We start from the raw sequence: 144,179 nt of genomic DNA on the forward strand, positions 1-144,179 counted from the left end.
AAGAAGCAAACAACAATCTCATGGAACACGGGCAAACTCTTTGAACGTCTACCGCGCAAAAGCGATCGTGAGCACGTGGAGAGGCGCCTGACGTCATTCGTAACCAGGGTAAAGCACAACAGAACCGCAGTGAGGTGACGCTTTGCACCCCTTAAATGGCTAAAATTAAACAATGCATTTTTTTGGTGAGTTCTTATCAACCACTAAGTGGTTCTTATCAACCACTCCCACCCGTGGTTGATAAGAACATGCAATGCATGTCCCTTCTGGGGCAAGGTCTGGTGGTTTCTGGTAAAGTTACATACATGGCTACTTTGCAGTCCAACCCCTCGGATCTCAGCTATTTTTCCTAAGAGGAATGAAAACGTATTCTCAAAACGTGTTGCACAAGAACGCTCAAAGCAGCTTTATTCATCATGGCCCCCAAATTGGAAGCACCCAAAAGTTCATCAGTAAGAAAACAGAACAATTGTGGCCTATGTCTACCCTAGGATGCCATTTGTCCTGATCCAAACCTCCCCCAGTGGAAGAGGCCCAACTTCGTGATCGCACGTGTGCACGTGTCAACAAGAAAAGCAAATCTATGGCTATGGATTCCAGAACATTTCTTGGCCGTGGGAGGTGGGAATTGATTAGAAGGGCCCATGGGATGACAGAGACCATTTCATGTCTTGATTGGAGTGTGGGTTACACAAATGTATACATCGACCCAAATTCATTTCATTGAATGGCTAAGATCTGGGTATTTCAAAATACATAAATTTTATGTCAACAAAAAATTAGAGACAGTCTTCGTGTCAAGCACCCGATGTCTCTGTTAGGTCCCTGATCTCGGCATAGGGTACCTGCCAGGTGTGTGCATTCAGATATCTTTGTAGCAATGATGTTACTATGATAAAATCCTGGGTCTGGATTTTGGTGCCAGGCACCCGGGAGCTGCGAGAGACAGCACCTCTGTAAACTTGCCATGGAGGCTGGTTGGAGTCTTCAACCTGCCTTGAACACATGCTAGGTTGACCTGAGCCTATTGTTTCTTCCCCCAAGACTTGTAATGTTGGTAGAAACATCCAGCACTTTGTTTGTCTTTATAATCCTGTTGCCTCTTGTCATTGATGCTCTACAATCAGGCCTATGGATGGCTTGTTGGTTTGAAGAATTCAGGTGGGTCCAGAAGGATTCTGAGATTCACTGCAGACACCAGCGGAGGGCAGAGCTGGTGGCGGGGACGGGGATCCTGGGGGAGCGGACAAAGTTCCTTGGACCCCAAACTCTCCTGGCTGATAAGAAGACACGTTAAATGCATTTTGCACAGAGTAATGCCCCCTCCCCAGCCTCCCAGCGCATTCCCTGGGACTGGCAGGCGCTCAGTGAGAGTGGGTTGCTGTTCTTAGCTCTGGACGCCGGATGCCCTAGGAGTACATGTAGATGGAATGTGTCTTCCAGTTCCTGGGGCACCCGAGGAAGCACAGGGAGAGCACGCCGCTTGTCAGCTATACAAGCATCTTTGCTTGGGGACCAGCACTGGCTGCGGACTGTTCTCTCTATGCCATTCACTGTATCCATTGCACAAGGCGGCTGCAGCCCTGCCACTGGAGGAGCTCCAGAGATCCCACAATGCACCTGACGGGCTGGGCCAGCCGGCCTCTGCTTGCCAGGGCCCCTCAGACCCGATCGCACTGCAGAACCCTCCCACCTCCCGCGGGGTCTGGTCCTCTCTCCTTCCTGGGAGCCCACCTCCCCTCGACGACCACGGCCGCCGCTGGCCCCACCTGGGAGGACACCCCTTCCTCCCAGGCTGCTCCCGTCTGGTGTCAGGTGTGCCCTTGGGCCCGGGGCTGTCACGGACCATCCAGCTGTTCTTCTGCCTCTAGAGGCAGCCTGCCCACCATCCCCTGTCCTGGCTGCTGGGGTCACTGTTCCCAAATCTAGGACGCACTGGTCACACCCCTGCCGTGCTTATAAGCCCCAGTCTCTCCACTTGTGCCTCCCGCTCTCCCGTCAGCCTGCAGCACGGATCCAGATCCTCTCCCAGGGACAGAATCCCCTCAGGGGGTGCGCTGGGTCCTGCTCTGCACCCTCCTTGCCCACCCAGTGCCTAGGAGCCCACAGTGCATCTTTCTGCTCTTCCACGGGCTCCGTGGGCTCCTCAGTGCTTTTGTTTATGATGTTCGTGCCCCTTTCCTCCTGCCAACAAGATCTTATTCATCTTCCAAGGCCAGATGGAGGTATGGGCTTCCCTTCTGGGTCCTGGTCTCCTGGGCCCAGTAAGCCTCAGTACCGAGGCATCGTCTGAGGTCTGGTTGTCACCAGTGTCATCTCAGCTTATTGAAGGCCGTCTTGGGTCGAAATAGTGGCACTAATGTTGTTTCGCCCTGGGCCTTTGGTAGGTTACACAATTCATCTTGCTCACTTGTCTGTAGTAAGGAGGATACTGACGACCACCTCTCCAGGCCCTAAACCAGCTCAACGGGGTAATACGAAAGTGCTCAGTGTTTGTTCATTCGCTCAGCAAATATTTGTTGAACACCTACTTTGTGACGGGCTGAAAGTTTCCCATCGAGCGTAGTTATATATAGTAAAACAATTCCACTGATAAGCATTCTGTCACATTTTTACAACATGCCATGGACAAAAGCATGGGGTCCACAGAGATACATAAGAATGGAACCTGACTCATCTGGGGGACCACAGGAGGGATATGGTTTACATGGGGAACCTATAAATCCTATGTCTTAGTTGCGTGAGAACCCAGAAGCATGTTTGCCTGTCGGGAAACCCTGCAGGGCTGGTGTTCGCAGGCCAGTCCTCTCTCCCCGGTGTGGTCACACAGCCAGGCTGCTACTCAGTTCCCTCGTGTGGCCGGCTTGTCACTGTACATGTCACCAGCCCTCTGGACACCAGAGCAAGGGGTAGGGCCTTGGTGTCCATCCAGCTGTCCTGATGCAGGGATGCCCCCTCCCCCGCCCCTGCAGGATGCTGTGCCCACGGGTCTGAGCAGGGTGGAGCCTGACTTGCACTGGGCTGTAGACGGCAGTGGGAGGGGGGCTCCAGGTGGCCTCGGGGGACAGGTGGCACCACGTCCAGGGCCCGGAGGCTCGCTGAAGGATGCAGAATCTTGTCGGATTTTGGATTGAACCAGAGATTTCCGCTGGCAGATCTGTGCTCTCCTGCTGACTCCCTGCAGAAGCCAGGCGGGGCCTGGGGGCAGTTCTGTAGGGGTGCAACCGCTGGGCGTGAGGGCAGCTGGAGCCGCAGGCCCCCCTTTCCCTCTCCACCTCCCTGCCAATGGCTTTGCCCCAACGGACGGCCTGATGTGAGCTCTGTGTCGGGTTTCCCCTGCCGGAGAATGTCCCGCTGAAGGCCTGCTCCTCGTGGGCTCCGAGACCCCAGGAAGGAGCAGCCTGGTCCACATTTCGGTCCACGTGCCCCAAACACGCCCTCTCCTGGGACAGGTGGGTTTGCACCCTAGATGGACCTGGTGAAGAGCCTGGGCTGTGGAAGGAAATGGATTTTCCCATCAGGCTTGGAGATTCCTTCAGTGTTCACGCTTCAGCTCACGATGCCCTCTTGCAAGCTGGTTTTTAAAACTGCACAGACTCTCATTCATCCTTTTCCCACGAGCAGACATAAAATGGTCATCAGTATTTCAGATGTCCGGGCTTGCTGGAAGCACAGCTGCCCTCATAACCACTGGAGTCCCTCCCCTCCTCCTGCCTCCACCTCTCGTCCTCCTTCCTAGGACTCAAGCCACTGAGCCCCCCAGGTGCCTATGTACGCATTCAGTCTTTTATTGTCATCAGTATCCGTTCATACTTACTCATCTCGTATTTTGGATTCTAATCCAATACTACTCCACTTAGCTGCTCAAACGTTTTCAGTGTTGGCCATTGGCACGTCCTCGGGTGGCATCTGTGCCCCTTGGACGGAGCGCCCATAATGTTTGCTGCCCCTGTTCTCGAGTTGGAACACATCCCCACTTTCCAGGACTATGCCATGGTCCCGGCTCATCGCCTGCATTTCCTGCCTTGGGACAAGCCATTTCTCCAGGGAGCCTCGGATCCTTTCCTTGGGGAATTGTGTTGAATCCCCATCCGGGTGCCAGGGTGCTCCTCGCCACCAGAGTGCACTCGCCTTGCCAACAGTCTCTCTCAGCTCACCGCCAGGCAATGCATGGGCATTTCTTGGTGAATCTGTGCGTGTCCACTGGCATTGACACTCAGCTTCTCAGGGGTTCATCCCTGGGGTGCCAGCCCTCCTCCATGCCCACCTGGGCCATCTGGCTCCCACTCCAGTGCTCATTTGATGTCCCCACGGCAACAGCGAGAAGCCTGGCTCCCGCCATCTGCCACCCACTTGCTGGAATCCTCCACCCCAGAGGACACGCACGGCTTCAGAGCTGTTTTCCACCCACTTTTAAGCCCTCTGTTCTTTTCTGCCTTGTATCTGCGTGTCATGCACACGGACCGCACTTGTACCCGATTCCTCCCTATTTCCTTGTGACCATCTTAGAAGGAGCTCTGTGTCTGTCTGCCGGATAAATCAATACCAACTCCAGCGTCCTGCTAACAAGAGAAGCCAGTGCTGGTGGGCACGAGCGTGAGCGGGAGGCAGCTGGAGCGAGCACAGTCTTTCCAGACTGAATAATGGAAGGAAATTATCAAGGTGGATTGCATCTGGATCCTGTCATTTCCACGTGAAATGTGAGATGACGAGACTCTGACTCAACACCGCTTTTCGCCGGGTGAGCGCCGTAGATGATGTCGATGGCTGACACAAAGACTGTGACTCTCCCTGGGCTTGTAGGACACAAGACCCTGCAGAGCTGAGAAAGAAAGCCTCCCCGCAGAAGTCAGGGGTGAGGGGAAACCAGGGGAGAATCGTGGGTCCTTCAGCAGAAATTGATTTCTGAAAATGTGAGAATAGACTACGGCTGGTATTTGTTGCCTCTTCCTTTTTTTAATATATCTTCTAAATGTTTCTGAAAGACACTATATTATGTTTATAATGTAAAGAAATATTTATTTAAAAGACATTTTACTCAGATGCATCGCTCTGCCCTGGGGGATAGGATTTCCACCCTCTGGCGCCTGTGGATGGGGTGGCAGGGACTCTAGAACCAGCCCCGACATGGTGGTGTGACGTGACCCGCCCCCCCCGCTGCTGCAGAGAGCATGTGACATCAGAAGACGAGACTTGATTCTGTGGTCGATGGGAAGCCAGCGGCTCCGAGCTTTGGTGGCCGTGCGATGCAAGTATCTGCTGTGTATATTGAAAGGCTGGGTGCGTGAATCACATACACGTGTTAGTGGAAGGAGGATGAGAGAGGGTGGCTGGAAGACCAGGTCTGAGGTCCAGCAGGAATAGAAATGCCCCGATTTCAAGCGTTCAGTGCGATGAGCTTTGACAAACGCTACGGTGGTAAGATCACTACCCAAATCAAGACAGAACATTTCCACCACCCCAAAGCTTGCCTGTGCCTCTGGCAGTCAGTGATCCACCTGGTCCAAGTGCCAGACAACCACTGATTGGATTCTGTCACCGCGCATTGCTTGGGATGTTTTCCATTTCATAAAAATGGAATTACGCCACATGGAGCCTCTCCTGGCTGGCTTCTGTTGGGAAACCGTGCTCTATGAGTATTTTCAAGTTTTCACGAGGTCAGGGCTTTTGAAGGAAACATCCTGGCAATGGGGGCATAGGCTGGCTGATGGTAAGCACCCCAGGGAAGTTAGATACTCTCATTTCTCCAGAGATGGTTACCGTTTCTCCCCAGAGTCACCAGCTTACATTCTTGGTGAGAGGGTGAGCGCCTTCCCCTCCATCCTGACACAGGACCTGGCTTCACCAGAAAGGCAAGGTTTCTCTCCTTCTCCAGAAGGGAGGATGGGCAGCTGTGCCCCCAGACCCACGTGAGCTCCCAAATCTGGCACAACCTTGCTGCCTGCCCAGGTGTCACCTGCTCTCACAACATCAGCCTGTGGGTGGTTGGGGTCTGGGGACCTGGACGTAGTTGCAGGTGTAACCCTAACCTGGAAACCACTTGCGTCCTCTCGGACCAACCAACCAACCAACCAACCAACCAACAAATAAGTGACAAAAACTCAACTGCTTCCCTTGCTCAGGCTAATGTCGCAGAGACTCGTCGTGTCAGTGCATGTGCCCTGACTTCTTATCCCTGCTGAGCAGTGTTGACTTGTGGAGACAGGGAACAGACTGTTTATCTACTTGCTGTTTACAGACACTTAGCACTGCGTCCAGTGTTTCAACCTAAATGTTTGACCCTAATAACAAGGCTTCAGTGTGTATGCATATTCACGTGTGTGTGTGTGCAAGTGTGTGCATTGAAAAATTTTCATGATCGTCAACCTTTGCAATTTTCTAATTTCCTCTTGACCTTTGGGGCAAAGCTTCCATCGGAATGCTAATAGACAGGTCGTCCTGGCATGTCCCAGCAGTAGCTTGCCTACACGTGACCCTAAAACCTGATGACAACTGGCAAGGAAGGCAGGCCCTCGTGTCTGTCCCACTACGGTGCCAGGAATGGAGACTGGGGATGTTATAAGTAAACCCTTCTTACAATTCCTGCCTGTGTTCTCTTTGGTTTTCATCCTTTACTATCTTGAAGAAGTTAGTTTTGAATTTGAAGAGTGATGTGCAAGACTTTCCAAGGACGTGTGTGTCTTTTTCATTTCACTTGGGTAAATCCTGAATAGAACTGCTAGGTCACAGGGAAATTATGTGCTTAACTTTAGACCAAATTACCAGACTTGTGCAAAGCGGTTGGACCAGTTTCTGTTCCCACCATACTTCCCCAATGCTCAATATGGCAAATACTGTGACTTTCAGCCACTCTGGAAGCCACCTAGTGAGTTGGTGTCTTTATGACAACTAACAGCCTTACCCGTTTGGATTGTATCACTGGATGTCTTGTGTTAGCGACATTTTATTCACAGCAACCCCTCCCCCCCAGCACTGATCTGTGGGGAGTCTCTCTCTTTCCAATATGCCCTCTGCAAGCAAGAGTTAGCCTCAACAGCACCCAAGAGGCTGGAGCCATGCCAGATTCAAGCTACCAGAATTTTTTTTTTTTTGCCAATACACACTTTATGTATGCGGATCAATCTTAACCACACACCACTCAGACTTAATCATAAGCAAAGGTTGTTTGTTTTTAACACATTTTAGATTTCCGATGACTCTTCTCCTGCAACGTTGTAGCTCCCCGGGGGCGCCTGGGTGGCTCAGTTGGTCAAGTGTCTGCCTTCGGCTCAGGTCATGATCTCAGGGTCCTGGGATCGAGTCCCGCATCGGGCTCCCTGCTCAGCGGGGAGTCTGCTTCTCCTTCTTCCTCTGGCTCTCCACCCACTCATGCTCTCTCTCTCTGAAACGAATAAATAAAACCTTAACAAACGAAACAATGCTTGTCCCCTAATACTTGGCCGTTATCAGCACTCTTGGTGTCCAGTCTTGTTTGCCCTTCTCTCCTCTGCTTCGAACCCAAGGACTTGAAGCTCCTCTCTTCCAGGGAGTGTGCCCGGAGGCACATCACTGGGTGCTCTGAATGGCAGCTCCACAGTGCGACATGGCCATCATGTCTCTGATCTCCCGACCTGACCCGTCCCAGCATGGAGGGCAGGGGCTCCCTTGCAGGTCATGTGCTCCAGACCACAGCTACCTGTCAGCTGCCTGTCAGGGAACTGGCAGCTTTCCTGACTTGGCTTAGTCACAGAGCTGAAAGTGCTCCCCTGGGGTGAATTACTACCCCCGTCACACTGGACGGTGGCACGTCGCCTCCCTTCTAGCAGCACTGCCTGCCGCTGCTCAACCCAAGGAGGTGAGCTGGTGACATGGGGCCTTTTTTTTTTTTTTTTTTGAAGATTTTATTTATTTATTTGACAGAGAGAGAAAGAGCCAGTGAGAGAGGGAACACAAGCAGGGGGAGCGGGAGAGGAAGAAACAGGCTCCCAGCAGAGGAGCCTGATGTGGGGCTCCATCCCAGAACGCTGGGATCACGCCCTGAGCCGAAGGCAGACGCTTAAGGACTGCGCCACCCAGGCGCCCCAACATGGGGCCTTTTAGGGCTCGACCTCCCAGGATCACCTGCTGCTTTCCCAGCTCTGCATGCTCACCTGTCACTGGAGCTGCAGGGCTCTGGGCAACAGGTTAGCGGGTTTCACCAGCTATGCGGGCTGGCCTCAGTGGTGCAGTGGGGAAATGTCCTGCTGCCTCCCCATCTTCCTGGGTGATGTCACCCTTGAGTAAAAGCGAGTCATTAAGCTCCTCCTGGCAAGTGGCCCAGGATTACTGGTGAGAAATTCTACAAAGCAGAGCAGTGCGGTACCCATAGGATGGAGTCATGGGCAGGGGCTTGTGCCCCAAGTTTCCTCACATCAGATCCCAGCGACCTGAGCTCAGAGGGAATGTTGGAAGCCAGAGTGGTTACCCTAGGCCTGGTGTCACTGCCGGTGGCAATCAGTCTTCCTGGCTCATTCTACCTAGGATGTTAAATTTTTATAAACCAGAGATACTGCGTTCTACTTACAAGCCACGCCATGTTTCTGGGTCACCATCTGTCACACATGTGCGTGGCACAACATCCCAAAATGGAGCATGTGTTCACTTCCACCATTGTCCCCCAAAGCTGCTCCCTTTCTGCGGACCGTCTCCATTATCGGCTTCCTGTGCATCATGCCAGGACCATTCCGTGGCTCATGTGTGTCTGTTAACACTTACGTGTGCTCCCGTGTGTGGGAATGTGTGCAGATAACACATAAGGAGCAAATACACTGTCTCGCTTTTTCTACTAACCTCAGTCATGGATCGGTAGCATTCTGTCTGATGGCTTTTTAGAATTCCTTTCTATAAACCAGTCATTCTTGATTTAATTCTTTTCCTTTGGTAAATATTTAGGTTGTTTCTATCTTGTGGTTGTGAACAAAAAATAGGGGCTGTCATGTACCAGGGTAGACACTTGACTGCTCACATGCGGCCCGTATGCGCTGGGTTAATTTTTAGAAATGGAATTCCTGGTTGAAAATGATCTGCGTGTTTCCCTTTTAGAAAGCAATGATATTTCAGTTTAGCTTCACCTCTACATTTCATTTCTGTCTCTCGCTGTGATGGTGCTGGAGCATTTCTCCACCGTCCTCCCCTGCCGGCAGTCAGAGTCCCTCGGTTACACGTCCCAAATATTCACTTTTATCTTCGAGTCCAGTTCAGCTCATTGCTGTATTTATAAGGATGCTTTGCCCTCTTCCCGAGACCCAAAATGTTGTTTTCATGGTGCAATTCGGCTCATTTTGTTTCTGGAAAATGTTCTTGAATTGTATCTTCCATCTCCCCCATCCCACTGTACAGTTCACTTCTATAATCACACCAGTCACACATTGGTGGGACTCCTTTGTTTGTCTTGATGCCCAAATTTTATCTTTAATGGTTTGAACTCTGTTCATTTGTCCTTCATCACGGCTGCATTTCTCAGGACACGAAAAATGGCTTTTAAGAATATTCGTCTGGGGTGCCTGGGTGGCTTGGTCATTAAGCGTCTGCCTTCGACTCAGGGCGTGATCCCGGTGTTCTGGGATTGAGCCCCACATCGGGCTCCTCCACTGGGAGCCTGCTTCTTCCTCTCCCACTCCCCCTGCTTGTGTTCCCTCTCTCACTGGCTGTATCTCTTTCTGTCAAATAAATAAATAAAATCTTTAAAAAAAATAAAAAATAAGAACATTCGTCTGTCTTTGCTGCACCATTTCTAAGGGCTATATCTGCTCTCTGTTTCCTCATCATGTGTCGTTGGGCTCTTGGGTTTTCGCTTGGGGCCCCTCGATGCTTTCCAAAGGATGGGTTTGTAAACAACAAAGCATTCTGTTTTCCACTCTGATAGGCACTTAGAAATAATTACCGAGCGGAATGAATCTCTCAGCCTATGTCTATAAAACACAGCTAATACATTTTACACAATATTTTTAAATTGAATTTTTGTATTCAGTTTTCAGAAAAATGCGTTTTGCAAATTTATCATTCTTTTCGCTGTATTTTTTCAATTTCCAAATGAAGAAAGATTAAAGACATCTTAACTTTGGCTCTTTAAAAAGAGTTACTTTTTTTTTTAAACCGATTGTCTTTGCGCCCCTCCCATCAAGACAGCTGCCTTCGGAGCCGGCTGGGAGTCTGGGGCTGTTTAGCTCAACTGGATAACTCACGAGGCTTCTGAGGCCCAAATTCGGGGTCAGCTCCATGCAGGGGCACGTCACGGTCCTCTGTCTCAACAGACCATCACCCCTGTCCTAGGAGAAAGTCAAAGAGGTCCACCCACAGCACAAAAGGAGTCTATGGACTATGAGAAACAAACTGGGGGCCCTGGGGGGGGGATGGGATAGACTGGTGATGGGTAGTAAGGAGGGCACGTATTGCATGGTGCACTGGGTGTTATACACAACTAATGAATCATCGAGCTTTACATTGGAAGCCGGGGATGTACTGTATGGTGACTAACATAATATAATAAAAAATCATTTAAAAAAAAAAAGGAGTCTCAAAGCTGCACACCCGGCTTCCCTGGCTCTCTGGGTGGTCCTGGGGAAGTGGCGTCCCTCCCCTCGGCCTCAGCCCCTTTAACTGAGAATGAGTTCTGAAGGAGAATTCCAGGAACTGTCTAATCCTTCACATCCCATGACTTTAGGGACATCTGGCTTGTGCTGGATGTTCTCCACCAGCCCCTCCGGCCCTGCTCCCCACCAGGCTGACCTCCGCAGACGGCAGGACGGGGCCCTTGCCCTCCGCCTCTGCTTGGGTGTGGCCGGGGGACTCGCTGGGAGTTAAACCCAAGGGACAGCTGTTTCTCCTCTGTAGGCGTGGCCAGATGGGCACTGGAAGCGTCTCTTTGTGGGCGTTGCTTAGGGGAATCTTGACTCTCGGTCTTGACCGAAAAATGAAATACGAACACCTTTCAGTTTCAAAGTTCTATGAATCATGAATACAACACAATAAAAATGTTAACCTATAATATTTCAGGGATAATCTTCTGAGAATTATCATTCTTTCCCGTCTTGAATTCTGTGAAACATAACATTATTCCTCCCAATAAGCACACGCACACACACACGCACACACACACGCACACACACACGCACACACACACAGTATTTTCAGCCTGACTAGCAAAATAACGGAGAGTGTTTCAAAATATTCAAGTGAGACTATTTTCTGGATTTTCTTCCAAAAATCACGATGTTTCTCCCCCAGTGAAGAGGACCAACCCCCCCCCACCAAAAGCCCCCTAATTTAAATATGTCACTTGAAAATAGATCGTCTATGTATTGCTTTGAAGCAATTATTGTACTGATGCATATTTCTCTGACTTACCTAAAAATGATTGTATTTTCTCCCTTGGTTCAGGGGACAGACATGCAGTCTGTATCACTTACCATGGTGCATCTGCAGTGTTTATATTCAAAGCTGAAGAGATTGCTTTTCTACACGTGTAACTAAATACTGGTTATGGGACTAACCACTGGTTATGGGAACCTCGAGCGGTCATAGGAACTGCACTCATGGGACCCATGAGGTCTGCATGTATTGGAACAGATGAACATATGCAGCTGTGGGAACAAAGCTTTGGTCGGATATGAAATTGTACAACTTCTTTACCCCCGCCCCCCACAGGAAGTCTGGGAGCCAGCACGGCATTCCTGAAATTTATGGGCAGAAGCACATGCGGTTTATAAGAAAACCCCAAACAGGTGGACCCAAATCAGAACGGCATGGCTCAGTGAACTCGCTCACCCCCAGCAGCTGTTGTGGGTGGTCACGGTTTTGACGGGTAGCGGGCAGGTGGCTCCATTCTCACGACTTTGTTCGAAAGACAGGACACGGTCTGTGTCTTGATGGGAGCCTCTGCTCTAGCCACCGACTTTTCAAATGTGACATAGGATCACCTACAACTTATGGGTGAAGGAACATTTTAGAAGCAAATAATATTGCTCAGGGAAGATCTTGAAGAATAGACTCATTAAAAGATGGGGTAGACATGGGTTATGTTGGTCCGGATAAATACAATGGAGCCAGGTCATGGTTTCAAAGGCCTTTGTAAGATGCCCTTCAGGTTCGCTCATAAACGGCCCAGGAGCACTTTGCTGTCATCGAATCTCTCACCAGGTTCAGGTGAGTCACAAAGGTATTCGGGAATGCTTTTTCCTTAGGTCTATATTTGCACACCAAACAAGAAAGTGAGCAGTCCCTCACATAGCCTGGGAGGTCTTACAAACCTCTTATTGCAAAGAGGTATACAGCCGTTAGGGAAGAATTGGATGGATGCACTGTTCAGAACAAATCAGTGACACAACTGAGATCTTTTTAATGGTAGCATTGGAGCCTTCAAGTAAATGTGATGGCAGATTTCCACTCTATTTCTGAGTAGGAGGTTGGCCATGATTTTGCATTTCAGATCCAGAAATCACTTGCTGTGTCCTCAAGGTTGCTTAGCTGTACGGAAGCTCAGGCTCCTCATTTATTAAATAGGGACAGTAATTCCTACCTCACACAGCCGTCATGCATATTAAAAAAAGTAGTTCTTATAAAACATTCTTTGCCCTGGTACAGCAGAGTCCTCAAAAATGGAGAACAGGGTAGAAAGGCCATTCCTGTGGACGATTCAGAGATGGTCACTAGAAGGCTATTTTGTGACACCTGCTTCCATTATTAAACATTAAAAATTTTAAGGCTCAAAGAATGTTTTAAAGAAGGAAAAAATATAATACAAAGAATCAAGGGAATAATTTGCCAAATAAATGGGCTTGTCATTATTTATAGAATAAAACTCTGGTCAACACTAAGGACTTAAAAATGACATAGAAGATGTTTCCCAAGGAACCTGGAGTCTGGCAGGGTCCTCAATGGCCAGTAATTGCATAGGGTGGTCTCTATGTGGTGCCCATTGAGAGGTATGCAGTCTTGTCTGTCCTTTTCCCTAAAGAACCCCCAGTGCATGGTATGTAGTTGGTAAAGAAAAGATGTGATCAAATAAATGATTGAATGGATGGGTAGATGGGTGACCGTTGTGTGGATTAGGTGAATGGATGGATGGATGGATGGATGGATGGATGGATGGATGGATAGATGGGTGGATGGATGGATGGATGGATGGATGGATGGATGGATGGATGGATGGATGGATGGATGGATAGGTGGGTGGATGGATGGATGGATGAATGGATGGATAAATGGATGGATAGGTGGATGGATGGATGGATAGGTGGGTGGATGGATGGGTGGATTGAAGAATTCCACTTTCTAAAACCCCTGCTAAGACCCTCAGGTCAGAAGCATGCTTCCACTACCATGGGGTCTCCTCCAGGTGGCCAGCTATGCTTTTCAGGTGACATGTGTGTTTGTATCTCGTTACTAGACTCTGAATTCCTTCGGGGAAAAAACAGCTTTATTCATTTCCGGGTCGCAACTGCTTGGCAGCGTGCCTGGCATGTGGCTGGCATAAATGTTCCTTTACTACCTGAATGTCCTTCCTAAAATGTAATCTGAAAACCATTTTCTGCTGCTGACAAGTTTGGGGATGAACTCCACACCCTCCCCTGTGATGGGGGAGCCCCTTATGCCATCTCGGGCTGACACCTGCTTTCTTAAGGACCCCCATGGCTTATCCCCTCTCCCCTCACTGAGGCCCTAGACCTTTGTACTTGCCATTTCTTCTGTGTGCCAGACATGACCCTTTCTTTCATTGTGTATTCATCCTACTGAAGCCCTGGGGTCACTTCCTAGGCAGCCTTCTCTGACTCTCAAGTTGCATATTTGTGTGATACGTTTGATCAGTAGAGTAGGAAATGAGCCGCATTTTCTGAATGACTGCAATGGAAATTCAATGTCAACCCTGAAGACTTCTCTCTTCCGCTGTGCTCCTCCAGGACGGATTCCCCACACAGCAGCCAGCGCTTCTAGAACATCCGGCTGATGAGGCCGGTCCTTAGCATCCAGCTCCCTTTCCTGGGACAGCTGCTCCTTCTGCAGCCTCGGCCCTCCGCATCTGCCCCTGATGCCTCTTAGACCCTGTGGGGTGATCTTGGCATCTTTGCCGCCCTGGCCTCCTTCTGCAACTCCGTGTGAGTGGCCCTGCCTCAGGGCCTTTGCACCACTGTCTCCTCTGCTCCCTGCTCTTCCCCGTGAGTTTGCAGGGCCCTTTGTGGCCTGGTTCTTGCATGCAGATATCAGCTCAAACCCTGCCTCCCGGATGGGCCCCTCATCCTCAGGCCTGAAGGAGCCCTTGGTGACTACCTGGGACTGAGTCATAATGGCCCGAGGGCTTCTTGTTTGTTTATTTGTGGCTGATCTCAACAAAAGGAGACCAGGCCCCTGTTCTGTTCCTGAGAAGATGTGGTCCCAGCGCCTGGAGGGGGGTGCCTTCCCCTTTAGGGTATTTTCCTGGGAATATTTCAGATGAACGACTGAGATGTGCGGATCGTTGCTAAGTGCAGAGTCGTGTACTTACTCTCACAGAACTACGTGATGTGAGCCTGTGGAGGAAACAAACATAGGTTGTGAAGTGCTCAATGAAGGGAGAACATTCTTAATTTGAGGAGTCGTTTCCCACGTGAGAAGACCAGGGGTTACTTAATTTGCTCTTTTTCCTGTTTATTTCCCCTGACTGATACTTTTTTTTATGGATTATAAGGACAAGGTAACTTTTTAAAAAGTAAACTTGCTGACAGAATTCCCCCCCCCCAAATGGGTCATATAAAAAACTCCCTAAACTCAGGCCAGCAAATGCTGGAGACATTTTTGGGGCCCAGCCATGATGAGTCAGGGTTCATGTGTTTGCAGCCGAGTCTGTACCTGTTTGTTATAAAAGGGTTAACTCAGGAACAGATGTGAGAGCTGCCCAGGGCGGGGTCTGCGGAGGGGGTGCGGGGCTCCCATGCCGCCCCCTAGGGCCCACGGTCCCCACATTTTCACCTGCTCACAAACCCGGGAGCTCTCTGCCCCATCTTTTTGGATTTTTATGGGGGTTTCATGACAAGGACGTGATCCATGAATCATTGGCCATTGGTGATTGATTCAACCTGCAGGCGCTTCCCTCTGGAGCTCAGGGGGTGGGGCCGAGAGGTCCCACCCTATAACCACGTGGTCGGTTCCCCTGGCAACCAACCCCCCCCCCATGCTCCTCGCCGGATCACCACATTAGCATCACAAGAGACCCCTTTCTGCTCCTCTACTTAGGGAATTCAAAGGGTTTGGGGAGCTCTGTGCTGGGAGGGGTCAGGGAGACCAAATCTGTTTTTCTTACTAAAAATCACAGTATCACAGCTACACAGACACTACTTAGATTCTGCAGAAGTAAGCACCCCGGGCTACTAGCTGTGGTCTCGGGCTCCAGACCCTCACTTACAGGTGGGAAGTCAGAGGGGAGCTGACCCCAGCGCTGGCTGGAAGCCAGGTCTCTTGCTCTCAGCTCACTGGGAATTCGTCTGCATTCACCCTTGTCGTGGAGGCAAATCTCACAGTGTGGCAAGCCCCAGGACGTCTGCACAGAGGGAACTAAACTCCTCCCTGTCCGTGCTCCATTATCCGCAGGTCCCCCGCCCCCCACCCTTACCTCCCCTGGTACTCGCTGATGTGAAGGTAGGTGTTGAATGTAAATCTAGTTACAAGGCAGATAACAAGGTAATGACCTTGACCTTGGCCTGACATAGGAAAGATGTTAGGGCTCAAAGCCGATAGCCAAGAAAGAATTCTTGAGACTTCTTTGGAGCAAAAGGTGGTTTTATTAAAGCCCGGGGACAGGACTCCCGGGCAGAAAGAGCTTCGCTGGGGTCTCGAGGGGTGGCCCATTATATACTTTTAAGTTGGGAGGGGGTTAGGGACAGCTTGAGTCTCTAAGGAATTTTGGAACCAAGGTTTCCAGGACCTCGAGGGGGCTAACTATTGTTGGGAGAAGGTCATTTAGTACCTTCTAATAAAACCCAAGTCATGAGACCCTTCAGACGTATACCGGTGGGTCATACGCTTGGGGGATGATTACCAACACGTATCTTGGTGGGGGAGAAATAAAGGAAGTTTCCAAAGGAATTTTTATATGTTAAAAAGTAGACTTACAGGATCCTGGGGGTTGAACTAAGATTGCCTTTGCCCTTAGCGAAGTATTAACATTGAGGCAGCCGAATCCCCAGACGAAGGTCACTCTGCCTGTTTCAAGGACTTCTCAGTGTGCCGTAGATAGTTAGGAAATTCAGATTTCTTTTGCCTTTATTTCCCGAAGCATGGCCCAGAGTGTGCATTCAGGCAGGAAGATCACGCACTGGCTGTTTCTCCTTGGGCAGAAGGAGCTGGAGAGCCTGGAGAGCCGGGCCAGTCCCACCTCCTCCCTGCTCCAACACCTGGTGCAGAGTAATTACTCCTCTTCTCCAGGCGTGCCTCCTTCCTTATCTGAAAATGGGCCGAATGGATCAAGTTGTGGCTGATCCGTGGTGTCCTGAAACAGCCATCTCAGAGCATTCCCTCCAAGACCACGACTAACGAGACGAATGACATCAAGTCGGAGCCAAGATGCTGTCCTGGGAGGTGGTTTAAGTCAAAGGGAAGGGGACATAGGACCCCAAAGCAAAGTTATTGCCTGAAATAACGGGGATGGTTTAATTTAATTTTACTTGCATTAGTTCTGCATGCCGTGGAGCTGGGCATCCCGCCCTGAGTCTCCGAGCCCCTTGGCCTCATCGTCAAGGCGGGGACACCAAACCTTCAGGCCTCCTGGGGGCTGAGCCAGGTGACAACTGGCTCCAGGCACCAGCCGGGGTGCCGAGAATCTCACACGCCCCCGAATCTATACGCAAATCCCCATGAAGTGCCAGGAAAGTGTCCAGGCCCTGCTCAGGGCCTAAAATCATTGACCTGAAAGAGTAGCTGGAAGACAGATGTCTAAGTAAGCAAACTTTCTATCCCGCCCTTGAATCTTCCAGTGGCTCACTGAGTTCTCTTCCTGGCTTTGATTGGAGGTCTTCATGCTGGTAAGCCTCCCCCCCTTAATTCTCTCTCCTTCCCTCCCTGCATCCCTCCCCCCCTCCCAGAGCATCGAACCCCTGTGCAGACAAGGTGAGGCACAAGAGAGGCTGAAACCTGCAAATGCACAAACACATCTAAGGAGAGAAGTGAATTCTGTGTCTCCCAGAGCAGGGACTGGGTCAGTGAGGTGGGGAGGGGGGCACCTGACACCAGGCTTCTTGCCCTCGAGCCCAGGACCTGACCCTCCAATTGCTCGGAAGTCCTGCGGTTAACACCGGCGGCCGAGTGTTCCAGGGAAGCTCTGGTGTCAACCAAGAAGTGTCCTTGGCATCTTCTGGGGGCTCCCCTGTCTGTTGGAGTGCATTCTTGCAACTGGTAGGAGCTGGCCCAGCTCAGAGACAACTGTGACCCAGTGCTACTGGCTCACAAGGACTTTTGTCCCTGCTTTTGTCTGTTTCTTCGCACTGGGGACCCGACTTTCTGTGTGTTTGGGGTGACAGGACGGCAGGTAGATGACCCATCAGCCTCACATGTCAGCTGTGGCCCAGCATCCCAGCTGCGGAGGCCGAGACTGGTTGACACCCAGGTCCCGCCAGCACCCAGCAGCCTGGGTGTAGGCTAATTCTAGGACTGTCCTGGCAGCCAAGTGCAGGGAGGGCTGGAATCTGGGTCGTGCAGGGAGGGGCCTCTGAAGTCAGCAGGGCTCACTCACAGGCAGCTAGCTGTGCAGTCAGGAGGACACGACGACCCCGACCAGGTTATGAGAGACGTGGTGGCTCACAGTGTGTGCATGGGGTGGGGGGCGGAGGGCTCACCCTGGTTGGTGGAGCTAAGGAGAACAGGTCAGGGTGTTGGCCCTGCCCATCACCCATAACCTCCAGCGCTCTGCTCTTCCAGGCTCCCTCCGCCCCCTCCCCGGTCGCTGGCTCCAGACCCTCAACACGGGAGTCTCTGCCCTGCTCAGCTGTCCTTGGGGTCGTGGCCCCTCCTCTGGGATCTGCTCAGCCAATCCACTGAAAATTGGATTCCCGCCATGCTGCCCCCCCAGCTGGAGTCTGCCTGCACCCCTGCAGGAGGACCTGTGTGCTTTGACCACTGTCCCCAAACCCCGCCCTGTCCCTGTGCCTCCCTGTGCCTACCGCTGTGCGGTCTCTCTCAGCCCAGCATGGCCGTGACTGTTTAGAGCTCCCAGAGCACCAGGACTGGAAAGAAAGGCCATTTTTCTGGGGCAGTCAGGTCATGATGCCCCACCTAGTTTTCCATTGTCTGTTTCCGCAGTGAGCTCAAGGGCATAGCGGGCTCACGTTTTCTACTGGGAATCCATCCATGAATCATGATGGATCTGGGCGAGGGTAGCCCCCCAGGTGGCGGACACCCCGTCTCTCCCGTCATCTCCCTGTGGACACAGGGAAAGATAGGGCAGCACGGAGCCAAGTGCCCAAGGCTGGGGGGTAGCTGGGGTGTGGCTCACCCAGATTTAAATTCATGACATTGACCAAGCCAGGAGGGCACCGGGAAGAGGCTTTCTCGCGGCGTTTCTGGCTCTGCTCTACCAGCTTGCAGCCAAATATGCTTTTCTGGGGGAGGGTTGGCATTTCTGTTTCCTCTCTTGGCCACAAACCAGATTTTATTAAATTTTTTTTAAAGGAATTAAAGTTTCTGCAAAATTTGAAAAAAATGGCTTCATTCAACTTTGCTCTTGACATAGACAAGTGCTCAAGAATGCATAGTGATTTAACTCATCCATCATTTCATCTGTAATAAAGAAAAACAAAAGAAAACCAGTATTATGAAAATGTGCAGACGGCCTCCGGAAGTAGGCTTGTGAGCAGTTGAAAGAAAGATTTTCTCTGAAAACAGAGGGGTTTTGAATGTGAGAATTGAACACTACACGCCCACAGACTCCTCTCACTGCTCAGGTGGACAAGTCTAGGTCCTAAAGGCAGAGAGCTGGGGCGTGGCAGTGTCTCCGGGGTCAGGAGAGCGAACCCCAGATGCTGTGTGTGCAGGATCCCGGGGAACCAGGGAAGGATGGCCGCCACCTCCCATGGAATCCTCATGCCTTGCTTCGGTTTCGAATAAACACTGGGCCTTTGTGCAGACATCCAGCAAGCATGCATGGGTACTGTCTCCACCAAAGGCAGGACGCATTAACCCCTAACTCAATGAGAGAGTTTCTGCAAACATTTCTATTCTTTCTGAAGTCCCACCCAGAAGAGATTTTACTCAGAATAACCTTATATGCACAGCCTTGCCACAAGAAAAAACACCGCACATGCAAAGGGACGTGTTTTTCTGCATAAGAAAGGTGAGGCATCGAGGTCTTCTTAACCTATGTTACCAGTAAATGGAAAGGTGGCATTTTAATGATCGCGGTGACTTCAGCCCCGAGTTCTGCACCATCGATCCCGGAGGAGAGGGTTGGCTCTGAAGACACCCGGGCAGCTCCTGCTGGACCAGGAGCTGACACATAGAAAGAGCTGCATTGTGCGGGGTCTGACTCTGGCCGGCTTGGTCTGGGCAATCTCACAGCTGTGATTCGGCGACCAATGGTGCATTCTCTTCCTGCATTCCATGAAATGCAAAGAGTAGAGGAAAATCAATCGGGGAGCCAGAGGTAATTTCCAACGTGCATAGTTTCCTTGTCAGGGCTTGTGCGCTCCATCCTGACCTCGGTGAGGTGTGACATGCAGCCAGCACTTACGGCCCTGAGCCAGCCCTGGGTAAGCCACAGCCCAGCTGGTGAGCCCAGCCCCACTCAGGCCCCGGGAGGTGCCTGGGATCCCGCTGCTGATTTCTGTGCCCTCCTTTGGGGGCAAATGCCGGGAAAGATATGCCATCTGGGAACACGAGAGAGGCTGTCACTGCTCACAGCTCAGAGTTGCCGGGAGGGGTCTGCGTGCGTAACCGGGATCCCTCTCCGAAGGTGACCTCGTGAGTCATGGTGCCGTGTTAGGAGGTCACATAAACACTGTCTCCTGGACACAAAGGATGCCCCGGGGCACCTAACTCAGCTCTTTGGATGCAAGAGCCCTGCCCGACATCTCTGGCTGGCTTTCTCCTATACAAGTTGGGAAGCCTGTCAGAAGAATATGTTGATGTCTGAGTTGAAGACCACCTGCCCCACGACCGAAGTCACCCAAAGGAGTGTCGAGGGTCAAGTTAGAAATTCTTTGAAATAACTCTTTTATGTCGGATGCAATCCTAGTGGACCTTCCTGGTGTCCAGTGATAAAGCCCCATCTCCTTTATCAGTGTGTCCATGAGAAAGGCAGCTCACCCTGTTGACCAGACCCTCTCTGCTTGCTTAGAGCTCGCCCTCACTGGCCCTGGTCCTCCCTTTGGGGTTGTTGGGGTCCGGTTCTCCCACAGCAGGTGCACTGAGCCAGGGTTTCCTATGTGAGAGGCTTATTAAGCCTCTGCTCCAAGGAGACATTGGGATGGGGTCTGGAGGCAGGGGGTCAGGGAAGGGCACAGTAAGATTCAGGCAACGTCTGGGGCCTGGGTGACCCCGGGGGGGGGCACCTGCAAGGCTCGGTTTGCAGGGTTTGCCTCGAGGAAGGAGCTGGGCTTCCGCTCCCACTTCCAGGCAGGTCCCCTCTTGGCTTCTAGAAGGCAGTCCACTGAAGCAAGTCTCGGGGAGGGGGGACCAGAAGCAGCCCCCATGGAGCTGGGCACATTGTTCGGAGCTGAACTGGGGATGTGAACATGCCCGAGGCACCTGCCATGGGGTCACAGTCCACACCAAACGCCGCCTTGATCCAGTGATCAAATATTTGAGTGCCGCTCTTGCCTTGAAGCGGAGCATTTCTCCCAAGAATGTCTTTAGGGGCCGGACCTAACATGATGGATGTTGCAAACTTCTAGCTCTCACATCCCTGCTTGCCTGAGTCCACACCCAGCCTGCACCCTCTGAAAATACTGCCTGCCCTTTGCAAGAGGGAGTCTGGGGTCGCTGGCCGTGGTCATAACATGGTCATACATTTGATTTATGAGCTCTGGCCTCAGTGCCGAGCATTTTGGCAGAGAAAGGACCAATGGGAACCACAGCGGGAGATAGGGAGTAGGTGCCCTCATCACCCCCAGATGTCCCCCCCCCCGGCCCAGTATTCTATGGGGACACTAGTAGTTCTTCTTATTTTTAAGATTTTATTTGTTTATTTACTTAAACCATCGCGGGGAGGGGCAGAGCGAGAGAGAGAATCTCAGGCAGACTCCCCACCGAGCACGGAGCCTGACTTGGGGCTCAATCCCAGGACCCTGAGATCGTGACCTGAGCCAAAATCAAGAGTCGGATGCTCAACCGACAGAGCCCCCCAGGCGCCCAGACACTAGCTGTTCTGACTACACAGAATTATGCCGCACAGGACCCTGTAAGGATGGACAAGACGTTTTCTGGAAGATCATATTGGCAGGGTTCTGTTTTGTTGTGTTTCTTGCCCACCAAGATGTAGAGAATTACTGGAATAAAAACTTTCTGGTCCTTGGGGGGGCGTGAGTGGTTCTGGGAAGAGAACTGGACCGCCTGGGCCGTAGAGAAGTTGGCCTGGGGAGTCTGCTGTCCTGGGGCCGCGGGCAGGGAGGACAGGCATCCCGGGGAAGAGGAGAAGCACTGAAGAGATGAGTGAGCCGAGTTCCCGTCACTCCTGCCTTCCTCTGGTTCTGATACTCGCCCCACCTGAGACCTGGTTCCTCCAAGTCTAAGCACACGGACTCGCTCTGTGCCTCGTCCTTCGGGTGAGAGCTGTCCTCACGGCCTGGTCCCCAGTGGCCCGTGGATACTCAGGTCACTCACATTGTCTGCACTTACCCCAACTAAGGACGACTGTCATTGCTCTGTACATGACGGTAGACGGATCAGTATCCAATCAATATTTGTTCAATGAAACAAGGTGATGAGATCTTAAGGACACAGTTATTGCCCTATTTTCTCGATGAGCAGAAAATGGAATATATATATGTGTGTGGAAAGCAAAGCGGAGTGGTACATACAGAAAAAAATCAGCCATCAGTCCAACAGCCTGGTAATAACGGCTTCTCCAACAGTGACTTCCCAGGTGCCTTACTTTCTTATGAGAATTTCTTGGGGCTTGGGATGTGGGCCCCACTGCCGTGGGCTCTGTTCCAGGTGCTCCAACACCGTCTGTGAAGGAGATGGGCAGAGGTCACTGCTTGCTTGCACTGAGACTTTTTTTGAGGGAGAGAAATAAGGCTACGTGCTACGAGCAAGTGAACCGGGAGGCATGTGGCAGGAATAGGGGCAGAGCAGACGTGCGCGGCGGCAGAGGGGCACGATGTCCCAGCATGCGGGGGGGGGGGCCTCACCTGGGACGTGTCCCGGTGAAAGGGCAGGTACGAGAGTCAGGCGAGAGCAAGGGGTAAGGGGCGGGGGGGGGGCAGGCGGTCCCGAGGACTCAGGTCTTTCTCTTGACAACACGAGGGGCCCAGGCAGGGTCTGGACAGAGTGCCCCAGCTTCCTTCCATTCCACAGGTGTCCCTCTGGATTACGGCGAGCACCTGTACCCCTGGCCAGAGCTGTGTCTACCTCTTTTTATCCTCCCCTAACTTTGAACACTATATCAAAAGTAGTTTCCCTTGTCATTTAAAAACTATATATTTAACATAATGACCGTAGAAAGCACTCAACAGTTGGGACCTTGGGAAGTGCGTGGATTTATTTGTGTGACTGTTTGTTTAGGGCCCCAGAACCAAGACGGCTGGTGGGTTGACAGTCAGTCAAGTGGGGCCTCACGCTAGGGCTACGAAGGGTAGCACTGAGGTCCTGACTGCTCACCATCTGTCTATTATCCATCTATCTATTACCTACCTATTACCCATCATCTCTCTCTCTCTCTAATTATCTAGCTAATTATCTATATCTATCTGATTATCTAATTATCTGTCTATATCTAATTCTCTATCATATCTATCTTATCTAATATATATGATATTTATCATATCTAATTATCTATCTATGGTATCTATCATCTATCTATCTATCTATCTATCTATCCACCTGTCTATCTACCAAGAGCCTCTGACACTCACAGTACTTTGTGGTTGGTCTTATGCTACTAGACAAAAACTATCTCACAGAAACAAACCTCAAACGATTTACTCTGAGACCATGACAAAGTGAGACAGAATGAGGCGACTTCATAATTGTGTCTCTGCACAGACACGAGGCACTGGGCAGCTTACAAAATACCAGCATCCCCCTTTTATTAAAAGAGTGACTTCTTCATCCAGTCGCACACTTGCCCACCTCTCTGACAACATCCAGTCTAGAATGAAACCGCTTCTTCTTGGGCCCTCCCCCAAATTACAGGTGCTTACACCCTTCACTTGAGACAATGCATGGTGCCCCGGGGTGTGTCGTCCCCACCCCAGTCGTGTTAACCCACCCCTGTCAACTACAGGTGTGCTCCTGTGGTCTTCACAGGGTGGGCATTGGATACACACACACACACACACGCACACACACACACACATATGTATATTCAATATAGATAGAATACATATATATACATATTCAATTTTCCTGTAAAGCATCACACTGAATCTGTTTCCAGGAAAAATGTGGCTCCTGGAAGCAAACACCCCATCTCCCTGATATCGCCTAGCAGCAAACTGCTCCCGTTCCCATGGAAACACATGCCACCCAGCCCCAGGTGGGACCAGTGTTTTAAAGTAAACACACCACAATGGTTTAAGTCCCTAACTCTATTCAGAAATCTTCGTCAGTTTCTATGGTAACTCCTGTGGCATTTTCCAGCATCCACTAGGTGATGGCTACTCACAGGACCATCAAGCCATTTTTGCAAATTGTGTCATTGTCCTTGTCACCCACACATTCCTCCTGTTGATAATAAAACAAAATTGTCAAGATAAATTTACCATTATTTTAAAATACCATGTATTTAAGGTACAGAGTAACTGTTTGTGCATATAAATTTGTTATATTTAACCATAAGCCTACATTGTTACAACATGTTTTCCAAAGGCAAACGCACCGGTGTGTGGGATGGTCCTTAATTGGCAGCGTTGAGAATTCGAATTGTGTGCACCCACGGGGCTTTGCAGGCCACTCTGATTCTCAATTAGAAGTGTGGGGGGTGTTATTGGATAGAATCCATCTTATGACAGGCAAGGTTCTCTAGCATGATATTCCTTTAATTTCTAAGTCAGTTTTGTTCTTGTCAGGTTTGGACAGAACGGGGGCCGCATAGCCAGGATCCAGGCTTGTGTTCCTAGGGTCTTTGGACCCAAGAGCTTTCTCCCCAGATTGCTGCCTGAGCTTTGCCCCGCAGTTATGCCCCCCACTAAACCAAGGCAATTCATAACCGGATTACAGGTGCGTAGTCTATTTGACAAGGTAAATGGATTTTGTGTGTGCTCTTTACTTTGATAATGTAGTGTTAATGTCCAGATCACAAACAAGGTAATTATTTTAAAAGCACGCTCGTTAACTTCTTGGATTGGAGGACGGGAGACACTGAAATCTCCATTTCCAATGCTGACTCGCACAGTGACTCGATAAACTTTGGAATGTCTTCTTGATACTGCCATTAATTGGTACATTTAAGGAGACATATTTGGAAGAAATGCCCGCCTTGCATTTGATTTGCGGTATAGAGTAACTGTTGTGCTGGTACAATGAAAAGTGAGGTCTCATCATTTGCCTACATTGTTACATCGTTGCTGTTTTCAACTGGAAAAGACAGTGGCGTTTCAATATCTTGAACATCTCCTTGGATTCTCCCCTCCCTGGGCGAATTTTCTGTCCCTCCTTCTCAGATGGCCTGGCTCTGAAAGTTTTTTCCAGTAAATTGTACGCGCTCCTCTAAACACAAGAGCCATGCCACACATACGTGTCCTGGAGGACTCTAAGCTCCATGCAGGGACAGTGACCGCATCCTGCTGTCCCTCGAGGACTCTGCAGAAAGTGTGGGATGCATTTGGGAAACTGTCAGTGAGGGGAAAGCCTAGTCACTTGCTGTGTCTGTATGTCTTTCTTCAAGTCTGAGGGTATTTTCATCACCTGGATAGTATGGAGCATATTTAAAAATAAATGTATACAGGAAAGCTGACATTCTGTGGCATGGGGGCTGGGGACGTCCAGTGTGGGAAGGTGGAACGTGCAGCCCTGACGATATAAAGAACAATTGTTACATAATCTGTTTTGAACGATGTGATGAGTTGGTCAATCACACATGAGAAAACCATGAAAAATTATGCAAGTTATATAAAGGTGTGTCATAGCAGTACACAGGCAAAACCACTACCAGCACACCAGCTTATCTTCTGAGTCTTGGATGCTCACACACGCATGAAAACAAAAATAGGATTTATAGTGAATACAGGTAGCCATGTATTTTGCTTTTAAAAATACCATATCACTTGTGAGTGTTTTTTGCACATTAATATTATCTTGTCTTTTTTTTTATCGCATCAAAAGTTGGGACATTTCAAAGGTTGGGATATCCACGGAGGACACCAAGGCTAAAGCAAAAAAATATAACATATGTATTATGCAGCGGAGCCCAATTTGACATGATGTGTTTCTTCATTTGGAAGAAGTTATTCTCAGAATTGTGTGAGATTTCTGAAAACTAGTGCATCATTTTGTTTCTTCATTTTGATAACACATGAAGGCTGAATGAAAATGTAAGTGTATTCTGGACCACGTCGCTAAACATACCATTCCTTAGCATTGCCTCGCAATTTCCAAGACCAAATTTATGCTTCTGTTTACGATTGCTTTGTTGCCAGGAAGCATTAATTTAATATGAATCAGTTACTTAAAAAGGGAAGGGGCAGAGCAACAGGTAACCCAGAAGTAGTTCAAATAAGGCCAGCAGTATACTCAGCATGAAAGGCAAGTTGGCCGGTCTTCCGGTTTATACTTTTCACAAGGTTTTATGGAAGGATATGAGCTGTAAGCACATAGTGTGCTTGTAACTTTTTATTTATAAATAATTACAGATTGCCTTTGGGGGGGAGTAGTAGAGATAACACAGAAGGGCCCCAGGTTCTGCTGTTATTGGGGGTGATCTGTAATGTCCCTTGAAGTCTGTTGGTTGACGGCATTAAGTAAAAATTATCCCACCCCAAATCCCGAAAGCACCAAAGTTGAAAAAGCCTGATCTGATATATCAGTCAGCTTTTTCTGGGTGGCAAAGGGCAATCGGTGGCATCAACAGTGACAATTTGTTTTCTGCATCTGGGGTTTCTTCTCTTCCAAGCTGGCCTTGCGGGGGTCACTCATGGTTCCAGGGGTTGGCCGAGGGCTGGCTGAGCAGGGCTAGGATCAGCCTGGAGTGGCTCTGCTGCACTTCTCCCTCATCCTGTTTCTAGAACCAATGGGCCAGCATAGGCAGGCTCTCCTCCTGGTGAGTGCGGAGCACGGAAGCGATGAGCAGTTCCCGGGACTCTGTCATTTTATGCCATCTAGTGTCTCCTTGGCCAAGTCTAGTCACAGGACGGAGCCCAGGGTTGGGGAATTACATGACCCATAGTTGGGGGGCTTGCAACTTTGCATGGGTTGAACCTATGCTAAGGAGTTGGGACCGATGATGCAGTCTACCACATCTTCTTTGCTTGTTGTATATTTTCTTTTTATTATGTGTACATTTTATAAATGAAAATAGGTTTTATTTTTGCCTCAATGTAAAATCACTTTTAATAGGAGAATATAACGCATTTCTATTTATTGTAATCTACAAATTGTACCATTATTATTTCAATTTTTTTGAAGATTTTATTTATTTATTTGACAGAGAGAGAGCCAGCGAGAGAGGGAACACAAGCAGGGGGAGAGGGAGAGGAAGAAGCAGGCTCCCAGCGCGGAACATGGAGCCCGATGTGGGGCTCGATCCCAGGACCCTGGGATCACGCCCTGAGCCAAAGGCAGACGCTTAACAACTGAGCCACCCAGGTGCCCCTATTATTTCAATTTTATTATGTCTCTTCTCTCCCCACTGTCCTGTTTTTGCTAAGTGGAAGTCTCCTTTTCCATATATTTCTCTAATATTCTGGAAGTTATGTATTCTTTTCAATTCTAGCATTGAAGACTCTTTTCCTCTAATGCCTGTTGTAGACAATCACTCAGTTTATATTAAATTCTTTTTTCTGACTAATATACATAAATAAATATATTTTAAACAAACTTTATTTCTTAATATCCCCAATTGTTATTTTCATTATATTTCTTGATATTACTGTCCCACTAGGGCTAGCTCAAAATTAGCTTTTTTAAAATTTACATTATTTCACTTCCCTTTCAAGAATTATTTTGTTCCTTGCATTAGATTTTCAACCAAACTTTATAGGAAACATCGGTATTAAAAGTAACTGGTTTTGGTTCTTTCCACGATTTCCTTTCACAACTCACTATGGTGAGTTCTGTGTCCCGGTTAATCCTGCTTGGCTGGTGTTAATTCTTAGGCAGTGTTTTCCAGGAGACATATATGTCAATGTTTCATGCCCTGGGTATCTGAAAATGCCATTCTTTTGCCTTTATTCATGAGAAATCCATTATAAAAAATTTAGAGTTAAAATTGTTTCCCCTCAAAATTGTCTTAAACATGTGCCATTTTGCTATAAATATTCATGTTGTAGACTAGGAAATAAAGATGTGCCTACTTTGTAGATGACTGTGTTTTTCTTCACCTACACACCCTGAATTCTTTTTAAAGGCTGTCAGGTCGTCCCCTTTTCCCATTAAATCTTGCCTGCATCTGATACTTGAAACTTTCTTTGGCACAGAGATTTTTTTCAACTGTTTCTTTGGCTATTGATTCGGTTCCATTCTTCAGTTTTCTCATCATGAGAGCCGTCATGGCTTTCCTGGATCCGTTTTCCTTGCTCTATGCCTATTCTGGAATTATGCTCATACATTTGCCTACTTTCCTCCAGATTTTATGTGCATCCTTCACATTTGCTCAGCATCTCCCATGTCCCTCCGCTTCCTAGTGCTTCTGTCATCGTCATTGACTTAGTGTTCCTGCCTTTCTTTACTTCACTCTTGCTTCCTGGATTTTATTGCTTCTTCCTCCTGAATGCTTGTTTTGACTGGGTGGTTGTAATGCTGTGTCCATCCCTACAGAAGCTTTCTGTTTACCTAGGGATGTTCTCACAGGTTCCATGTCCTTAGATTCATGGGATATCACTCTTCTTTTAATGCAGTTTCCTTTTTGCAATCCCTTTTTCATCATTGTGGGAATGACTTTGGCCATGTTTAGGATTGGGCTGTAACCAAGGGAGTTGAGACCAGCCATCCATACTCTGGGATGTTGGCATCTGTCCACTCAGGGCACCAGCTTGATGGGGTGGACAGTTCAGCCATGATCCTGAGATTGTCCAGCACGTCGTGGCATCTAGTTCCTTCTAGATTCAGAGGCTAGAGGACAAATACCCACCTTTGCTTGTGAATGTCAAGAAGGTTCTAGTACCTTCACCAACAGCCTCATGGCCTCATCGTGCTCATCCCCTTAGAAGCCCTCCAAATCGAGCCCATCCATGATGTCTCTGGAAGTAATTCCTCACTGTTTCTGGCTCACAGATGGGCTGTTCCCTCCACTGTTTTGTATATTCTGTCATTTCCTATGTTGTATATTCTGTCATTCATCCCAATGGCAACCTTGGAGGAGAGTAAATAGAGAGACACATATTATGGTCTCTATCTTGCCAAGAATTCCTGACCTTTTCCTTTATTAAGAACCTCACTGGAAAACTTCATGGGAAAACACATGGAGTGGAACAGAGCTAACTGGCTCAGAAAGGTGATTAACAAGCCCAGAAATTTGTCAGAACCCTGGATCCTATCCTCCTGTCATGCACACAGGTCTGTCCTGCAGCACAACACGCACCTCTCTCTTGGTCCTTTCCCTGCGTTCTCTGTTAGGAGCATTGTGGGAATATCTCAGTATAGCCCACCAAATTCTGGTGGGAGAGTTTGCCACCTGCCTCATGACCCTAATGACCCACTCAGTTCATCCCATTTAGGATGAAATTCTTTTTTTTTTTTTTAAAGATTTTTTATTTATTTATTTGACAGACAGACAGCCAGCGAGAGAGGGAACACGAGCAGGGGGAGTGGGAGAGGAAGAAGCAGGCTCATAGCGGAGGAGCCTGATGTGGGGCTCGATCCCATAATGCCGGGATCACGCCCTGAGCCGAAGGCAGACGCTCAACCGCTGTGCCACCCAGGCGCCCCTAGGATGAAATTCTGGTGCAAGTTTTTCCGTGAAACTGTTGGCATCCCTCTGACAAGAATAAAGCCCAGGGAGGGGGTTGGGGACTGTCTGTAGTGAGTGCATGACAACCCTGGGTCTTCCTTCACCCCCATTCACAGGCAGGCAGTATCCACAGTTCCCCCACGAGATACAACCATGGTGACACATGTTTGTGGGACCAGTTGACTCTTTGAGAGCCATTACGTATGTTTCAGTCACGGGAGGATGAGCTCCTAACCAAAACATCACAGCACTCTGCCTAAGAGTGTGAACAGGCATGGTTCCTGTTCAAAGTATGACTTAATTGTCAGCCTTTCAAATACTCAAGCATAATGAGACGTTTCCTTTGTTCTTTGTACATTTCTCTTTTTCTAGAACTAAGATTTGTGTTCCTTTCTACTCATTTTAGCAATTTTTTTGAGAGAGAGAGAAAGAGAGAGTGAGAAGGGTGGGGAGGGGCAGAGGGAGAAGGAGAGAGAGGATCCCAAGTAGACTCCCCTCTGAGTACAGAGTCCGACGCGGGGCTCGATCCCACGACCCTGAGATCATGACCTGAACCAAAACCAAGAGTCGGATGCTCAACCGACTGAGTCACCCAGGCGCCCCATCATTTTAGCAATTTTATTGTCTCTTTAATTCCATCAGTACTTCAGAGTGTTTGAAATAATCAGAAAACCTTCCGTTTTGAAGCAAAATCCTGGTATGCACCATCAGCAACAAGCACTTCCGTAGCCTCAACTTCGGTGATTTTTAACATGCTTTGTTCATAATATATATACACTGTCCCTGAACAGATATGAAAGAATGGCTTCTGAGAAGGAGGAAGGCTGAAGGCACGCCAGCACTGGTCTGAGGAAAGAATGGAGGTCTCAAGCACTGAATGTTCCAGGGGTCCCAGCGACTTCCCAGCAGAATAAGGACCAGCACCCAGGCCTCCAGCATCTTTCCCAGGGTCGTGTATGGTGCTGGCTTCTCATAAGCTTGCGTATGGGTGTCATGGTTCTGGAAGATGCTTTGGCGTTATTACTAAAGCTGAACACCAGCACGGCCTGGAGCTGCCTGTCCCACTTCAGGACATGCAGTCCACACACATGCACATGTATGATCCCCAAAGACACTGTGAGAATACTCACACCAGAGACATTACACCTGCCCCCAACTGGAAAGGAACTAGTGTCTGTCAACATTTAATGGGTGTGTGCACTTGATTACATTCATATAACAGAATACTATACAGCACTGAAAAATAACACATGCCTATTAAAGCAGCTGGTATGGGTAGCACAAACGTGCTGAGCAGAAGAACCATATGGTCTGTTTCCATTTCTTCAAAGTTCGAAATGTCAGAAGTGCCCAGTGGTCCGAGAAGTGGTTGCCTCGAGGGGCGTGTGACGGGAGGTAGCCCGGTTGGTGCTCTGTATCTTGGACACGGGTGTGGAACAGCATATTTTCAAGCTGTGCACTGTTCTCTGTGTATATTATCCTTCAATAGGCACATTTAACAACATAAATAACACACACACAGTTTATTCTGTGACTGGTCAAACCCTTTCCCTCTGGGCACCGTAGCGTTCCCATCTGTGAAAAGGGATGGATAAAAGAACTAGTTCCCAAGTCTGTCCTGCTCTGGTGTTCCCTGGTTCTCTGCTCCCAGGTCTGTTGCAGACTCGGCTGCCTGGGTGACCCCCAGCAGCCACAGGCACCTGGAAGGGGGGGCTGAGCCCCCCGAAGACTGTCCTCTGCCTACCACTAGGGTCTCTTCCCAAGAGGCAGCCAGCTAGCTACTGTTGGCTGGCACCTCTTTATTTTGGGAATAAGTCTGTTCCATCTTGGAACTGTTCTGGTTATTGAAAACCCATCGTTTCTCAACCTGGAGTGCTCCCTCCCGTCACTGACTCACAGAAGTATAACCTCTGAGTTCTGACCTCCAGCAAAGCGCAAGCCACCATCCATCCGGGGCCTGGCCAGTGCTGGACGGGGGGTGGGGCGCCCACTCGGCAGGCTCCCCCAGGCTGCAGCTGCACCCTCGTCCACCACACGCCACACACATTACTGTTGCAGACGGCACTGTGGTTAGGGACTGACACGCTTGTCCCCTGCACTGGAGAGAAAGCTGTGTGAGGGTGGAGCCCTCATTGCGGGATGTGTGGACATCCCTTAGGTGGGTGAGGGCAGGAACAGAGGAGCCAAGGGTGTGATGCGTGTCGACCAGAGTTGGCTCAAGGTCACTCCAACCCCACTCCAGAGGCTCAGAGGTTCCCAGTTCTTAGCACAGATACAAACAAACACTGATTTTTTTTTTTAAGGAACCAAAGACACATCTCAGAAGTAGGTTTGTCACCTCCAGCAAGTGGGGTGTCTCCTGTGTCCGAGCCGCTCGCGGATCCGGACCTCTGTCTTGATGCCCTGGGGGCTGTTGGTGCAGAGTCCCTTCCGGAGGCATCTGTCCAGCCAGCAGAGCTCCCAGGAGGAGACGCCGAGTTTCTCCCGACGCCCTGTGATGCTCTTCTTCCCAGTCACCATTTCCCAGCTGCATGCGAAGCCGCGTCTACGTGCACTTAGATGCACGACGATCTAGCCTCAAATCTCCACCTACTAGAAAGTTCATTGAGAATGCATATGGGCTGCTCCTGCCGTGGAGGGTCCCACCCCTGCAGAGGTGACACCATATGTCAGGGACCAGCAGCCACATCACCTGGAGAATGAAATGTCCTCCCTCAGAGAGTACCTGCCTCACAGGACACCTTCTGGAAAACATCTCCACTTAAAAAGTCCAGGTGATTTAAATGTGGGCTGAGGTCTGAGAAGCTGGATGGTTTCATGCAGGCTTTATCACACTACGCCCTTCATGACTCCTCTATTCAAAGCGCTGACTTCCAGGTTTGCTCCCACCGGCCCACGGCTTGTCCTTGTAACCTGAGCAAATGTGTTGCCACACGGAAGGACACGGACACGCTGAGTCAGATGGGCAGGCAGCTGTGCAAACACACAGTAAAGCCTTCAGGTGACATCAGTACCTGGGAGCACGTTCGTGAAAGTGGGGAGCTGGGCACTGTGTGCCAGGTGGACCGACAGGTGAGATATCGCTGGCTAGGATGGGCTGGGGGGGGGTGTTTGCAGCCTCCCCGGCTCCAGCCGGGTGAAAAGGATGTGGACGTGAGTTCCAACAGCTGCTTGAATAACTTACTGGAAAGAATGGGGGTTGAAGACGTCCAAGAGGAAGGGCTTGGGACTGAAATGTACACCCATTTTATTTATTTATTTATTTAATTTTAAAGTATTTTTTTTTTTAAGATTTTATTCAGTTATTTGTCAGAGAGAAAGAGAGAACATCAGCCGGGACAGCGGCAGGCAGAGGGGAGAAGCAGGCTCCCTGCTGAGCGAAGAGCCCTACGCAGGACTTGATCCTACGACCCTGGGATCTTGACCTGAGCTGAAGTCAGACGCTTAGCCGACTAAGCCCCCTCCCCCCGCCGATAACCCCTGTACACCCATTTTAAACAGAACAGTTCCTGGGTCCTACTGCAGGCCCACTGAGCGAACACCCCATGGGGGCAGGGATGGTATTTCTTGCGGATTTCATGCGCAGGCAGGCCCTGTGCGGTCCAGCACCTGGTCCCGTGAGTGAGGTGCCCGTGGAGCCCCGCAGGCCACACTGGTGCTGCTGGGACCGTGGCCCCCCCAAAGTGGTTAGTCAGCTTCTTTTAGCGGGGCCCTGAATTTGGATACGGAGTTTGGATTTCTCAGCTTCTTGTCCCAGCTGATTAACGCTCTTTCTCCGCCACCCTCACTGGCCTGGATTTACACGCCCTGGGCGGTAGAGTATTTGTTGGAAACAGTAGAAAAGGGATGGGATGTGAATCCCGTTCTCAGGCAAGCAGGTGAGGCTGAGAACTCCCGCCTGGCTGTGAGCGCGGAGCCATAGACCGACCCCTGTTCTGGGGAAGTGGAGGCCTGGTCCCTCCGCAGGGTGGGTGCGGGCGACGAGAGCACCGCATGGACGCCCCCCTGGCCCCAGCCCCATTCGGGTGCGCCATCCCGAGTTTCACCGCCTTTCACGTCACAGACTCACACGGAGTCGTTTCAGCCTCGCTCCATCAGCCAGTGTCTGAGAGTCTGAATTTTCCCACTGTTTTCTGTCAAAAGCAGAGACAGAGTTGGCCTTTTCTGGGCGTGTTTAGTCTGCGGAAGACATTTCAGCTTCACAATGTGAGTGAGAGTGAATCTCTGTGCATTTTCTGATCACCATCCCCTCCTTTTCCGCGAGGCTGTGAAGGTTTTCCGCTGACGTCAGGTGTCTGGGATCCGTGGCTGCAAATCAATGAATTTGAACTTCACTTGCGGTGTTCGCGGGACAGCTCAGGATGCTTTGTGTGCCGTCTGAATCTGGTTTCCGATTAAACAAGTAGGCGGCAGACACGCGCTTGATGCCGGGCATGCGGCCGTGCTCGAGGCCGGCGAGGCTGCGTGGCGCGGCGCTGGGGTTCGGCTGCAGGGAAGGCCCAGAGAAGCAGGGCCAGGTTGGAGACCCCACTCGGGAGCTCGCCTGCTCGGCGTTGGGCGTCTGGCTTGTGCAGGATCGGGGGCGGCAGGGAGTGCTTGTGGGGTCTGTCACCTACAGCGGGGAAGGTCAGTCAACCAGCAGTATGTCACGTGGTCCCTGGACGAGGACTCGTGTGGGTGACCAGCGGAAAGCAGCGACTGACGCGGGTGATTTCTCTGCGATTATGAACGTGAATGTGTTTCCCAGGAAACCCTCCCCCTGAGAGCAGTCGGGAGGTCGGTTCTGACCCCTGATGGGAAATGGACAGAAGTCCCCATGTATCTGCGGCTCCCTGTCCACGCAGGACTCACGAACTCATTGGTGACCTTAGCGTTCATTCCCTTTACGGAGAGCCAGGCTTTTCCCGACTGTGTCCTGAAGAGTTTATAATCTAGTGTGAGAAGCAGAGACATACTCTGAGACCCTCCTCTCAGGCCTAGGGGGTCGGGGAGCCTCATTGAAGCTATGCTGGAATCCGGGGTGGCAGGGGGGCAGGCAAAGCAGGGCTCAGGAGACCCTCTGTAGTCCTAGGAAAGGAACGGGATCCCAGAGCTGAGCTGGGAAAGCCAGTCCCCAGCACCCTTCCCCTCCCCCCCACCCCATCCCCAAGCAATCCTGAATGAAACACAAGGCTTCTAGCACATTCTGCTTCTCAGAGGGCTGCACTGGCCATTTGCTCAGGCCCTGGAAGGGTGTTCAATTCTTCCCAGGTTCCTGGTCTAGTTCAGGGCTCGGTCACAGAAGAGCTGACTCAGAGCATCTCTCTTTGGGCATCTCTACCCTTGAAATAACCTTCTCAGCCCAAGATGCAGCCCCGCCAGCAAACAGACACTCAGGTCACTTCTGTGTCTCTGAGAACCCTCCTCTTGATCAGAACCGCAGTATCTCTGGCCAGCCGGCCTGCCCGCTGCTCAACGCCCCCTCAGCCTGCACCCCAACATGGGCAGGGAACCTTGAGGGCTGGGAGTGAGGAGTCCGCAGACCAGGAGATTCACATTTCAGGGCTTGGGCTTCCGTGCACCTCATAGCCCGGGAGGACCCCTCCGCCGCTCCTTCTCCCTCCCCATATCCCTGTGTCCCCAGGTGGGGGGGTCCCCAGGTAGGGGGCTGGGTGCTGCTGCCATAAGCCTCGCAGCTGGACGTGAGTTCTTCCTGAAATGGCGCCTATGGGCACGACTTGGTGTCCACATGGCACTGTCTTGGGCTCCCTCCTCTATGCCGTTCCTGACACCTTTCCACTCTCAGGCTCCAGTTCTCCTCAGCTGGGGCAGCGGTGGCTACTGGACCTTCCGATCTAATGCATTTATTCTTTGTTACTTGTTGTTACTTGCCACTTCTCCATCCTTTTATTCTGACTTTTGGACAAAGTGTCTCCCTTGACCTTTTACTTCGCAAGTCTGTTTTTGCTTTCTCAAAAGTGGCTTCTCAGCCCATCTATGGATTTTTAAAGCATCTTTTTAACTTGAGAAAAGCGCTGCTTCCTTGGAAACAGGGAGCAGTCTACTCACACCTGTTTGAAGCCACGGATCTCTAGTCAGCGTGGCTAGGCGGGGTTGGCTCACTCACTTGGTGGCTTCGGTCAGGTGAGTGGTGGCTTTGGAGGCGGAGGACCGCGACTGCCCCAGGGACAGGCAGAGAGGCTGGGACAGCATGCGGGTGGCCAGGCCTCCCTCGTCCTGGAGGCCGTGGCTTCTCCAGCACCAGCACCATGTCCAGAGGCAATCTGGAGCTTCTGTGACGAGGGGGAGGGGGCCGGGCCTCGTGACCCCACGGCTCCCAGCTGGACGGTTAATGGAGTGCTCTGTCTTTGGAAGATGTTCTTACTGCACTGGAGGCTTTGTCCTGTGCAGGGTTAGCTGAGAACCCTTAGCTCTGGTTTCTGCATTAATGAGATTCCATCTGTATACCAGCGACAGGAGCTCCTCCCATTCACTGCTCCTCTGAGGCTCCCACTCGGGTTTTCCGTTCTGATACAAATGTATGCTTTTAAATACACTCCTTCTGTCATGTCAGTGGATTTAGGTTCCAAAGGCAGGAAGCATGTGTGCATTACCCGCGCTCGCCCCATCCTTCTCTGAGTATCTTCATTTTCTGCCGCCCTTTGCCGACCACAGAGAAGAGGTTCTAGCTCCTGGAGCGGACACCTGCAGTGCTCTGCTCCAGCCCGGAGCCCTGCTGCCCTCCTGGTGGGTCTCCGTGGCTCTGTAGCCACGCTTGCTTGCAGGAGCCTTCCTTCCTCTGTGCGTCCTCCACTGCCCTCTGAAACTTCCTGTGGAGCGTAGCTGGGGTCCACACCGCCAGGATCCGTGGCGCGCTGGGGCCGCTCTTACTCGCTCTGTGCTTGACCCTACCTTTGCAGCCAGGTCTTTGTATTAAAACAACAACAACAACAACAACAACAACAACAACAACAACAAACCCAAACCAGGAGATTGGAGACTGATTTTACTGAACTGTGGAATTGGGGAAGTTACATTCTATCTCCCGCTGTTCACGCCGTGCTCCCTTCGCGGCCCCACCTGGCGCTCACTGTGTCCTGACGCACACGCCCACAGCCCTGGAGGGCTCCCTGTGTCATCTCTGCATGCCGTGCATCTAGAAAGGTGCCCGATGAAGTCTCTGGTCGCTAAATACAGCCTGGGAGACGAGCGATCTTTTCTGAGCAGCTGCCTGAGCAAGTCGAACTCAGCCCTCGTGCTGCTGTCTGCGGAGCGAGGATAACGCTTCAAATACAGGCAGGAGTTTGCACAGCGTGACCCTGCCTGGAGGCACGGATTCCAACCTTAGTCATTTCTATTGACCTGTTCAAGATAGAGAGAGAGAGAGAGAGAGAAGTGATCGAAGAGGGTGCTTTCATGTTTTCTTCTCGATGGAAACCTTCTGTGAGCCCCTAATGCTCCAGAGGCTTCTTGTCAGCGAGTAAGACGAGCAGAGAACTTTGTCTGTTGGCCCTTCCAGGAACAGATGTGAGCAGGATGTGGGTCCTACCAGGCAGGACGGTGGTGTGCATGAAGGACAGACAGACGTGTGTAGAGACGGGTAGGTAGGGTGCGTCCTCCCATGGTCCCTGAGGACAGCCCCCCATCCTGCCTGGCGCACCCCTGCCTCTGTGCCAGCCCCTGTGCTCACCTTGGTGGGCCCAGACTCTCAGACACCTGCTGTCCTTCCTGGGACCCCTCCTGTGTCTGTGTCCCATTTCGCAGGCTTCCCCTCATCTGAGAACCTTGCTCCTTTTCCTCTGAGCAGGATTCTCTCGTAGGCCCGTGTTTGCTGCTCGGGACAGGCCTTCCAGGAAGAGCCTGGGGCTCTAGGATGTGGCCTCCTTAGGACTCTGCCCCCCACCCCTCTTGTTTCATCGCTGCATCCTTTTTCCTAAAGACAGCCTCTCCCCTACCCCCATGACAGCTCTAGTCCACAGAAGCCCCATCTGCCTCACCAGCGCTCCCACATCCCAGAGAAGTGCTGGTGCTCAGGGGGCACTTCTTAATGAGAGGATGAGAGCGAGTCCAGGAGGGCTTCTGGGAGGAGGTGGCTGGGGGAGATCGCCCTGTTTCCAGATGATGGCACAGGTAGCAGATGTCACATGAGGTTTCTCAGCAGGGACATGAGAGGGAGGTGTGTTTGCACAATGATGGGTGTGCCCCTAAAGGTCTCATCGGAGAGGGGGCAATCCGAGGGCTCCATGCCCGAGTCACTGGGGAGGAAGGAGGCTCCGCTGGCATGAGGACCCAGCTCTTTCAGTGGTCTCTGGGGACACCAGATGTAAGGCACCGGGACCTCTGTGCTGACATCACATTAACACAGAGTTGAGGGAGGGTGAGCTGGAAGGAAGCAGAAGGATGCCCCCATCCCACCGGCCCACCTGATGGTGGAGGGACGTGATGGGCTGCCTGGAGACCCCCCACTGCAGCAGAAGCAACAGCGTTGATAACGGTCCAGTTACCCCTCGGGGCTGCTTCCTGGATAAGGACAGGGTGGCAGTGGGTGACCAGGACGTGACATACGGCTTCTGGAGGCCTGATACCATCCCCGCCATGCAGGGTGTGTGACGCAGAGCTGGCCAGGCCGGGCCACCTGTACAGGACCCCAAACACACTGCTGCGTCATCACGCGGTTTCTGGCTCTGCCATGGCTGCCACGGTCCCCAAACCCCAGGTGTACCCGGAGACTGAGGAGGAGCTCAGACAGAAGACCTTCTGTTTGAGGACACTGTCATAGTCAAGGTTGGTAAAGGAGTGACGGCACCAGGGGCTGTGGGACGGGCGGATCCCAAGCTGGCCTCGCTCCAACTCACTTGACCTTGTTCTCTTTCTCCTGTATACTGGTCTTCTCAGGATCCAGGAGAACTGATGTCCTGGGGAGGTTTCCCTGACATTCCCAGTAGACCACGTGGAGACTGCACCCCACTTCCCTCTTGGCAGAAATCATCAAGCTGTTCTGGGACCACCTGCCTGCCAGGTGCCCTTCCCTATCTCTGACTGGTCCCCAAGGCGCTCCCTTGGACACCTTGCTGGACGTGTCACTATGTCCTGCTGCTGGAGGGGCCCACAGAAGCCCTGGAGTGGCCTTGGGTCGGAGGTGATGGTCCAGCCCTCCCCACCTGCTGTCCCAGTCCGGCTCCCTCATGCCTGGTTCCTGGGAGGGTCCCGAACCCCAGCCCCCCTTCTATGAGGTCAGAAGGTGAGTTCTTACGGAGCTTGAAGCCTGCGTCCAGCTGCAGGGGATGAGGGGTGGGCCTGGGGTCAGTGGAGGAGGGCAGGCACATGTGGGCTTGGAGGCAGAGCTGCAGATGGGCTCTGAGTGTGACAGCTTTTGAGTGGTGAGGTCAGGGGGTTGGGGTCATCAAGGAAGTCAGGAAAACCATTTCAGGGTGAGGGACATCTGATTGTGGGGCAAGCCCAGGACTCTGACCCTGAACCTAAATGCAGGAGCGCACAGCACACGTGGATGGGGGACAGCCCTGCCCGGGAGCTTCTGGCACTGGCCAGGTGGGTCCAGGGGATGCCATGTCACAGATGGGGACACTGAGGCCCGGGAAGCAGAGTAAACTTGCTTGGGGTCACACAGACCCCATGGCAGAACTGAGAGCCACGAGCAGACAGCCCAGCAGCGCCCATCTCTCTTTTTTCCAGGTTCATTTGTGCTGAGCCGTGGGGCTGTGGCTGCCACACCGTGAGCCTGGGACACGGGGCACAGGGCGGAGTGGCCCAGGGAGGAGCCCACCGTTCTGTGATGTCATCGAGAGTGGGTCCAGTTCCCGGAAGGGACAGTTGAGCCTTGGTGCTGAAGGGTCTTGTGGATGAGGTGACATTGGGTGTGACCCCACAAGGACGCACACGCAATGCACGAAAACACTTCCAGTGTGTGGACCACAGGCACCCTTGACGTTTAGCGGCATTGTGCCGCTTGCAAGTTTTCCACATTTATTTCTTCATACAGGCATCTACACGGTACTTTTCACGGACTGACGGAGCAAAAGAGGTCAGAGCTGGAGAGACCTGTGATGGGCAAGGACCCCGTGCAGGGCGCAGCCTCTGCGGGGGCTCGGGGGCTGGGCCAGCTTCAGGGGTGCTAGGAGGGGTCCCACATGCACCTCCCAAGTGTCGAGAGAGAGATGGGGACAGAGACAGAGAGATGAAAATAGCACCAAGAGAGATCCACAGACGTTGGAAAAGGAGAATCAGGGGGTATGAGAACACTTCCGTGAATGTGACACGCAGGCATCAAATGGGGACCTTCTTTGAAAGACACCAAGGACTCAAACTGTATTTTATTCCAGTGAGCGCCGACAAAAAACTTTGAAAGCCTTGTTCTGAGGTCGCTTGTCTGCAGGAAACCCAGGGTGCAGGGGGTGGCTTGCAGGGGAGCGGGAGGCAGCCAGATGGGGCAGGGCTGGGGGCCCCACAGGGGTTGCAGGCTCCTGGCATCGGCGGCCAGGATGGAGCTCCCACTGGGGTTGGGGGGCAGTCCTAGGGGCATATTACATACGGGGTAGGGGGTTCAGGGATACAGTTCAATTTGGGGGATGCCACAGCTGAAATGGTTATTATCCAAATAAGGAGCAGGGAGCAAGCTGCCGAACACCTCCCGCCGCACAGGGCAGGGCAGTCGGGCACTGGCCAGGCCGCGGGCGAGTGAAGCCCCTTCTAGATGAGTGATGCTGAATGTCCCCTGCTCTAGCCGCTGTCTCGGGGCTGGTACAATGGAGACCTAACATCTCTCGCAGGTTGTCATAAGTTGAATCTGTACGTGGCCCCGATAAGAGCACTTCCACTGGAAAGAAGGAAGGTGGAAAGCCCAGGAGGAGACTATAAACCACAGTCTCGGGGGTCTCGGAGGAGGAGGGAAAGTGTGCAGAGAACTGAGACCATGTCACCATTCTCTGAGGTGAGGGCGGTGGTCTCGGGGAGAGGGAGAATGTGTCGTCCTGATGCCGGTCACTGTCCATTCCATAGCGAGGAGGTTGAACTGGGACCGCTCAACTCCGATTTTCTGCAAAATCAAACATGCCCATGTTAGCTGCTAGTTCGGACATGTGACAGGATTCCCTCGCACTTGCAAAGGGAGTGAACTCTGCAGGGCATGCGGTCTCTTTGGGGGGACATGCTGCCCGGCGCTGTCCTAGGGGCCGCTTCCCCACCTGGCGTGGCCATGTGGCTGACACGGTCATTGGGGTCCCCGGGCTGGTGCCTCACGGTGGCTGCCGCCGCTCCGTCCCATGCGATTCCTCCGTGGGGAGCCGGAGGAAAGGTCAGACGGACCTGAAGTCACTCTTAGCATCAAGGAATGTGTCTGGATGAACACAGGCATTTTCCAGAGGCTTGTCGTACAGTGATTAAGACATTTCTTCAGTGAGACAGAGAATTTAGAAACTTTCTGGCAGAACAGAGCTTTTTCCATTCAAAAGTCGTCCCGCTGCCTCATTATTTCTAAAATAAATGTTTATAGAAAGACAATGTTACCGGAAAGCAGAGTTTAGCAATTATCTCTATCCTGGTTCTTTCCCCTTCGTTCCATGAGATGTTACTCTGCCCTACACAAATATTTTCTGTATTGATCGGCATTGCTTATCACGTTCTGGCAGGAAGCGGATTTCATGGATACGGTGTATCGATTAAGCCCACGATGAACTATGCTTTGACAGCATCAGGGAAAGAGTTAGCCTTTTCTCTTCCTTCCCTCCTTCATTGAATATCTACTGCGAAGAACCTTGAGGCCAGACTGTGCTATTTGAAGGGGCTGCAGGGACGACTCTGGCCCGGGTGCTGCCATGAGGATTTCAGGGCCCGGGGTGGGCAGCGCGGCCACACCAGTGGACACACTGTGCCCGGGCTGTCCGCGAACCCCGTGTGGGGATTATTCCTCCCCCATCCAAAGCACTTGCAATGATTATGCTGATGTATTTGGATGAAGACACAGAGGCTCAGAGGGTTGGTGACAATGCCAGGCTGTCACATGGCTGATAAGCAACAGATGTGCGGGCCACCAGAGGCCACACTCAGCAGAAGGACCCAGACAGTCCAGCGGGGGACTGGATGAGGTGGCCCAAGGGAAACTGTTCCCAGCTGAGCTGGCGTAAGTACAGATGAGGGCGGGGACAGCATTCCCATTAGAAGGACAGAGCCATGGAGGAGGGAAGCAAGGAGCAGGTGGCGAGGGTGCTGGGTGAGGCGTGGGCATCTGGGGGGATCGAGAAGGTGGAGTGTTCCCCAGTGAGAGTTGGGGAGGATGTCGGGGGGGGGTGTGATGGTCAGAGACTGGCTCATGGGGAACATTCTGGTTGCTGGGCCGAGACCGGAAAGCCAGGACCTCAGGAGCAGAGGCTCTGTGGGATGACTGGGGTCCGACTGAGGCTCGAGATCGGGAGGGCGGTGAACACACACCCCTGGGAGCGGGGGGGGGGCAGCGGTGATGCAGCCGGTGCTTATGGAGGGCGGGTGGGAGGAGCCAGCATGTCCCCCACAGTCCCTGTTTGGGTTCTCGCTCATTTCCGTACGACAGACATCAAACCCTGTGCACGCAGAACCTTCAGTGCTTGGGAATGTCGGGGTTGGGGCCCAGCCGAGCCTCCCGCAGTGTGCGTTCCTACCTGCGCTGCGGCTGGCAATCCTGCTTCCTCCATCTGGACTCCGTGCTTGCCCCGATGGAGCCACAGACACAGAGCACTTCTCCATTTCCTGTTCCTTTCACTTTGAAAGCTGCTCTCCACTCCCACATCCTGCAGGCCGTCTGTCCAGGACACAGCGCTGGGAGCTGTTGGGGACAGCACACGGACTGCTTGGGGGTCTGCGGCAGTGGCCACGTGGGAAGTGATGGGCTGGCGGGGGTCTCCCCCAGGGAGTCTCGGTTCCCGCTGGGAACCCGCCCCAGATCCCTAGCCCACTTGTCTCCCCTGTGGTCTGGGGGACTCCTCGAGGCAGTGCAGCTTTCCCTCAAATCTGAGTGCTCGGAGCCCACGTGGTGCCTGCAGGACAGCTGGTGCAGGGACAGCCAGACTCGCCCTGAGCCCAGGGCCTGTGACACGGCAGCACGGAGTGGTATTGACATCACAGGCCCTGAAGGGAGGGGAGGGCAGGTCGTCCCTGGCATCTCTGCTGCGGAACTCGCAGGCTGGTCTGACCCTAAGTGGACACTGGAGACAGCTCACAGATGGGATGAGACGAGGAGAGACAGAGGGTCGCACAGGAGGAGGGACTGCTGACCTCACCTGAGCCTGTTCCCAGGAGCTTGCCTGCCTGGTCCTTGGACACAGGCTCACGGCCCCTTCTGTGCCAGCTCCAAGTCCCTCCACCGGCCTATAGGAGACCCCTGCCCCCTCCCCTTGAGTGCCTGTCCTCACCGGCACACGTTCTCCTGAATAAATCATGCGTTTCCTCCTTCCAGAGACTGACAGTTCATAATGACACATAAGGGGACATCCTCATCAGTGTCCTAAACGATGATGAGCTTCTGTGGGACATCCGAGGAACCCGAGGAAAGCAGGTGCTCAGTTAACAGTGTTGCACCGTGTCCTGCGGTGATGACGTAAGACCTTGACGTCCGAGGAAACTGGATCAAGGCATACGAACTCTCTGGACTGTTTTCTAAGTATCTGTGCATCCAGAATTATTTGGAAAAACAATTTTTTTAGGTTTCTAATAAATGACTACGTGTCAGTTCATATGTCTGTCTTGGGGAGCACTGGAACCCGAACGCATTGTGGTGGCTGCTGGAGGACAACCACGCTGCCCCCACATGGGCTTCCTGTGGTCGGGAGGACGTGGAGATGCCAACCCAGCCTGGAGCTCCTGCCTCTGCCTCGGGCTCCCACACCCTGAGACGGGAGCGGGCAGTCGGGGATACACAGGCCTGGCCCCTGGCCTCCCAGCACAGCCCTCCGCAGGCTGCTGAGACCACGGCACAGTCCAGCCCTGACTTTATTGTGTGCAAGCCCTCTTGCTGGGATCCCAGGAGCATTCTCCAGTTATGCCGTGTCTTGAAGTTCCCAAGGAACCTGCCCTCACACAAAGCTGAAGAGGGACAGTTCATGTTTAGACACACGATGCCGGTGGTATTGGTCAGGGCTCTCCAGCAAGTCAGAGCCACACACATCCGTGTGCCTATGTATGTGCCTAGAACTCCCACACAAGGACGCACGTTCATAGTATACACTCACGCGCAGATCTCTCCATGCAAAGAGAGAGACACCGTGCTACAGAGGGAAACAGGGAAAGAGTGAGACAAAGGTATTTATTTGTTTATTTGTTTATTTAAGCAGGCTCCACGCCCAGCGCCGAGACCAACGCGGGGCTTGAACTCACGACCCTGAGATCAACACCTGAGCTGAGATCAAGAGTAAGATGCTCAACCTACTGAGCCACCCAGGTGCCCCCAGTGATATTTATTTTAAGAAATTGGCCCACGCGGTTGTGGCGGCAGCAAGTCTGAAGTCTGTAGACCTGGCGGGCAGGCAGGAGATGTAGGGAGCAGGAGCAGTCCCAGCCTGAAATCCACAGGACTGAAGGCGGGGGACTCAGGAAGGTCTCTGTGCTGCAGTCCTGAGGCAGAATTCCTTCCTCTTTGGGAAACCACAGTCTTGCTCTGAAGTCCTTCAACTGATTGGATGAGGCCCACCCACATACCTGAGGGTCATCTCTCTGTGTTTTCCTCCAAGTCTATTGATTAAAGTGTTAATCATGTCTGAGACTCTCTTCCTAGCAACATCCAGACTTGTGTTTGAGCAAACCTGGACACGGAGGCCTGGTCAAGCTGACACATCAATTTACCATCACAGCCCACCCCAGGCTGAAAGCAATCCCTGCAACCAGCGTACAGGGACAGGCTAGACTGGGTGGAGTGACAAGACCCTCATCCCCGGCGGTGGAGCCGGGAGATGTTGTCCTGAAGGACGGGGTGGAATCAAAATGAGGAATGAGTTGAGTCTCTGGTCCCATCATTGGTGTGTATTAACCGTGTGATGTTCTGGGTCTGTTCTTCCTTTACTGCAAGGATATAGGTCAGGGGTGAGCAGTAATGGGACAGCGTGACTCAGAGTCTCCTCAAACTTCAACCGTACCTTCCTCTGTTACTGTCATTATAGAATTTTCATCAGCAGGAGAAGCTTTTCCCAAGCTGCTGATAACAATGCCAGCAGGATCTAAGAATTTTTCCTGAAAGCAACAGGGCATTTTATGGCCATTTTAATTTGCAAAAGCGATTCTCAATTCAGAAGTTAATGTGCCCCAAGTTGAAAATAGTTATGACCACTTTGGTCTTTCACCAGAATTAAAGCTTTTCTTTCCTGCAAACCAGATGAGCATTCGTAGCATTCATAGCAAGTCTATACGCTGACAGCAGAAAATATGTTTTATGTTGTAAAAATACCATTTAAAATATTTAACATAGAGCTGTACATGAAGTAGGTGCTTATTACCTGTGGTGGGTCAGATTAGCGTCCCTCCTAGCAGCCTATTCAGAGAGATTTTCGGGAGCCGGGACGGATTACCTGTGTTGCATGCAGCACCTGGGAGGAAGACAGAGCTGGTTGCTGGATCCCGCAACACAGTGATCATTCAGGCTGGCCCGCTGGGGACAACTGGAATGTCACTAGAGAACGGAGGAGAGGAGTTGCAAACAAGGAGGAGGACATTAGGAGAGGTTTCTCAAAAGGAAAGAGAGAAATGGGAAGAAGGCTGGCACGGAGCACTGGATCCCATATGTACACACGTATCCTCATGTCTACAGGTGAGAAAGCATGTTTATGTGCTGATGAGAAATGCTCAGAAGAGAGAATCACTCACAGATGTCTAACCCCCAGGTAGGTGTGGTGCCCGGTGGAGGGGAGCACGGTGATCAGGATTGGGTGGGTGTGGTGCCAGGTGGAGGGGAGCACGGTGATCACGGGTGGGGGCTGAGCACCTGGGCTCAGGTGTAGGGCAGGAGATCCCAAAGGACTACTCCTCTGATGGCTGAATGTCCTGAATGACCAGAAGGCGTCACCAGCTGGGGAGGAAGGACCCAGTGAAATCCCAGGATGTTCGGAAAACAGTGTTGGGAATATGGCAAGGTGGCCGGGCAGCATTGTCGGTACAAGGATCCTGCTGGACCCGCCCACAGTCAAATTAAAAATCAACTCCTTTTGTTTGTCAGGACTCAGTCTCATGTCTCAGGAGACTCCTCACCCCCTGCAACACAGGGGGTCGTCACCATATGGAAGGTCTGCTTATCTCACCTTTGAGAGCCGCCCTGCCCGGTGGCGAGGGGGTGAGGGGCAGGGCTCTCTCTCTGAGGAGATGGCCTCTCCATCTGCCCGGCCTTCAGTGTGTCAGCGTCAGCGTCAGCGTCTGATGCCTGCTCCTGGAGCATAGCACATTGAAAAAAAATGTATTGTTATAAAATGTGAAAAATATTTATGATTTTAAAATATATTATTTTAAAAGTATTTAAATGTTGAATAATTTAAAAATGGTATTTATTTTTATTTAAATGTATTTAAATTTTATTATTTTTTATAAGTAATATAAATAAATTTTTATAAATTAAAATTTTATAAATTAAATTATTAAATACTATTTAAAAATAGTATTAATAGTATTAAATTAATAGTATTAAAATAGTATTTAAATAATTTAAAAATAATATTTAAAATATTTTAAAACTATTTCAGATTTGACATCTACTGAAAGTCTCTCTGGGCTGGATTTTGGATTTCGTGTCCGGCTGAAAGGGAGGCACTCAGGTAACTCACCATGTTTCTTCCCTCTCCTGTTTGTTGTAGATTGTGTTGCTGGCTTCGAAACATCTCCCCACACTTTCTGGCCTCTACGCTAACCCCTAAAAGTAAGTTTCACCACCACTCAGACACGTGAAGAATGGAGATTGTCCTAACAGCCGAGCTGCACCCTGACCGGTGATGTGCTCTCATGGTCTGTGTTCCCTGGAATCCCACCTCCACTGGAAATCTTGCAGACGGTGAAAATGTCGTGTTGGGTGAGTTTCCACACTGAGGGTTTTTGAGGACAACACGGTGAAGCCTGCACTTTCCAGATGAGGACAGCATCCCCGTGCTTCCACCAACACTCGAAATCAACAAGTAACTATGATTGTTTTTCCTTTTGCAGAGGTCCTGTTTTTGCTCTAATTTTTATTAGACTAGAAGGGTGGAGAACACACATATACATTCTTTGGGACGGAGCAAATTCGTGTTAGGAAATCTGGGTTTATTGGCTCAGCTATCTTGTCCCCAGCAGGGCATGCCGGGCTGTTCAGATTATCACCAACGTTCTTTCCAAGCTGTTCCAGGGAAACACCTCATCTTTGTCGACATTAACCCTCGTTTTCCTCCGTGGGGAACTCAGATTATATGCATGGGTTTTTTTCCCCCCTCCCAGAATCCTCAGTTTTCTTGGAACTGGGTGCTGAAGCATTGATCATCTGGGTTGGTTGACAAAATACAGCAGTCATGACAGCAAGGTTTGGGGGCACCTGCCTCCCAGGGAGGCAGCTCACCTGATTTAAGCTTCACTGTCACCTTCCATAAAAGAGAGAAAAATTCCAGTCTCCCCTTTGGTTGCCTGTGTGGGGCCTGGTGCTGCTGTCTGCTTGTGGCAGGAGGCACAGTGGAAAAGCCGTGCCCTGGGGCTTGTTGGCTGGATTGGCCTGAGTCTCCATGTCTGAATCTAAGAAGTAAGAATAATCATTATTGTGTAAAATCATTGTGGAGACTTTGCTCCAGGAGGTCACTTGATGTTACTCCCGTCCTCCCAGCCCTCCTGCCCGCCGCTAGTGAGAAGACCACTCATGCCGTGCCCCATGGCCCTGGAGAGCGTCCCCACCACTGTGGATAGCACACACCTTTCTCATTCTTACTGGACATACTGTTCTTTCTAAAAATGACCATAGTTTGTAGACATCAATGATGCTTTAAGATGTGCTTTAATCACTGTTCTTAAATATATTTGGGGTATTATCTGGACTATTATTCCTGTTATCGTGGTGGTGCGTAGTCGCCGCTCAGGGTCACCTTGCCAGAGCTCAGCAATAGCATCTGGGCCTCGGCCACCCCACAGTGCTGGCTCGGTCCTCAAAGCCTGCTCTCCCCACCGTCTACACACTGCATGCAGAAGGATCCCCTGTCCCCATCCTCAGTCCCTAAGTACTCATGGTTTCCCATGTCTGCATCTTCAGACCAGATCTGACTTGGGCATGTCCCCGGCAGGCTGTCTGGTGGACACCGCAGAGCCCGTGCCTCCAGGAGCCCTCGGTGGTTTCTCCCTTGAGGGAGTAAACCCAGCTTCTTGTGCCTGTGGATGGCCTTGCACACAGCTTTTCCTTCTCTCACCCCTACGGGCTCGCGCTCCAGCCAGGCCTAAGATATATGCATATGTTATCAGACAGGGAATTGAAATGGCCCTGAGTACGTGGAGGGCTCCCCAGGAAAAAACAGACAACGTGAAAACACACGTGAGTGATGTGAGCAGAGCGACAGGAACTCCAAGAACCAGAAGGAGAGGCTAGAAATCAGGACCACGGCAACGTGAAGAGTGTGTCTTGGAGGAATTAGCATGTGGGTGTGGCAAGGAGAGGAGCCCCGGCTGGGAAAGGATGCGTGGGCTGGAAGACGTGTCTGTAGGAGATTGCCAGGCTTAGGCTCCAGGAATGCAAACAGAAGCGGAACACCATGTCTAAGAACCGTTGGGTCATGTCAGGGGCCTAATGTATGTGGAGAAGAGAGAGAAATACAGGAGATACATCTGAAGCACAGGGTTTCCAAAATCAGCAGCAGACACCAAACCACAGATCTGGGAAGCTCACGGTACACCAAACAAGAGTAAGGGCACAAAACCACGTGTGGACACGTCATAATCAAACGGTAGAAAATCCAAGGCAAAGGGAAAACCTTGAAAGCAGCCCGAGGGGGGAGCACCTTACATGTACACGGATAAACACGAGAACCACATGGGACTTTTCGTCCAAACCACGCTGGCGAGGAGATAATGAGGAGAGAGTGAGGTGGTATCCAGTGTTGGGAAAAACCGACAAAACTAGCAATCTAGAATTCTATATCCAGTGAGATGATTCTCCAAATGTTATGGAGAAGTGAAGTTATTCTCGTGCAAACAAAGCTCAGGGACTTTGCTGCCGGTAGAAACAGTCCAAACATGGCAGAAATTAAACCAACAGCAGCGGGAATCACTCTGAATGTGACGATGTAAATACACCAGTTAAAAGCAGATTGTTACCAAAGATAAAAGCTAGAGCCTACTGTGTGTTGTTCCTATAGAAAGACACAAACAGCTGAATGTGAAGAGGTGGGAAAGGGGTCTCCCGAGCTCACACAGGCCAACGTGGAGCTGGATTAATGACGTGAATGCCAGACGAAGCAGACTTCAGAGAAGAAGAGCTGTCAGGAATGTGGAGGGCAGTACGTGGTGAGGAAGATAGTCTCCAAGAAGACACAGCAAAGGGAAAAATAGACCACATGCCACGTGGACGTGCCTACAGCAGAGGGTAAAGCACATGAGGCACAGATACGGGAAAGCATACAATCCCCTGCTCCAGGTTAGTGATTGATAGATCCATGCAGAAAGTCAGTAAAGCTATCACTGAAGAGTAATCAATAACATCCTTCTATTTGACCTAGTTGATACCTATGAAATATCCAACCAACAACAGCAAAATATGCATCCGTCTCAAGCGGTCATGACCTATTCAGCAGACAGACCACATTCTGGGCCCTAAAAAACACCTGACAAAGATTCAGGGCATAGAACTGTAGAGTATGTTATGAGACCTGGGTAGAATGATCTAGAAGTCAATAGTCAAGGCTAGAACAATCTGAGCGTGATCTGTGCTCTTTTATGAGATGGTCAGTCAGGTGTGGCTGTGAGAGGAGACACGGGGGGGGGTAGGGCTCAGGAAAATGAGAATTATTAGCTCCCAGGTCCCAGAGACTAGGCGATCAGCATGCCACGTGGGGCCACAGAGGGAGTGCCAGTGTGGTCAGGTGGCAGAAGCAGGGACGAGGGGAGAGTCTACTCACCTTGACTGGGGTTTTCTGGGAACAGGCAAGGCAGGGCAGGGTGAACAGTTGAGGACAGGCTAGTCTGAATGATTTGAGCAGGTGTGGCATTCTGGGCACCTGGCCCTGGGATGATGAAGGCAGGGCTTCGCCTCCAGGGTGTGCGGTCCAGATAGGGAAGGTGTGCTGTGTGCTGGTTACTTGCACGGAACCTCCTTCATCTCTAAGAACTGGAACTGGCTAATGCCGGAGGGGCAGTCTCTCCTCAGCCAGAAAGATTAAAAAAAAAAAAAGATGTCAGCACATCACAACGTATACCAAAAAAAACAAAAAACAAAAAACAAACAAAAAACAAGCAAACATCAAGAATAGAGAACAACAAGTCATACTGGATTATGACCTAAAGTATAAAATAAACATGCTAATATAAATATGTGGTTGGGACATAGATCCATGGTGGAGAAGACAGGTCGACTGTGAAGTGGGGGGAATCTGTGAAGTGGTCACCAGAGCAATAGAATTTGCCCAATCTGAACAACAGAGACCGTTGAGGGGAGAGAATGAACAGAGTGTCAGCCACCTGCGGGTCTGAGACAAGAGATCTGATGTCCGTTCACTGGAGAAGCAGGACAAAGGAAACTGGGGAGAGGCATGGTAGCACTTGAACAGCTGAGAACTCCCCAATTTTGGCAGAAGACGTAAACCTACAGACTCGAGATTTAAGGAGGTCCAGACAGGATAAACTCAAAGGAATCCACACCAAGACACATACGAGTCACATTTCTAAAAACTGATCACAAAGAAAAATATCTTAAAAACTGTAAAAGTAAGTGACCACTTACCTATAGCAGAACTAGAGAAAAAAAAAAAAAAGATCAGAGACAAAAAAGGGCACTCTACATGGTAAGAGGATCTGTCCAGCAAGAAAATGCAGCAGTGTGAGTGCAATCTATGAAAGGCAGAATGGTGAGATACGCAGAGAGGAAAGTACAGGACCCAGGAAAGAAAGAGACAGATCCACAGGGACAGCTGGGACCTCACCCCTCCCCTTTCAACAGGTGATAGAAGGTCCACACAGATGATCCCCCGGGACACACAAGAACTCAACGATGTTGCCAACCGGAAGGACCTGACTGGCACGCGTGGTGCACCGCACCCCAGAGAGAACTCACATCCTTTTCCAGAACCCAGCAAAATGACATGAAGAAACCAATTTCAAAAACATTTTCCAACCACAGTGAAAGGAAAGTAGAAATTTTAAATACATAACAGGGAAACCTTCAAACACTTGGAAACTAAAAAATACACTTCTGAGTAATCTGTAAATGGTCCAAAGAGGACATTTCAAAGGAAGCCAGTGAGAACTGTATTGAGTAAAAACAGAAACATGGTGTGTGGACACTTGCAGGGCAGCTAAGGCAGGTGCACCGACACCTCGGAATGAACAGGTGAGGAGAGAGAGATGTTCACACCAATCACACACGTTCCCACCTCTAGAAACTTCAAGAGAAGGGAAGATTAAGTCCAAAGCAAGCAAAAGGAGGGAACAATAAAGAGAATACCTAAAACCCAAGCAATAGTGAAAATAAGGGGAAAAAGAGGTGGTTCTTTAAAAACCTCAGTAAAATTGACAAACATCTGATAAGACTGACAGAGAGGAAAGGGAATACGACACAACTTACACATGCCCGGAACCAGTCAAGGGGTAACTCCTCAGACCTTACCGGCCTTGGAAAATAACAAGGGACGACTACAGATAGTTCTGCACATATAAATTCGGCAGCTTTGTAGAGTTGAACCAGTTCCTACAGAGGCACAAGCTATCACAACTCACCCAATATCAAGTTGATCATTTGAAGAGTCCCGGAAACTGTTTAAAAAAATCAAATTTGTATTACTCCTCAGCCTCAAATAACCTCTAGGCTCTGATGATCTCTTTAGAGCGTTCTACTAGATGTTTAAGTAAGAATTAGTGCTTATGTTTCACAATCTATTCCAGAAAGAAGAGGGAAAACTTTTTAATTCTTATTAGGAACCTTAATATTACCTTGTTATCAAAGCTAGACAAAGACACACACCTGCGTGCATGCACACACACACACACACACACATGCACGCACACGCAACAGACCAACTTCCCATAAAAATACATGAGCGGTATTATTTAAATGAATGCTAGCAGCTAGAATCCAGCAATATGTGAAAGGAATTGTACACTGTGACCAAGTGGGGTTATTCTGGGTGTGAAAGGATGGTTCGGTATTCACGTATCAATTACCGCAATGTACCACATTATTTCTAAAAAGAAAAATCACATGATAATATCAATTAGTGCAGAAGAGACATTTGGCAAATCCAACGCCAACCTGACAGTGACTTGGCAGGCTAGGAATAAAAGCAAACTGTCTCGGGGCCCCTGAGTAGCGCAGTCGTTAAGCGTCTGCCTTCGGCTCAGGGCGTGATCCCGGCGTTCCGGGATCGAGTCCCACATCGGGCTCCTCCGCTGGGAGCCTGCTTCTTCCTCTCCCACTCCCCTGCTGTGTACCCTCTCTTGCTGGTTGTCTCTCTGTCACATAAATAAAATAAAGTCTTTTTTTTTTTTTAAAAAGCAAACTGTCTTAACTTGATAAAGACTAGATACAGAAACCACCACTAACATATTCTCAGGGAAAGACTGAATGTGTCCCAACTGTTGTATACTGCGCCTTTGTGTCCCCCAAGTTCCCATGTTGAAATCCTTATTGCCCAAGTGATGGTAATGGGAGGTGGGACGTTTGCGAGGTGATGTGAGGGTGTAGTCCTCATAAGCGAGGTTCGTGCCCTTATGAAAGAGGCCCTGGAGACCTCCCATAGCCTCTCTGACTTTCTAAAATATGACAAGAAGATGGCTATCTGCAAGCTGGAAACACACCCCCAGCAGAACCTGGTTGCGCTGGCCCCCTGATCTCGGACTGGCAGCCTCCAGAACTATGAGAAGTGAGTTTCTGTTGTTTATAAGCCATCCAGTTTGTGGTGCTTCCTTACAGCAGCCTGAGCTGACTAAGACACCCCTCGGATCAAGAAAAAAGCAAGAACGTCTGCTCTCAACATCCTTTTTATTTTTTTTAATTAAAAAAATTTTTTTATTATGTTATGTTAGTCACCATACAGTACATCATTAGTATTTGATGTAGTGTTCCATGATTCATTGTTTGTGTGTAACACTCAGTGCTCCATGCAATACGTGCCCTCCTTAATACCCATCACCGGGCTAACCCATCCCCCCGCCCACCTCCCCTCTGAAACCCTCGGTTTATCTTCCAGAGTCCATAGTCTCTCATGGTTTGTCTCCCCTCTGATTCCCCCCTCCCTTCATTTCTCCCTTCCTTCTCCTAATGTCCTCCCTGCTATTCCTTATATTCCACATATGAGTGAAACCATATGATAATTGTCATTCTCTGCTTGACTTATTTCACTCAACATTCTTTTTTTTTTTTAAGATTTTATTTATTTGACAGAGATAGAGAGGGAACACAGGCAGGGGGAGTGTGAGAGGAAGAAGCAGGCTCATAGTGGAGGAGCCTGATGTGGGGTTCGATCCCATAATGCCGGGATCATGCCCTGAGCCAAAGGCAGCCGCTTAAGGACTGCACCACCCAGGCGCCCCTCACTCAACATTCTTATTCAACATAGTACTGGAAGCTTTTGTCAGTATAGTAAGATGATAAAAGAAATAAAAGACATACATATAAGAGAGAAAGAAAGAAAGAAAGAAAGAAAGAAAGAAAGAAAGAAAGAAAAAGAAAGGGAGGAAGGAAGGAAGAAAACTGTTTGCAAACGTCATGATTATCTAGGTAGAATATCCCAAGAAATCTACGGTGTTTCCAGAACTAATAAGTAAGTTCAGTGCTGTCATGTGGTAGAAAATGATCACACAAAATCAATTACGTGTCTATATACTTGCAATGAACATGTGGATAACAAAATCTGAAATACTATACTATTAAAAATCTCTCAAAAAATACATGTAAATCTTTGCAGATGGGAAGACCCAATATAGTTTTGAGGTCAATTCTCTTCAAATTAACATACAGGTTTAAAGTAATGTCTATCAAAATCCTAGAAGATTTTCCAGGTATAATATGAATATTCTAAAATGTATATGCAAAGGCAAAGGAACTCAGATAACTGGTATCCAAGATCTACAAAGAACTTCTCAAACTCAATACACAAGAAAAAAATAAATCATAAAGTGGGCAGAAGAGATGAACAGACACTTTTCCAATGAAGACATACAGATGGCTAACAGACACATGAAAAAATGTTCAAAATCATTAGCCATCAAGGAAATTCAAATCAAAACCACACTGAGATACCACCTTACGCCAGTTAGAATGGCAAAAATTGACAAGGCAGGAAACAATTGTTGGAGAGGATGTGGAGAAAGGGGATCCCTCCTACATTGTTGGTGGGAATGCAAGTTGGTAGAGCCACTCTGGAAAACAGTGTGGAGGTCCCTTAAAAAGTTAAAAATTGTGCTACCCTATGATCCAGCCATTGCACTACTGGGTGTTTACCCCAAAGATACAGACGTAGTAAAGAGAAAGGGGATCCCTCCTACATTGTTGGTGGGAATGCAAGTTGGTACAGCCACTCTGGAAAACAGTGTGGACTTCCCTTAAAAAGATAACTAAAACAATTTTCAAAAAGAAGAATAAAGTAGGAAGACTCAATCTATCTGAATTCAAGACTTAGTATGTACCTACAGTAATCACATTTCTTTGGTGCTGGTTGATGGGATAGATGCACAGTTCAACTGAAGAGTGCAAAGAACCCAGGAATAGATTCTCACAGAAACCAACTGATTTTTTTACCAAGGTGTAAAAGCAATCCAATGGAGGAAGGACAGTCTTCCCAGTAAATGGTGCTGGGGCAATTGGTACTTCATTGGAGAACAAGGAGCCCCAACCTAAATCTCATGCCTTATGTAAAAGTAAACTCAAAATGGATCAAGGGCTTCAATGTAAAATATAAAACATAAAAATTTAGGGAAAAAACCCCCAGTGGAATAGCTTAAGAATTGAGGTTAGGCACCTATCCAAGACTTGACATGAAAAACACAATCCATAAATGGAAAAACTGATAAATTGGGCTTCATCAAAATTAAAAGCCTTTTCTCTGCAGAGTTGAGTGAGATGATAAAAGGACAAACTATAGATTTGTGTGATGGTAAATATTTGCAAACCACATATCTGGTGCAGGACTAGTATCTAAATACATTAAGAACTCTCCAAAGTTAACAATAAAAGAAAAAAAGTAGCCGAATTAGAAAAGAGGCAAAATCCATGGAGGGATGTATCATCAGAGAGGACATATAGATGGCAAATAAGCACATGAAAAGACATTCAACATCACGAACCTTTGGGGGAAATGCCAGCTAAAACCACAAAGGGGTGTCGTTACACATTTATCAGATGAAAAAATAAAGTGTGATAATATGAAAGTCAGTGAGGATGCAGAGAAACTGATCACATTTCTTGCTGGTGGGAATGTAAATTGTAGAGCCACTCTGGAAGAAAGCTTGACAATTTTTAAAAAATTAAATATACAACTACCACCTGGCCCACTGTTTTCGATTTTGGGCATGTCTCCCAGGATAATGAAAACACATATTCATACAAAAGCTTGTACATAAATGCTTATAGCAGCTTTTTTAGTAATAGCCCCAAACTGAAAACAACCCAGACGCCCTTCAATCTGCAAATGGTTAAGCCAACCATAAAACATCCATTCCACTGAGTACTGGTGGACCATGTAAAAGAAAGAGGTATTAATATGCACACCAACTTAGATCAGTCTCCAGAGAATAACCATGCTGAGTGGAAAAGGCCAATTCCCAAAGGTTATATATACTGGATGATTCCATCTACATATGATTCTAGAAATGAAAAGATTATAAAAGTGGAGAACAGATTAGTGGCTGTCAGGGATTAAGAAGGGAGTGGGTGGGAGGACCATGGGTATAACGATGACCTAGCAGCATGCAAGGTCTCTGTTGGGATGGAATGTTCTGCATCTTGACTACATCCACATCAGAACTGTGGTTGGGATATTTTTCTATAGTTTTGCAATATGTTACATTTGGGGAAAACTGCGTGATCAATACCTGAGATCTGTGCATTAGTTTTTATAACAACTGTACATTAATCTATAATTATTCCAAAATAAAAAGTTTAATTACAAAAAAAGACAGTGATTGTAGGATTGGATAAAAAAGCGAGACTCAATGATATGCTACTTACATAAAATCTGCTTTAAGTATAAAGACGCAGATTGGCTTAGGGTTAAAGGATGGGTAGGCTTTACCTAACTCATCAGAGGAAAGCTGGAGTAGCTCTGTGAGTATCAAAATCAACTTCATAGCGAGTAATAACATCAGGAATAAAGAGAATTTCATATCGATAATGGTGTCATTCAATCAAGAAAATATAATAATCCTTAATTTTTATGCACCAAATAACAACCTTTCAAAATCAATAAAGCAAAAAACTTGGGAAGCTCAAGGAGAAACAGACAAAGTCAGAATTTTTTTTAAAGATTTTATTTATTTATTTGACAGAGACAGCCAGCGAGAGAGGGAACACAAGCAGGGGGAGTGGGAGAGGAAGAGGCGGGCTCCTAGCGGAGGAGCCTGATGTGGGCCTCGATCCCAGAACGCTGGGATCATGCCCTGAGCCGAAGGCAGACGCTTAACGACTGCGCCACCCAGGCGCTCCATATATTTCAACAGCTTTCACCCAGTAATTGATAGGAAAAAATCCAATAGAATACCAGTAAGGATTTGGAGAATCATAGACCATTATTGGTAAACGTGTGTGGTTGATATGTATAGAACAGTTCACCTAACAACAGCAGAATACACATTCTTTTTCAAGTGCACCTGGCACATTTACCAGGGAGGACTGTGCTGTCAGCCAGAGGTCAGCCACGTGTGGATGCGTCCAACAGTGACTAAGACCAATCTTCGGGAAATTTAACAAGACCCAAGTAAATAGACAGCTGTGCCATGTCCACTTATCAGAAAACCCGCTATTGTGAATTTGCCCATTCTCCGCAGATTCACCCACAGCTTCAGTGCAATGCCAGTCAAAGTATCAGTGGTTTTCTGTGGGAACTGGAACTCTGATTCTCAATCTCATGTGAATGTGCGAAGAATCTAGAAAAAATACCACTGTTGGAGAGCTTCCACTCCCCAGCTTCACACCTTGTTTTAAGCCTAGAGTAATCAAGAGCATGCGGTATTGGCATTCAAGAGAGATAGATCAACGGCCCAAAATAGACCACCCCATAGATATACGTCAGATTTATTTTCCATAGATGCAAATGGGCAGTGCAGTGAAGGGAGAATTTATTAACTTTCCAACAAGTATGCTAGAACAAGTGGGTATCCATACACCAAAAAATAAACTTCTTGCCTATAATATGCAAGAATTAACTCAAAACTGATGATACGCTAACCTGTAAAACACACAACTTCAAGAAAACATAGAAGAACATGCTTGTGAGCCTGGGTTAGGCCAGGATTTCTTAGAAACAAAACAAGCTGCTTAAGAAAAAGTATATAAATTAGACTTCATTAAAATTAAGAACTTCTGGAGAAAGTATTTATAAATCATATATCTGATAAAGGAGCCAATACAAATAAAACCTTAAAAATGGTTAAACATGTGAACTTCACTAGAGGAGAAATATGGAGAGACAAAGGAGAAATAAAAGCGCATGGAAGTCTGCTGCAGAGACTGGGTGGGCAATGGGAAGCCCAGTGTGTTACCCGCGCACCTGTCCATGAGGGAAGACCCTCCCTACTCAGCGCTGAGAGGGATGTGGGGCGGCTGGAACACTCACACTCTGCAGGAGCTGAACGGTACAAGTGCTTTTGAAAACAGTTTGGCGATTTCTGAAAATGCTAAACACAGCCTGTGACCCAGCCATCCTCTTGCAGGTTTTGCTCAAGAAAAAATGTGCCCATATAAAGGCACACACAGGTGGTCAGAGCAGCTTTTCTTGTAACAGCTCGACGATTTTGGGAAACCACACAGATGTCCGTGGACAGGTGAATGGAGAAACAAATTGCAATGTAGGCACCTAATGTGCAAAGTCAGGAATAAAAACGAATAAAGAATTCACACACACAACTGTATGGATAAATCTCAAAATAACGATGCTTTGTGAAAGAAACCAGCCAAAATAGACCACGTATTGTTTCCTTTACAAAATGCAGACTGCCCTGTAGTGACAGGAGGCAGTGTGGTGGGCGTGTGGGCGGGGTGCGCGTGGGCTCCATCACTGCTGACCTTGGAAAGCCTTTCTGATGATCTAACCCATGATCTAACCAGTGCTTGCCCAAATGGTGAGCCCAGCACTCTGGATAGCCCATGCACCTCCATCAGCCAGGCATGATCTCTGAATGACGAGATATTACACGTTTCAGAGACAAGATACTTACACTTCTTATGTTAAGTAGGAAAACTTGTAAATGCATTTCTATGGCATCAAAGGTCCCAGCCAGGCTCTCGAGTTCCGTGGCCACCCTCTTATGCACCAACATAAAACTGTGGCAACTACTTTAGTTGAACAAGAATCATGTGGAATACCAACCATCGTCTGTTCAGTACATTTAGCGTGTGGGTCCCCGTGGGCATCCCCAGGACAAGAGCAGAAGCCCGCTGGCATCTAGACCTTTGTGTGCTCTTGCCGGGCTGGGGAAGGGGATGGATTAGTAAACCAGGTTTCTAATTTGGATGGTTAATTATGGGTCAAGCTTTTATTGTAAATTGGTGGAGCAAATACTTTTCTGTGATGAGCCTTTGGAGAGAGAGATGACCAGCTTCCCATCCAAACCGTGAGCGGCTGCGCGTGGGTCACATTGCGGTGCACCCCGTGGTCTCCGCCACCAGGCAGGCCCGGCCCCAGGGATGCGCACAGGTAGGCAGAGCCGCAGAGAGACTCAGTGCTGAGATTATTACCATTCCTCATTATTTCCGGGTGCCAGCGCAGCAGTCTAAAATGTAGCCACGTGAAAAGAGAGCAAATAGAAATGTAGCCATTTATAATCCTGGTTTCCTTGTTCTCCAACCAAGAAAAAAGGTGCCTGGAAACCTGAACTCGCCTGTCTGCCTCTGCCAGCAGCTGTGTGCATGTTCCTTGGAAGGGATCAGCCCACTTCTCAGCCCACAGCCAGGAGGACCGAGCCGGAGGGCACCATCCACGTGCGGCCCACGCACCTGCAGCCTGTCCTGCTGCCTCTGCGGTCCCATTGTGCACACCTGTCCCTCCGCTGTTCTCCCCTTCCCTATCCCACTCCAGTTCAGTAGATACTAGGGTGCTCCAGCTTGGAATGTGGACCGAGAGGACCCATAGATAAACGCCCGGTGATAGTCCTTGGGAAGGGGTGTGTGGGGTGAGGCAGCGAGGCCATCTGGAAAGGGAAGTGGGGGAGTTGCTGGCAGAGGGAAGTGCCCAGAAATACCAGGAGGGGTTCCCTGCACGCAGGGCCCCTGTGAACCTAGGTTGGCTGCCCAGGTGCAGGGCATGCCTGTCCTGCCCCTTTTGACCCTTCCCTGCCCATCTCCCTTTCCCCCCCAAAGGCAGGCCCTTTGGGGCTTTCCCTTCTTCCTGGCTGTGTCACACCAGACCTCCCTACTGAGCCCCAAGCCGCAGGCCCTCACTGACACATCCCACACACAATCCCAGAGCCCTTTATCTTCTGCCTTAGCCTGAGGTCGCCGGCCAGTCTGGGCCATCCTGCGTGCTTCCCCACCCCCAGCAGTCACCCCACCTCTCCAGGGCCCCATTCTACCTGCCAAAGACGCCCCTGTGCTCAGAGTGCAAAACCCCAGGCTCTCAGTGACATTTCCGAATCACATTTGTGAATTTTAATAACTTCTGGGGAGGATAAATCAATCAATTCCTTCTCTTACTACGGGGTGCATTCATTTATTTATTTTGCATATTTGGAAGCCCATGTTTTATGGCCCCATTTACAAATTTTGCTCCTTCTGCTTTCATATTCTACACTACTGTTCTGTCCACACTTTTAAAATGCATTTATGGAGACTGTAAACTCGCCAAATTTGTTCTTTTTTTGTTTGTTTGTTTGGCTCTTTTTGCTATAAATGCTAGTGCTATCTCTTTGTTTTGTTTATTCATTTGTTGTTTTTAAAACAGGCTTATTTTTCAAAAGAGAGTTTCTTTGCACCTGGTGCATCAGGGAGAAGTGGCTTGAGGTCAGGTACTTTTGCATAATTACCCCTGGTGATCTCCATTCCCGGAGGGGACTACCCACGGAGTAAGTGGGAGAGTTGCTGATTTCACACCCTGTGTAACTGGGTGTTGACACGACACGTCAGTAGGAACAATGTGAGTAATTAGCGTCTACACAGCTCACTCCCTGTGGGTGCTCCTCTGAGAACTTAGGCTACCTCAGTTAACCCCACACCTCCCTCCACGCTAGGGTGCTCCTGTCTCCAGAAGAAGGGGAGGGAGATGCGGGGATTTGCCCGAGGACCCTCCGCTGACTGCAATGGGGTTTGAATCCACATTGCCCTGTTTCTCGTGCGCCAAGTATTTAATTTTTCTGAGTGTTTTTACTGAAGTACAATTCACATGCAGTAAAATGCAGAAATTCTAGGTGTACAGCTTACTGAATGTTGACGTAGTATATATATGCATCGCTGTGGTCACCCGCAAATATTGCCCTCAGCAAGTTCCATCCTGCCCCCTGGAAGTCAATGACCCCCCACGGTCAGAGGCAGCCCCTGTCCTGAGTGATTTAGGTTGCTTTTGTCTGTTCTAGAGACAGTTTCAGAGAGAATGCATTGGTTTGAGTCTGGCTACTTTTGCTCAAACGTGGGGTTCATCTTGCTGTGTGTATCCATAGTTTTAGGGTTTTATTGCTGAGTGCTATGCCATCATATGGATATAAGCTGTTTTAGCTAATTGTCTCCCCTTTTTTCTCTGTCTTGGCTATTATGAACATTTGTCGTTGTTTTTTTTAAAGATTCATTTATTTGAGAAAGAGAGAGCGCCCGTGCAAGGGCATGTGCAAGGGGGGGGGAGGGGCAGAGGGAGAGCGGGAATCCCAAGCAGACTCCCTGCTAAGCGTGGAGCCCAACGCAGGGCTCGAGCCCATGACCCTGAGATCATGACCTGAGCCAAAATCACAAGTCAGTCGCTCAGCCCAGAAAGCCTAGCAGGTGCCCCTACTGTGAACATTTGTATACAAGGTGGTCTGTGAACATGTTTTCATTTTGGGGGCAGATGCCAGGTATGGGATCCAGGGTCATGTAGTTCATGCATGTGAGAAGTAAATGTGGTGGGAGAACTTGATACTGCCGTTGGCAATGCTGGAGCGCTGCGGCACCTGGGTGGCTCCATTGGTTGACCTTCCGACTCTTGGTTTCAGCTCAGGTCATGATCTCAGGGTCATGGGATGGAGCCCTGCATGAGGCTCCACTCTCAGCAGGGAGTCTGCTTGGGATTCTCCCTCTGCCCCCCCCCCCCGCTCCAGCTCTCTCTCAAACAAATAAATGAATAAAATCTCTAAAAAAATTGTTAAAATTTACTTATTGTTTTAATAATCTCCACACCCACATGGGGCTCCAACTCATGACCCTGAGTTGCATTCCTCACCGACTGAGCCAGCCGGGCCCCCCCACATTGTGGCTCTAATCTGCATTTCCCTGATGACTAATGACTCCGAGCATTGTCAGCGTTCATCGGTAATTTGCTTTTCTTTCCCTGTCAAGCGTCTGTTCGAGTGTCTGAAAATCTTAATGTATTTCTTGTAGTTTTCTTTGTAACATAGGAATTATTTATATACTGTGTTTACAAATCTTTTCCAGATATACATCTTGCAGATATTCTCCCCCAGTCAACAGCTTGTCTTTTTATTATCTTAATGGTGTCCTTTTATGAGCAGACTGTTTGAAATTTTGATAAAGTCTAAGTTTCAAATTTTTAAATTTTTTCAAATTGTTTTTGGTTTTGGGTAGTGCTTTAATGACCTGAGTAGGAAAACTCCATGAAGCACTGAAATTGCAAAGATACTCTTCTCTGATTTTTTTTAGAGGTTCTATATTTTATTTCATTTTTTAGAGGTTTATGTTTTAGCTTTTACATAGAAATCCATGACACATTCCAGTTATCTGTGTGTGTGTCGGGGGCTAAGACAGAGCTATGTGTATTTTCTGCTGTGGGATTATCCACTAGCTTTGACATTTTTCTTTAGAAGTCTATCGTTTCCCCAATGAATTACCTTGCCAACACTGTAGCAATCTTTTGACTGTAGATGTTTTGGTCTATTTTGGGGTCCTTTATTTCATCGATCTGTAAGTCCATCCTTCATTGTAAGACTTAATCAAATGGTGTGCATTCTCCTAATTTGTTCCTTCCCGCTAATGTTCTGCTATTCTGAAGCGTTTGCACTTCCATAAAGTGTGAGATCACCTTACTAAGTTAGCCCTTATGCTGCTGGGATTTTTACTGGAAATGTGTTGAATAAACAGACCTATCTGGGGGCAAAGGGTACCTTACTTAATTGAGTCTTCCAACCAATGAGTTTAATATACATTTCCATTTCTTTAAGTCCTCTTTCATTTTTCTCTGTAATGTTTTATAATTTCTAGCATAGAAGTCTTGCACATATTATTAATTTATTCTTATGTAGTTCATGTTTTCATGGTATGCTATACGGTATTTTTAAAAAATTCTGCAAAGTTATATTTTTATATGGGTTTCTATCTTTGCCTGATAAGATGAGTCAGGATCTCTGCCTGGTGTATTGTTGCAAGGAGTGGCATCATGACCGTAATTCCTCTCAGCTGTTATTTGTCTGAAAAGTGTATTTTAGCTTCAAATGCAGCAGAGGAGCCTGGCAGGCAAGGAACGCAAATGTATCATTGAATTCAGGGACCATGGGTCCATGTGTGACCTCAGTGAGAAGAGAACTAGTTGAAAAATGCAGACAGAATCTTCCAGAAACTGGCTGCCCACCGGAGCTCCGGCTTGGTGCCTCTCTTCTTGTTACACTTTAAAGATACCGTTCCACTTTCTCCTGGTTTGCAATGTTTCTGCCAAGAAGCAAGCATTCCTCTTCAACTTTGGTCACCTGGATATTTAATTTTGTTCTCTGGTTGCCTTAAAAGATTTTTCTTTATCTCTGGATGGCAGTGATTGTATTATGATGTACTCCCTCTGCTGTGCGCGCACGTGTTTATCTTTCTGTGATTGGGATTCTTGTATATGTGGAAATACAACTTTTATTAACTTTGGAGGAAAAAATTGGCCATTATTTCAAATATTTCATTCCTCTTTCCTTCTGGGACCCCAAATATAACTGTGCTACGCCACTGGGTACCGTCCACAGCTCAGTGAGGGCTTCCAAATGGGTCAGCCTTTCCTCCCCTCTGTTCTTTTGCAGCTGTCGACCTGCTGTTAACTCCATCCCATGATATTTTTTACTGTAGACGTGGTGTTTTTTGTCTCTAGAAATTGCATTGACTTTTTTTTTTTACTTCTTCAATTTCTCCTTTTATTATTCTCATTCTTTACTTTAAATAATTGAACGTACTCGTGATAGGGTCCTCACTGTCTTGCCTACAGTCCCCTTGTCTCTGGCATCCATGGTTTTATACGATGCACATTAACTAATTTTTCTTTTCTGGTTATGGCTCGCCGTGCCCGGCTTTCTCATATGACTAATAAGTTTCAGCTGAATGCTGGAAATTGTGAATGTTGCATTCTTGAGTGACTGGATTTTGACTTCTTTCTTTAAAGTGTGTTGAGTTTTGTTTTGACAGGCACTGAATTGCTTGAAGATTATGAACTTTGTTAGAGTGGATCTAATTTCGTCTGCAGAGTGAAGCATGACTGTCTGGCATCTCTGAGGAATGCCCGGGCTGGGAACGTGCCATAAGGAAGGGCATGGTAGGTAGCCGTGTCGGTGAAGATTCGCTCCGTGTTTTCAGCTGGTGTGTTTCTCACCAAGGTCATGGATGGCCTCCTGGTTTGCTTTCCGGGCTCTTCTGCTACATTTGAGGGTTGGCCATTCCCTCCCGGAAACGCTCTCCTGCCTCGGCTTCCTCAGATCATCTTATCTTCCTCCTCCTTCTTCTTCTTCTCTCTGTGGCTGAATTCCTCTGCCACTAATTTTAAACATAAATTTTCCTCTGTAAGTTCTCAAGGTCTATTAGAAGCATCAGTCACTGGTCTGTAGTATTCTGCAAATCAGTGTTTTCACCTCACGTCTCTCTCTCTGGTTCCACACCCGTGCTCAACAGCCCACTGAGCGCTCGTCTCCACCAGGACCGCTCACCAAAGCTGCAGACCCAGCAAGTCCCAGACTGAGCTCAGATTCCCCATAATCTGCTTATTGTCATGTCTCAGGTGCACGACCTCGACCCTTCACTACCGTCTCCCATCTACTGTGTCCCTTGGAGACGGGGACACGGTCCGCTCTCTGCTGTCAAGTTCTTCAGCAGAGGCTCGTCATTTCCTTCCTGTATCATGAGAACAGCTTCCTGAATCTACTTCACAGTGTCCAATCCCTGTCCCTTCCAATGTGTTCTTTGCAGGATTATTTGTATAAGAACTCCATAAAATCCAAATTTTATTATGCCATTGTCTTGACGGCAAGTATTCAAAAGCTACCTACTATCTCGGAGATGAAGTCTCAGCTTTGAAGCACGATCACACAATCTTTAATAACATGATTGCAGATAGCCCTTCCAGCCCCATTTCTTTCTATGCTTACACAGGGACTCCTCTATTCCCCACCCTGGTCAACTTGTAGGTCTCTGGACATACTAAGTTTTTGCTGTTGCATTGCCTCTAAGGTCCTCACCCCCTCTTCTGCCTGACCCCCCACACATTCATCACGAGCTGTATCAGGTCATACTCCCACATGGCGTCATGTCATAATCCCACAAGGGATGCCCTCACACTGGGTCCTGCACCGTCACTGCACAATGAGTGGTGACTACCTGCTTGTCCAATCTCCTACTAGCCTAGGGGTCTCTTCGAGGCAGGGTCTGAGTCAAAGTAAACATCAATAAAGGTCCTTGGAAATGCCCTTGGGAGGGATGAGTAAAGTCTGTGGTATTAGGAGCAAGTCAAGTTTATATACAGTGGTGAACAATGGGCCCATTTGTACTTGGTTTAGAGAATGTGATGCGAGAAATGAGACATAAAATGTCTGGATAGGAAATAGTGGTCACATTGGAGCCTTGTTGTCAGGATTTTAAGAAAAGTAGCCCAATCAGAACTGAGTTTGAAGGAAGAATTGTGTTGAGAGGAGGACACAGCTGCCCCTGGGAAGGGGAGCAAGGATGAGAGGAGTCAAATGGAGAACAAAGGCAAAAGAAAATAAAAAATTAAGCTTCCTTATAACTGGGCATCTGGGTTGCTCAGTTGGTTAAGCATCTGCTCAGGTCATGATCCCAGGGCGTCCTTACAGCCCATTGACAGGTTCTTGGGACAGGCAGAGTGAGCTTCCTCCAGGAGCTCAGTTGCCTTGATGTTAATACTCTGCTAGAGGCAAATGCAGTCTTAGCTTGACGTTAGCCCGACCTCCAGGATCCTGTGAAAATCCCATTGGAAACTTCCTTTATCTTTACCCCCTCCAAGATATATGTTAGTAATCATCCCCCAATCATATGGCCCCTGATATACATCTGAAGGGTCTCATGACTAAGGTTTTATTAGATGGAAATAAATGACTTTTCCCATCAATAGCTAGCCCCTCAAGGTGTCTGAAACCTTGCTTCCAAATTCTTTAGTTACTCACACTATCCCTAATTCCCTCCCAGCTTGAAAGTATATAATGGGCCACTCCTCATGTCCCTAGTGCAGCTCTTTCTGCCCACAGGTCCTGTCCCCGTGCTCTAATAAAACCAGCTTTTTGCACCAAAAATGTCTCAAGAATTCTTTCTTGACTGTTATCTCGGAATCCTAATATCGTTTCCTACAGCATTTGGTATCCACAAAGGGACTCAGTCTTCTCATCTGAACTCTGAGCTTCGGTGCAAACTTGGTGAGTACTTTCTCTTCTCTTCCTTTACTCTTATTCTAGGGACGCTTCAAGGTGTACGGTCTCACTGGAACACTTTCATGCTGATCGATCAGGCTTCAATCCTCTAGCCGTGGCTACCCTACAGGGAGGAGAAAGCCTGCTTTCTGGCTGGAAGTTAGTACCCTGGCCAGAATGGTAATAAGACCCAGATACTTGATGCCCTCTCTTTATTCCTGTCCTTATACAAAGTTGTTTGTCTTGGACAGCCACCGAAGTCACCAGGATGGATGCCAATCTTAAGGCTCCAGTGTGAGTTTTCCTCCTCATTGATCTAATGTGATCCCTTTCCCAGCCCTGGTCTAGCCACTTCTGGCAATGGGAACTCCACTGGGAGCCGGCTGAAACTAGTACCTGAATGAATTAAAGCCCAAACGGGGAACAGAACATTTCCCAGGGAAGCTGGCTACAAAGACCACATGTGTTGGAATGTTGCTTAGACTATGATGGATTTCTATCTTTACTGTTTTCCACCAATGTCCTCTACTAACTACTTAAACTACAACATTGTGTAATTTCCCCTTGTAAACCTTTTCTAGTGTTCTCTATGGGTTAAAAATGGCATGTTCTTCACAGCACGGCATAGTCTTTACGGCATGGCCTTCACGGCAAGGGAAGACAAGGCACGATATCTTGACCCATATTTCGGTGCCCATCTGTAGCCTAGGATGCAATGGGAAAGCAGGGGAATGCTAGCATCCTTCCTCTAGGGTCTTTACGGTGGCGGTGGTCAATGGAGATTTCATTCCAGGGAAGTCGCTGGTCGCTTTGACACCAGGAACCTCTGACATATCCTGCATGGGACGCCACCCAGGAGTCAGGGGGGATTTTTTAGGTAATGGACCTTCTCTTTTCTTCAGTTCACAACGACTCTCCCTTGGGATGCCTTTTAACCCACTGGAAACAAGTTAGATTGCAAAGTTTAGGAAAAGACTGAGGAAAACACTGCCTGCCCTCATGCAGTGGGATCTATCAGTTAGATCTCTCCTGCTGGAAACAGGGGAGATGGACAGAGGTACTGTAGGTCCAGCCCTGCATGGCCCTAAATCAGGACTGCCACCTAAGGGCCTCTTGCAGAACATGTCTGTCCGCTTAACCAGGCTAGTGAACTCCCTCCTAATGTATGGGATAACAACGGTCTAAATAGGCCTCCTAAACCCAGGTTGCTGGAGGAAGCACTGGCCCTCTTTCATGAAGTGGACACTGACTCTCTTTCACTGTTCCTCCTCCTAATAGATGTGGGGGCTTCTCCCTGTTTCATTTACTGGGTTCATGGCTGTAATTGGAACCATCTGTGGTTAGTGTACCTCAGGACAGGGACTTCAAGGAATATTCCCAAGCAGCTGCAGAAACTCGTTTTGTTTTGGGGAACTTCCCTGTCTTCTCCCGCCTGACATGGACTGTGTATTTCCAGTTTGGTGGAAGAAACATGGCATCTGCTCCTCTGTCCGGGCTGACAGGGTTTAGAATCAGGAATCCTCTTTCTCTGCCTTTTGGTGGCACCTTACCTCTTCCGTCTCCTCCTCGCCTTCCTCCTGGTTCCGCACCACCTTGGATGCGGCCTGCATCACTGGTTCCTAAACCATCCTTGGTTCCTCCTCCTCCTCCCCTCGCAGTCAAGGGCAAAGAGCACCCCCTCCCTGGACTTACACTACTCTCTTCAGATTTCCCCATGGGTGCCCCAGGTAAAAACTGACAATGGAGAACAAATTGATTGACTTTGAAGTGGACCCAGGTGGAACATAATTCGGTATTTAAACTAATTCAAGTTTGTTGGTAATTAAGATAGACATGTCTTTATTTTATTTATTTTTATTTTTTTATTATTATTTTTTTATTATATTATGTTAATCACCATGCAGTACATCCCCGGATTCCAATGTGAAGTTCGATGCTTCATTAGTTGCGTATAACACCCAGTGCACCATGCAATACGTGCCCTCCTTACTACCCATCACCAGTCTATCCCATTCCCCCACCCCCTCCCCTCTGAAGTCTTCAGTTTGTTTCTCATAGTCCATAAGGATAGACATGTCTTTAGAGTTATCAGCATTAAATATGAAACTTTTATTCTACCCTGGTTTACTGAACGTCAAAGAAGCTCATGTTATCTCTGTTGCAATTTGGCAGCAAAATGATGACTTAAAATGATGGTTAATTTTGTCTGTCACAAGGTTTTCACGGGTAATTGTTAAGATAGCTCTCAAAGTCTTTGGTAACCTGAAACTTTAAAGTTTTGCTTGGATGATAAATGGGATTAAACTCATTGGACATTTAGGTTTTTTCCAAACAGGATGGAATGCTAAAGCATTGATTACCGAATATTGGTTTGTGCTTTTGGCTTCTTATTGCAGAGAAACTAAGGATATTTGGGTCTGTGGGAAAACATGCTTTGTGCTTAACCGATTCATAAATTTGCCATATAAAGAATTCTGGGGTGACAGTTCACAATTGGTTACTACTTAGTTTTCATAGGAGATTGCAGTTTCTAAGAGTTAACATCTGCTAAATGTAGTTAAGACTGATGGGAATAAGGGAAGCAACTCTGTACGGAGAAAAGTAGGAGATATGTAAGAAAGATATAAGGAACAGGACTACATTTTTGTTGAAGGTAAAAGATGGCAATTTTGTCCTAAATGAGATGGTTGTTTGGAGAAAATGGCTTGGGACAAAATCTGAATGCAGAGGAAAGTTGTAGAGGTTTGCGATGGGAAATCTTTGGAAAGGAATTTTATGTGTGGTCAGGACGGATTAAGATTGAAATGAATGGATTTTAAAGTACACTGATATAAGATTGAAAGTCTGCTTTCTCTCTGTTCAAAAAGACAAGTTTTCTTGGATTGTTGGTCTGCTCTTGATAAGAAAATGTAAACAAGGTTGTTTTCTCTTTTCTTTATCTGCCCAGAAAAACCAGTTTCTATGTTTTGTCTTTATCAAGTCTTTGATGATCTGTAATCCTTCTTAGACATGTGTTTTAAAACTTTCTAAGGGTTTTAACAAACATCCCTGAGATTTGAAATGTAAACGAAGTCTCTTTGACTAATTAAGCTTGTTGATTTGGTATGTTGTGTTCTGGTGAAGGTCATCACTCGATATTCTGCTTATTGCAGTGTTTTGTGTCACAGCAATAACAATTTCCTTGTCAGCCTACATTGTAATGAACGCTCAGATCTGTAACAATGTCCATTTCTGAGTTTTTGTCATTTATAGTTATTGCTCTGATGCTCTTTTGAAATGAGTTTTATCTTCAAGGAGATTTAAAAAAAGGACTTTTTTTGGGGGGGGGACAAATACATGTATTTGATATCTTTAAGATCATAAAACTGAAATGGGTAAGAATTTCCAGAACTGACTAAAAAGCTGCATTCAACCTGAATGAGTATTAGTAACATGAGACTAAACGAACTGAGGAAGATGATTATAGTATTCGTGAGTCTTGTTTGAAAACTGCTGGTTCTCTAATGTTTACTCTTCCAGAATAAGGAAACTTTCCCTTAAGATTCTATGACTTACAGAAATGTAATAAAATATTCATTTATGAACAGATGGAAGCATTTAACTTTTCTCTCTACCTGAATCCTTTAAGATTCAAAAGGTCTCAGTAAGTATTTTCTCTTTCATGGCAATCGTAATCATTTGCATAAGTTCAGTTAGAATCTGTTCTTCTTATAACAGGACACCATTGGAAATATTGGTTATTTTACCAAGGTTTTGACTGGAATGTCATATTTGAGAGAGACATGCATAGACTCAGATAGGACCAAACAGCTTTGAGGAACTAAGGTTGACTTTATGGAACATGGAGCCATAAAGCCCCTTGGAACTGTTGGCCTGATACCTTGCTTACAGAGTTTCCAGCAGCCTCACCAGGTGAGTAAAGAATGTCACTTCCTGGCAGATGCAAGAACTTCAAGATATATTGGGGACCTCGGTGAAGAGGAGTCTGCCCACATCTACGGGTATTGCAGGCATGTCTGATGGCAAGTACTTGGCTTGGCGTCTGGCCTGGAGAGGCTACTAAGAGTTCAACCTAGAGATTCCTCATGAAAAGTTCCAGCAAACCAGGCTCTGAAAGATCTGTATGGTCAATCATTATTCTTGTTGAGCTTGTGCAAATCATTAGGCCAAGCTTGTGAAAATTGGAATTCTTTTGCAAAGAAATTAGTCCTGATTTGACTATCTCTGAAAATAAGGGCGATTTCAGAGAGTAAAATTGTATTTCGGTAACACATCTTGGTGCATGTTAAATTCTAGTTCTGATGGTTGTTGAATAGTTGCTGTTTGCCTAAGCTGGACAACTTAAGGTAAACTTCAGAGAAATTGCCACAATAGCTCACTATAGACAATCTTCTTGTTTGTTATTCTGTGGGGATACTAACAGGACCCCATGGGCATATGATTGTTTAAACAACTAGAAAATGGGATAGATTCCCCAACAATTTTATGACTCAACTAGCACCTTGACCAATTCTGCGTGGCTGGGATAAAAAATCGTTCTTTAAAAGGTGGAGCCTACTCCACTCCATGTGATTTACTCTGTACTTGTGGAGATAATGGATGGCCTCACTTTCCTTATGATTGCATTGTGTGAGGAACTTGGGAATGACCTTATCTCTTGTGGTAAGTCTTGTCCCACTTGCCAGTGAGTCCTCTTAATTGGGATATTGTTAAGGCTGGACCTCAAACAAAGAGGGCTTCTTGATGGTTTTATTCCTTAGTCATCTTTGCCCCAGGAGTTGCCTCTATTGACCTAAAATTGCAAATAGAGGCTTTAGCAAGCATACAGCGACTGCCTTTAACTAAGTGTAACATGCAGGCACCCACCAATTCAAAAGGTGGCCCTCCAAAACTGAGTGGAGTGTGATGTCCTGACTGCAGTTCAAGGAGGCCCAGGATCAGATGACTAGCTCCTAATAGGACACAATGGCTATGTGGTTCTAACTTGTGTCCATGGCTTTCCCAGCCTGGATAGGGTACTGTACTCTGGGTTTTGCCTGGATGCACAGACACATTATTAAAACCATTACCAACTCAGCCAACCTTCCAAATTTAACATTCCACTTTTCGTTCGTAAGACCACCTAACGTCCATCATTATTCCCTCTTCGGGACTGGAGGATGTCATTTGGTGCACAGAAGCTCTTATTTTTTTTAAGATTTTATTTATTTATGAAAGACAGAGAGAAAACGAACACGAGACACAGGAAGGGCAGAGGAAGAGGGAGAAGCAGACTCCCGCTGAGCAGGGAGCCCAATGTGGGACTCCATCCCAGGACCCTGGGATCATGACCTCAGCCGAAGGCAGACGCTTAACCGACTGAGCCACCCAGGCCCCCCACATGAAAGCTCTTAATAGATACACCCTTCAAAGCCCTTAAATGACACTCAAAATAGCATTTCTCTACTAAATACTGAAGTAACACAAACGCATAAGGCAGTTCTACAAAACAGAATGGCGTTAAATGTTTTAACTGCCACACAAGGTGGAACTTGTGGTATCATAAACACAGAATGCTGTGTATATATTCCAGATTTCCACGAAAATATTTCTGAGTTTCCAACTGACATGAATACTCACATTAGTGCTTTAAACAATCCCTCTCTTTCCTTTAATGAATGGTTAAATTCCTGGACTGGAGAAGGGGTTTTGTCACCTATCAAAGGACTCTTATTCGGACTTCTTTTTCTTTTGCTATTCTAATCATGTTTTGTTGTTTTCTCCCATGTCTCTGCCTGGTGTCAAGACTCCTTCGCTGCCATAGCTTCAAGCCGACAGATGATCCCTTCCACTCAGGGAAGACCTACACATGCGGTCTCCCTCGGATTCAGCTGCCTCCGCCTTTTGTATCTCCTATATGAAAGTTCCCCAACTGACTAATGTTGACCCATAGGTAGGGACATCTCTATGTCCTTTTTCAACAGGAAGAAGTTACAGAGGACAAGACCTTAAAGACTTAAGGGTCTAAACTATTCATGGGGGAAATAATATGGAGAGCAAAGGCAAAGGAAAAAAAAATCCAACTTCCTTACAATTTACAGCCCATTGACAAGTTCTCGGGACAGGCAGAGTGACCTTCCTCCAGTAGTTCAGCTGCCTTCATGTTAATACTATGCTAGAGGCCCTCAGTTTGTTTCTCGAGGAGGGTGGGGGAATGGGATAGCTGGTGATGGGTAGTAAGGAGGGCACGTATTGCATGGTGCACTGGGTGTTATATGCAACGAATGAATCATCGAACTTTACATCAAAAACCAGGGATGTACTGTTTGATGACTAACATAATATAATAAAAAAATTATTATAATAAAAAATACTTTGCTAGAGGCAAAGGCAGCCTTAGCTTGACATTAGCCCGACCTCCAGGGTCCTGTAAAAATCCCTTTGGAAACTTCCTTTATCTCTACCCCCTGCCAAGATATGGGTTAGTAATCATCCTCCAAGCACGTGGCCCCCTGATACATATCTGAAGGGTCTCACAACTAAGGACTTAAGAGACAATAATACATGACCTTTTTCTAGCAAATAGTTAGCACCGCAATGTCCTGGAAACCTTGCTCCCAAATTCCTTAGAGACTTACGCTCTCCCTAACCTCCTCTTAACTTGAAAGCTGCCCCTCATAATCCAGTGCAGCTCTTTCTGCCCACAGGTCCTGTCCCTGCGCCTAAATAAAACCACTGTTTTTGCACCAAAGATGTCTCAAGAATTCTTTCTTGACTGTTCAGTACTGAACCCCACATGGTCCAGGTCAGCCAGAGAGAGCTCTTTCCTCAATATTTTAAATACAAATTACAAATAAAAGCATGTGCTTCAGAGTTATAGAAAGAGGGAGGAAAAGAAATAACATATGAAAGTATTTACATTTCAAATGTAAACAATGAATAAAAGCATGGGAAACATCCTTAAGTGCAGAATGGGGGGAAAATGATGTTAATGTTTCCTGGCATGGGAGGAAAGTCAGTAAGAGAAGGGAAGAGGTGTGGGTCTGAGTCCCTGATGACAAGTGGCCAGCGCCCCTCGTGCGGGCCTTCTGTTGAAAATTCAGCATTAGCTCCCCCTCTTTCTGCATGTTGCCCCACAGAGCAGAGGTGGGTCCTGATCAACATTTCTCACAGTGCTTTTTCTTTGTGTTTCCAGTTCCTATTTCAGCAGTGTAAAACATTCACACACAATTTAGAAAATGAAAAAGAAGGAAAAGCTCTTTTTCCCCCAGCACCAGCTCAGGCTGCAGCTGAAGTCATTGATGGTGACTTTCAAAGACTCCAAAATTCCTTGATAATCATCCTCTCTGATACTATGAGCCGCTGGGATCCGTGGTAGTGGTTTCCTTAAAATCCTTGCACGTGAGATTCTTAAAAAATGGCTTTTTGACCCCTTTTGCCACAGACTTTCCAATGGTTATATAAATCTTTAATTGCCTGTGTTAAATATAGCTTTACTCAAAATATCTAGAGAGGCTTCTGTTTTTCTAAATGTGTTCTCGCTAAAACATATTTGGTTTCAGGAGGGATTTTTGGAGGTAACAAGAACCGCAAAAATGGGAATTTGGGGTTGATTATTAAACAAGTTGGATTTTAAGAATTGCTTTTACGCTGGTGGAAAATTGGACCCTGGTAACTGCAACACATTATTGCATTAATCATCACCTTTAGTTGCCTGGAATGAAGCACCAAAGTAAGGCAAGGATTTAGTAGAATGATGAGTATAGCAGAAAATTTTCTGTGACAGTGATGAGGACTATGGGTGGGCAAACTGTCCCACCACTCAAGAAAGTGTAAAAAAAGAAAGAAACTAGCTCAAGGATTTAGATTTCCAAAACAAACATGGTTGAAAAACCAGAGAATTTCTCTATCTGTCCCTAGAGCATCAAATATCTATTGTAGTTCCAGGTTCAGTGTTTCCACAAATTTGCAGCACATGAGTTTGTTGGATCTTTGGGTTTGCTGCGTACCCACATGACTTGACTTGGAGTCTTGTCAGACCATCTACATCATAATGACAGCAGTGGCAGGATAAGAAGGGAAACATCAGAGCAGTCATCGGATCTACTTTACCAAGAGAAACACTAAACCTAAGTAGGGCAGCTGCCTGCTGAACTAAAGAATAAAAATAAAAAAGGACCCAGAGTCTTCTAAAGTAATGGCAGATTATCCAGGATAAATAGAAAATCACCCAATATAACAAGAAATAGGCCCATTACAATTGAATTGGGAAAAGACAATTGGTGTCAACATTGAGACGAACCAGATGTTAAGAATTATCTGACAAGAGTTTTAAAGTAATCAGCCTACAAATTATTCAACAAAAAATTACAAATTGAAAAATGAAAAATAGAAAGTCTTCACAAAGAAATAGAAATTATTTTTAAAAAGAGCCAAATATAAATCATAAACTGAAAAATATAATAACAAATACAAACACTGTCTGAATGTCTCAATAGTAGAGTACAGATAGAGAACAGAATTAGTAAAGCCAAGGACAGAACATTTGAATTTACATAATCTGAACAACAGAGAGAAAATAGACCAGAACACAGAACAGGGCGGGAAGGACTTTGAGACAATAACACAGAGTCAACATTGCTTTACTGGAATCCTAGAAGGAGAGAAGAGATGGGGGCAGAAAGATTAGTAAAGAAATAATGGTTGCAACTCCCCAAATTTGGAAAAAGACACAAATCTATAGATTGAAGATGTTGAGCAAACCCTAAGCAGGATGTACCCAAAGAAGTCCAAACCAAGAACACATCATAAACTTTAGAAAGCTGAAAGAAAAAAAAATACAATAAATGTATAAGTCACATCCAGAATGACCACCAAGAAAACCGTTAGACACAGAAACCTAAAAAAAACTATAAATGTACTTAGAATACTAAAAGAAAGCAATAAACCAAAAGTAAGTAATAAAAGAGAAACAGGAAAATGAGAATCAGAGGAAACAAACAGGCAACAGATAATAAAGTGGCAGACGTAAGCCCCAACTTATCGATAATTACATTAAATGTAAATGAAATCAATCTTCCAATTAAAAAGCAGAGTTGGGCAAGTGGATTAAAAACACAGCCGATTCTCTATTGTTTATTAGAAATCTATTTCAAACTCAACTGGATGGATTGACTTAAACTGAAGAGATGGAAAAAATATACTATAAAAACGTTAATTTATAAAAACGACAGTAACTGTATTAATTTTATATAAAATAGGCTTCAAAGGAAAAAATTATCAGAAACAGAGAAGGACATTACCTAATAATAAAAGATTGAAACTTCATGAAGCCATAAGCTAACGAATGGGTGTGCCCCAGATATGTGAACCAAAATATGGGAGAGCCAAAAGGGGAAATAGACAAATCCTTTGGGGTACCAGAAACTTCAATACTCCATCTTGGCAACTGTTCTTCCTATTTAATCGAAAAACAGCAAGGGTATAAAAGGTCTGAGAAAAACAATCAACCCATGAGATCTAATATGAATCTCAAACAATAGCAGAACATGCAGGTCTTTCAAACACGCTGGGAATATTTACCAATATACACCATATGCTAATTCCGGACCATAAAACACACCTCAACCAATTTAAAGTAATTGAAATCATACATAATGTATTTCCCTAACCATAATGGAATCAAACTAGAAATCATATGGAAAGGCAAGTCTTTGAACACATGCATGTGAAATAGCATAGTTCTAAATAGTCCGGAGGTCAAAGACAAGGTCTCAAGGGAATTCTATATATGTGTGTACAGCTGACTCTGGAACAACGTGGGGATGGGGGCGCTGACCCCCACCAGGCAAAAAACCGTGTATAACTTTTGACTCCCTAAAGGCTTAACTAAATAAGAGCCTACTGTCGACCAAAATTCTCACTGACAACATAAACTGTCGATGAACACGTATTTTGTAAGTTATATGTAGTGTAGGCTATATTCTTACAATAAAGGAAACCAGAGAAGAGAAAGCGTCATTAAAAAAATCATAAGGNTGGAAGGAGCCGAGATGCCCTTCAACAGATGACTGGATTAAGAAGCTGTGGTCCATATATACAATGGAATATTACTCAGCTATCAGAAAGAACGAATTCTCAACATTTGCTGCAACATGGACGGCACTGGAGGAGATAATGCTAAGTGAAATAAGTCAAGCAGAGAAAGACAATTATCATATGATTTCTCTCATCTATGGAACATAAGAACTAGGAGGATCGGTAGGGGAAGAAAGGGATAAAGAAAAGGGGGGTAATCAGAAGGGGGAATGAAACATGAGAGACTATGGACTATGAGAAACAAACTGAAGACTTCAGAGGGGAGGGGGTGGGGGAATGGGATAGACCGGTGATGGGTAGCAAGGAGGGCACGTATTGCATGGTGCACTGGGTGTTATACGCAACTAATGAATCATCGAACTTTACATCGGAAACCGGGGATGTACTGTATGGTGGCTAACATAATATAATAAAAAATCATAAAAATAAAATAAAATAAAATAAAATCATAAGGAAAAGGGAATACATTTGCAGTGCCGTCCTGCATTTATCAGGAAAAAAAATCCACTTATTTGTGGACCCTTCCAGTTCAAACCTGCGTTGTTCAAGGGTCAACTATGTGTACAGAATTGAATGAAAATGAAAACACAATATATCAAAATAGGTAGGCTGCAGCTCAAGAGGTGCTGAGAGAGAAATTCACAGCACTAACTGCTCATAGGGAAAAGGAAGAAAAAAGTCTTAATGAATAATCTAAATTTTTGCTCCAAGAAACTAGAAAAAGGAGCAAAATAAAACTAGAAGTAAGCAGAAGGAACAAAATAGCAAATGCAAGACTAGAAATTAAGGAAGTAAAAAACAGGAAAGCAAGAGCAAAAATCTGGTTCTTCCAAAAAAATCAATACAATTGATTATCTTCTAATAAAAATGACAAAAAACAGAGACAAAACAAATGATCCGCAATATCAGGGATGAAATAGATACCTTCTCTACAGACCTTGCCGCCATTAAAATGATAACAAGGTGACACTGAAAACAATTGTCCTTTCTCATAAATTCAGCAACTTAGCAGAGATGGGATAATTCCTCAAAACCATAAACTGTCAACACTCAGCAGAGGCGAAGTAGATAATCTGAATCCTTCTATAAGAGAAATTAACCTTGTAATCTGAGATGTCCCAAAAAAGGAATGTCTAGGCCCAGGTCCTTTCATTGGAGAATTATACCAAACATTTAAATAAAAATGTGGACTGATTTTGCATAATCTACTTCAAAAAATGGAAGAGGAGGAAACACTTTACAAGTTATTGTATATGGACAATATTATTCCGGGACAATAACATCCCTAAACAATTCTAAGCCACTACAAAAATATCAAAACTACAGGCCGATATCTCTCATGAACTTAGATGTAAAATTCCTCCAGGACATGGTAGTAAGTTGACACACTGACATATGAACAGAATTGCACATCATGGCCAAGTGAGATTTATTGCAGGTGTGCAAGGACCGTTCATGATTCTAAAATCATTCAGTACAATCCACCAGACCACAGATGACAGAAAAAAACAACAACCGATAATCACATTGATTGACAACAAAAAGAATCTGACAAACTCTGATGCCCGTTTAGTCAGCAAGTTAGGAATCGAAGGGAACCACGTCCTCTTAATAAAGAGCATCCACAGAGCAGCGCACAACAACGCCTTCCTAATGGTGAGAGACTGAAGACCACCCCCTGGGATCAGAAATGAGACTTTTTCTCACTGCTTTTCCTCCACGAAGCTCTGGCAGCGCCAGCCTTGGAGTAAGACAAGAGAAAAAAGGCATAAAGATTGAAAGGAAAGAAAGAAACCGGTTCTGTTTGTAGATGACAACTTTGTCTTCAGAGAACATCCCTCCAAAACTATAAAAAAAAAAACAACACCCACCTGGAATTAGCAGGTGAGTTCAGCAAAGATAAAAAGTCCACATTCCTCGGGCAAAAATCAATTGCATTTCTATGTACTAACATTAAATACGTGGAACACAAAATTATAACACAATACAATTTATGATTATTTCAAAGAAAGTTAATTGGATATAAGCATAACAAAACATGTACAGTCTCTCTGATGAAAATGGCCAAACGCTAACAAAGGAAATGAAATGTAGAGGCATACTCGTTTCATGAGTTGGAAGATCAGCATGGGCAAGATGTCATTTATCGCAAACAAACCTGCAGGTTTTACTAAGTTTCTATCAAGATCTCAGCCATGGTCTTTGTTGACCTAGATGAGCTTGTTCTACTATTTATGTAGAAAATATAGATCTCATAATAGCTTACACGACTTTTACAGTAGAAGGAAGTTGGAGGAATCACTCTACTCCATCTGAATCCCTTCTCTAAAGCTATGGCGATCAAGACCGATTGCTATTGTCAAGACAGACACATAGATCAATTGAACGGAATCAGAACTGAGCATTGATTTTTGACACTAATGATTTGTGACAAAGGTGAGAAAGCACTTCAGTGGAGGAGGGCAGCCTTTTCGAGAGGCAGTGCTGGAGCAGGTGGAACCCAGGGGAAACATCTGACCTCAACCGAAGTCCCACACTTTGTGCAAAAATTAGCCCCAAGGGGTCACGGACTTAAAAGTAAACCTGACACTATGCCATTTTCTCACACACACACACACACACACACACACACACACAGGAAAATCTTCAGGATCTAGGCTATATGATTTAATAGGCTTGACACCACAATTGCCATCAGTAAAAGAAAATGTGATCAGTGGGATCTCGTCAAAACTGAAAACGGGCAACTTGTTATGTGGATGAAGAGATCAGAGGAAGATTGAAGGAAATATTTGCAAGCTACTAGGAACTAGTGTCCAGAATACAGAAAGGACTCAAAATGAAACAGTAAAAAAATAAAAATGTCCAATTACAAATGAATGAAGAGAGATGTTCCCAGAGGATGTGCTGATAGATGGCCGATGATAAGCCCGTGGAGAGAGAATCAGCATCATTAGCCTACAGGGAAATGGAAATTACAACCACACGAGATGTTACCACGTGCCCTTAAGAAGGATTGAAGTAAATAACAAACATACCCAATGCAGGTGGGGAAGTGGAGAAGCTGGATTGCTCACGCCTTGGGTGACATGACAGTCATTGCTAAAGGGCCATGTGGGATTCACATTCTTCCCCCAGCTCTGTTGTGGGTGACACCACTCCCCTGGTGGGCAGTCCACATTCCAGCCTGCCCCTGAGGACGAGGAGGCATCTCTGCATCCCAGGAAAGGAAGCTGGGGTTCAGCGGGGACGCACCACCCGCTGGCCTCCCTCTGGTTGCTTGGATGTCATTTGTCAACATCGCTTTGTTCTGCACAAACTTTTGCTATGAGATTGGCCACCCCATCCCCCAGCCTCACCCTCCACTCAATGCCTACTCGTTCTTTGGAAGGAAGACTCCCTGCCTCTCGGGACCAGGTCCAGCCCCTCTTGGAGGCTCACCCTGCCTTTGCAAAGCTCCCACGATGATTTAGTGATTCTGTATCTACTGGTCAGCTCGCTCGTGTCCTGCCTGCCATGTGCAGATGGCTCGCTGCACGAGGGCAGAGAGAGACGCCTCTGTTTGCATTCTGGCTACAATCTCTGTGACGCGAGTGAGCACGCTCATCCCATCAGCTCCTGGTGGATGTCACATGCTCTTCCATATACAGAAGATGCAAAAATGAGGAGGAGAGAACCATTCAGATAGAGGTTACAACTGGGTTTGGGGCCCCGTGGAGGTGGAGAGTGGGCAGTTGTCAGGTCTGTGCTCCCAGGGCCAGGGAGGACCTCCCAAGTAGAGGGACGCTCATTTCTGCAGCTTTGAGAAAACGGTCACTGTTCAGGATGATGGGTGGGAGGTGATCACTGAGTTCAGGCATGGAGGTTGGAATAGTCTGGCACAACCCGGTTCATGCCTCCTCAGAAGCCCTCAGTCATCCCCCTGTCCCCCAGGTCTGTCAGTTTACAGACCTGGAGGCTGGAGGGAGGTGTGCAGCACCAACAGGGGAAGAGAAGACAGAAGATAGGCTCCTGTAGCTTCCCCAGCTGGTACTTCCATCCCCGAGCCATGGTGGTGACCGCAAGACGAGGCTGGGCCCTTCCTGAGCACACATGGATGGAGGGATGCCCTGCAGGCCCCTGGGGGCTGGGAAGGGGCCGGTCCGCTCTCCCCAGGCCAGCAGAGCAGTTCTGGGAGATGGGGGCCCGGTCCACTCTGCTCTGCTCTCTGGAATCCTGGTGCCGGCCAGGGTCCCCTGTGTCTCACTACAACCTGCTATAATTTCACACGTCTGTCCCAAGGGTGGTGTCACTATTCCTGTCTCAGAACTGGGAAAACTGATGCCCAGGGGGTGGAGTATTTATCTGGGGATGCACAGGTAGGCAGACCTGAAGCTTGAGTGTCTTCCAACCTTTCTTACTGTAGGAAAAGAACATAGCTCCTGTTTAGTTTTTACAGGACAAGGTGAATTTTATTAGGAGTTTGAGTTAATTTCTGGAAGACTATATGAAATTACCATTGCCCCTAGGGAGTGGGGATGGGTGGAGGGAGGCAGATGCACGCTTCCTAGCACACCTTGTTGACCATTTTGCTTTAATCATAGAATAAGTATATGAAGTTAATGGAATTTACAAAGGGTCCACCAGTAGGATAATGGGAATGGGATGCATTATTTCTATAAGAGAGCAAAAGGCAACTGGGGAATGCAGTGAAAGACAAGTAAGAAATACATACAGCCAGAAATACATGTGACAAGAGATGGTTGTCCCTTTCCTTGATAGACACCAAAGGGAACCCCCATGAAAGGGGAGACTTGCCGTGCTCATGAACAGAGAAGCTCGGTGTTCTGAGGAGGTCAGCTGTACCTACCTTGACCTATACATACAACACAGTTATAATCGAAATCCCAATGCGGATTTTCATTGTGTGCATTTTGCTTCTGTGCGTTGTGTATATGAGCATGTGACTGCAGCGTTAGTTGTAACATACATGGAACAGCAAAGGGATGAGAATAGTCAAAACATCTCAAAAGAATAGAAACAGCCAAGTGGCCTACTTGCCTTGTCAAATGTTGCAAGGTATTTATTATCAATCACAGGAATTAAGACAGAAAGGGATTGGCCCTGAGGATGGACAGATAGACCACAGGGATGAAATTGAGAATCCAGGAAGCTTGATTTACAAGTGACTGGAGGACGATTCAGGAGAAGGAACACGGAGAATTGCTTAGCCGTTTGGGAAAAATTAAGCCATTGACAGATACTATCACACACACGGTGGACACGTGTGGCATGAAGGGAAGCAAGTGGTGGAGATGTGGCATTCCCACACCCATCATCCCTGCACCACTGTCCCTGTCACCGCTGCCCACCTCTCATTCCCGTGGGGACAGCAGTGACCCACTCGGAGAGTCTAATCCCCGAGGCAAGCCCCTCAGCTGGCCACCGCATTACTGAAGCCAAGGACAAAGGACAGAATGAGAAAAAAGATAAGGAGCATATGTAACTGCAAACAGCAGTTTGGATCAATAACAAGGAAACAAATAACCCAGTAAAACAAGCCAGAAGGCACCAATATTAATACTTCTCCAAATGCAAATATCCTATCAAGTAAGGAAATAGTCCCAGGCTCAGCAGTAATCAGAGAAATACCAATTAAGACAATAACCAGATACTCTTTTGCCACCCCACTGAGGAGGGGGTGGTAAGCATGCCCACGGCTCACAGGCCTGTGGCCTGGTGTGGCCAGGCTAGCCTTCCATCCTCAAGGGTGACAACTCAGACTGCTTCTTCCCATCTCCCTGACAGCCAGAAGCTGGCACAGGAAGCAGGCTCTGCAGATGAAATCTGCCCACCACGGCCTGGGACTCAGGATCCAGGGAAGCAGAGGAGCAGGCCAAGCTCTTCCCTGCACAGGCGGCCACAGCGGCTGCGCTAACGGGTCCAGGAGAAAAGGCCCCCGCCCCCTCTGTGCGCTTGCATGGCCTGCCCACAGCGTTCATTGATATATTCTCCACCACCCCTGACAGAGTGCAGACGATCCGGGTTTATATTGTTTATATATGTGTCTCTGGAGCCTAGCAGGAGCCAGTTCACATGGTCAGCCCCTGGGAATAATCTTTCACGAGTGAACGAGTGAGAAAATGTGTAAATGATGACATAAGCCCAGGGAGGTTTTAGAGTTTATATTGATTTCCTCTTATTATTTTTATCGTCCTCCCAATGTGCCTGAGAAGTGATGACAATTCTCAACCCCCTGGTTTTTTGGGCAATAGCTTGGGGACTCCTTCAGCCGTGAGGGTCATGTGTGCGACTCTGAGAGCAGCCAAAGCAGGAGCCAAGGGCAGGCCCTTCCCCTCCGGAGCACACTGCTCTTGGCTGCTTGGCACTGGATTCTCGGCCAGCTGAGCCCAATGTCCTACCTTCTCAGAGGAATCACCGTAGCACAGCTACAGGGCATAAAGGATAGACTCTGTCTCTTTGGTGTCCTTCCCTGTGAATCGAGGTCATTGTATTTACACTGAACCTCTCCTTGCCCCTTTCAAGCAAAAGTATTCTGTTTACCAACCTGCATAGCAATTTGGCCATAAAGACGATAGGTCATCAGCTCACGCCTGGCCTGACTGTCGATCTCTCCCCGTTGGAGAGAAAGCCCCCTAGCCAGTGACAGAGAGCCCCCACATCCGTGAACAATGACAGGGAGTGCAAGTTTATGATATTTTCCGTGGTCTGGTTCCCTCTTCTAATGGAAGTCTTTCCAGAGAAGTATGCCACGAATGCTAACCAAGGGCCGGTAGCCCTGGGAAGAGCGGACCGGAGCTGCCTCCTGTCCCTGCCGGCCTCTGCTTCCTCCGTCTGCTTTCATGTGGGTTTTGGCATCCACAGCTTTGGCAAGAATGGTTTGGACATGGCGAGACCAAAGGCGAGTGGAAGAATTTGTTTCCTGGGTTAGTCTTAGATGCATGAACTTCTCATTTAGGGGAAAAAAGATCAGTAGGTGTGTTTTATTTTTTCTTCTCTAAATACTTTAAACAATTACAGAATGATTTTCCTTGCATGCTGGTTTCCGTGCTGAAAGACGAAAGCCACACTGAACATTCGTTTCCGTCTTTGTGAGTATTTTGTGTGTCCTGAGTGCCAGACAGGTGGGGCTGCGGTGATAATTTCGGTGATGCTGATGGCTCACGGTGATGACATCTCCAAGCCACACGTCAACCCCTGTACCCGTGTGAGATCACCGAATCCTCACGGCCCACCGCTGGGGCTGTGATTGGCTCACAGACGGTAGGCAGAGGGCCCACCTTTCTCCACCCCGAGAGCCCTGTGCTCCTCAAACCAAGTCCCATAATTAAATCCGGCTGGTCACCTGAGATCCCGATGGGTATTGATAAAGACCCAGGTCTTCCGTCCTCGGATCCATGTTGACCTTCCTGCTTCCAAGACATTACTTCCAGAAAGGCATTTATTTTCAGTTTTATTTATTTGATTCACATGGATTGATACCAACAACACAGCAAGAATTAGGGCAATCCCAAATCTCTCTCTGTTTTGAAACACACTCATTCACGTAGGACTGTCACTTCTTTCAAATACATCAGCTCAGCATTGGTTTTCCCAGTGAACACAGCTGGGTCTACACCCGCTCACTCGGAACTCCCCAGGTCTTTCCGCCTTTCCTTCATCCCACTTCCTGCTTTTCTTAAACCGCATCATGCATAGCCTTCTGCAAGTTCTTCTTGCTTCTTAAGTTATAAGACACAAACCTTCCCCTCACATTTGAGGCTGCCAACAATTCTTTCCCGAGTTATTTTTTTTTAAAGATTTTATGTATTTTTTTGAGAGAGAGAGAGAGAGAGAGAACGTGCGAGCGTGAGCCGGGGGAGGGGCAGAGGAAGAGTGAGGAGCAGATTCCCCGCTGAGCAGGGAGCCCCACTCAGGACTCCCTCTTAGGATCGGAGATCATGACCTGAGCTGAAGGCAGACGCTTAACCCACTGAGCTCCCAGGTGCCCCTCACTCCTGAGTTACATCCCACATAATCTTGAGGACATGTAAATATTGAAGGGCTCTGGCACTCCCAAAATTAGAACCTCTCCGTTGCCTTCTTTCCCATTTCTGTGCACACCCGTCCACACGGTGGCTTCGAGGGGCAGACGTTGGAGCAAGGACCATCCCTTGTTCCGCCTCTCCCCCCAGACTTGATTGGGAACCTCTGTGTTGACAGACGAGCCCCCAGCTTCCCCAGGCCTCCTGAAAACAAGGGTGAATGTGGTAGGAGTGAGAACACGGGTTTCTCCTTATTAGGTGAATGGCATCTTTAGCTTTGGGTATTGGCCTGTGGCCCCTGGGTCACACACAGGCTCAGGTGCTCTCTGTGCCGTGCCTGTGACCCCGCACAACCCTGCTTCTCTCCCCATCACTCGTCTGGGGGAGCGCCTGCACCTCTCACGCAGAATTGGGAGGTCACATCTGGCAACGCTGAGGGCAGACGTGGGAAAGAAATACGGAGAAGCCGAGATCAGACCCACGGGGCTCTCCTGTGGAACGTGGGTCAGCCCATGTCAGTCTCCGTGCCTGGAGAAGTACCTGGAGTCCACCTCCCCCTGGGAGGACAGGCCCTGAGGACTTAGGGTCGGAGAAAGAGGACACGTCCCCCTTAGTTTACGCTACTTTTCCTCGGACTGGCTCCCAAGCCCATCTCCGCCCATGCAGCCTGCTCCTGCTACCACCTTCCCAACACGACAGCTCCAGGCTCATCCCCTGGCCACGTCCCTTCCCCAGGGTTGGCTGCTCTGTGCAGAAAACACCAGCTGCCACGGCCCGCAGGCACATACCCAGCTCAGCCTTCAGGTGTCCCCGCACGCTTTACAGAGAAGACCTTGTCGTCCAGCCTCCTGTCCCTTGTCTCCAGCTCCCGTGATCGGGGGCACATACGCACACATTCAGACCCAGGTCTGCTGTATACACTGAATGTTTATGCCCCCCACCAAATTCCTAAGCCCTGACCCCCAGGGTGATGGCTTCTAGGAGGTCATGACCGTGGGACCCCCGTGATGGAATCCATGCCCTCCTAAGAAGAGGAAGCTGTCCCAGTCCCCAGCATTTGAGGCCACAGCAAGAAGTCAGTGTCAGCAAGCCAGGAAGACACCCTCACAGGAAGCACGTCTGCCAGTGCCCCGATCCGGGACATCCAGTCTCCAGAAGAACCCGGTCCATGGAACTTCGTTAGGGCCGCCCTAGATGTCTGAGACACTTGCATCTTGGGAAAGATACTTCTCCGTGCAAACACGTATTTAGAAAGGGCACCGTTTCTGAAGGGAGCACGGTGCGGGAGCAGATCTGTGTGTACCGAAGCCTGATGTTGTGCGACTCTGTACAGCACCCCCGAGCCCCAGCGCCACACTTTCTGACGCACCTGCTCCCCGGTACTAGCTGGGCCCTGCTCTAGCATAACCGAGAGGTCGTGACAGTGCTCTCCCAGGAAGGGTGAGCACAAAGTAAAGAGCAGCTAGAAGCGTGAGGAACTCAGGACCTCCGAGGTTTGGGGCTCCAGACTCCACTGCTCATTGGAGACCTGGTTGAAACACACAGTTGACATTTCCTGCACTGACAGCACCGTGAGAAGAGCAGTGACAGTGTGGAGGCCAGGCGGGATACTGTGCTCCCATGTGCTCCACGGGCCCAGCAGTTGTGCTGACCCGGGCTTCCCTCATGCTAGACCACGTTCCATGATCGGGGGCCCCAAAGCCTCCTGCCTCAGGGGTCCAGCCTGTTCTGGGATCTCTAGGATGCCCTCCTGGAGTCAGTGTGAGCCCCATGGGGCCTGGGGTTGGTCAAGGGGAGGGCGTGCGGCCCACAGTCCCCAGGGGACAGGACGTACACGACAGTAGATGGGGCAGGCATCGGGCCATGGCTGGGCGTGTGGGTCCGTGGTCCTGCCGTGGACACAGAAGTTGGGCCATCTGTATGTAGCACCCAGGAGCCAGCACCATCCCCGTGGACATGGGGCTGTCATATCTGCTTTTATTTCTGGACTCTGTTCGCTAGTTTGTAGGTCTCTTCATGTGTGACACCAGCCACAGTGTTTTACTGCCCGAGAAAGCTGGCGTGTCCTTATAGCTCAGTCCTGTGCTTGGAGTCCTGCCGATCCTGGCTTTGTGCGTTTCTACGTGAAGTTGAAAATGAGCTCCTGGGTTTTTGTTATCAAGTGTGCGTTCAATCTTACAAATGAGTTGGCAGGTTGTCCTTTTGAGGATGTGAGGTTTCCCCCTTCTTTTTTTTTTTCCCAAGATTTTAAAAATTTATTTGACACAGAGGGACAGCCAGCAAGAGAGGAACACAAGCAGGGGGAGTGGGAGAGGAAGAAGCAGGCTCCCAGTGGAGCAGGGAGCACGATGTGGGGCTCGATCCCAAGACCCTGGGATCACGCCCTGAGCCGAAGGCAGATGCTTAACTGACTGAGCCACCCAGGAGCCCCTTCTTAGGACTATTTTAAATGGAGTGTCCTTCCTCATGAAGATCCCACTTGTATTATGCAGGAGGAGGGTATGAAAGCTGGTGTATGCATTTCCCTCATGATGGACTGTGAAGAACGCTGTGCAACTGTGCTGTTCTGCAGAGTACCCAGATAATCCCATTTACTTTGTTCTTAACAACCATTTACAGGGCACTTACCACACTGTGGGTACCGTTCTCAGCAATTAAACAGTATTAAAACACTGCGTCTTCACGGCAGGCCTATGAGATCCGTACCACAACTGCCCCTAGTTTAGGGGTGACCCCGCTGAGCCATTCGGCCACCTCAAGCCCCGGCGAGCATCAGCCTGGGACCTGTGGCTTTGGGGCTGATGGTCCTCGTCACAGCGCTGCCACATGATTTAATGCCAAATAAAGTCATATCCCAAATGCCGTCTTCCTCTGCCGTGCAGAAAGAGTGGATGTGAACTTAACGTGCTGGCATCTGATGGGGATACCGTTTGAGGAACCTGGAGGTTTGTGTAGCTCAAACAGAGGAGTGTCCACTGAGCAGAAGCCCCTGCACACTGCGCACGCCGCGTGTGCGGAAACTCCGGCTGTGGTGCACTCTGCCCACCCACACGGCTGACCACAGTCTTCCATAAATGCCAGGAAATGACTTTTTAAGTAATAATAAAAAAAAACCAGACAGCCTGAAATACAAAGCCTTGCAATTTATGCAGTTTACCAAATGTAGTTTATTTGGGGACACAGGTTTCGTTTGGTTTTTGCACCAAACCATTGCACCAAATTGACCCCCTTGCTGTCTGATGACAGGGGACTCCCCCGACTGCACTTCTGACTCTGTCCTTTAGTGAATTCACTGTATTTATTTATGTGCAATGGGCTGGGGCTGCAGGCGAATGAAGGCAAGTGTATTTTTGTTTAGTCTAGTTTGGTCCGAGGACTTTGCTTCGCCGCCCTCCCTCCTTCCTCCTCTCCTTTCTTGAGGGTGCACAGCATCTGCAAATAAACTGTCTTAAAAAGAGCACATGTGGGTTATTGTCAAGATAAGCATTTTCAACAAAGCGCAGAGGTAAGAGCATTGGGGCGCTGGGCACTGGCTCACAAGGAGCCGTGACAGGACTTGGAGGTGTGAGTTTTACAGAAGCAGCCTTCCAAATACATCGTGGTGAAGCTCGACCTGCGTGTGGCTTTACGAAGAGGACTCCCAGCACAAATCTTCTGCAGGGCCCTGAGACAGGGGTGCCTTCTCCGTAGGAGCCGGGGAAGGGTGGCCAACGGGGAAAACCAACGTCAGCACGCATGCAAGAGGTCCAATCCCAGCTTGGTGCACGTGTCACCGTGCAAGGTGCACTCAGCGTGGCCGCCAGCCCACACACCAGTCCAGAGCCACGGAGGCTGCTGTGCCGAGTCCGTTGCTGTGTTTCCCCGCGTGAATGCTGTGCCCTGCACTTTCCATCTCCAGCATGAGTGCGATCATGCTGGGAGGCTGCGTGTTGCCTTTGTTTTATGTTGCGTGTCTGTGCTTCCAGAGCACAACCTTCTCTCCAGCCTTTTGAATACGTGGGATACGTTGTAACAGCGGCGTAGCCCTCGGCATCTTCTGTGGTATTACCAGGCATTCTGGGCGGTTCCATCCTTACGGGCTCTATCGCTTCTTTACATACCAGTGAATTTTTTTTAATCAGATGCCAAACATGGTGAGTTTTAGATCTTGGGGGAACTGGGGACATGTTGTTGCTGTCTTGATTTTTGTGATTTGTTCTGGGATGGATGTAATAAGAGATTGAACACAGTTTGATTCTTTCAGATCTTTAGAGCTTTGTCACGTGGGGCCAGACCTGGATCTACCGCTACTATCAGCTCACTTACTGATGAGTTTGGTGCTATCACCAAAACATAACCCTTTCCACCCTGGCTGGTGGGCAACAGAGCTGTCTCGGCCCATCCCTCCCCTGTGAGCTGTGGGATCGTTCCCAACCCTGCCTCACTGCTTTGCCATATGCAGGTGCGGACCTGTGATCACCTGGGGGTGTGAGGGGCCCCTCTGCAGACCCCCAACTTCTGTCTGTGCATTCTTCCCTCCCCGGGACCCTGCACACAGCCATGTGGCCTCTGGGCTTCCCTCCCTGTCCCGAGACCGGCACCTGCCCTAGACAGCGTGCTAAGGACTTGTGTTCACATCCTGGGGATCCTGTCTTCTCTGCCTGAGAGCTGGGGTCTCGGTAACCGCTGGTTCACCAATTTTGCCAGCTCCTTTAATTTTTTCAGTCAGGAGGATAAATCAATCCCTGTTATTCTATCTTGGCCCAAAGTGGCATTTTTGTTTTTAAAGCAAAAAACGATCTTTGGTCCAATATTCACCCAGCGTATATCATCTCAACTCTATTTCTTCCTTCCTTTCCTTCGTTTTAGCAGAAGGCATATGCTGCCGTGTCCTCTCTCCCCACTGACCTGAGGCACTGTTACAGGTGAGACAATGTCTCCCAAATCCAAGGGGTGATGTCCCAATCCCTGGGACCTCAGAACGGCTCTGAATTTGGAGAGGAGTCTTAAAGAGGTCGTTGAGGTAAAACAAGGTCTCTAGGGTGGGCTCTACTCCAATGTTACTGGTGTCCTTATCAGAAGAGGACATCAGGACACAGACACACATGGAGGGACGACCACGTGAGGACATGGGGAGGGGATGGCCATCTGCACGGCCAGGGGAGGCCTCGGGAGGGACTGGCCCTGCCATGCCTGATCTCGGACCTCCAGCTTCCAGGACGCGAAAGATAAATGTCTGTTCTGGCCACCCCGGCTGACTAATGCAGGTCCCTTCCCTGGGCCACCGTCAGGTTCCCCTGCCTGCGGGCCTACAGGCAGGAGTGTGGGAGGGGGTCAGGACTGGGCTCCCCCTGCCCAGCCAGCCTGGGCCAGGGCATTCCTTGCTGACCTGTCCTCGGGGCCCCTGTGGCTGCATTCTGTTGGGAACTGTGCCCTAACTCCAAGTTCCTAAGCCCAAAGTTTTGGCTTCCACTTTGGCCTAACTCGTAACAGATCCAGCCTGCCTTTAGAAGCCCCTGGCTGACCAGTCTTTGTGGAGCCTGAAGTTCGTACAATTCAGAGGGGTCTGCTTTTTAAAAAAGGTCTCCCAATTACAAACTCAAATTACAAATTCAAAATTAGGTGCAAACCAGAGAATTTATTTAGAATGAGGAAAGAAATCACAGCACATTTTAAAAAACCTGACAACTGCACTATATATTTCTCTCAGTTCTTTTCATTTTTTAAAAAAAATTCTAGTAGAATTAATGGACAGAGCTCTAGTAGTTTCCAGGGTACAAAATCGTGACTCCACACTTGATGTGACACCCTGTGCTCATCACAGGTGTCCTCCTTCATCCCCATTGCCTGTTTCCCCATCCCCCACCCACCTCCCCTCCGGTGACCAGCAGTGTGTTCTCCAGGGTTAAGAGTCTGCGCTTTGGTTTGTCTCCTTTTTCTTTGTTTGTTTGGTTTCTTAAATTCCACATATGAGTGAGATCATATGGTATTTGTGTTTGTCAGCTCATTTTGTTTTAATACATACGCTGCCTAGCATATCTGAATTTTACGATCAGTAATTTAAGAGCATAAAAATTAATGTCAAGTTACACAGTAACTGCACACATTTTTATGTGCTGCTTTGTTGTTCTGAGCTACTAATTGTATTGCCAAATTACTCCTACTTCCTCTAGCAGTGTGTTCCCGAATTCCAGTTTCTCAGGCTTTCCTGCCCCGGGTGGAGGCAGCTTGTCGGAGGGCCTGTCTGGAACTGAGGGACTACCTTCGGGGGAGCTGAGTGAGATATTCTGGTCCATTCTCATTTGTCCGGGGGTGTAAGGCACCGACCTCACGCACAGGCGTGCTGGTGCCGTTTGGGGCTACTGTCGAAATGCTGAGTCTCCAGTAGAGAAGATCAGAAGTGCATGTGTTTGTCTCTAACTGTGCCCACCATGCAATCGAGTGTGCCCCCCACTTCCGCGAGCAGGAACTGTCCCTTGTCCGATGTCCTGGAACCACACTGTTGGAAGAACGTTTGAAGTCCTCACACCTGCTCTGTCTCCAGGCACCGTGGACCTCCTCTCTCTTCCCCTTCCTGCACACCTGGGTGCAAGCCACTCCGGGAAGCTCTCACGTCTCTGGTGACTTCTGTCCTTCAACTATGGGTCTGGACCCCGGGTCAGAGTCACTGGGGACATCCTCGTTTGACTCCAAGAGCAAGCCATGCTTGCTCTGGGTCGGCGAACAGCGACCGAGCTGCAAACAGCATGGGTGTAACCCACAGGACTCAGCTTCTGTCCATTCCATACTACCTCCGGCCTCCCTTTGCTTGAACCTGCAGTCCTACCAAGACTGCTGACATGATGGAAGTGGGCAGAAGTGACCGCAGGGTGCAAAGATTCGGGGTGCTGACGGACGCAGTTAACAAACTTCCTTTGCAAATTTTGCCAAATCCACCAGTATGAATATCAGTGAGTGTACTGGGAGTGCCCTGTGCAGGGGCAGGTCTCTGAGGCTGACGTGTCACAAATTGCCTGGTTCATCTGCCCTTAAGAGGTCCCCTCCCCAGCAAGGGACAAATGTCTAACATCCAGCCCACGGTGCGCCACCACAGAGAAGACTGTGGGAAGTGCCTGGGCGCAGGTGCCTCTTCCTTGGACCTCAGACAGTCAGCCTGCCTCCGCCCGCAGGGCACTCGCCTCAATCTGACAGCCTCCCCCCAAGCCCTGGCAGAGCCCCCCGACCACCCTCCCCAGAGCTCCTGCTTCAGCCCACGTCCTGGGCTGCAGCCAGTAGGGCTGGGCCACTGCTCCACCTCACCGGGACTGAGGGGCTCTAAATGCCCTCAGACTAGGCAAACATAGACACGGAGTAGCTATTCTTTAGAGATGAGGATAATTTTCAGGATCAACTGTATATGTCAGCCTTGGAGGTTTACCTAATTCTTCCTCGTCTTTCCACCTCTGCCAGTAACCTTGTGAGGTAAGGGTGGGGGTCCCAGCTGTCCTAGTCAGCTGGGGCCACTTAACAAACACCACTGAAGGGGGCTGGCCCAGCAGACACAGATTTCTCAGGTCTCAGAGCTGGGGTCCAGGACCAGGGCACCGGCACAGTTGGCTCCTGGCTGTCAGATGACCGTCTTCTTCCTGTGTGTTTTCACAGCAGGGAGAGAGAGCATGACCCCCTTGGGACTGCTTTTCTTATAAGGACTCTGATCTTACCATGGGGGCTGCCCCGATGGTTCCTAAAACCTCAAACACCATTACACTGGGCTTAGGGTTGCAACCTATGGATTTGGGAGCACAAAATTCAGTGCATAGAACCATGTCACAGATTTGAAAACCAAGGCTCCGAGAGGCTCCTAGGTGACCTGATGTCCCACGCTTGGGGGTGCAGAGCCTTGCCTTAAATTCAGATGCTCAGTCCAGGCATAAACTCCAGCAAGCACGCTGTGAAGCCCCTTATTCTGGACGTAAGGTCCCAGGGCAAGGCTCTCTGCTGGTGGAGTGAGCCAGACCCCTACACACAGGCGTGCTTCACAAATGCATGTGCACCTGTCACTGTGCACATGGCTGACACCCACCCCAACTGGAGGATTCTGAGGAAAACATGATGAAGAATGTGAAATGTGTGCAAACTATGAATGAAGAATGGTCTTTAGCTCTCAACTTCAGATCATTCGGAAATGAAATGTGAATTTCATTTTCTTCCCATATTCGCTCCTTCTGATAAAGAAATATTGGGTCTGGTCACCAGTTCCCGGAAACGTGCCTCGCACGGTCGGTCCACTGTGTCCGGTGTCATCCACGGTACATCCTCTCAGGAACAGCATACATTTTAAAAACACGACGTCCTGAAAGCTCATAAAAGCACAATGTAGCCTTTGGCTTTTTCGAAGCATACATAAAAGCTGCGGTGCTCCAGGGAACGTTTATATGAAAGTTCACGGAATTTGAGGACAACCAGAATTCATTGCTTTTCCTAGAAATATCAAGTGCAGCAGCCACCAAACAAAGCCATAAAAATGAAAACAGATTTTGTGGATGAGTCTGCAGGGAGGGACGACGTGGAAGGTGACCTTTGGGGAAGAAGCCGCCATGCGCCCGGAGCGTATTGTACGTGATGACGGCAGCGCGGGCGTCGCCAGGAAGCGGAGCGCGTGTGGAACGTGGAGCAGCCGAGGAGCTCATGCAGTATTCCTGTGCTTCTCTTCGCGGGCTTCCTCCCAGGGATGCCGCCCCCGGAAGGTCGAGCTGTGATGTCCAACATCCTCGCCGGTCAAGGTGAGGCTCCTTCCTCTGTGATTTCCACCAAAGCAATTAAATAACCTTTCACTTCCAAGAAAAGCCTCTCTTCCCCGCACCCCACAAATACCCACATATGGAGTCGCTCCCTCCGTCCCGGGGACTCACCGGGTGTTTGGAATCCTAAGGCCAGGAGATGCTGATGAGTGTTCTACTCAGAGAAGGGTAGCTGATGCTGGATTGAGGCTTGTTTCCAGGAGAATTCTGTGTGTAACGTGCTGATGCACGGTGGAGCATGGGGCTCAGGCGTGTTGGAAAATGTCCTGTTTGGATTGACCTGCTGTTTTCTCATGAGCAGGCTATGAGTTTAGGGGACCCCAGACGTGACATGCCTCTCGCTCCCCTCCGCCCACCGTCAGGGCCTGTGGTATGAACACGACTTAATGCTGCGAGGTAAGCTTGATCTCCGGGCTCAGGTGGAGTCTGAGGGCATCCCCGCTGAACGTTCCTGCTCTCCCCCATCTGTCCTTGCTCGCTGGTCACCGCCTCCGTGTCCACCTCCTAGGAGGTTGGAGGAGTTTCTAAGAATGTGTTCAATTCTGGACGCAGGTTAAAAACCGTGACAGTAAGTGATGAGTATTTTGGGAGTGCTACTTTGAGGTGTGCAACTATTGTTTCTCCTAAATTTTCTCCACAGCTTGTAGCCTTCGGGTGGGCCTGCCCACAGCAGTTGTTACGGCGATGCTCGAGCCCTGATTCCCGTCTCCCTTGTCCCTTCTGTTCATCACCTGGAACTGTTCTATAGGACCCTGCGTCCATCCTTACTTGTCTGTCCAGTCCTTTGCTTGTATCGGTGTGGACTCATGGACATGAGTTTCATTCTCTGTGCTGTCATGCCTGGTTGTCCCAGCTCTACCCATTGGGAGCTCTCTGCTGGGCTCCTGTATCCCCACATTCGGGTACTGTGGTTTTCTGAGCACGTACTTACTCTCTGGTGCAGCGAGCTGTGCTTGGCTCACCTGGTATTCCTGCACCTGCCCTCGCATTAGCTGTTGCTCCATGGAGCCCTGATTCCTCTATGGGAGGACAAGCTTAGGTCAAATCTTTGTGCTGTGGAGTTTATGGGTTTTAACAAAACATTGTCATGTGTCAGCCAGACCTCCCCCTAAAATTCCCTAGCAGCCCCTTGTAATAAGCCTCCCGCCCAACTCCATCCAGCTTCTGATGACCACTCATGTGTTTCCCTCCCTTCCAGCCAAATTAGGGGAATCATTTGGGATGGAACTTTTCACGTCTGGCTTCTCTCATTTAGCAAAGAGCACTTAAGATTCTTCCATGTTGGGGACGCTTGGGTGGCTCAGTTGGTTAAGTGTCTGCCTTCGGCTCAGATCATGATCCCAGGGTCCTGGGATCAAGTCCCACGTTGGGCTCCCTGCTCAGTGGGAAGCCTGCTTCTCCTTCTCCCACTCCCCCTGCTTGTGTTCCCTCTCTAGCTGTGTGTGTCTCTCTCTGTCAAATAAATAAATAAAATCTTTAAAAAAAAAAGATTCTTCCATGTTGCTGCATCCAGCAACAGCCTGTTTACCCGATCGCTGGCACTCGTCCGGCGTGTGAACGCACCACACCTTGTTTATTTACCACTCTGTGGAAGGGCATCAGGCTCGTTTCCATGCCCGGGTGATTGTGAGTGAAGCCCTCGTGAACTCGGGCACAGGTTTGTGTCAGAAGCTGTGTCCATTGCTGCTGAGCACATAATGAGAGAGAGTGCTGGGTCATATGGTAAGTACATTTGCTTTTATAAGAAACTCCCAGACCATTTTCCAAAATGGATGCATTATGCTGAACTCACAATAGCAACAAATATTCTCATTCTACATGCTCACGACCCTTTGGTATCACCAGTATTTCTTATTTCAGCCATTCTAATAGCATTAGATACTTGTGCCTTTATTTCCACTTCCCTAGCAATGAACAACATTGTGGATATTTTCAGGTGCTTATTTGCCATTCTTTATTTTCTTTGGTGAACTGTTTGTTCGGATCGTCTGCCCATTTTAAAATTGAGGCCAGCTGCTTTCTTGTCGAGTTTAGAGAGTTCTTCATATATTCTGGTAACAAGTTTTTCATTAAATATGGGACTCTGAAGTATTTTCTCTTAGTCTGTGGTTTCCCTATTCATTTTCTTGGAAGTGTATTTATCTTGTTTTTTAAATTTTTCATTATGTTCCATTAGCCAACATATAGTACATCCTAAGTTTTTATTGTAGCATTCAGCGATTCCTTAGTTGTGTATAACACCCAGTGTTCAAGATATTTTGCAGAGGAAATGTTTTAAATTTTATAATCAATTGTCAATGTCAACTTTTTCTTTTATGGATCATGTCTTAGACGCCACTTCCAGAGACACATTTCCAGACTCAAGGCCACACAGACTGGCCCCTATGTGTCCAGGTCTTTTAGTTTTACGTTTTGCACATAAGTCTGTGATGCATTTTGAGTTAATTTTTATGTAAGGTGTCAGGTTTTTGCTAAGGTTCATTTTTTCTGGAGGGAGGTCCAGTTATCCTCACACCATTTGTTGAAAAGATGATTTTCTTCATTAGATGATCTTTATATCTTTGTCAAAATTCTTCTTCCAGAATCTCTGCTCTGTTCCACTACCTGCACGTCCAGCCTTTCACCAGTACGCCACTGAGGTGATACTGTGCTGTTGCTGTCATTTGATCACTCTAGTGTTACTGTGGTATTACTGTAGATTCACTCTAGTATTGCTGTCGTGTTACTATAGTGTCACTCCAGCGTCACTGTAGTATTACTACAGAGTTACTCTAGCATTGCTGTCGCGTTACTATAGAGTTACTCTAGCATTGCTGTCGTGTTACTATAGTGTCACTCCAGCGTCACTGTAGTATTACTACAGAGTTACTCTAGCATTGCTGTCGCGTTACTATAGAGTTACTCTAGCATTGCTGTCGTGTTACTATAGTGTCACTCCAGCGTCACTGTAGTATTACTACAGAGTTACTCTAGCATTGCTGTCGCGTTACTATAGAGTTACTCTAGCATTGCTGTCGTGTTACTATAGTGTCACTCCAGCGTCACTGTAGTATTACTACAGAGTTACTCTAGCATTGCTGTCGCGTTACTATAGAGTTACTCTAGCATTGCTGTCGTGTTACTATAGTGTCACTCCAGCGTCACTGTAGTATTACTACAGAGTTACTCTAGCATTGCTGTCGCGTTACTATAGAGTTACTCTAGCATTGCTGTCGTGTTACTATAGTGTCACTCCAGCGTCACTGTAGTATTACTACAGAGTTACTCTAGCATTGCTGTCGCGTTACTATAGAGTTACTCTAGCATTGCTGTCGTGTTACTATAGTGTCACTCCAGCGTCACTGTAGTATTACTACAGAGTTACTCTAGCATTGCTGTCGCGTTACTATAGAGTTACTCTAGCATTGCTGTCGTGTTACTATAGTGTCACTCCAGCGTCACTGTAGTATTACTACAGAGTTACTCTACCATTACGGGGCGCGTTACTCTAGAGTTACTCTAGCATTGCTGTCATGTTACTGTGGTGCTACTGCAGTATGTCTGTAGTTTGATTACTAAAGTGTTACCGAAGTGTTACATTCATTTGATTACTGTAGTGTTATTGTAGTGTTGCTGTAGTTTGATTGCTATAGTGTTACCATAGTGTTACTATGGAGTTACTGTCGTATTACCAGAATCGAATTGCTACTGTGGTTTGATTACTATAGTTGATTGCCGTAGTGTTACTGTAGAGTTACTATATAGTTGATTACTGTAGTATTAAAGAGAGTTTTGAATTTGGATGATGCGAATCCTCCAACTTTGTTCTTTTTCAAATGATTTTGACTCTTCTACTTTCTTTGCATCTTCTGTATACATTTTAAAATCAGCTTGTTACTCTCTACAAAAAAGTTGTCGAGGTTCTGATTGTGTGTTTGAGTTGAATTTATAGGTCGAAGTAGGGAGAACTACAATGCTAACAGCACTGAATCTATCCATACACGAGTATGATAGATATCTCCATGAGTTTAGGATGTTTTAAAGAAATTTCTTTCATCAGTATTGTGCAGTGCTCAGCATTGCAGATCCTTCATATATTTTGTGAGATTTAGACTTAAATATTTCATTTTAAGTGCTATTTAAATGATATGTTTTATGAATGTCAAATTCCAGTTATACCTTTTTGATGTATTGAAACAACCAATTTTTTAATTGAAGTATAACATACCATGTTATGTTAGTTTCAGGTGTATAGTATAATGATTCCACAATTCTATATGTTTTGTAGTGCTCATCATAATAAGTGTATTCTTAATCTATTTCACCCATCTGTTATTTTTGCTTTGTTTTTCCTTTGTTCATTTGTTTTGTTTCTTAAATTTCACATATGAGTGAAATCACAGGGTATTTGTCTTTCCCTCACTGGCTTATTTCACTTAGCAGCATACTGTCTGGATCCATTCACGTCATTGCAAATGGCAAGATTTCATTCTCTTTTATGGCTGAGTAATATTTCATTGTGTATATATATCACTTCTTTATCCGTTCATCTACCAGTGGAACTTGGGCTGCTTCCATATCTTGGCTGTTGTAAATAATGCTGCAGTAAACATAGGGGTGCATATATCTTTTGGAAGTAATGTTTTTTCCTCGGGTAAATAACCAATAGTGAAATTACTAGATCGTATGATAATTCTATTTTTACTTTTTTGAGGAACCTCCATACTATTTTCCACAGTGGTTGCATCAGTTTTCATTCCCACCAACAGGGCAAGAGGATTCCCCTTTCTCCGCATCCTCGCCAACACTAATTAGCTCCTGAGTTGTCGATTTTAGCCATTCTGACAGGTGTGAGGGGGTATCTCACTGTGGTTTGGATTCACATTTCCTTGATGATGAGTGATGTTGAGCATCTTTCCATGTGTTTGTCTTCTTTAGAAAAATGTCTATTCAAGTCCTCTGCCCGTTTTAAATTGGATTATTTGGGGGTTTTTTTTAGTGTTGAGTTGTGTCAGTTCTTCATATATTTTGGATATTAACCCCTTTTTGGATCTATCATCTGTAAATATCTTCTCCCATCCAACAGGTTGCCTTTTTATTTTGTTGATGATTACCTTCACTATGCAAAAGCCTTTTATTTTGGGGGTAGTCCCCATAGTTTATTTTTACTTTTGTTTCCCTTGCCAGAGGAGACATATCTAGAGAAATATTTCTATGGCCAATGTCAAAGAAATTACTGCCTATGTTTTCTTTCAGGAATTTTATGATTTCAAGTCTTACATTTAGGCCTTTAATCTGTTTTGAGTTAATTTTTGTTTATGGTGTAAGAAAGTGATCCAGTTTCATTCTTTTGCATGTAGTTGTCCAGTTTTCCCAACACCACATGTTGTCTTTTTCCCATTGCATATTCTTGCCTCTTTTGTCATAGATTAATTGACCATGTAAGTGTGGGTTTCTTTCTGGACTCTCTATTTAGTTCCATTGATCTATGTGTCTATTTTTGTGCCAGTTCCATACTGTTTTGATTACTACATCTTTGTAAAATATTGTGAAATCTGGGATTGTGATACCTCGAGCTTTGTTTTTCTTTCTCCAGACCGCTCTGGCTATTTGGGGTCTTTAGTGGTTCCATACAAATTTTAGGATTATTTATTCTAGTTTTGTGAAAAATGCTGTGGGTATTTTGACAGGGATTGCATTAAATCTGTAGATGCTTTGGGTAATATAGACATTTTAACAATATTTGTTCGTTCAATCCGTAAGTACAGAATATTTTTCCACTTGTTTGTGTCATCTTCAATTTCTTTCACTGTTTTATAGTCTTCGAGGACAAGTCTTTCACCTCCGAGGTTAATTTTATTCTTATGTATTTTATTGTTTTTGGTACAATGGTAAATGGAATTGTTTTTTTAATTTTTCTTTCTGTACTTCATTATTAGTGTATAGAAATGCAATGGATTTCTGTATATTAATTTTGTACCCTTCAACTTTATTGAATTCATTTCTCAGTTCTAGTAGTTTTTTGGTGGAGTCTTTAGGGTTTTCTATATATAGTATAATGTCATTTGCAAATAGTGAAAGTTTTACTTCTTTCTTATCAATTTGAATGCATTTTATTTCTTTTTCCTATCTCATTGCTGTGTCTAGGACTGCTAGTACTATGTTAAATAATATGGTGAGAGTGGACATCCTTGTCTTATTCCTGATCTTAGAGGAAAAGCTCTCAGTTTTTCAGTATTGAGTAGGATGTTAGCTGTATGTTTTTCATATATGGCCTTTATTATGTTGAGATATGTTCCCTCTAAACCTACCTTGTTGAGAGTTTTTATCATGAATGGATGTTGTACTTTGTTAAATGGTTTTTCTGCATCTATTGAAATGATATATATTTTATCCTTTTTCTTGTTAATGTGATAGATCATGTTGATTGATTTGCTGTTATTCAATCACCTTTGCATCCCTGGAATAAATCCCACTTGATCGTGGTGAATGATTTTTTAAAATGTATTGTTACATTTGGTTTCCTAACATTTTGTCAAGGATTTTTGCCTCTGTGTTCATCAGAGATATTGGCCTGTAGTTTTCTTTTCTTGTAGTGTCTTTGATTGATTTTGGTATTAGGGTAATCCCAGCCTTGTAAACCAAATCTGGAAGTTTTCCTTCCTCTTCTATTTTTTGGAATAGTTTGAGAAGAATAGGTATTAACTCTTCTTTAAATGTTTGTTGGGAGTTTTTTGATTACTGATTCAATTTTATTACTGGTTATCAGTCTGTTCAAATTTTCTATTCCTGGTTCAGTTTGGGAAGGTTATATATTTCTAGGAATTTACCTATTTCTTCCAAGGTGTCCAATTTGTTGGTGTATAATTTTTTGTAATATTCTCTTATCATCCTTTGTATTTCGATACTGTCCATTGTTATTTCTCCTCTTACAGTTATGATTTTATTTATTTGAGTTCTCTCTCTCTCTCTCTCTTTTGATGCATCTGGCTAAAGTTTTATCTATTCTGTTGATCTTTTCAAACAATCAGTTCCTGCTTTCATTTTTTTTTTAGTCTCTATTTCATTATTTCTTTGTATTTCCTTCCTTCTACTGGCTTTGTGCTTTGTTTGTTTGTTTTTCTAGCTCCTCTAGGTGTAAAGCTATGTTGTTCATTTAAGATTTTTCTTGCATCTTGAGGTAGGCTTGTGTTGCTCTAAACTTCCCCCTTGGAACGACTTTTGCTGCATTCCAAAGATTTTGGATGATTGTGTTTTCATTTAATTTGTCCCCATGTATTTTTTAAAATTTTTTCTTTGATTTCTTGGTTGACCCACTCAATGTTTACCAGCATATTATTTAACCCCCATGTATTTATATGGAAATACAACTGAATTTTTCATATTGCCTTGCCTCCTACTTCATTTCTGCATTTCTAAACTCATTTAATCTTTCTGGAAAGTTTTTAGGTACAGTCTTGCAGATTTTCTTCATAGACAGTCATGTCATGTAAGAAAATAAAGTCTTATTTCCATTTGTATGCCTTGATTTTTATGTTGTTGTTGTTTATTTGTTTCCTGTTTGGTTTTTATTTTCATCTTATTGCACTGACTAGGATTTCCAGAATGATTTTGAATAGCAGTAGTGAGCAGACATCCTGGCCTCATTCTTAATTGCAGGAGAAAAGGATTTGAACTATTGGTTTTAGCTATAGATTCTCATTAGTTGACCTCCATTCTACGAACATTTATTCAATTCCTAACTTGTTGAGAGAAATTGTCATGAATACATGTTGAATTTTGTCAAATGATTTCCTTACATTTTATTTTTGCAAATTTCATGTTTTTTTCTTATTTAGATTGCTCTCACGGTGCAGTACATTGATTGATTTTCAAATGTTGAACCAGTCTTACATTCCTTAGATGGATCCTACTTGGTCATAGATCTTCCTTTTTTAATATATTGCTGCATTGAATTTGCTAATATTTTTGGTGGGATTCATGTCCTATGTTCATGAGGAATACCTGCTCTGTCTCTGTCTGTCTCTTGTACTGCATTTATTTTCTTCTGATTTTGGTGTTAGGATATTATTGGCCTCTTAAAGTGTGTTGGGAAATTCATTCACTTCTTTTCTATTTTCTGGAAGAGATTTGTAAATATTTGGTATGATGAAGCCTATGGAACTGTTGTTTTGGGTTTTCTTGGGAAAAGTGTATGTACGATTTGCGATTTATCTGTTTCCATTATTTATTTTTTTCTTTAGTGAGTTTTAGTGAGGTCTGGTAATTTGTGACTTAAAATGAGTTGGGCCATTTCACTTATGTTTTCCTTCATGTTGGTTTGTATTTTTCCCTATCGTCTCTGCAGTGTTTGTGAGTTTAGTAGCAATGTGCCCTTGTTCATCTCCGATGTTTACAATTTGTGCCTTTTCTATTCCTTCTCTTTTTTCCCTCTTGGTCACTCTTCCTTGAAGTTTATCAAATTTATTGATATTGTTTACAAATCAGTCTCTGCTTTTGTTGGTATTCTCTTGTTTCTGTATATTCAATTTTACTATTTTCTACTCTAATTAGGACTCCCTTCCTTCTGCTTAACTTTCGGTCAAATTTGCTCTTCTTTCTATAGTTTCTTAAGGTGGGATTTTAAACTACTCATTTCTGATTTTTTCTTTCTTTTCTAACATAGCCATCTAAGGCTATACCTTTCTCACGAAGCACTGCCTTGGATGCTTTGCAGAAATTTCAGTGTTTTGTGTTTTCATTAAGTTCAAATGAGTTTTTTCCCTGGAATCTTCTTTGTCCTATGGGTTATTTAGAAATGTATGTTTTTATCGCAAAATATTTATGGATTTTCTCACTTATTTTTGGTATTACCATTTCTTTTTTTTTTTTTTTTGCAATTTCTCCTCCAGTTTTATTGAGATATAATGCAATACATCATTGTATAAGTTTCAGATATACAGCATAATAGTTCAACTTACATATATAGTGAAATGATTACCACTGTAACTTTAGTTAGCATCCATTATCTCATATAGATACAATAAAAAGAAAGCAAAATAAAAGAAAAAGAAAGAAAAGAGATTTTTCCTTGTGATGAGAACTGTGATAAACACAAATACGATCCCCTTTTACTAGGAGTTTAATTGTTGTTTTTTGAGTTTGGGTGTTTTTTTTTTTTTTTTTAGATTTCACATATATGAAAGATCATACCGTTTGTGTTTTTCTGTCTGACTTATTTCACGTAGCATAATGCCCTCAAGGTCCATCTGTGTTGCCACAGATGGCATAATTTTCTCATTTTTATGGCTGAATAATATTCCATTTTGTATATATACCACCACTTCTTTATCCATTCATCCATCAGTGGACCTTAGATTGTTTTCATGTCTTGGCTATTATAAATAATACTGCTGTGGACATGGAAGGGCAGGTATCTTTCAAGTTGGTATTTTTGTTCCCTTAGGATATATTCCCAGAAGTGGGGTTGCTGGATCATATGGTAGTTCTATTTTTAATTTTTTAAGGATCTTCCATACTGTTTTCCATAGTGGCTGCAATGCCACCAACAGTCAGGACCTTTTTAATGTACCTGACCATCCATTTGTACTTGATTAACATACTTCTTTGAAGAAACATCTATTTAAATTCACTGCCCATTAAAAAAAATTATTTGTGTAACTTTCTGTTATTGAGTGTAACAGTTCTTTGTATTTTCTGGGTAATAGTTCCTTATCAGATAGAGTTGATTCTCATTATTTATAGATTCTATATTTCTGAATTTGCCTACCTGCTAAAATTTGTTTATGACTCAGAAATCAATATGGTTTTGTCATCATTTGAAGACATGCAGAAGCGTGAAAAATTTAGTTGCCTGAGGCACACATTCCCAGCTGAGGTGGAACATAGTGTCACTCTACCTTCTTGTTCGAGCTGTCACACAGAGATGACCAGAGGATGGAGATGGCTGGGCAGTGCAATGTAATCCAAGAAGTCCAGCTCTGGAGCCTGTTGGATGGGTTCAAATCCCAACACTGGCATCCCTGGGCAGTGTGCTCTAAGGTAAGTTCCTTAACTCTTCTGAACCTCAGTGCTCAATGCTGAGTATCGGTATTACCATTTCTAGCTTAATTCCATGCATTCCATTTATATAGTCTTGTTCTTTTAAGTTTGTTGAGAGTTGTTTGATTACCCAAAATACGATGTATATTGGGGAATGTTCACATGGGCTTGAACCATTATTCTGCTGTTGTTAAGTGGACTTTTTTATTAACATCATTTAAGTCGAGGTGGTTGATAACTTTGTCTGGGTGATGTGTATCCTCTCTGACTTTTTGCCTATATGTTTATGAAAATACTGGAAGAAGAGTGTTGACACTTGAACCGTAACTGTGGATTTGTGGATGTCTCCTTTCATGACTACCCATTTTTGCCTTGTGAATTTTGAGATTCTCTTATTTGGTGCCTTTATGATTAGGATTGTTTTCTTTTCTTTCTTTCTTTCTTTTTTTTTGTTGTTGATTCAACCCATTTTTTTAGGTCATGCACATCTTTATCTCCGATTTATCTTCCTTGTTGTGAGCTCTACTTTTTCTGAGATCAATACAGCTCCTCCAGTTTTATTGAGTATTTATGTAATTTTCTTCATTCTTTTACTTTTCCTTATGCTTTCGTATTTGATGTATGTTTCCTGTGGACATCATAAAGATAGATTTTGTTTTTTAATCCTGACTTTTGGGATTTTTGGGGACGTCTCCTGTTATTCTTTGCTGTCTACTTTCTAGATTCCTCTCGTCTTCTATGATTCTTAAACACTGCGTCCAGTAACAGATTTCTTATTATGTGTCTTACGTGGATTCTCTGATCCCCACCACCTGTCTTTTTATTGATTCTGGAAAACTTCTAGCCTTGAGCTCCTGATGCTACCTCTCCTTCCTCTTATCTCAGCCCCTATTCTAGGTCTCTGCTCAGGCACCTTCTCATTTTGCTGAGTGACTGCAGACAAGTCATGGCATTGAATTCATCCTACTTTCCTGAAAGTGCAACAAGTGGGTTGGTGTGGGGCCGTTGGTGGGATCACAGGGGGAAGCGCCTTGTACTGTCTATTCTCCCAGGTTTGTTAAAGGAGATTTTTAGGGAAACATAAATTACTGTTAAGAATAAGAGTTAAAACATCAAAACTACTTTCAAGGCAGTGTAACTTCAGAAAAAATACGCAAGCTTTTAAAAATTAAAATAAGCATTTTTCGTGTTCTACACTTAGGTGTGTCCACTCCCCAGGTAAGTGTGTGTGTGCCTCTCATCCCCCAGCTTGCAGTAACCTGCCTGGCCTCTGCTTCTGCTGATGCCACATCTGAGGGGGCTCCAAGTAGCCTCCCTGCACAGTTCGACCCAGCTGCACACACATGCCTCACTCGGGAGGGTCCCTCTGTGGTCACTCGAATGAACCGAAGCCATGATCCAGCAGAACCCATTTCGAACCCCTGCAGAGCTCCATCCTCCCTGCAGCGTCCTCTCTGTGCGTGCGAGACAGCACAAGATTAAACACTTGATGTTGCTAGAGCAGCTAAATAAAGCTCTAATTATTTCTGCAGTGACATTTTGGCTTGTACAAACATGATAGCAAAAAGCCATCTTTTACGTGTGTCTCAACTGGGACATTGGGATCATTGCATTTAACTATTTCTGCTTGCCAAAAGGAAGAAGCAGCAGCAGAAGCAGCTGCCTTGCCTCCTTGCTTTCGGAAGGTTGAAATTGCAACATGGAAACGTAAAGAAGGAGTTTCTCTGCCTTGGTCTTTCTGCAGGATGTCTTTGGCCACGGTTCTCACCAGCTGGTCTTTTAAGTACTTAGGTGACATCTGCAAGCTGGACCCTGTGCCCGGCAAGGGATGAGGGGAGGGGCTATTCGCACCCAGTGTGCAGAGCGACAGATGGGAGAAGCGTCCCAGAGGGTGCCTTCGGTAGGACTCGGAGGTCAGTTCTGACAGCTCAGGTCACCTGCTCCAGGTCATGCAGAAATGTGGGGGAGCTGGGTTTGAACTCAGACACATGGCTCCAAACTCATTGTCTGAACACAGAGGACACGCCAACATTGCTGACCTCACTTTCACTTGGCGTTTTCTTTTTAAGGACTTCTGGGTAACCGAGAGAACGCCTTTTCTGGGCTCAGAGCATCCAGATTGGAACCCCGCGATTGCACTGTTTTGCGGTGTGATCCAGGAAACTCACTTCCCTGTTCTGGGCCTTAATTTCATTACAAAATAATCTTCAAACGCACTCCCCTCCACGTGGCCAGTGGCGTGCCTTACGCATGAGACAGCCGAAGCAGACTGTTTTTGAAAAGCTCTGTGGGATGTGGGTCACACATACACTCAGGTCGAACCTCAGGGGTTTCTAAGCCTTACAGATTTTCTCTAGAAATGCGTGCTTGTGGCGGAATCCCCCAACCACAGACCCGACAACAGATTTTGGTGGGGAGGAGTGTGTTACCACTTTTCACATTGCCCACAAATAGTGATAATAAAACCACCCTGACTTTGTTCAGTTTATTGTGATTCTTAAGTTTCCCACACATGATGCACCCTTTATTGCTTGCACCCAGGGGGACGTTCCCACTGCTCTGCCCTCGGCACAGCACGGCACGTGATCGTTTTGTACACTTCCATTCTGATAAAACTGTGAAACTGCAGACCTCCCAGGCCGGCTGTCCCACAAATCGACTTGTGTCTTCTGTCTGCCGAGCAGGGCTCACCTTCACCTCTGCGACGAGGAGACATGGGCCCCTCACTCTGCTTTTCCTCCCGCAAGGGCATTGTCAGCTGTTGACTTTGCAAACTTACCTCCATCAGGCACGGTTTTCCAACTGCTACAGAAAGAGGGTGTTAATGTTTATCAAATACCCATGGGGAGCCATCGTTCCCACCTTACCATGCTAAGTGGAGCCTTCTGTTTTCAGGGACTATAGGTGAGCACAGAAGAGCCCCGGGACATCCAGAGCCCAGGCTCCAGTGAGGCCCCCGTTGGCAGGCAGGCTGGGCTCGTGGGGGATTAGCAGAACCAGCATATCTCACCCCAAAGCTACCTTTGGAAAGAGCCCCGTGTACTTCAGGGCGGGGCACAGGGTGTCGATTTAATCTACAAAAGCTGCGCTCCCGCTCGGGGCCAGGGGAGCCACTCCACCCAAGAGGACGGGCGCCGGGCCACCATTACTCAGACTTCTCCTCCCTGAGGAGCGTCACCCCAGAATCCCGCGACACGCCCAGGCGAATGCACACGGTTCCCAGGTGACATCTCTCAGGGAGGCCCCGGGAGGCACTTTGTGTGGGGTGGGTGGTAAGGAAGATGATCAGGGAATTACTGATCATGGCATTGTATTGTCACCGCCTGGACGTGTGTGTCTCCCCTGCTAGCCCATGGATTCCACCAGGCACCGATATGACGCAGCCGCGTGCCCTGATTTTATCTGGCACGTGCTATTTTGTCTAAGAAAAAGATGCCCCGATAAATTAATTGGTGGATTGCTTTTTCCTTAACTGTCATTTGAAGATCCTGAGCCCACTTTGCTCTGGCCTGAGGATAAAGCCCCCACTTAGCTTGCCCAACCTCTGAGCACAACCCGCAGGCTATGTTCAGTGCCATTTGTGACCGTTCACATGAAAAGCTGCTGTGCCATGGCAGTGTACTGATAGTTTGGGGAGCACTGAATCAGCTGGTCGTGCCCCAAGGGCCCAAATCTAAAAATAACAAGCGTGCATAAAAGAGAATTCCTGCCATGGAGAGCAAGCCAGGTCTGGTCCCTGCAGCTGGGATTACCCATCCTTCGGCTGCGAAGCAGCATTCCTGTCCCTAATTAGCAGGGACTCCCCTGGCCTCTGTCAGCAGGGCTCATCCCCCGGGGCCTGCGGGGCCGGCTCCAACAGGTTGACACGCGTGCACCTTGAGGCCGATGGGATCCGCCAGGGACGGCCGCTCAGGGGCAGGGACAGGGCTCCCATGCTGTGTTCTTTCCTCCTGTGTGTCTGTCGCTGCTACGTCTCCAGAGAGCAGCACCTACTGTGTTCCTGAAACTCTGACATTCAAATTGGGACTGGAATTTAAAAATTAAAAAGCCTCCTAAAGGAATAAATGCAAGACATGCATTTTATGTTAATTGTGTGGACTCGGTTGTTACAGGCGAGAGAACGCTTTCTAAATGGCACAGTTATAACGAAGTCATGCTGACACGTGCTGGGTCCCGGGATTCTCAAACAGCCTACCACTGAGTATTTAAAATAAGTGAGTTTGGGGCACCTGGGTGGCCCAGTAGGTGAAATGTCTGCTTTCGGCTCAGGTCATGATCCCAGGGTCCTGGGATCGAGCCCCTGCATCGGGCTCCCTGCTCAGCGGGGAGTCTGCTTCTCCCTCTGCCTCTGCCCCTGCCCCCCACCCCAACTCACACTCTCACACTATCTCAAATAAATAAATAAAAATCTTAAAAAAAAATAAAATAAGCAAGTTTGGAAATAGGATCTGTTCTTTGTTTCTCACCTTATTTATTTTTCTCTCATTTTATCTGATGATGTTTAAAATTCTAGCTGCAAAACATATTGCATTTTTGAACATAGCGTTTTTAATAAAAACATTTACTTGTTGAAGATTCAGGTGTATTAGAAATGGTGCACAAGGCAAGCGCTCCTGGCCAGCCCGCGGCCCCAGCGTTTGCCCCGGCCCCCACCTTCTGTGTGGGGGACACACGAATCCGCAGGGCCCACGAGACCAAAGGTCCCACTCTGCTTCCTGTTTTCTTGTCAGTGGGAGTGGACACTTTGTGCACTTTTTTCACGTGGCTTCTTTCAGGGAGGATCGCAGGGATTCTCATTCCATCACTTGGAGAATATGTTCATGACTATATCGTGTTTCATTGTTTCAGTGAACTGTAATTATCTAACCACTATTTATAGCCTACTGTTGAATATTTACCATGTTTCTCAGTCACTGCCTGCCACACGAAGTCCATCCGTGGCTGTGGGTCTCCCTGGGCACGTGGTATGTGCATGCGTGTGAGTTATCTGTCATTACGGGGGAGCGTTTCCAGTACCTTCCAAAGCACATGACATCACCGAGCATGTTGGTACCCCGGTGTGAGCAAAGCACGACACTTGTCCTTGCTTCAATTCCATCATTGTGAGCGAGGTGAGGGCATTCAGCGGACCCTGAAGGGGCCTCTGGGCTCCTGCTTCTATGAATTACCCATTGACTGTGGTCTGCTCACTTCCCTTGGTCGTCTCGCAGCTCCCCCTTACAGCGCGCCTGCACACGGAGAGACACTCTAGCTCTCTTTTCCCCTTTTCTGCCACATCTGGCAGGAAGAAATGACAACACGGATCTTATTTATGGAATTGTATATTTAAAAACATTCCTGGAAGAATGCGCGGAGGCTCTGCCCGTGGTGGGCGCTCTTGGACGCTGCTGCTCGAAACGCTCTGACTTTGTAACGGCCGGACTTCTGTCCCTGAGCACGGCTCTGAACCCAAGGAAGCTCTGGAAGGCAGGGGGAGGGGGCAAGCTGGACTGGGACCCCTCGGTGGGAGGACGATGCAGCAGGATGTTTGGGGCCCCTCACGGAACAGAGGGGCCACCCAGCCAGGCCTTGGCCTGCCTCACCCTGCAACAGAAGGCAGGCCAGGCAGGAGCATCCCTCACCGGGACTGAATGGGAGGCCGGCTCAGCACCTCGGGCTGCTCTGTAGCTCTTCCAGGGGGCCCGATGGGCAGCCCTGCAGCCAGGGGAGGTGCCTCCTTCCCTAACCAGCAGGAGCCCCGTTTTCTACCTGGAGATACCGAGGTCGGCAAGGAAGAGAGTGTGCTATTCACGGCAAGCAGCCTGGTCCAGGGGACTGTCCCCTCAGCCCAGGCCCTCAGGAGAAGGGCACCAGGTAGTGAAATCCCACTCCACCCCTTCCTCCCGTGGCCAGACTCGGGGTAAGCATGTCTACTCCTCAGGCGGCACAATGGGGGCCAGCGGGAACCCAGGGGCATCAGATAAACCAACAAGAACAGACACAGAAGACTCTGGAAGTTTAACTGCCGTTGGAACCACAGCCTGCAAAGAGGGCCAAGAAGGGCTGGACCAAAGCAGGGTGACTGCCTGCTGAAACAACAGAGTAAGTCGGACCCGGCGTCTGCTTGCATAACCGACCAACTATGCGGGACACAGTCAACATTACCAAGAACCAAGGAAATCATAGCACGGATGAGAAAAGACAGTCAACGGACGCCCACACCAAGATGAATCAGTCCCTGGGATTATCTGACAAGGGTTTTAAAGCAGTTAAAAAAAAAAAAAACTACCATAATCTATTGGAAATTCTTTCGAAAAAAAAATACCAGAAAAATCTCAGCAAAAAAAGGCAGTTCTTAATAACAACAAAACAACAAAAAGCCTAGGGAAAATATAGAATTGGCAAATAACAAATAGAGAAATGTAGTGGGGAGTTCAGTAGGGGAGTGGGGATGGCAGAGGACAGAACTGATAGACTTGGGGGTGATCAACAGCAATCGGTCGATTTGAACAACACAGTGATTGGCTGAACAACTTGAGCGCAGCCTCAGGGATGTGGGACACAGTGAGGGCTGTGCTTCCTGGAGAAGGGTCTCAGGAGAAGAGGGCAAGGAGGGGTAGACAGAGGGTTGGGGCAGGCTTCCCCAGGGGCGCACATCACACACACACAGACCCAGGTAGGAGAAACCCAAACACACCCAGGAACCCATTATAAATGAACTTTTGAATATTGAAGTCAAAGGAAGAGTCTTGAAGAAACCAGAGGGAAATGACGCTTGACTGTAGAGTCCGCTCGGGGGGGTCGTGGCTTGCAGGTCCGAAACCACCAGGGTCCAGAGGGACCGGAGTATTTGCAGGTGCCGAAGGGAAAGAATTATCAGCCACAGACTCTGTGTCCAGCAATACTATTCCTCAGGAGCGAAGGGGCCATAGAAGCCTTTCTTAGATGAAAGGAAAGTAATGGGAGGTGTGGCCACCAGACCTGACCCCAAAGATGGTCTAAGGGACATTCTTCAGCCCAAAAGGAAATGATGCAAGGCTGTGTCCCAAACAGCACAGGTACCGGCCAACAGGACCCCTCTCCCCCGCCCCGACACAAAAGGACGTTGCACGCACAGCGGGGAGTAGATGCTTCTCCAGATGCCGGAGGACCACGCCCCAGGAGGGATGATATCTTGGCCCCTGAACCAACCCCAGCAGTTTCCAACAATTGAAATGATGCAGTGTGTTCTCCGAGCGTAACGGAATAGAATTTCAGATCAATAACAAAAATGTCAGGAATCTCGGAAATTAATGAATATATTTCTGAAAAATGGATGCATAAAGAGAAAGTTTTAAATGAAAGTACACACAGCACTGAGTCAATATGGAAGCACAGCGTGTCTGAGTTGTGGGAGACAGCGGAAGGAGAGCCGAGAAAGGCCCCAAGGAGTTCTTCAAGTTCCTGCTCAGGAAATTAGAAAAATAGGAGCAGCATAAACCCGAAGTGAGCAGACGGAAGAAGATGGTAAAGATAAGAGCCACAAGTCAATGAAATTGAAAATGGGGACATACTAGAGAAAAATCAATAGAACAAAAACCTATTTCTCCTCCCACATCAGTAAAATTGATACTTGCAGCAACACTAACAGAAATAACAAGGGACCACACATAATTCACCACTACCCAGAATAAAATGGGGCAGAACACAACGGTTTCTGCAGCCCTGCGTAAGATACCACAGGAAAAATGCAAACAACTTTATGTTCATAAGTTCATAGCTTAGGTAAATGCACCAATTTCTTGAAAGCCACGAACGACCAAATCATAACCAAGATGAACTAAAAAATCTGAATAAGCCTTTGACCATTAAAAAAATTGGATTTGTAATTAAATGCTCCTGGCAGAGTAATCTCGGGGGCCTGTTGGGGTCACTGGAGAATTCTACCAAACATTTAGAGAAAAACTGATGTAAATTTTATAAAACCTTTTCCAGAAAGTAGAAGAGATGTAGTAATTCTCGACTCAGTGTGCGAGGCAGCGTTGCCCTGATCGTAGAACCGGAAAAGATAGTGAAGGGGAGAGAGAGACAAAGACAGAGAGAGACAGAGAAAGACAGAGAAGGAGACAGAGAGAGACAGAAAGAGAGACAGAGGAGAGACAAAGAGACAGAGAGAGAGACAAAGAGAGGAGAGAGACAGAGATAGAGACAGAGGAGAGACAAAGAAAGAGGGACGCCTGGGTGGCATAGCAGTTAAGCGTCTGCCTTTGGCTCAGGGTGTGATCCCAGAGTTATGGGATCGAGCCCCACATCAGGCTCCTCCGCTAGGAGCCTGCTTCTTCCTCTCCCACTCCCCCTGCTTGTGTTCCCTCTCTCGCTGGCTGTCTCTATCTCTGTCGAATAAATAAATAAAATCTTAAAAAAAAAAGAGAGAGAGAAGGAGAGAGACAGAGACAGAGGGAGATACAGAGAGAGAGACAGAGACAGGGAGATATAGAGTCAGAGACAGACACACAGAGACAGAGAGACAATTATAGAGAGACAGAGACATATAGAGAGATACAGAGAAACATATAGAGAGACAGGGAAGAGAAGGAGAGACAGAGAGAGACAGAGAAGAGAGTGACACAGAGAGAGATAGAGGAGAGAGAGAGAGAAGGACTGGCAGGGAGAGGGAGAGAGGAGACCCACAGACCATCTGTCGCGAACACAAAACTCTTCAACAACGTATTATTAGCACACCAAATCTAACAGTGCCTGAAGAGAATTACAAGCCACGACTGGTGGTATTCATTCCAAGGATGCAAGGCGGGTCCAACAGTTGGGAATCCAGCAAAGCAACCCACCCATATCGTGAAGCTAAAGAAGAAAGATCGCGTGATCACGGTAATTGCTGCACAGAAAGCATTTGACAGAATCTGAAATTCATGGTGGAACTCTCAGCAAAGTGGGGATGGAGGGAACGCCAGCATCTCAACAGGAACATCTGTGAACCGTCTATAGCTCACGCCACACTCACTTGGTGGTGACTGTCCCTGAGCACGAGGGACAGGTGTCCTGCTCACCACTCTTATCCAACACAGCACTGGACGCTCTGGTCGGAGCAATTAGGTAAAAACATGGAGATAAAGGAACGCAGACCAGAAAGGAAGAAGCAAAAGTGTCCCCGTTGCAAAGGACATGTTTGTCTTCATTGACAATTATAAGGAATCTACAAAAAGCCTCCACAGAACTCCTGGAACTGATAAGTGCATTCAGCAGGGCCGCAGAATACAAGATCAACGCACAGAAGTCAGTTGTTTAAATACACATGAAAAATAACAGTGCCATCAAAACCCAACACCATTTATAATTGCTCCAAAGAACATGAGATTGTATGGGCCCTTAACAGGTGTGGGATCTGTATGACTAAAATGACAAAATGCTGAAGAAATGAAGACCAAATGAAGGGAGAGTCGTCTCACGTTCATGGATTAGAAGACTCCCCATGGCGAAGACGGCAGCTCTTCCCGGCTTGGCGTGTGGTCTGCGTGTGAATCCCGTCAAATCCCAGCCAGGTATTAAGAAGACATCAACTTTCCTTCAGTCCCTATGGAAGAGCACAGGCCTTCAAAGAGAGAAAAATCTTGAGCAAGAGGAATAAGCGAGAGGAAGCAGCGAATCTAAGTGTCTTACAACATGGCCGAAATAGCCACGTGTGGTATTGGCAGAAGGACAGACAGACACAGCAAGGGAAGAGCACGGACAGCCCAGGAATGGACCCAGGCAAATACAGCCTACTGGCCTTCGCAGAGAAGCAGAACCCATTCACTGGAGAAAGGACAGTCTTTCCCACATGCAGTGAGCTGGGGCAATGAGTTGTCCGTGTGGGCAAGAGACGAGACAAACAGCAACATAAATCTGGACTTAGCTCTGGGAGGGACCTTCCACTGAATGACTCCGATCGGATCTAGCGGGTTTTGACGAAGGTGCAGGAGCACGGCTCCTCTGGGTGGTGCTGGAGCAGACGGATGGCTCTCCACACGCCAGGTCTCACACCTGACGCAGCGGGTCACTCGGAGCGCGCCGCGGACTTGACCGCAAACTCAATGTCCTAAAACTTCGGCAAGATATCGTTGGAAGACATCTTTGGATCGAGGGCTTGGAAAGAGCTCCCGGACGCGGTCCCAAAAGCACGAGCCATTGAAAAACGGACAAAGTGGATGTCATCCATGTGAAAACCGTGTGCTCTGTGAGGGACCACATGAAGGGGACGGAAAGGCTGTCGATACTTGCAAACCACGTGTCTGACAGAGGGTTAGTATGTAGAGCATACAACGACCATGCAACTTCAACAGCCAAGAAGAGCAAGCCGAAGACCAAACAGGCGGAAGTCATGCAGAGATGTTTCACCAAAGAGGGTGGAGTGCAGCAAAGAATCTGAAATTCACAGCGTTGTTAGTCGCCGGGAAACGCACACCAAACCGCAGAAAGCCGTCACCACACCTGTCTCGGAACGTCTCAGGCGGCAACAGAGATGCTGCCGCTGCTGTGGGGACACCGGTCGTTCCGCCCGCCCCTGGGGGCCGCGCTCAGGGGCGCCTGCACTCGGGAGACTGTCTGCTAGATTCCCTTGGGACGAGGGACGCAGTGAGCGTGCGCCCAACACTGTGCCCTTGGGCATTCATCCCAGAGGCAAGGAAACGCATTCACGCAACAACGTGCACGGGAATGTCCTAGGTGGCTTTCGACAGCCGCCCCGACGTGCGCTGGTGGTGAGCAGTGACACGTGGCTGCTCGTCGATGTCCTGGAAGACTGCTTGGCAATAGAGAGCACACTAGCGACACAAACAGGGGTTTTCAGGAAATTATGCCGAGTGGAAAACAATCCCAAAGTCACTACCTTGTGATCCTACTTACGTAGTGCTTTTCATATGGCAGACTTCACAGTGCACGGCCGGTTATTTGTCTGCAGGGGACACGGCCACAGGGACACGGGGAGGGTCAGCACAGGGGATGCTCAGTGTGGACTTGCGGTGTGTCGACGGTGGCGGTGAGCACACGGAGCTACCCCGGTGGGAACGCTGCGTAGAACAGAACACGGGCGTGCAGACACAGGGACACACACACAGACACACACAGACACACAGACACAATCCTCTAAAACCGGAGGAACATGAACTAGGATTGATGCTCTGTGTGAACGCGTGTCCTGGCTGTGATCCGATGCTGCATTGGAATTCTACGGCGTATTAAAACATCACCACCCAGGGAAATCGGGTGATGTGCACGTGGGATGTCTCCGTGTTACTTCTTCACCTGTGTGCATCTACAAAACGTCAAGAAGAATTTCGGGTGAGAGTGGGTTGGAAAGCCCAGCAGTCCTGGCCCAAGGAGAAGACCGCGCAGGAAGAGGCATGCAGGGTCAGGACGGCATCTGGCCACGGCACGGGGCCTCCTGGCCGCTCGGGCGTGCCGTGGTTTGGCTGTTTCTGTTGCGAGGGAATTCCGGGGGCTGCCTTTGTACGGGTGTGTTAGGGAGGTCCCATTTTGGAGTTTGGAACATGCCCACGTGGCCACGCCAGGACCGGGCTGATCCTCCAGTGTCTGGGCACAGGGGTCTGCGGGGTGGGGTCGTCTTTGCCCTCCACAGCCCCCGGAGCAGGGCTCACCCTGCCGCAAGGTCCGCGTGGACCAGGGGGAGCTCCTTCAGGGAGATGCTCTTTCAGAAGGCCTGGGTGGGGATCGAGAGCCCCTGTTTCTGGCAGGCTCCGATGAGGCGGATGCCACACACAGGGACACCCGGAGCTGTGGTGTCTTGTTGTCTGTGACCATGGACGCCCTCACACAACTTTGTCCCAGCCAGAGGGCACTTGGAAGAGGCCAGTCCCGTTTCCTTTGCTCCCCTTTCCGGCAGCTTTCTCAAAGCGCTAACAGGCTGTTTTGGGGCGGGAAGGGCTGCCCAGCTTGGAATGTACAGAGCATCGGCCGGGTGTCCCGGTGGTTGGTGGTGGACACGGGGTTCTTTGGCTTGGGGGTAAGTCGGTGGAAAGGTGGGCTTGGCTTGGAGAAGTTGTATGCCAGGAGAGAAACGAAATTTCCGGAGGCAAGATGAAGGGATAGGGAAGGACCTGGGACTCAGATGGGCCGGGCCCTGGGAGGCGATGAGGTCTCCTTTAGCTGCTTTTTCCATTTCTACCCCGCGTGTGTCACATCATCCAATTTAATTCTGACACTAATCCCTGGAGGTCAGTGCAGATGCCTTAGGTCAGGGGCTCATTCCCCAAGACTGCCCCCATGTAGGATGCCAGCCACAAGCCTTGTCCTCTCCCAGCTGGGTGCCACGGGGCCTTTGCACATCCCAGCAGCTTGACTATTGTCCCTTTCTCACTCCTTGTTACCAGTCAGGCGGATTGGACTCTGCCTTCTGTTTAAGCTCACACATGTCAGTAATGCTACTATTGTCACAGATGGTCAGTGTTTGTTCAGATGTCTTCCCATGCCCACCACTTTCTTGCTCCTTATTCCTTCTGGTACCTCTGATCTCCCACCTGGGACTGCTCTGCTTGGCCTCAAGTGTGTCCTTGAGAATCTTCTGCAGTGGGAGTCTGCTAGGCACACTCTTTCAATTTCTGTTTGCCTAAAAGACTCCCTATCTGCCTCCATTCCTGGGAGATATTTTCGCTAGGACTCTGGTCTGGCTGGCACCTTCCGTGAGCTCTGTGCAGACGCCCCGCCTCTGGCTCCCACATGGCCCGTTTGAAGATTTCTCTTTCTCTTTGGTTTTTATTTCTTTGCCTGTATTTTGACCAGGTTCTATCTCAGTGGGAATGTCTTGTGTGTGTGTCCTCTTGGGGGATTTAAAGGGATTCTTGAGTCATTTCTGGAGAATTCTTGACATTTATCATCATACATCCAATCCCTGTGGCCTCTGCCTGTCTGTCTTCCCCTTGCTTCCCAGCCTCTTCTCCACCCTTGCTTTCTGCAGCTCCTCTCCCTGTTCCTCCCCGCTCCTTCTTGGTCTCCGTGCTCTGGCCCATAGCTTTGTCCGGACAGATACTCACAGGACTCACACTGGCTTCTCTCAGTCACCCCAGAGCACTGCCGTTGGCGTGGAGCATTTTCACAGACTGAGAATGTTTTGTCTTGCTCCCTGAACAACTCACGTGCTGGGATTGGGGGCCACATGTCATGTGAAAGCTGCCTTTTAATTGCAGTCCCTCGGTGATTCCCCTCCCAGCACACACACACACACACACACACATTTATACACGTACACAGTTGCACACACACACACACACACCACACAGCACACTGACACACAACCCACACACTGCACACACATGTGTGAACACACGCACACACCAGACACATGCACACTCATGCAACACAACACACACCCACTGCACACACACGTTTATACACACGTACAAATGTGCGTGCACACACATACCCACTGCACGCATGCACACAGGTGCACACACACACAGTACACACCCACTGCACACACACACATGCACCTGTGCACACACACAGCTCGGCCCAGGCCTGCGGCATTACCTGTGGGACGGGTGGGCCGTGCTGACTCTCTTTGACGTCAGCTGGCCGGTGCCTTGAGGAGCCTCATTTGAACTTCGGGTCTTGCGGAATAAGCACAGCCTGTGAGCCTGGGTCGCTTCCCTGCCCCTGTGTCCCTGCATTTCTCCTCCCTTCTTTGGACCCGGTCCTGTCGTTCCTTACATCCTGTAGACTCTGTGATGTGTTCATACCGTCTTCACGTTTAATCCAGCATTCTTAGCTGTTCTCGGTGGGAACAGGGGTTTCGGTAACCGAACCCACGAGAGTTCTGGAAACGGACGCATATGCCTTCACTTGGAACTCTCTTCTCATTGTCCTTAATGGTGCTTCCTGGTCCTCAGAAGTGGCAGTGGGTCGCGTTTGGTTGTGTCTCGGCAGCTCACTTGGCCAGATTTGGTTTCCAGTACCCTTGCAGCTGCCTCTGCCCGTTTAGTTTTGGGTGCGTACCCGGCAGGCGTCAGGACAGCCGCGTGCAGGAGTCAAGCAAGCATGTACTGGGTCCCAGCGGTAAACAGCGATATTTCGGCACGGCGTGAGATTGGAAACAGCAAGAGGAGGCTGTGCCTGTGGCCCAGGGTACGTTTAGTTAAGGGAACAACTCTAAGGGGAGATTTTCTAGAAACTAGCTCAGGAAAGAATGTACCAAGCCTGTTATTCTAGATGCCGTCGACTTCCACCCAGCAGGAGGTGTGCGTGGCTGTCCTCTTTCCTGTGCGGGGAGATGGGCGCCTTTGCCCAGAGCAGACCCAGGGCTCACAGCTGGCCCCTGTGTACCCGAGCTCAGGGGCTGCTCCCCGGGCCACCTTGCACCGGCAACGGGCATGACGGAGTGTTTGTACCCACGAGAGTGTCTTACGCCCCAGAAGGGCCACAGAGAGTCACGAGTGCAACACAGGGAGTAGAGACTGACGCTCCGTGCATCTGGGCAGGCTCGGGACGCAGGATTCCCAGGAGACCTCCGGCTTCCAGACCTCTCTGCGTGGTCTTGGGAGGACATTTATCCGGCTCCATTCCCTCATGTAAATTGGGGCAATAACTGCCTACTCCATAAGGTTTCTATTACAAGTTTCAGTGAGTCCGTGTGTGCAGAGCATTGAGAATACTGGCTGGTAGGCAGTTGGAGGACGGGGGACACAGACCCCTCTGCTGCTAGTGCTGGTGGATCCACCAATGCGGACCCCCGATTCAAAAGTGATTCTGGGTCTGAGCTCAACACCCAGATGCGGGGAGCTCCTGTGGTTCTGGCTGAACATGAGATGGATGCTGGCTTCCCACGGGCTGGTCAAGTGGTTCCTTTCAAGGACGAGGGACAGGGGGTCCAATAGGGAAGTGGCCAGCGCTCAGGTAGCCCAGGCATGCAGTGCGCAGTTGGGCTGGTGCCCCATCTTTATGGGACCCAATGCAAGTGTCTTCCCTTGTGTTTCATAGCTGGTCAGTTTACTGTGGGCCAGGGGTTGATGGGACACAGTGGCCAGCAAGCGTACCTTGCAGGCTTCTGGGGACACTTCCTGAACCGATGAGATGCATTCTGCTATTCCAGGGGGAATCAGTGTTTTTAACCACAGCTGGGACTGTTGGCTGCTGTCTGATTTCCACATTTCCTCTTCTCCTGGAACACAGCACACTGTTTCACGCAGGTGGCAATGTCCTTCTTGCTGTCACTGATCTGAAGTAAGCCATTAGATGGGGCTCTTGGGTTCTTTTTCTAGAGGTCCTGACCCAGCTGGGATGTGTGTTCTTTTACCCTCACTCCTCCTTCCTACCTGGATTGTTGATACAATGGCTGGGGCTCCAGCAGCCACCTTGGAGTCTGAGGCAAATGAGAAGAAACCACCTTTTAACCACAGAAGGTGCTGGCTCACAGTCGAAACTGTGGGGCTGGCCCACCAGCCCTGGATTTCTACCTTCAGACGTCTTTTCTGTGAGTGAGAGGCTAACCTCTACATTTTAGAAACCACTTAGCTGAGTGTTTCTTTAAAGCCAAACCTAATGTTTCCTGAATACTTTAGCCAAGAAAAATGCCCAGGTTAAGAGTCAACAAGAAAAGCTGTATTTTATCTTTCTTCTCCTTTAGCGCATCCTAAGATGAAGAGAAAGTTTGCTCAGTGTAGTCCACCATCCAGGGAACTCTGCAAAGCTCCCGTATACATGACTGTCATCTGGTCACCTCTTGTTATGATGTATTTTTATTGTCTCTGAGACCAGTTCCTTCTGGGAGACTCAGACACTCATACCTAGCCGGGCAGCTAGATGTCTTAACAGAAATACACATATAAACACACAAAATATGAATATGACAGAATGTAACTCTTCTGATGTCTATGTTATAAGTATTTTATCTCCTTCTGACCTCTGGGAAGGCAGGCTCCGAGCCAGAATGGGCTTGTTGACGTTCACACACCGGGAGATACCAGGACTAGAATCTAGTCGGCTCCAGACCAGCTGTCTCTCTTAATCCCACACAGACCTAGAATCTTCTGTGGAATCCTAGACTTCGCGTTTCACGGATATTCCCCAGACGTCTCTGTGCTGGCCTGGCATGGGAGGAATAAGCCTGCAGGCCGGCAGAAATGTCAGAAACACCCACGGCTCTCACATTATTTGATTCAGCCCTGAGGAATGTTCCAAAGTCCGCATGTAGGACACTTCGACTTCCCATCTTTCCTGGAGAGTCATAGACGGGCCACGTTTCCCCTCCACCCTCTCTGACTGATGCCAGTCATTCCTTTCACGGCAGTGTGAGGTTAAACGTTAGCAGTTCTGTCTGAGGGAAAGTCAGACCTTCCGGCCTCGTGAGCGGAATGGGATCTGGGGGCAGATGCTGGCACGGTGTCTCCTGCTAAGTGATTCTCTACGAGGCTGGAAACGTGGGAGGGGGTGCTGCAGATAATTTGATTTGTGGAACTGGATTTGGTCATGATGTTAAATTGTCTAGACAACACACATCTGGCTTATATATCGCTTGCTGTGTTTCTTTTGGCCCCTTGGAGCCCTTGTCATTGTTTCCATGATGGTACGTGGTGCATCTGTGGAGTGGGGATGGACGGTCTGGCACGGAAGGGGCTGGTAGGTCCTGCCTTCAGGAATGCCTGTGTTCGCTCCCTCCAGCCCTTGGAGCCCACTGGGCATCTGGGCCACGAAGACAATGTGGGGAGAGGGACACACCCATTCTCTCATGTTACATGGAAGTAAACAGTCTACAGGGGAGACTCATGTCTGGCCAGTAGCGGTAGATCTGGGCTCCATACAGCTCCAGTTGACTCTGGACACCTTATTTTATTTACTGCCTGGAATCCTGGTGTGTAGGGATTAACCCATATATGGATGAGCAAGGTGAGGCTTACCTGTGTAACTAAACTGTTCAAGGTCAGAGAGCAAGGGCATACTAAACTGTTCAAGGTCACGGAGAAAGGGCATGCGAGTGCGGGACTCAAGTCTGCACTGAAACGTTCAAGGTCACAGCAAGGGCATGGGAGTGCGGGACTCAGTTCACACTAAACTGCTCAAGGTCACACAAGGGCACAGGAGTGCGGGACTCAGTCCACACTGAACCGTTCAAGGTCACAGAACAAGGGCACGCGAGTGCAGGATTCAGTCCACACTGACCAAGGCTGCTTCTCCTCCTGCTGGGTTTCCGTGTTCGGCTCCGGATGAACTGACAGTGACATTTATGCTTGAGGCCAGGGCTGGCCTCCACGCCTGGTTTGACATTCCCATGTCATAAGCATCCATAGCGGGACTTCAATCACAGTGGAGACTTCTCTTGTAAGATCTGCACCCTCCCCGCTCCCTCCCCTGCCCCTCCATGTGGCCTCTGTGCCACAGTGCCTGGGGCCACCCTTCGTGGCCACCCTCTGAGATCATGTGGGGCACCTCCCACCCTCCTGGCTGCGTGCCAGTCAGCACGAAACATCCTCACAACCAGAGAAGCACGGACAAGGAGGGAAGTGGGCATTCTAGAAAGAGAAGCAATACCATGCATCCCACGGTATAAAAGTACCTGTCGGTCCCGCACACTCCCCTGGGGGTCTCCCCCTGCCAACGGCACCAGGCACACTGGAATATTGGCCCCATGCCGTCCGTGGGGTGCGTCTGGTTCTCACCTTTACACTTTACAGGTGGAGCAGTCATGTTTCACATGAGGAAAGCGGATCAGAGAGGTCAATCTGGCTCACGGCTATTGCCTTGAGTGTAAGTGAAGCCAGGAGGTTTTTTCCTCCATCGCCTGTTTACCCTCCATCCTCGTAAGTGGCTATCTTATTCATGCCCCCAGTTTCCTTTGACGTGTTCATCTTTCTCACATGATTTTGTAAGGGCTCTCAGGGGGCCGGGGACAGCCACCATCTGTGCTCTGGGTGCGATGCTCACGTGTCCCCGAGCCTGGTGCTTGTCTTTTCCCTTTGCTTGAGCTGAGTTTGGTACCCAGAAGTTTTGACTGGAAGAAAGAGTAGATTAAATGAAGATGAAATGCGGAGTTCTGAGCGCAGCGCCAGGCATCGAGCAGAGACAGTGTAGTAATTCCGTTTCTGCTCCCTTGGGGTAAAATGCTCTCCCGCTGCCTCCCTGCTACGCTGCATCTTTAGGACGTCGACTCTCGCTTCTCCTTCAGGAGCGCTGAGTTCAAGGTGTGCACACCCAGCATCCCGCAGGTACGATCGTCTCATTTTCTTCGCTAAGAAGTCAACAGAGTAAATGACACACATGGTCTGCCGAATGCCTGGGTACGGGAGCAAAATCTAGTGTGTATTTGGACAAGATGCCAATAATCTTTTGATCTTTGTTTTCTGCAGTTTCATGAAAATGATCCTACAAATGAAGGAGACCATTTGAAACTCCATTTTCTCATCCCGCTACCCGTGAACCAGGGGCAGCGTTTTGTTATTGCCTGGACCCCAGGCACCCCTTCCTGCTGCGTGGAAAGCACGATCGTCAGTAAGATCTGGTAGAGTCGGCTCTACCTGCAAGGTACCAGCACATTTCAGACCCCACGTGTCTTCTGTAGGCACACGGGCCATTTCAAGTGCCACCTGAACCAGGAAACGTAGCTTTGCTCAGTTTTGCAGAGCAGTCCCGGGAGTGATGTGAGGATTTACGTGTGCTCAGCTGGTGTGCATGGAGCTGCTATTTTCAGCCGAGCGTCCGTGGTTTTGGTGGAGACAGAATGACCGTCTGATTGACTTAGAAGGATCTGTCCATCTCGTCCTGGACTCGTGAGGTTCTGTATTCCTATGTACTCATGCATCCACATTATTTATTTACTGCAGTTAACCTACAGTGTAGTATTAGTCTCAGGAGTACAACAGAGTGATTGAACACTTCCCCACATCACCCTGAGCTCACCACGACAGGTGCACGCCTTCATCCCCCTCCCCTGCTTCCCCCATCCCCCACTCCCTCCCCTCTGGTGACCAGCAGTGTGTTCTCTGTAGTTAACAGTCTATTTCTCGGTTTCTCTCTCTCTTTTTTTCCTTTGCTCGTCTGTTTCTTAAATTCCCCATATGAGTGAAATCATATGGTATTTGTCTTTCTCTGACTTATTTCACTTAATGTAACACTCTCTAGTTCCATCCACATCATTGCAAATGGGAGGATTTCATTCATTTTGATGGCAGAGTGTTCCATTGTGTATATCCACCACACCTTCTTCATCTATTCGTCAGTCGATGGATACTCGGGCTGCTTCCAGATTCCCTTGTGCATGCCGTGCAGCGAGCTCTGGTTGTTTCCCTCCCTACCGCAGCTCTGTGTCCCCCCACCTGTACCGAGCCAGTGCTGTCGCTTGCCTGCGCGTCTGGTGACGTCTGGGTCCCGCTGGCATTGGTGTTGTCATCATCTTCACTTTCGTTACCTAAATCTTAGAAAGCACAGCCACGGAGTTTATGTGGTAGAAAGCAAACTGGCAGCACCTCAGTGGTAAACAGTGGGTAAACCAGACAGACTGCTGACCACGGTATGCTGCGTCCTCGGACAGGTAGCAGGGGGCCCGCCAGTGGGCACTGCAAATCCTGGCCGCCAGCGTCAGTGGTCGGAGGAAATGACTATGTGAGCAACTGCGGAAGGCGGGTGATTAATGTCCTTGATGTGGCAGTAAAATCATTGCTGCTTTCAGCCCCAGATTCTGTCCTTCCCTCCAGTCTCCTGCACTAATTTCTGGAAACAGAACTTTTATCACGGGAGATGTGCTGTCTTGGGATGTGGGACAGTTCAGACAAACCAGGACAGTTTGCCCCTGGCTGACGGGACTCTGCACCAACCACACACACTGAGCTGCCTGGGACGTGCTGCCTACTCCCCCCTCCTGTGGCCACATCACCAGCCCACACTGACCACAGCTGGACCCCAACATTGAAGGCTCAGGTGAGCCCAGTCCAGCCCTGGAACTGTGAGAGACGGCAGTTAATTATTCTTTAAGCATTAAATTTTGGGGTTTCTTGTTAAGACGCGGTAGGTAAATGGAACGCACAGGAAGAGGACCCAGGCTGGGAAAGTGAGTGGGACATTCCTTTGCCGAGAGCCGCGCAGCAGGTCGGGCAGGCACGTCTCCCCTTGGGTGCACGTGCATCGGCTGCACCCTTGACCTGGCAGCTCGGGGGTTACAAGACCTGACCACGTTCACTGGGGACTCGTGCCTTCAGGGACACAGGGTCACTCAGGGCGCCCAGGCAACACTTGCCTTATCTGAACGGCTTACCTTGTCTTACCTTTTTTCTTTTTCCCTAAAAAAGCACAGACTAGGAAGTGGGTGACAAGCATTTGCAAGTCATCATAGAGGAAATCAGATCAAACAACTCAGAGGGCTAGGTTAGGGGACGCAGGCAAACCGTAGATAGATGCAGACTTGCCTGACCACGTGAAGGGGCGTCATGTGCCGGTGAGGCGTGTGTTTACTGCTTGAATGAAACTGCTTTCCCTCAGGGAACATTCACCTGGCCGGGAGAGAGGCAGGTCAGTGAGCACTTGCCAGGGTGGGCTCCCGCAGGGGAGCCTGGGGGAGAGGCTGGACAGAGGCAAGCTCGGGAGGTCAGCTTGGCCGCCTCTCGCTGGGGTCAGCAGGTGAGCTCACCCTGCTGACCTTTGGGACCGCTAGCAGGTGCAAAGAGGCAGAGCGTGTGAAATCTTCCAGGGCTGCTCTGTGGAAACTGTAGGCTCACGGCTGCCTTTCCTCCCCGTCCTCGGCGTCAGACGCCGTGCTGCATGGGAGTCCGCCCTCGCACATGGGAAGAGCGCTTTGTCTCGCAGTGGGCAGGCTGCACCACATTTCCTCTTGGGGACTCATGGTGACTGTCCGCAGCTGGAGGCTCTCAGGCGCCTGCGACTCAGAAACAGCCCCGTGGCTCCCGCCTCCGGAGTTGGTTCTATAGCTGCGTCCTCTGTTCATGTTGGCTCCCCTGGTAGCCAGCTGGATGCACACAGATCTTCTTATTGATGCTTAGGCGGTTTCTAGAATGTTCCATCAAGGGATGACAGCAACTCTGGACGTCGTGCAGGTGGTTCAAGCATGAGGCAGGGACTGTCCAAATGCCCAGCAGGGACGGTCAGTGTTGGAAGCCTCTGTTTTCACCTAAGACGAATGCAAAGGTCACTGTCTCCAGGGTCTGAGGTCAGGAGGGCAGCAGAGGCAGGAGCCATTCTAGATGAAAACCCAGGAGTTGGGAGTCAGGGCGCCTCTGCCATTCCATGTCATCCGCCTAAAGTGGTCGCATCCCAAGTAGGCCACAGGCGCCATGGCCACCTTGTGACCCACGGTGGCAGAGGCCTCCTGTCGCCATGGGTCCAGAAGCACCATGGAATGAAAGTCAACGTGGAAGCCTTAACTGGATGAATTTAATTCCAGAAGGAGAGCGGACAGGTATTGTTGTGGATGATATCACAATCCTCCTGGAAAACTGGAGAGAAATTTGAGGATAATTACAGCAGTCGAGTTCAGTAAAACAGCTAGTTAAACATAAATGTACAAATATAAATAACTTTCTAATGTCCTTGTCATGATCCACAGGACAACAGGCAATAAAATATTCACCAATAAAATGATACGCCATCAGCAGAGAAGCGTAAAATATTAGTATACATTTCTTGAGAAACAAATAGGATCTATATGGAAAAAAACCCAAAAGATTTGCCAAGTCCCGTAAAAAGACAAGGTTTCTTGGTTACGTCAGGGTCTTATTACTTTGAGGATGGGCAGGAAGTATCCGGCAGTGGGGGAGGGGAGGGGATGTGGTCGGCATGCCCAGGCCAGGACGGGGGCCGGGGGCCAGCGTGACTACAGGGCAGAATCAGTCCTCTCCGGGCAGGGTCTTGTTAACTCGGGAGGGACGGCCCCTCAGAGTGAAGAACAGTCAGCGTGGCTTCAACGGAGAGGTGACACGTGATTTCCGGGTGTGGCTGTGGGCAGGTGCAGGAGACCGGCGGGGAGAGCGTTTGGAAGGAGGATCCAGAGGTCCCGGGGAAGCCAGGTGGTGGTCTGGCCCAGGGAGTCGGTGAGCAGGTGCTCCTGTGAGGTGCTCACTTGAACAGTTCTCGCCAGCGACACTAGGGAGAACGGTCAACCTCTGCAAATGAACTTATTTAACATTATACCATGTACCAAAATAAACTCGAAGTCTTGACATGATGGGAAGTCTCTAAACGTTGCTGTAGATCAGAAAACATGAGATTGACTGTATGCATACATTTTATTTATTTTTTTTAAAAGATTTTATTTATTTATTCGACAGAGATAGAGACAGCCAGCGAGAGAGGGAACACAAGCAGGGGGAGTGGGAGAGGAAGAAGCAGGCTCATAGTGGAGGAGCCTGATGCGGGGCTCGATCCCAGAACGCCGGGACCACGCCCTGAGCCGAAGGCAGACGCTTAACCGCTGTGCCACCCAGGCGCCCCCGTATGCATACATTTTATTTTTATTTATTTATTTATTCANACCGATCCTCCTAGTTCTTATGTTCCATAGATGAGAGAAATCATATGATAATTGTCTTTCTCTGCTTGACTTATTTCACTTAGCATTATCTCCTCCAGTGCCGTCCATGTTGCAGCAAATGTTGAGAATTCGTTCTTTCTGATAGCTGAGTAATATTCCATTGTATATATGGACCACAGCTTCTTAATCCAGTCATCTGTTGAAGGGCATCTCGGCTCCTTCCGATTTAGCTATTGTGGACAATGCAGCTATGAACATTGGGGTGCGTATGCATACATTTTAAAGTAACGCTTCTGCGTAACTCAATATAATACAAAGATAGTGAATATTATAAACATGGAAAAAACTCTCACAGCATGTTCATGAGAGACCTGAGAGTGGCAGAGCTCCACTTTCTACCTGAACCCAGAGCCAACTGGGCAAAGACTCTTTCCTGAGTGCCGTGGTAGCTGTGAGTGCCCGGTGACCGAGCTCTGTCTTGCAAGAGAGGGGGCAGGCTCACTGTCCTTCCCCGCTCCCCCATTTCCTTCTGCTGGTGTCCTGGAAGGTGGATGTGATGGCTGGAGCTCCAGCATCCTAGCTGGCCCATGAAGTGCTCCAGAATGTGGGAGCCATAAGCCGAGGGCAGTGGTACAGGAAGGTAGGTAGGTGCCAGGCCCCTGGGGCCACCATGTGAGCGGTCACCTTCCTTCCCCCAGAACTCATGCACCCCACAGACAGTTCAATTCCTGTCTTGGTGGCAACACTCATATCTCAGGTCCTTCTGACACTCACAGTAAACAAGATGACTAACAGTGGGCTTAGTAATCTTAAGTAATTTTGTAGACTGACAGCCACAAAGGAAATCTCCAAAAAAACAAAAATCATGAAAACAATTCAAGGAATTATAACTGGACAAAAATACCATTCATAATGAAAAAACTTCAACGTAAAGCAAAACCACGTCTTTAACCAAGTGTGTAAGTCCATGTTTCAAGGTTAGGAAAGATGCAGGGCAGTTATGGGGACAGGATCCTGCTGTGAGCTCTCGCGAGGGCAGCTTTCAGCGGCAAACCCTCTCCAAACTGCTTGTTTTAATCAGTAGTTTTGTTTCTTGTCGTGAAGATGGGATTTGTGAATGCGCCCTTGGCGGCTGTGATCGGGGAGTGGCAGGGGTGAGAAATAACCCAACTGCTGGAGAGAGGGAATCAATTACACGTCGTTCCTCCATCCAAGACAATATCGTGTTGTAGGTGTTGCTGAGATGGGGGATTTTCAAAACGTGCCATGAAGGTATAAAATAAAGATTGAAAACAGAAGGCTCCCATTTTTGAAATTTCTGCTAAGACGTCATTAGATTTTTTTTTAAAGATTTTATTTATTTATTTGACAGAGATAGAGACAGCCAGCGAGAGAGGGAACACAAGCAGGGGGAGTGGGAGAGGAAGAACAGGCTCATAGCGGAGGGGCCTGACGTGGGGCTCGATCCCGTAACGCCGGGATCACGCCCTGAGCCGAAGGCAGACGCTTAACTGCTGTGCCATCCAGGCACCCCAGTCATTAGAGTTTTCTGAATCTCATCTTCCTTGCTCTGGGCTGTAGTGGTTCTTGGGTTCTGCTTCTCTCATGCCGTCATAGCCAAAATTACCAAAGTGCTTTCTTATACTAATTGTTTCTATGTGCTTACGCTGCATTCATGCCTCAGCCCAGTGTGACCTGACCTTTGTCCCTAACCCACCATCGGAACTGTCCCTATCTTTCTGCCTCAACTGTCTGTTGAACTCTCTGGCCACCTGCTCACCCTTGAGCTCTGATGGGCCCCACCCGCCACTCAAGGATGACAGCCCCTACCTGCAGGTTCGTGCTCCTGGGATGCCTTCCTCGGCCCCAGTGCAGTTTAATAAAGATCCCTGTATTTGGAAATATTTAGACATGGATGCTTCTTGGAGGCGGGAGAGAGAAGAGGTGAGTCTCCAGGCCAGCAGCAGAAAGACCAGCAGGTTGGCGGAGTCAGGAGTCCAGGTCAGTACAGAGGTTGAGGAAGAAGTGTCTACACAGCCCACAGGAGTCATTTGTGGGTCAGATCGGAGGTGTGCTGGACTTGGAGTCAACAGAGAGAATGAGTGTCCTTGGAGGGAGAGAGACAAGAGGAAGCCCAGAACCAGGAGCAGGATGGAGAGAAGGGCAGATACAGTGAACAAGACGGCATGGTTGTGGGAGGACGTCGAGGTGGGGAGTGGGGCCGGCGGCGGAGACCTCAGGCTGTGGGGGGCTCTGAGAGCGGAGGTGGCCTGGCCCTGCTCAGAGCCACTTGGCTTCTGTGGAGAGGTGGATGTGGCCGCAAGGCCCCGCAGCCCGAGCGTACAGCATAAGCGTCTTTTGAGACAATGGCACATCCATTTCATAAGTGTTGGGGAATTTGGGGCAAATGTTCCAACTGGTTCATCTTCCCGCATCCTAGCACCAAACTTGCATTGTACGATAGAAAACATCTGAGCCATAAATTCCAGTGGAGAGGAGCAGGCATATGAAGTAAATGAATAATTTCATTGTTATGTAGCTAAGGAAACAGAGATTCACCATAGATTTTCTGTGTTTTTGAATTAGAGCCAAACTGTACCATCTTTGGTCTGAATCGTACCAGAGCAGGAAAAGCTCCAGAGTCTGGAGACGTCCGTGCGCACACCTGGCTTTGGTGTTGATTGTCGTTAAGGCGTAGGGCAAACTACCTGTAAACGAGTTTTATGGGCTGTCAGTGGGGTAATGAATGGCCCCCTGCCAACCTGCGTGGGTTTTTGTTACAATAAAACCAGCTAATGAGCACGAAAGGGCTGCAATCTGTAGGATTTTTTTCCAGGGATTCATGCATTCTAGGAAAATCAGGGCTTTTCTAGGGATGGAATTTTTGAGACTTTGAGCAAAGTTACTCCGGGAGGTGAGGGTGAAGAGTGCTATCTCTCCTCGAACCACATCGTGAACATTTCGAAAACGCATGAGTATCACCAGATTGTAGGAGGTGGGGGTCGCAGATCAGCGCTCCCGTGCACCCCCGGTGTGCTCTAGGGACAAGAAAAATGCAAAATGAGACCTTCCAGAGCGATTCAGCGTTGCATATAGATTAAACAAATCAGTCTACATCACATTTGGAAATTAAGACAGAAATCAAGCCTAGTCTTGCATCCCAGATAATTTGGGGGGCGCGAGTGTCAAGAAAACAGTGAATGACATTTATACTAAAACCCACGAGAAAATACAGGTGCTGTGAAATATCTTTTCAACATTGAAACAATAAAAAAATCACGTATACTTTTTAAATGAATTTGGCTCTATGAATATAGGCAAAACCTTCTGGAACATAAGGAGCATTACACTGAAATCTACAGGGAAACGCTTCGGTGTACAGGGTGTTCTGACTAAACAGGAGATGTTGAGGACAGGTGCAAAGCTGAATGAGGACTATTGAAACTGCAAGAAACAGCCTGACACAGGATTGATTAATCCCCCAAACGGAAGTAGTGTTTATTTACGCAAATAGCCAATTATTGCCGAATACCTACATAATTGTTATGAATCATACCGGAGCGTTGTTTTGTCCTTCGGTAAAAGGCAAAGCGGCAAAACCACTACGAAGTCATGGTGAGGACTGTACATGTTAGGGAGCCTCGGGATTTTTAGCTCCTATGCCTTTTTGATAAGGAAAAAAATTAAAAGTTAGGGGAAAAGCACCCTACTTCTCTACTTGCCTGAATTCTGAGACACTTCCCACTGCACGGCGAGATACGGGACTCGTCTCGAGGTGGATTCCTTTAGTATTTTCACTCCCAGAAGGTTTTATGAAGTTTACTCTTTAAAAGTCATCTTAAAATGACACTTCCATGTTCTCTAATCGTGGGTTATAACATAACATCAAATATGCTGTTTTGCATTTCATTTTTTCTTCCCAAACATAAACACATGCTGGGCTCATGTGCCCCATAAATCGTGGGGGGATCGTGAACTGAGAACTACTACATTTTGAAGAACTGTGTATGAGGAATGCCCAAATCGTCCATTTTTATTTCAATGAAATAATTTTCTGGAAATCACAGAAGACCAAAACAAAGAAAAATGCAAACGAGTCACATACAAGTACCTTCCTGTTCCTCGAGCTCTCATCATCACCCCTGCCAGCAGCAAAAGCCAGGGCGTTCTTTGGGACCATGACAGGTGCTGCGCCCAGCCTTTGGGACGGTCCTACCTGAGGTCCTACCCACACACCATGGCTCTTCTCAGCAAGGGGCTCGCTGGGTCAGGGGCTGTGCCTGCCTGTCCCCCACTCCCTCCAGCAGTGGCACGTGCTCACAGAGCAGCTCCGATGCCCCTTTCTTTTCTCATCTTTTCTGTTCCCTGTCTCCTTCCCTCTGCTGCCCCTTCCCTCCTGCCTTTCTGTACCCCCACTCACTGCGACCGTCCCCCTTAAAATATGTCCAGTGTGGCTCTCACACACAGGACTTGCATAAATACATCTCCAGTGGTTTATTTGGAGAGTCAGTGTAAAACATACCATATCACAGAATACGATAATTAGGCCCAAGAACAGATTCAAGGTAAATTGCTAAAATGATGGATTGTAATATATATCTGGCCCGTAGCGTCTGAGCCATTTTATTTCATCTTTCTGTTGACCTGTATTCTTAAACATTTCTAAAGTGAAGATAAGCTATGTTCGCATGGCGAAAACCCTGCTTTCACAAGTTAGCTGATGCTGGGGCTGCTGATTTTGCTGAGACACACCCACACATGCTCTGGGTTCTAGAACAACAGCGATGCTGAGCTGGTTGGGCATCTACAGAGATGCACGGTCACGTAACGTGTCCTCAGAAGGAAAACTGTCTGCTACACGTCCGCTCAGCTGGCCCGCCGCGCTGCCCCGAGGTCATGGGGGTGACAAGATCCCTGAGCTTTTCTGAGCATCGTGGAGTTCATCACTTCCCCTCGAAGCCTCTCCGAGGGCAGAGCCGGCTGACTGGACCTGGGGTAGAAAGCCGCATGGCCCAGATATGACCTGGAATTAGGGGGTGGTGGGGGCAGAGGCTGACCGTCCGTCTTACCTACCTGGGGCACATGGAAACTAACAATACACGGCTGAGTCCTTGTCTCTCAGGGATCATGAGGATTTTTGAAATTTCATTAGCACAGCTTGCTTAATTTGACTTAATTGCCTTAATTTTACCTTAATTTGACCCCAAGTCGTCATGGAATTCTGCTTCCTATTTTTATATTTGAAAACCATCCGTGGGCTGTTTTTCCCACGAAATATAAACTGAGTTAGAGACGAATTTGTCCCTGGTTACAACCACAACGAGGAAATGTGCCGCGGGCTGTGGATTCCGGAAAAGTGAGTGTGCGCGTGGGAAAAATGGTGCAGGGGAAGCTGCCAGCCTCCACAGCGGGCCGTGTCAGCTCAGCCCCCGGAACTGAGGGTTCGAGCCCAGCTCCCCCAATGCCTCCCGATTCAAAGTGAGAGGATGTCTTGCATTCTTGGGGACGGTGCAGCCACAAAGGTATGGAGGTAGATTTCCAGTGTTTCTTTGCGAGGGAAGGGAGGGCTGAGCTGTGACGCCATGTGCAGCTGGGTGACCTTGAGCACAACCCTGGCTGCAGGTGGCCTATTTTCCCTACTAAGTGAACCCAGGCATCCTCACCCCGTCTGTCTACACGGCAGGGCAGCAGGGAACCGAGTGAAGGAGGAGCGCCGGGGCCAAGCGAACTTTCTCTACACGAGTCAGGGGCTGCAAGTCGCTCCCTGAGGAGGCAGTGGGGACCCGCAGAACCATAGCAGGTCTAATGCCACAAATCTGGAAAATGGCGGAGATGAACTTGATCCTAAGTTCAATGCTGTTTCTGTCACACCGTGTTTACCATGAACACGTCTCGTGGGATCTTCAGAAAGTGACACACTGGGAGGGCTGGCAGTGTCACCTCTTCACTGATCATCTCACGGGTGACAGAGTGGGTGGGCTTGCTGGACAGGGGGGCTGGAGAACCACTCCCATTCCTACTATAAGGACAAACCTGGGTAATATACTGAGTACCGACTTTTCTTCCACCCAGGAAAGAACTGAGGTCCTAGCGCAAACAGCCAGAGAGAAACTGGAGCCCGACAGGTGCTTTCAGGGGGACCTGCTCCCTGAGCAGGTGTGCCCAATGCCACTTAAGATGGGAGGAAGCTTGGGCTAGAAATTTTGAGTGAACCTTTCAAGTTGCAGTGTGGGCTAGCCTGGTGGTTGAGACCCTGAGGATTTCAGACACGGGGGTTCCTGCCCTCACCCCACTTGCATGCTTTTACTTCAGGGACTTCAGAAGATCGGGCACCAGGGGAATCCCAAGGAGCCTCCCTGGAGTGCTCTGTGATGGCAGGGACAGCAGCCACGTCTCTTTAAAGACCCATTGCACCTACATGCTCTGTGGACCATGGAAAGGCCTGTGGACACTGTGGAAATTCATTCACGTGGAGGAAGACAAGGGAAAACCAGCTCTCCCCTGGGAAGTCCCAGGATCTGCTGGCGCCACATCACATCTGGATGGGACTTAGGAACGTTGGCAAATGCCATGATAGGAGGCTCAGCTTCTAGACGTCTGCCGACACCGAGGCTCTGTGGGACCGCAGATCCGCGTCCCCCAGCCCCAGTGCCAGTGCAGCGTGCACCCAGCCGTGGGAGGAAGTGGGGTGCCACCAGAGACATTTGTCTAGTGGACACACGGGGGAGGCCCCACTCTTGAGGACGTGAACAGGAACCCCCCACCACAGAAGCCCAGGAGAAAACAATGTGCCCACATCCAAACATCAGAAACGTTGATTTGTCCTATGCAACATTGTCCTATGCAAAATACACTGCTTTCAACAAAACATTAGAAGCATTCAGAAACACAAAGAGAAACATGGTCTGCGGGGACAGAGCTGCCACCAGCGCCAAACTCCGATTTGGAACCGTCAGAGGAAACAATGACCCTAAACGTGTCTGTTCTTCACCTCGGAGCTTCGAAGCAAATGAGACCGAGCAGATGAACCCGAAGGGAGAAAGAGATGAGCACACACGTCTGGGGGCTGTGGCAGCGTCTCCCCGGGGACGCAGCAGGAAGGGAACACCATCCAGGGGGTCGGTTTCTGGAGCCGCGCTGTCCTCGGCTCCATCCAAGTGAAGCCTGAGAACCTCCTTCCCATGAGCGTGCATGGGACGTTCTCCACGGGGTCACAGTGGCGGCCACAAAACACACCTCGACAAACCTAAGAGCTCGAAACCCACGCAGGGTAGGTGCTCAGACCACAACAGGATTACACTGGAGTCAGTAACAAATCAGGAACGAAATGATGATCTGGAAGACACCGATGATTTTGAGAGTGGATGATACACTTTCACGTTACCCATCCATTAAAGAGGAAGGCTCATGAGAAATTTAAAAAATGAAATAAATGAAAAGTGGAACTATAAGAAACCAAAACTCCAATGAAAGAATTTTTTTAAAAATCTAAATAAATGGAAACATATACCATATTCTTTGATTGGAAGACTCAAAAGTACGAGGATGTCATTTTCTCCCAGTCGGATCTACGGATTTAGTGTACTCCAAAGGAAAATCTAGGAAGGTTTTCTGGGTAGGTTGACAAGTTGGTTCTAAAATTTAGATGGGAAGATGGAGAGGCTCGTACAGGCAAAGCAATTCCAAAAGAGCGCCCCCATTGTGAGCCTCACGCGTCGTCCAAGATGCCCACAGGGCTGCCACTTTGCAAAGGGAGGGACACACTCCAGGGGGGGGGCGCAGGATGCGTGCACATGACCTGTAGCAGGACAGTCCGATCGTGTTCAAACAAGGCAGCAAAGGCTACTCAAGGGAGGACATTAGTTTTTGCAAGCAATGCTGCTGGGAAAACCAGACGTCCAAATGCTGGAAAACCTGAGCCTTGCTTCCTACACAATAGCAACTCAGAACTCACAACTGACCTCCCACGTCAGGCATGAAATGACAGAACACCTCCAAGAAACAGCAGAAAGTCTGGAGCACCTTGGATTTTGTGATCAGTTTTTATTTTTATTTATTTACTTATTATTTTTTAAACACTTGAAAAAAAATTTTTTTGCTATGTTAGTCACTGTAGAGTACATCATTAGTATTTGACGTAGTGTTCCATGATTCATTGTTTGCGTATAACACCCAGTGCTCCATGCAATACGTGCCCTCCTTACTACCCATCACCAGGCTAACACATCCCCCCCCACCCCGAAACCCTCAATTTGTTTCCCAGAGTCCACAGTCTTTCGTAGTTACTCTCCACCTCTGAATTCCCGCCCTTCATTTTCCCCTTCCTTCTCCTAATGTCCTCCCTGCTGTTCCTTATATTCCACATATAAGTGAAACCATACGATAATTGTCTTTTTCTGCTTGACTTAGTTCACTTAGCATAATCTCCTCCAGTTCCATCCGTGTCGGTGCAAATGGTCGGTATTGGGGATCAGTTTTTAAATACAACATCGGAAGTAAGATCCATGAAAAAAAAAGTGGGTAATTTCACACGTCTGAAAAATGGCATGTTTCTGGGAAATGTACAGAACACATAATGCTCAGCCATAGCAAAACAAACCAAAGACAATAAACATGGGCAAAACATTTCAGCGCATCCTTGTCATCGAGGCTCTAGAGAGACAGGGAAGTGCGTGAAAAGAATCCTGACATTGTTAATCATCAAGAAAAAGTAAACCAAAACCACGATATGAGCACACTGCATACCTGTAAGGATAGCTGGAAGAATGTTTAAAACACGACAGTGCCAGATGCTGGGGAGGACGTGGAGCAGCGGGAATGCACGTTGGTGCAACCGTCCTGCGGAGCTGTCTGTTGACCTTGGACACACGCCGTAGGACCGAGCGCCTTGGAGCTTTTGAAGAGAGAAACACTCACACAGAAAGCCAGTGCATAATCACTTCCAGCAGATTTATTCATCATCGCCCAAACCTGCGGACCATCCAGATATTCTCCAATAAGGGCTGACTAAACAAGTGTGGTGTTTCCACACTCAGCAGTAAGACACAATGGCTACTAATTCACACAATAGCATGGGTGGTTCTCAATTCTAAGTCAAAGAATCCAGGCCCAAAAGACTAGTTGCTATGATTCCACTTACATAATCTTCTGGGTGGGGGGGAAGGATAGAGGGACCAAAAAACAGAGGAATGGTTGCCAGAGTTTTGGGGATAGAAGAAACTCCCAAAGGCAAATTTGAAGGGGATGAGTTGTCCTGTCTGGTATACGATGGGGTGAGCTCAGGATTCTGCACATTTGTGGAAACCATAGCGCTCTGTGCCACCAGGTGCATCCAGGGAGGGGCTCCCCACCCCACACACAGCCCTCCGAAGCCAGCTGGGCTCCTACAATCCACCTTGACCCCGACACCATCTGCCAGGAAACAGAGTCAGACCCCCAGGTCGAGGCTCCATCCCCCAGCCCCAGGCTCCCCCACTACAGCCCAAGTCAGGCTGTCACCTGGGTTCTGAGCGACCAGCCACAGACCAGATGTTCTCACGGCCCCTGTCTGGTTTGATGAAGTCCTGGAGTAGCTCACAGAACTCAGGGAGACGGTTTACTCCCTAGATCACCGGTTTGTTATAAGAGGGCTAAACCAGGAACAGACAGAAGAGCTGTCTGGGGTGGGGTCTGGGGAGGGGGCGTGGGGCTCCCATCGCACCCCCCATACAGGGCCCACGGTCCCCACATCTCTACCTGCTCACGAACCCAGGAGCTCTCCGGCCCCTGTCCCTTTGGGATTTTTATGGGGGTTTCGTTGCTAGAGCCACGCGGTGTAGACAGAAGTGTAGGGTTTGCTCTCTTTCTTTAGACCATTTTGTAGATACCATTGCTGTGTGTAAATATTTCCTCGATAGATGCTGGTCTGCATATATATTACCCATCATGCACACTGGAGGGACAGCCGTTTGACAGGTCCAGATTCATCACTTGCCTCTCTCATTTAGGAACATGTTTCACTGGAGAAATTTCAGTTCGTATCAACGATTCCCATTCTTTCTCAGCAGCTGCTTAGACTTACGTCATTACGTAATGTGTTTATATAACACAATGTTAAATCAACCAGTTAATAGGCTAATTACCCTTATAGACAATCTCACGTGTGTCTGCAGGATAAAGTGTGACTCAGATTCAAAGTGTCCACGCACTTAGGCTTGGAGAGACGTCGGCCTGCCATCCCCTGCGACAGGCAGCGTGGACCTTCTCCTACGTCTCCAGCACTGGCTCAGACCTCCCTCTTGGTCTCGCAGTGAGCACGGGTGTTACAGACACAAGATCCCACTTTTGGAGCAGCTGACAATGTCGAGCTTTGGCTAATCTGGAAGGAACAGAAAGATGAATCGTTGTGTTTATGAGTTTGTCTTGAATTTCCCCGAATGGCTTCCATCGAACCGCCCCTGAGGCAGATGATACAGACGAAAACTCACAAGAGTGGCTCTTTGAACGTCACTGGTTCGGTTGGTTTTGGACTCTGTCACTCCAGGGGTCTATGAAATGTGTGCAGAAGGAGCTATTCCTTGTGCTAAATGCTTATAAATAAGTATCCCCCGGGGCGCCTGGGTGGCTCAGTCATTGGGCGTCTGCCTTCGGCTCAGGGCGTGATCCCGGTGTTATGGGATCGAGCCCCACATCAGGCTCCTCCGCTGGGAGCCTGCTTCTTCCTCTCCCACTCCCCCTGCTTGTGCTCCCTTTCTTGCTGGCTGTCTCTCTCTCTCAAATGAATAAATAAAATCTTTAAAAAATAAAATAAAATAAATCTATAAGTAAGATCCCGAGTGGGAGCGAAATGCCCTCAGCCTCGTCCGTGTTTCCGCGAGCCCTCTGCAGGCCTCAACAGAGCCGTGGGTGATGTGTGCGTTGACTGATAGATATCGACTCGGGACTGGCACGGCCTCCCCGCCCTGTGAGCTGTAGCTGAGTACGCGGACGCATTACTCACCATCACACCAGAAGGGTGAGCAGCTCTGGGGAGAGCAGGTGAAAAAACAGGGTGTGAAAGCCCAGGGAGTGAGTCAGCACGAAATCACACCCCTGATGTCACCCCAGCCCCTGAGGAGCTCCCCTCCATTATTCATGCCCTGGCACACGCGACCCCCTCTGGGGAGAGGCCCCGGCCCACCGTCCCTTCTCTCGAAACGGCGTTGTGGGGTTGATGGTAACCATGGTCGCCACTTTTGATGTTTGGGGGGAGTATTTATGGAATAGATGCGATATGGAAGAAGTTGTGCAGGCTAAAAAAAACCTTTCCTTCGGGGCTTGAAGGCCTAGAGGAGAAGAAAAATGCGTCCACAGTTAATTATCACCTAGGACCGTCACCAAATTTATGCTCACAATGCCGTGAGAGAAGAGAACTGGAATAATGGATTACGAGGATTACGAGGATTACGAAGGCATGGCAGTTGGGGATATTTATAAACAGGAGATGAGAGTGGATTGGATTATTTTAAGAAATACACGATTTCAGTCACCTGTGGGAAATAAGGGCATTCCAGGTATCAGTAAAGAATCCAAATTAAAAAAAAAAAATTCCCTAAAAGTCTCCTGGAAGTGTTGGGATCTCACCTTAGCTCTGGAAAGAGGTTCCTAGAGGTGGGTGCTTTGGGCACATGTCCCAGAGGACCCCCAGCGATCACCGCCGTGGGATCTGTACGGGTTGTAGCAGTCTACCCTGACTGCATGTGCCACTTCATGATCAGGTTCTAGAAGACTCTGCCAACAGGGTCTCCTGTCACCTTCTTGGTTTTCCCGCCCTGATGAGGCGTGCTGCCCTGCTGGAGGGACCCACATGCCGAGAACGGAGAGTCTGGGTCTTGCCAACAACCAGTGAGCTTGGAGGCGGGTCCCTCCCACGTGGAGCCCTTGGACCACTGCAGCTACACGTGTAACAGACCGTGGACCTCGGGTTTATCCCGGGGACTGTGGTTTTCGAAGGGGCAGGACTTTCAATGTTACGAGTGGCATTATCCTGGGAAAACCATCCCTGATGCCTTCCGGGTTAAAACAGGGAAAAACCTCAGACCACTTCAGTGCATGATTCACCCCGTGCAGAGGACCCAGAGAGGCGGCCCCAGGTCCCCGAGCCACGGGCCTCGTGCAGTGATACTGCCAACAGTCTCCAGTTCAGAGAGGAAAAGCACCAAGCTTGGTTACTGTGTGCGAGGCTCTTTCTGGTGGCAAGGCTGTGTAAGTTCCAATCAGTCATCGTCTTAACATACTTAATACACACACTGAGTACATAGTGTGCCGACCACGGGCTCCGTCTTTCAAATAATCCGTCTTTCTCAAAGGTGCATATATTTTTGCATTTCAGAAATGGGGAAATAAGGCTCAGAAATGTGGAGGATGTGTTTGTGGTCATTCAGGTAGTTAGTGGGGTAAAAGGATTTGGACCTCAGTCTATCAGCGATGAGAGGACAGGAGAGTCCAGACTTGAGGACGTTTTTGGGTGTTGAGCCATGAATCACATCGTCAAGTAGCCTAAATGTCCTTCTTGTAGAGATGTGTAAGGAGGCTGGTGTTCATCTTTCCCCCATTATTAACTGAAGACATGTATTTATGTCCTCATTAAGGAAACAGAACACGACAAGGAATCTGTTGTCAAGTTGAACGTAAAACTGTGTGGCTCAGTGGGCCCCTCGGAGGCTCACCGAGCAGAGCTCCTCCCAGGCACTGTGGAGGTGGTGGGACGTGAAGGCTTCCCCAGGGACGCACGCTGTCCTGGGGGGAAGAACACAGGCCCGTAGGGACAAGAACAGTGTTAACGTAGCCAGGCTGCAGCTAAATTGAGAAAAAAAGGAGACTCGCCAATCACACGAAATCAGACGAGCAGAGAACTTAAACTGTCTGCAGGGACGTTCAGTGAGCACGTGCTCTGCCGTGTGCGCACAGATGGGAACAGCCTTCGGGCTTTAGGGAACGATCAGTGCTCAAAATGACCCCCCGCAGACAGCCCTTATTGATGAGAATCACGAAATCTTTCAGATCTATTCCCACTACGAACAAGGCCAGACAGGCTCATGGGTGAACTTTATAACAGAATAATATTTATGTGGGGGCGCCTGGGTGGCTCAGTCAGTTGAGTGTCTGCCTTCGGCTCAGGTCATGATCCCAGGGTCCTGGGATCGAGCCCCACATCCGGCTCCCTACTCAGCAGGGAGTCTGCTTCTCCCTCTCCCTCTGCCCCTCTCTCTGCTTGTACTCTCTCTTGCTCTCTCTCAAATAAATAAATAAAGAATAATATTTATGTGAAAATATGCTTACACTAAACAAATAAAGGAGTGGAATTCACATAACAACGTAATGACACATTTGATCTCATATCGGCAACACTTAAGAAGTTTTATGATATTTTGTGTTATTTTCAATGAAAATTTAAAGCCTATTCGACACAGCAATCCCACTCCTTTCAATTTATCTTATAAATTCCATGCACGAGTGCACAGATATGAGAAGTTCTGTTTGGAATAGAAAAGGCTCGTGATGAGCTGATGCTATGTGTTAGGGAGAGTCACCATGACGTGTGTGCTCTGAGGACACCGACGTGGATGCCAGGAGGGATGAGGCGTGCTGAGCTGGGCTGACGTGGCCACAGCCACAGGGAATATACATTTTGCTTCTTTGTTGAAATACATGTGACATGTAACATTGTGTAGATTTAAGGTGTACAACCTTTTAAATGGATACATTTATATGTGGTAATATGATTGCCAGTGTAAGGATAATTAGAACCCTTACACGTTATAAAATGATCAATGTTTTTAAAAGCAGGGTATCTGCTTGTGTTTGGAAGTATCTCTGATAATATATATATTTTAAAGTAGAGAAAGAGCTGGAGGCAGAAAGACAGACGTAGAAAGACGTAGAGACAGAGGAGGGATGGGGTGGGGAGGGTGTGCAGTCAGTGGAGAGACCCCTAGCGTTCAGGTGCCTGGAAGGCTCTAGAGGCCATGCAGAGAGCTCCAGGGAGCAGGGCTATAGGGACTTGAATGTGCAGCCGCACCCCTGCCCAAGAGCTTCCTTCCGGTTATCCTATGCTTCTTTTTCTCACTTGCTTGTTTTCTCTTCTGTTTTTCATACTTTTTCATATCAATACCTGCCTTTCTAAGGCATCAGTTTTCAGCACTTACATGCCATGGAATGAAGAAACACTGTGTTCAATCCTTCTCCTACTGCCGCTCCTTTGGAGCTGTTCCGTTTGTGGCCACAGACACTCTGAGCCCGTGTCCTTGCGTCTTTCTGGGAGATGCAGGCAGAGGAGTGGGCTGTGGGGCTGGTGTGCTGGTGACACTTCCTAGTTTCCTCAGCACTGAAAAATCCTCCTCAGTTTACAGAAAGGCTGCCCGAGCCCCACATTCGCACTTACATTTTCTCTTGTCCTGTGTTCACGGAACAGCATCCCTCACTCCCCTGCCACGGCCCCAGTGATCACCAAGGCTGGGGTTACGTGGTGGGGATTGCTGCTGCCCGTCCATGTTCGGGCTTCCTCTGGATGAGGCTCATGGATCTGTTTCTACACTGCCCTGAGTACCCGGTTTTTACCCTTGCAGGCGAGGGCTTGAAGAGTGGCTCTATCCTTTGAAAATGTGCATGTGTTTCAGCTCCCCCTTTGGGTGGCAGGAGGCTTTTCATGTTGAAAACCCTTATTACCCAGAGTGATATCTTATAAACTAATTCCTAACTTTAATATACCAAATGCTTTTTTTGCATGAACTATAAGAAATCACGTGTTTTTTCTCTTTAACCTCGAAAGCAGTGAATCCCAGGAATAGATGGTCTGATTTAGAAGTTGCCTGGCATGCCTGGGAGGAACTCAGCTGGGACACTGTCTTTATGTCCCACGGTTGGCTTAGTTCTGCTAAAACTCTCAGGATACGGCCATCTGTGCCCACAAACAATGTGATCTGTAGACTTTCTTCTCCACACACTTGATTCTGGGTTTATACTGTAATTGTACTACCTTCTTAGATTTGTTTTGGGAATTCTTCTATTTTTTTGTTTTGTTTTGTTTTTGGGAAAGGCCTGTGTATGTTTAGGATTTTATGTCCTTGCATTTTTGATACGACTCACTCCATCAGTGCCACTGCTGTGGGTGGAGCTCTGATGGTCTTCAGTGTCATTTCAATTAATTGCAGGATCGTTGGTCCCTGTAGGTTTGCTGTGTCCCCTCTAGAGAGTTTTTGAAGTTCTATTTCTGGGGGAAATTGTCTAGTCTGTTCACTTACGAATGTATCACAGGCTGCTGGGGGTCCACACAAGATGACAGGGCTCCCTTCGTGCTGCTTCTCCCTGCCACGCACAGCCACCGACCCCGCAAATACGGAGATGACTCAAGGATGCACGTGGGGCCCCAGGACTGGAGGGCATCTCCCTTTTGCTTACCCAATGCGTTATTATTGCATTTATTGGCTTTATTGGTGTTATTATTGCTTTTATTTACAGCCAACACTTGGATAAATTACTGATATTTTATACATTTTTGAGGTTCATAATTACTTTTGGAATATAGTCAAATGTCGAAAATATACTCAAGTGTCTATTAATGTATATTAAGGGAAGACAAAGGAAGGAGCAAATGAGAAAGTGCCATATAAATCGTATCAGACTCCAGAGACAGCAGAAGCAATATTCAGGGGGACAAAAGAGAATGCTCTCGAGTCAGTGAAATTCTCAAGCCCAGGGACAGACTCGCCCACTGCAGGGTTCCCCTGGAAGGTCTCTGCTTTGTCAGGACGTGTTTATAGTCAAAGGAGTAGACCAAGGTGCACCGTGCAAGCAGTCTGCTCGCCTGTGCCCCGTCAGCCAGGAGAAATTCTGGTTTGGTGCAGTTTTCTGCAGAGGGACTTGAGTGACAGGAGCTAACGTGCCACATGGCCTGACGATGCCAGATGTGCCACAAGAACATCGATCAAAGGAGTGGGATCTCCTCTCTCTTCTGCTGGAGACACTGTGCCATCAGCAACCGTCCCCAACAACAGGTGTTTCGACTCATGACGTTCGGCTGCTAATTCTGTCCTTTAGAAAATAGGTCTTTTTGTGCTTCTGTGTTCGAAGACCACACCATCCCCGGGTTGCCTTCTCCCGCACACGCAAGTCTTGTGCGTTCACTTCGCCACGTTTTCCGGAGGGTGCGGCTGCACGGATGGGGCGTTATGCACCCCACTGGATGAGTAAGGCCCTCGGCAAGCCGATCACAAAGTAATAGTCTCGTGGTCTTCCTTGCCTATTGTGAGGCAAAGACAGAGACAAAGGAATGCACTAGAAACACAAGTGAGTTTGGCATCGGCCTGGCTGTCATTATTTTTAGACACAGGGGTTTTTAACCTAGTTATTCTGGTACAAGGTATGTTGAAACAAGCGACTTGGAAAATTTCACTGGAGAGATCAAAGGGAAATCTACACATATTCGCGAGAGATAAAGCTCCTCATAAAAACAGAGTCATAAACTGGAGGCTGACTTTCAGTTCATTTGCATCTGCTCAGTGAGCAAGGACTAACCTGTGGTTTGTAAAGTCAGGAGTGTTTCAACAGAGATGGTCTTTTGCTGTTTGCCTCTGAGCCTAATAAGCACCTGTATTTCCTTCAGTCCATCTTTTGTTCATCACAGTGTTTAATGTGATAATGTCGAAATAATGTTGATAAAAACAGTTTATCTGCCAACTGGATTTTGTCACTTTGCATTCTTTTAAAGATCTCTCTTTCAAGACACACACTAAGTGGGGACCCCCTGTGTGGTCTGAGGGTCATTTCAACAGCCCAACACTGGCACCTAGTGGCACGTGTTATGGCAGGAAGTGCCTCCCAGCGGAGCCCCACGCTGAGCTCGGATCCCCTCACTCCTCAAGTGGTCCTTGGGAATAGAAGACACACGTTTTCACGTTTATTTAATGTAATACATGAGTTACTGAGTCGTAGTCCCCAAGACACATCAGGAAGGATGAAATATTCAGTTGACTTCTAAGAAGCAGGTACTGGTTTAAGAGTTTATCTTCTGCAGAGTAGCTGGTGGGAGGAAACCAGCTGATGACTTTTTCAAAGGTCTACACCCTCTTGTCTAATGTATTTGAGTAGATACTGTAAGGGACACTCTTCCCCAAAACCAGACCATTTTTTCATGCCTTAGAAGCATTTAGGACCTAACGAGAGGATGGGACGTCTATCAGTCCATACACTGAAACCCGTTGACAGGTGACTTCCCCATGCTGTGAGGCGCTGGGGCTGGTGGAGAAAGAAGGCTGGAACCCCCCAGTGCCCTTGGTCTCCTGGAGCAACGCGGGCTGGGAACTCTCTATCTCACAAGGTGTGAGGGGGTCAACCCGGATGAGGATGACCAGTGGTCAAAGGGGAGAGGACTTTGCCTGAAGGAGATGGGAGGTTTCAGGAATGGGAAGGGTCAGGTGGTGTGGACCCGGGACGGAGGGGGAAGAACATTGTGGATGGAGGAGGCTTCCTGACCACAGTGTAGGCGGCAGGAAACCGTGGGTGTAACAGTTTATGCAGGAGCGAGGGTTGTGGGAAGGGGGCACTGATGCCGGTGCCTGGGTACATGGCAGGGGAGGCGGGGAACTTCCCTCCCTTGCTGGCTGGACACTGTGGCTTCAACCCCTCTCCAGCACTCTCTGACCTGCCATTCCAGGACTATCTTCTCTACACTAAGGGCAGCGTGGATGGCCCTGGATCACAGAAATGTCAGACATGCATCCTGTTCCAGATCGTGTGAATGAGCTTCTGCTCAGGAGGGAGAACATCGTTGTTCTGGATGGCTCCTGTGATATGATTTGGAAGACGGTCCAGTCCGGGAGGTGGAAGGGTTATCGGTGGCAGACTGACATCCTACAGGGATGAAGCACGTGTCCTTCTGTGTCTGGCTTCTTGCACCGCATAATGGCCGTAAGATTCATGGACGTTGTTCCCGGCTGTCGTTTGCTCATTCCTTTCCAACCCAGCCCAATGTGTTTGTGCACCTGTCTTTGAGGGACATTTGGGTGGTTCTGATTTGGGGCTACTATGAACAGTCTTTTTTTAAATCATTTTATTTATTTATTTGACAGAGAGAGCATGCGTGTGTGAGCAGGGCGAGGGGCAGAGGGAGAAGAAGCAGGCTCCCCACTGAGCAGGCAGCCCAGTGCAGGACTCGATCCCAGGACCCTGGGATCATGACCTGAGCCGAAGGCAGACGCTTCACCGACTGAGCCGCTCAGGTGTCCCCTACTATGAACAGTCTTCTAAGATGGACTTTGGCTCAGGGAAGCACGCCTTTCTTGTGGGTGTGTGACTAGCAGACCTCCTGGGCTCGGGGCTTGTGAGGACACAGCCTCCCCATGCGGGCTTCTGTGCGGGTTTTGTCCCCGCAGGCTGTGTGAGCACTCCCGCGGCTCTGGATCGCCGGCGGTCTAACTCCGGCTATTCGGGGGCTGCGTAACCTTAGCTTTGTGGTTTCGTGTCCATTTCCCTGCTGACCACAGAGGTTCAGCCCCTTTTCCGAGGCTTATCGGCCATCCGAGGTCCTCCCCTAAGGCGTCATGGCTAAGTGGTGTCGTGTCCCGTGGAACGGGTCACGAGCCCGGACTCTTCACTGAGTCCACAGCCACGTCCTATGGGGGCATCGGTGTGAGCAGCAGGCCCGGGTCTGCCAGTAACCTGACAGAGCGGCCAAGAAAGCGGTTGCTGGAGCCGAGAAGAAACACATCTTTATGTCTGTGGTGGAAACGATCACCCGGGACTCTCAACTCACAGAGACACACACTCTCCCGTGAGGAAAAAAGGTAGTAAGTCCCAAAGACCAGGACAGGAGACTTCTGAGCACAGAGCCTGTCCCAGGGTGAAGAACCGTCCTCGGGAACTTGCCAGCAAAGCCGCCCCCCCTCCACCCACCCAGACTTCAAGGAGCTGGGTTCACGGGAAGTTTAGCCAAAGCGTGAGGCAGCTGAAGAGAAACGTAGACGAACAGGCAGAGACTTGGGAGAAATGGAAGGTGAGCTCACGTGCCTCCTTGGAAGGTGTCCCGCCCCGGCCCCGAACCCATCCTGAGAATCCTGCAGATCGATGGCTCCTGTCCTCACTCACCACGTCCCCTTGACCCGAGAGGCATTTCAGTCCCTGGCAGGAAGCCGGCAAAAGTGAGCCTTAAGGGATGTGCTCAGGGTCACGCAGTCAGTTTCCAACAGATGAGACTTGAAAGGAGAAAGGCAGCCCCTCCCTGCACGTCCCCTGGGTGGGCAGCACATGGCCAGACGCTCTGTCTCGTACTTGCCGTCGACCTGATGTAGGCACGGATGGTACGTCATTAAATCCACCACGGGAGGCGCACAACCGAAAACCAGACTTCTGCCTTCTCGCCTCATTTTTATTTTGAAGAATTTAAATTTTTCAGAAAAGTCTCAAGGCCAATACAATACATATTTATACAGTTCTCATCACAATTCACTGTTCCCAATTGTCTGATTGCAATCAAATCACTTTGTCCCTGTGGCTCTTGGACTGTC

The sequence above is a fragment of the Ailuropoda melanoleuca genome, chromosome 1 (assembly GCF_002007445.2).
Source record: "Ailuropoda melanoleuca isolate Jingjing chromosome 1, ASM200744v2, whole genome shotgun sequence".
NCBI lineage: Eukaryota > Metazoa > Chordata > Mammalia > Carnivora > Ursidae > Ailuropoda > Ailuropoda melanoleuca.